This window comes from Notolepis coatsorum (genome assembly GCF_963971535.1).
Source record: "Notolepis coatsorum genome assembly, chromosome: 5".
In the NCBI taxonomy this organism is placed as follows: Eukaryota; Metazoa; Chordata; class Actinopteri; order Aulopiformes; family Paralepididae; genus Notolepis; species Notolepis coatsorum.
The window spans coordinates 7,143,717-7,287,895 of NC_140169.1; the positions used below are offsets into that span (position 1 = coordinate 7,143,717).

The window sequence follows — 144,179 nt, forward strand, 5'->3', positions numbered from 1 at the left end:
AAGAACGAAAAGAAAGACATTCGTTCCAAGGAAGACATTTACGCTATAGCCCTCCTCGAGCAAGGGACAAAGAGAGTCAAAGTCAACGGAGTGATGAGATACGCAACTCCACTCCTGAGGCGAGAGGGTATGCCTACCTTCCACGCCCCAAAAGAAGCGACGGAGCGGTATCTATTGAACACAGAGCGGCGCCTAGCCAGAGACCCCGCTCAAGAGACGGTGTACCGCGCTGAGATTAACAAGCTAATCACAGCGGGACACATAAAGAAAATTGACATTAAAGAGGCCGATCAGACGACCGAATCATGGTACGTGCCGCACCACAAAGTCCACCACAACGGCAAGGATCGTATTGTGTTCAACTGCAGCTACCAGATCGGATCACAAAATCTGAATAAAGAGCTCTTGCCCGGCCCAACACTCGGCCCCTCTCTACTAGGCGTGTTACTACGTTTCCGCCAAGACAAGGTGGCCATCAGCGGCGACATCAAAGGGATGTTCCTGCAGGTGAGACTAGTGGAGGAGGACAAGCCCCTGCTGCGGTTCCTATGGAGAGAGAGGATCGGGGATGAGCAACCAGCCATCTATCAATGGGAAGTCCTCCCTTTCGGAACCACATGCAGCCCATGCTGTGCTACGTTTGCACTGCAAAAACACGTCGCAGAGGACCCAGCAGCTGATGAAGAGGTCCGACAAAGTGTAGGAAATAGTTTCTACGTGGACAACTGTCTGCAAAGCGTCTCGACGCCAGAAGAAGCCGAGGCCCTTCTACTCAAGCTCCGCGCCTCCCTGATCAAAGGCGGCTTTGATCTCAGGCAGTGGGCCAGCAGCGACCCGCAAGTATTGCGCAGCCTCTCCCCCGAGGACAAGGCAGCAAGCAGCGAGACCTGGATGGCGACCATCCCAGGAGAAGCCCAAGAAATGACATTAGGACTAGTCTGGCGCTTCAAAACAGACTCGCTCCATTATAAACACACACCCCTGACCAAGGAGCAGGGAAGGTCGACTGCACTACCGACCACCAGACGGAGTGTATACAGAACACTCGCCAGACAATATGACCCGTTGGGATGTATTCTACCTTACACCACCAGGGCAAAGATGATTGTAAGAGCGTTATGGGACAAGGACCAGGGCTGGGACGACCCCATACCCAAACACCTTGCATCCACATGGAGAGAGTGGGAGACGGAACTCAGCTCACTCCCAGGTGTCAACATACGCCGCAGCTACTTCCCACCCACAGTGAGGCCGGAGACGTGCCAGATGGACCTGCACGTCTTCAGCGACGCCTCCGAAGTAGCCTACGGTTCGGTGGCCTACTTGCGTGCCCGAGAGGAGGGAGGAGAAATACATACTGCTTTCATCCTGGCTCGCTCAAGAATAGCCCCACGAAAGCAACAATCTATCCCGCGTCTAGAGCTCTGCGCAGCCCTAACAGGAGCGCAACTCGCCACGTTAATCCAACGTGAACTCACCATTCCGGTGCAAAGAACAATCTTGTGGTCAGACTCCACGACAGTACTCACATGGATCCGGTCTGATTCGTGCAGATACAAGGTCTTCGTGGGAGTCAGAGTCACAGAGATTCAAGATTTAACAGAAGTAGCAAGCTGGAGGTATGTGGACACAAAACACAACCCAGCTGACGTCATCACCCGGGGAATGTCCCTGGATGACCTCACCCGTCACAACCTATACAGTGACGGGCCAGAGTTCCTCAAGCTCCCGGAAGAAGAGTGGCCTACACCCACCCCACGGGAAGCGAGTAAAGAGGAGGCCGAAAACAAGAAATCTATGTTCTGTGGATTGAACACACTCGTCTCCACAGACCCCGACATAGACGATTGCCTCACCCTAGAGAGTGCGCAGCTAAAGACATTCCTGTGGCACCACCCAGAGGTTCAGCTCACTACTGACATTACAGCAGCTGACTACGAAGAAGCAGAACTTCTTCTACTACAACGAGCCCAGAGAGACTCGTTCCCCGATGAGCTAGACTGTCTACAGGGAGCAAAGCCCGTCCCATCAGACAGCAGACTGCTCCACCTAGCCCCCGAGAGCGACGCCCATGGTCTCATCAGAGTGGGTGGTCGTCTGCGGAGAGCTCCAGACTTACCGGATGACGTCAAGTACCCGATAGTCTTAAACAGCCGACACAAGGTCACAGAGCTGATCATAAAGAAATACGACGAGGATGTGCATCACGCCGGGGCAGAGAGAGTCTTCGCGGAGATCAGACGTCGTTATTGGATACTGCAAGGGAGAGAAGCAGTGCAGCGCTTCCAGCGAACCTGTCTAGACTGTCGTAAGTGGCGAGCGCAGCCCAGTATACCCCGGATGGCTGACCTACCTCCCTGTCGCCTCCGACTCGGCGACAAGCCTTTTCACTCCACCGGTATGGACTGTTTCGGCCCGCTGTATATAAAGAAAGGAAGAGGAACCGAGAAGCGGTGGGGTATTGTATTCAAATGCATGACCACCCGAGCGATGCATATAGAACTCCTTCCAACCATGAGCACAGACTCATTCCTTATGGCCTTCCGAAGATTCACATCGCGGAAAGGCAAACCGTCTATATTATTGTCTGATCACGGGACAAACTTCAAAGGCGGAGAAAGAGAGCTGAGAGAGAGCTTCCAAGCTATGGGCCCAGAACTTAAGACCCACCTCGCTCCATCCCAGATTGACTTCCAGTTTAATCCCCCGAACGCACCTCACTTCGGTGGAACTTGGGAACGAGAAGTACGTTCAATAAAGACAGCCCTGTACGCCGTGCTTGGGGCCCAGACCGTGGCGGAAGAAGTCCTAATGACAGTCCTCACGGAGATCGAGGGAGTATTGAACTCAAAGCCCCTCGGTTACGTCTCAAGTGATGTAGCAGATGTCGACCCAGTCACCCCCAACACACTCTTGATGGGGCGGCTGGACCCCGCGCTACCACAGACAATGTACAGGCCTGAAGAAGCGAGCGGCCGAAGAATGTGGAGGTACAGTCAAGTATTGGCTGACAAGTTTTGGAACAGCTTCCTACTCCACTATCTACCGTCTCTACAGACCCGCCAGAAATGGGTGAAAGAGAGAGACAATTTGACAGAAGGAACAGTCGTCATGATTATCGACCAGTCACTACCCCGAGCTATGTGGCCGGCTGGCCGCGTAAGCAAAGTGATCACCGGTGCCGACGGAAAGGTCCGAGCAGCCGAAGTGCTCGTCCAAGGACGGATCTACACCCGACCCGTGGCGAGGCTAATAGAACTGCCAAGGCTCCCCGATACTATCGATGACGACCATGACCCCATGACTTTGTGAACTGCCCGACCCCTCACAACAGACATTGAGTAGTGGACAGTGCGGTTAATCTGTCTCTGCTTAGCTAATTAGGTGGGACTAATTAGGGTGCGGCTGTTACAAAGGATCAGATTAAACCGAATATATATATTTATTGATTGATATATATTGCATAGTATTTGTATATCGTTTGATATCCCTTGTATATTCCTTGTACATATACACGGAATATCCCTTTAGCCCAGACCATAATATTTCATTCTCCTATTGGACAGCGGTCCACAGGCGCCAGAGCCATGCCTCCGGAGTCAGGTTCAAAGTCACCGTCAAGACATGTCTGGACATGCCCGGCCTTGCCCAGGGATACGCGACAGAAATGAGGTTGGCACTAGTTTGTTCACCTAACGTATAAATATGGCGCAGGTGAATACAGAAGCACTTAGTCAGAAGTCTTGAGTTACCCAATAAGTTGAAGCCTCACCCACGATACTCCGTGCGGTGAAGTATGGCCTGTTTGGCCCCAGAATAGAGCATTGAGACCGCGTGCGAATTAATAACTGAATTGTCAGAGTTTGGCGCTATACCGTCGAGTGCGACATATTTCTATTAAGTCAGTAATAGTCTATTTGTGTATAGTGTATCGTGCGGCTAAAGTTCTACAGTGACCAGCATCACCAACGCTTCCTCGTATCAGCTAGAGTGCTTACCCAGGCTGGGCTGCTTTCATGGCGCTTTCACCCGAGGAGACCTAGACGAGAACCGTGTGGACATGTACACTGGATTAATCTACCCGACGACTACATAGCCCTTTGCGGCTGGATTATATTTGTTTTGGTCCTGTGATTTATGGAGCGGAGAATCGTTGACGCCTACACGTGTGGGATTTACCCTGTGAGGAGCCAAGTCGAGTCCGCGCCTCAGAGAGCCTGAGGCCGGCTAGCTTTCTTCACTGTGGAGCTACAGTTTACGGAGAACAGCTGTATTCGTCTGTGGATCAAGAGGCTATTGCACCGTCTCCTGTACTTGGAGTCTCCTTAGTCATCGTTGACCAGACTCTCTACTACCGACAGATCCTCTACCCCTGCTGGCTTACAACCGGGGGGGACCCTTCCAGTATCTCCCGCTATATATTACTAGTGTACCATAGATATAATTCCCTAAGATTCAGGTTGTATAATTACCTCCTGCGTAACCAGAGAATGGACATTCATTATTGATTTGCCTACGCACATTCCTTTGCCTTATAAGCGCATCCAAAGTATAATAAGAGAAGTATATTATGTACCTTTTGCTGCAATAAATACTTAATTATCACTTTGTGTGGAACCGATTCATTGTGGGAAGTGTTCATTATATTTATATATCATGTACTGTATGGCCAGTAATTAAAGTACATAAAGCGGTAGTGGTTTAATGATACCATACTTATCAATACAGTCAGGGAATTGTACCCCTCAGTTACAACTACAGACTGCAACACAGCCACTTTCCAGAGTCAGTCCTCTTCCATGCCTCTATACTGATTGTATCTGTAAATTTAAGACGCTAAATGCATTGAGTACTCATTTGTCAAGATATCATACTGCACAACTTAGCAGTAAACCAGAACAGAGTCAGAGCCATGTGGTAATAAAATGCCCTTTGTGCGCATTTCGGGAACCCTTTTCTGAATCAATTTTCTTAAGTCATCTCAGAAAGCATTTAAAAAATAATGAAACAGTGACATGCCCATATAAGGATTGTAGCTATAGCACAAATGTTTACTCTTCATTCAATTGCCATAAAAGCAGAGAACACCAATTAAGTCTTGCATCAGACTTAAAAGCTGTCGTTGTTGAGGATCCCCAAGACAGGATTTCTGAGGTCACTAGTGATTTGCATGAAGAATGTCCAGGCCAGAGCATAGAAGTGGTGGATGATGATGATCAATGTGACACTGATAATCTAAGAAATCAACTTAAAATGAACGTATCTTCCTTGTTCCTAAAGATGCAGGCTATCCTCCATGTCTCAAACACAGCTATTCAAGAAATAGTAGACCACTTGAATCAGGTCTTCTCCTTATCTCAGCCATTGATCAAGGAGTCAGTTAATGACATATTGCAGAGAAATGGTCACAATATTGCAGAACCTACACTGGATGAAGTTGTTGGCGCTGTCATGAACTGCAATGTTATGTCTACATCTACCTCTGAAGGTGCAGAGTTGTGTTCAACCAAGCGCAGAAAAAGCTTTATGGAGCGCAACTATCCATGTGTAATGCCAGTAGAGTATCAGTTGGAGCAACCAGGACATACCAGCATGTATGTTCCCATCCTTTCAATGATTCAAGAGTTGTTTAAAAACACAGACATCCTTGACAAGATTACAGAACCAAATACTACATCTGGTCAATATGTGTCATGCTCTGATGGCTCCCATTTCCTTGAAAATGAGTTACTGTCAACAGGGAATCTCATCCTACCACTTCAGCTATATATAGATGATCTGGAAATTGCCAATCCGCTTGGCACATCACGTAAAATTCACAAACTTTGTGCTATATATTGGGTCCTCGCCAATGTGCCACCAAAATACCGATCAGCATTACACGCTATACAGCTGGCAATGCTGGTAAAAGTGACAGACCTCCGTAGGTATGGATATGCAGCTGTACTTGCTCCATTGCTGCATGATGTTCATACTCTGGAACAAGATGGTGTTTTCATTGAAAGAGTTGGTCAGAATGTCAAAGGCACAATCTGGTGTGTTTCTGCCGACAATCTGGGCGCTCATGGATTCGGTGGCTTTGTGGAGTCATTTAGAGCAGGCTATGTTTGCAGATTCTGTCTGGCCACAAGTGAACAGTTTCAAACAACTGAAGTCAGAGAGGGAGAGTTTTCTCAGAGAACCAAAGTCAGCCATGACCTGCATGTACAAACTGCACATGACACTTCGAGCAGCCATTTTGGTGTTAAAGGTGGCTGTGTCTTACGTGAATCCCTGAATTACTTTCATACAATCACAGGATTTCCTCCAGATATACTTCACGATCTTCTGGAAGGTATGGTTCCCGTGGAGCTTTCTCTCTGTGTTAAAGAGATGATTCTGCGAAAGTACTTCACTTTAGAGTATTTGAACCAAAAGATTGCATCATTCCCGTATCAGCACGCTGATAAAGTGGATAGACCTCACCCAATTCCCCAAACATTTGTTTCTCGAGGAACAATAGAAGGCAATGGGCATAAAAATGCCACTCTGCTCCGACTGCTTCCATTACTTGTAGGCAGTGTAGTACCAGTGGGTGATGCAGCATGGGCAGTTTTGATGGAGCTGAAAGAGGTGCTAGAGTTAGCATTGTGCCCATCATATACTGATGAAACCTTAGACTATTTTCAGTGCAAAATCAGTGATCATAGACAGGTACTATTAGAGGTTTTCCCTGCAGTTAAACTCCGTCCTAAACATCACTATGTGGAGCATTATCCCGCTCTAGTTAAGTGCTTTGGACCCCTGCTGCATGTTTGGACCATGCGATTTGAGGCCAAGCACCGCTTTTTCAAAAGAGTGGTGCATGACACTCAAAACTTCAAAAATATCTTGAAGACGATAGCAATCAGACACCAACACATGATGGCATATCATCTTGCTTCACCATCATATTTCAAGCCAAAAACCCAGGCATCCAGGGTTGACTCTGTTCTGGTTTCATCTGTACCAGCAGTAGCTCAGGTACACATTAGAGGACACACAGTTAGTGACACAATCTACCAGACATCAAAGGTAACCATTGATGGCACAGACTATGTCTGTGGAATGTTTCTCTCCGTCAGAGTCAGTGGTGGACTGTCTACATTTAGCCAAATAGAACAGATCTACCTTGTGAATAACGAGGTTTCTTTTCTGTGTCGAGACTATGACTCCTGGTATATAGAACATCTTAGGTCCTATGAGCTGTCAACCACACAACCACATCTGTCCATCTACCTACAGTCTGGTCTCAATGATACAGTCCCACTCTCAGCATACAAGATCGATGGTCTGCTGCTGCTGACTCCCAAGCGATTCATTCAAGTGAAACGGAACTGAGTCCAGCTAATGGTGAATAGTTATTTTATTAATCAATTATTGTGTCTTTATTCACTCGTTGTGTAATTGACCAGTTCATATTCTGTATAAGTTCATATTCTGTATATGTTAATAATGACGCTTTCTGTGTTGTGTTTCAGACTCCTCCTTAGGTCCTTGAGCTGCTGTCTGTCGACCACATCTGTCCACTGTCCATCTACAGTCTGGTTGCAACGATACAGTCCCACTCTCAGCATACAATATCGATGGTCTGCTGCTGCTGCTGACTCCCAAGCGATCATTCAAGTGAAACGGAAGGTGAATAGTTATTTTATTAATCAATTATTGTGTCTTTATTCACTCGTTGTGTAATTGACCAGTTCATATTCTGTATAAGTTCATATTCTGTATATGTTAATAATGACGCTTTCTGTGTTGTGTTTCAGACTCCTCCTTAGGTCCTTGAGCTGCTGTCTGTCGACCACATCTGTCCACTGTCCATCTACAGTCTGGTTGCAACGATACAGTCCCACTCTCAGCATACAATATCGATGGTCTGCTGCTGCTGCTGACTCCAAAGCGATCATTCAAGTGAAACGGAAGGTGAATAGTTATTTTATTAATCAATTATTGTGTCTTTATTCACTCGTTGTGTAATTGACCAGTTCATATTCTGTATAAGTTCATATTCTGTATATGTTAATAATGACGCTTTCTGTGTTGTGTTTCAGACTCCTCCTTAGGTCCTTGAGCTGCTGTCTGTCGACCACATCTGTCCACTGTCCATCTACAGTCTGGTCGCAACGATACAGTCCCACTCTCAGCATACAAGATCGATGGTCTGCTGCTGCTGCTGACTCCCAAGCGATCCATTCAAGTTTCCATAGCACAATGGCAGCTGCCTCCCCACAACCCATGATCCTTCGTGTTGTTGAGACAGACCAGGCTAGAAAATTAAAACTCAGTTCACGACCCGCCTCTGTTGATGCACTGATCACGATTATAAAAGAACAGTTGGAAATAGACCTTGACTTCAGTTTGCTGTATGAAGATCCAGACTTTGATGGGAAACTTACTTCCCTTGATGACATTACGGAATTGCCACAAAAAGCTGTTGTGCGCATTTCACTTTCGCTCGACTCCAGCTCTCTCGCATCTACTGATATACTTTCAGATATGTCATCTCCAGAACGTCTAAGCAGATGGCCTCCAGGTCCTTTTCCAGTTCCTACATTTGCATTTGATGTTGAGCTGAAACTTAGAGACGGAAACAACGAATTTGAGAAGAACAAGAGACACCTTAAGTTGACAAGAGACCTAAAGCACGACATCTTAGAAAAGCTTGCATCTACAATGTATGCTTTCAAGGCTTATCCAAGTGATAAAGAGATAGCAGTGGCTCTTGTCGCCAAACATCCCTGCTTGAAGGAAGCAGGATCTGAGACCGGCTGCAATGGATGGAAGAACAGCATCAAATTCAAGATGGGCAATTTCAGGAACAAGCTGAGACGGGCAGGATGTGAGGAGGTCACTGTAAATGCTGGAAAAAGAGGTAGAAGCAATCCTGATGGCAAACCTTCACATTCCAACATTAAAAGACCCAAGCGAGCAGAAGTAAACTTCCTACCCAACTATCCCCAAGGAGAGGATTCCTTGAGGCTTGAGCAGTTGAGGCAGACAATTGCTGAAGAAGTCAAGAAGACTGAGAAGAACCTGCCCCTCATTAGAAAGCTGATGCAGACCACATTTGCCCTGCGCCGACAGACCATAGTGAAGTCCAGCCCACCAGTGAAAGAGCTCATGGACCTCTGGCCTGCTCTCAAAATGGAGTCTGAGGTAATATAGATCAGCTCTCTTTTTCCTGTGTTAACATTTGGCACATTCTGTGTGTTTTAAAGTGAAACTTGTGATTCTTAAGCCTGGTTTATATACTCTAGCGGCGCATCTGCGTGTGTGTTCTGTGCGCCCCCGCAAGCTATAGTCATCAGCGACCGATTCCGCAAAGCATGTAATGACATGGTTGACCAGAAATCCCGCCGTCATGCTCTGAAGCCCAAACCAAACAAAGTAAGAGATCCACCAAGTTGAAGTGACTAATTGATGTTGATATACTATATTGTCCTGCTGTTTTTAAATATAGGTGTATGCAGAGTTCCAGCTGATTACCAACCAGAACCTGCCCAACACATTCTACGCTGAGCTTGACCGCCATCTTCCTCGACTGATGACGTTATTCAGACAGAAGGCGTCCAAAACTGGGAACACAGCAGATGCTTTGGCTCACATTTTAAAAATCCACGATGAACAGGTGAATAGATTATTATACATGTCATAGGTCGAACCTCTGTAACATTGAACAGGTTCAATGATTCAAATTAGCTTTTGAATTTTACAATTAGTCCACCATTGTGTTTGCCATTTTTCTGATTGCATTAAAGATGTGAACATGTTATTTGTGGACATATCTGATTGGACTGTTTAAAATCTGCTTTGTTCAGTAAACATTTCCATATAATACAATTCTTTTTTTCTTCTTAATCTTACATTTGAATAGGAAATCCATGACGTTCACACCAGGCGTACCACTGTTCTCTGCATGAGGAAGTCTCTGGATTTTTCAAAACCTGCACAGTGAGTCTGAGTGAAAATAATTTACAGTACAACTGTATATTAAGTGAACAGTTAATCAAAATGCTAAGTATCAGTCTTCCTTCCTTCCAGGTCTCCCTTGTGAAAGAGATATTTGATCTCGACGGGACTAACCTGGTTAAATAAAAATAACCTTCTCACCAAAAATATTGTTCTAACTAAAATATAAACAACTTACAAACACAACTCCATATACTTAGCTTTGTGCTGCACTTTGTAGAAACCATGGATTTATTTGTGATTATTATGTCTCTTTCATTCCTTCAGGACACGCCTGATGAGCCAGAGCTTCAGGGTGTTGCAGTGGCCCTCCTTACTGTCATCAGTGACCATGACACAAGTCCAGTTCACTACCAGCCTGTGACAATCTCTGTTGTCATTGAAAGTCACATCATGATCAGCCTCCCCAGATTTGGTGATTCCTTCCTGGTAATGTTTGGACTAATCTATGCACTACACCTCAGCTACCCCAAGGGACTTACCAACACTTTTGAATTCATTCAGAAGATTTTACTAGGTCTAGAAGCTGGTAAACTGTCGCCCAGGTTGCAGACTCTCAAGAATGACTTGATGATGCAATAATTTTTTTTTTCTTCTGATTTTTCAATGGATTTTCTCCCTGTCCCAATTAGTCGTTGTGCCAATTCCCCCCCCCCCCTTCCCCTACCTGGTGCTGTATGCATGTTCTCCTACGAGTCGTTATAAGGGCGTCCCGAGTCGATCGCACGCTTCCCCCGAGACGTGTGCCGACAGCCAGTGACGTCTTTTCACTTGGCAGCGAGGGCTCTCATTGGTGAAGTGTAACACGTGGGAGGGCACGCTATCTCCACCAAGTCCTGCCCCGCTTAGCAAGCGCCGAGACCTGACATGTAGGCGTCGCTGTCCACAACGCCAGATTCCCACCGCCAGCTTCCCCACCCCCTAATACTGCCAAATTGTATTAGTGTGAACGGCCAGCCAAGCTGGTGACAACGCAGGGAGTTGGATTCGAACGCGCGAATCCAGTGTCTCCAGCGTTGGTGACGATCGCAATCTCTGCTACGTCACCTGACCGCTCTTGCATTAAACTTTTGAAGGTATTATTTTGACATGACAAGGAAATGAATACCTCACCCCACATCCTTCTTTCAGATGAGTTTCTATTCCTTACTGTAATCAGTGATCATGACACAAGTCCAGTTCACTACCAGCCTGTGACAATCTCTATTGTCATTGAAAGTCATATCATGATCAGCCTCCCCAGATTTGGTGATTCCTTCCTGTAATGTTTGGACTAATCTATGCACTACCCCAAAGCACTTACCAACACCTCAAAAGTGTGTCTATAGAAACTCATCTGAAATGTCTTGTCATGTCAAAATAATACCTTCAAAAGTTGCTGTACTACTTTGCAGATGTTCAGCCAATAGGTCCAAACTACTCAATGTACCTTGTTCTTTATTTTTTATGTAATATGTTTACATTTGAGAGTTTTACAGTTCGAATTTTCTTAACCGTCTATAGCTGGTGTAGCATCCCTGGGAGAGTGATGGATGGACTCCTTTACTGGTGTTTCATGAATGTTTATTTTCATTTCACAACGTAAGAGCTGAAGTGAAAAGACAAAGAAAGACAGAGAAAAGATACTCAGATATATACATTATATATATACAGGTATACATTAGATATACATAAGTGCCACATTCACATTGTTCAATAAAGCTAACATAATACTTGACACAAATGGCTTCCAATAACAGTGACATCCCAATACATAAATGAATACAAATATAAGATAAACAGCCCATCTCACTAAATAGGACAATTTGAAATCCCAGTACCTTGTCCTCTCTCTCCAACAGGGGCTTAACCATAACCCACATGAAAGTCTTCTTTTCCAGATCTATAAGCAAACAAAAACTCTTAAAATGCTGGTACTCTGGACCTTATTAAATGTGTAGACAAGCTAGCAATTTGCAATGACCAAGTTAGCTAGAAAACAACATATTTTCACAGTAGCAGGAATAACTTTAAGTTGTCAAAACACAAACAAAAGTGAATTCAAACCAACATTAAAACCATAGAAAGTGCACAGCAGTTACCTTGTGGACCATTTCCAAATCACAAAAGAATAAAGAAGATATTCACGGAGAACTCTCTTTCCTTGTAGCCGTAATCTAAACGTTCATTTGGACCGTCAAGCTGAGCTCATGCTCGCGGTATCTGCTTCCGGTTAGCTACTTCCGGTTTGGCGGTGCTTCAAAATAAAGGTTCCCTATCACACACAAACTGAATGACACTACCTGGAGGGTCGTTTACAGCTGGCATTATTGTAATTTCATCCAAGTAAGTTTTAGAGTTGAAAGAGTTTATCAGAATCTCAAAGGCAACATCCAAGTCCCAAACGTTTGTTTCTCGAGGAACAATAGGAGGCAATGGGCATAAATGCCACTCTGCTCTGACTGCTTCCATTGCTTGTAGGCAGTGGTAGAGTTAGTGTTCTCAGTACAGAGTACAAGGCGATATACCAGGAGCCATAAATGCAACACAGAAGCGTTATTATTAACATATACAGAATATGAACTTATACAGAATATGAACTGGTCAATTACACAACGAGTGAATAAAGACACAATAATTGATTAATAAAATAACTATTCACCATTAGCTGGACTCAGTTCCGTTTCACTTGAATGAATCGCTTGGGAGTCAGCAGCAGCAGACCATCGATCTTGTATGCTGAGAGTGGGACTGTATCCTTGAGACCTTGTAGGCAGTAGTATACTGCCCTGTCAAGGCTAACCGCAGTAACTTGAAAAAAGTTAAAATTTAGTTATGAGTGAAATTGACCTTGTCAATAAATGTTTTATCTTGTGACCAAGTTTCAGATGTTAATGTCGCTCAGTTTTGGAGATATGGGGTTTTAAAAACTGCAGTAACTACAAAATCACACTCAAAACCCAGGCAGACCGCAGTAACTTCCAAACAGTGAAAAATGGCTTTAAAGTGTTTTGACTTGCCATCCAAAATGTGTTATAGGTAAATAGATGATAGTACCCAGATTTAACATGTATTAATGAAGTAATCTTTAGGCATACAAAAATATGACATAATTATTTTAATTAACCCCAAAAAAGCAGATACTGCACTCTGCTGCACGATTTCCTTAACTAATTATACAGGTAATGTACAGGCAAAGTGCAGTAACTTCAAATACAATGTTGTTTTCCCTCCAGCTTTCATAACTTAACCTAGCCATTTTGAAAATGAAATTTAATACCTGAATATATTGGAATGATGATGATCCAAATAAAATGGCTAGGTGAAGTTATGAAAGCTGGAGGGAAAACAACATTGTATTTGAAGTTACTGCACTTTGCCTGTACATTACCTGTATAATTAAGTACTATAGTTATCACTCTGCAAACATAGCCTGCTCTAAATGACGGATGGTGCCTCTGACATTCTGACTAACTTTTTCAATGAAAACACCATCTTGTTCCATAATACATCATGGAGCAAATACAGCTGCATTTCCATATGTAGGTATGTGCACTATTAACAGTATTGCCAGCTGTATAGCGTGTAATGTGGATTGGTATTTTGGTTCCACATTGGCAGGCACACAATATACAGCACAACGTTTGTGAATTTTACATGTGCCAAGCGGATTGACAATTTTCAGATAATCTGTAACTGAGGGGTTACAAAACCCTGACTGTATTAAAGATTGTGATAGATTAAACCACTGCTAGGTATGTACTTTAATTACTGGCCAGACAGTACATCGAATATAGATGGTGAACACTCACAAGAACACGGCATTGACAAAGAAATAGTATTTGAGGGTATTTTATTATTATGCAACATTAGGTTACAGAATGAGAATTAGGGTCGCGCTTGTATGGCGAAGAATATGAATAAAGTCAGTCAGCAGCATGAGTCACTGGGAATAGCAGGATTCCTACGATGGGTCTAAGTTGACGCCTCCTGTCGTATAATAGCAACTATATAAGGCAACGCTGGTACCGCCTGGAGACAATGGGTTCCCTCCGGGGTGTAAGGCCTGGAGGGTAGAGGAATGTTCGGATACTCAGTCTGATTCAATGAAGAATAAAGAGACTCCACGTACAGGAGTCGGTCCTTGTAAATCCCACGATCAGCAGCAAAGCAATAACTGTAATCCAAATGCTCGATAGCAATGATGACAGCCAGCCAGCCTCTGTCCATGAGGCCAGCCCGAGTTGTAATCCTCACGAGGTTGAATCCCAAACGATAGTGGAAATCAACGAGGCTCTTCTCCGTGTAACACGTTCCAAATCAATATAATCCAACCAGTAATGGTTCTGCAATCACCGACGCTGGTTCTCCTGTGCACATGTCCAACGGTTCTCCGACTAGGCCTCCTCGGGTGCGGGCGACGTATTTAGGCCACACACCCTGGCTAAGGTACACTAGCTAAAACACGACGAACCGCTGGGTAATGCTACACACGAACGAACTGTGGTTGCACGATATACAATAATTGAACGACTATTTACTTCACATTAGATTAGGTCGAACTTGACGTTACTGCATTAAACTCTGACACTTTACTATTCTATTCGCACATGTTCTCAACGCACGAGTGCTCAATTTACACGATGAACTATGTTGGCTTGTTTAGATGGACAAGCAGGTGATCTACTGCTGTGCGCACCTTGCGCTGTATATATACTTAAGTGATTATCTAGTCCCAAACCGCAGTCCTTGTCTGGGATCAATACGCTGTCTCCGGGCATGTTCTGACATGCCTGAACTTGTCTTTGAACCTGACGTTGGGGGCTTGCGAGGTGGCGCCTAGGGCGCTGTCCAATAAGGAGAGCGAATATTACTCTGGTTTGAACGCAGGTAAAGGGATATTCCGTGTATATATAAATAATATACAAAGTATATCAAACAATAAAGGTAGATTCTCAGTTTTAATCTGGCCCTTCACAACATAATCTATACATTTTATTCTGTACTGTACATAGATACACTGTGTTATCCCAACGGTCACAATAGTTGCCGTCAACATGTTTGCTCATTCCATGACCACACTATACAAATTTGAGTAATTCAGCCAGGATGTAAACAGCTCTGGTCATGTGCACTGCACATATTGAGACCCTTTATTATTTCAATATTTGCTGGAAATACATTGATACATCATTCAGTAACATTTTCAGAGCCTTATAACAAACATTATTACACTATTGTGACCAGTGGGATTAAATGTGTAATATACATTACATTTTATGTACATGTTATAACATGCATGTATTTATTTTCTATATATATTTTCAGATAATCGATACATTTTATTCTGTACTGTACATAGATACACTGTGTTATCCCAATGGTCACAATAGTTGCCGTCAACATGTTTGCTCATTCTATGACCACTATACAAATTTGAGTAATTCAGCCAGGATGTAAACAGCTCTGGTCATGTGCACTGCACATATTGAGACCCTTTATTATTTCAATATTTGCTGGAAATACATTGATACATCATTCAGCAACATTTTCAGAGCCTTATAACAAACATTATTACACTATTGTGACCAGTGGGATTAAATGTGTAATATACATTACATTTTATGTACATGTTATAACATGCATGTATTTATTTTCTATATATATTTTCTATATATATATTTTCAATTTTAACATTGCCATAATGTTGGAGAGGGCAACACAATGTTTTTGTAAGATAAATAGATGTATACTCTTTGAATAGAAATAAATATAAAGAGTTTGAAGTTGTAACACAATGTTTTTGTAAGATAAATAGTTTCGATGAAGAACAAAACCTCCTAAATGCATACAAAAAAAGGGGAAAACTTCATATCTGCACTTTGCGAGGCACTAATACCTGGTCGGTATTGTTAACATACGTGTAATATAGTCCAAAAACAGTGTATACAGTGTTTACAGTGTTATTGTACATTGCTAATGTAACTGAGGGGTACAATTCCCTGACTGTATTACTAGATATGATACTTACTACCACTACCTTTGTACTTAATATTCGGCCACCCAGTACACGGCATAAATATATTATCATAAACACTCTCACGTAGATGAAACGGATCCAACACAAATGTACGAAGTCGAAGTATGCGTTTATTACTACACAGCAATGGTGTGTAGAGCAAGCACTTAATCACTTAATTACATTTATGAATTGAAATAGTATGCACTTTTATGGCAAAGAGTATTCGTCGGTATATCAATAGAGAATGTCCAATCTCTGAGGGCGCAGGTGGTAAATATACGACCTGGAATAGTTAAGGAATAACAGCAATGATACTTTAATGATTATATACTAGATACACTAAGGGGGGGTTAATCCGGTCGCTTGTAAGCCGACAGGAGTAGGAGGGGGGGGGGGGGTAGAATCCGGCTGCTTCGTCCGGCCAAGGGTATCCCAGGTGAACCCACTGTAGTGCCGTTCAATGCGCCGGCGATCCTTGGACCACAGATGAAAGCAGGTGGACTCTTTGTGGGCCGGCTCTCTCCGGTCCACGGGGGAGAGACGTGAAGCGACCTCGTCTTGCAGAGCGTCTCCTCACCTTGCGTCCTCTCCAGGGGGGGGGGGTTCCAACACACGGCAGTGTCGGGGGTCTTTATCCATGGAATAATCAAAGTATACAAAGCATAATCCGTGCCTGGGAAGGCGGGCTGTCGTCGGTAGAATAATCCGGTATACAGGTCCACTCGCTCGTCGGCTCTGGGGCTCCTCGGGTGCAGCTTCACATGGGGTCAACCACCCTGGGTAAGCAGCCAGTTCTCTGCCCGAAACGATGGGGTACTGACTACGGTAGTATTCTCACCGCACGAAGCACTATATATTAACAGACTATTATTAGCTTAATAGACTACGTCCAACTCGACGATATAGTGCCAAATATGACTATTCAAATATTAATATACACGATGTCTCAATACCGATGGTAGGCGAACTTGGCCTTACTCCCACACGTGGCGTCGCGGGGAGGCTTTACGTCTGTGACTCTATTGGAGGGTAAGAAACTGGACTGAAAAGAAAGTCCTACTTTAGTAGCGCAGTATATATACGCACTATGAACAAATAGTCCCATTAGTGGTGCGGTAGCCAGATTCCTACGCGTAACTAGGACTTGTTCGTACATGTGGAGCGGTACGTTTGAACTGGGTCTGAGGGGTATGGCAGCCTGGCACCAAGGTCTCGACCAATAGTAGAATGGAGACTATTATGGGATGTTCAGTAGGCTAGAATGGATATTCAATGCATATTGTACAAGGAATATACAAGGGATATCAGGGAATATTAGAGAATATACAAATACAATTAAATATATATATATAAATAAATATATATATTCGGTTTAATCTGGCCCTTCACAACAGCCACCCCCTGAATAGGTCCCAGACCTAATCAGTTAAACAGAGACAGATTAATCGCGTTGTCTATTTACACATAAGGGTTTGCTGTAGGGGTCAGTCAACTTCACAAAGTCATAGGGTTGTAGGGTCATGGTCATCATCGATTGTGTCTGGGAGTCGAGGCAGTTCTATGAGCCTCGCCACGGGACGGGTGTAAGTGCGACCCTGGACGAGCACTTCAGCTGCTCGGACCTTGCCGTCGGCACCGGTGATCACTTTGCTTACGCGGCCGGCCGGCCACATAGCTCTGGGCAGTGATTGATCAATAATCATGACGACTGTTCCTTCTGTCAAATTGTCTCTCTCCTTTACCCACTTCTGGCGGGTCTGTAGAGACGGTAGGTAGTGCAGTAGGAAACTGCTCCAAAACTTGTCGGCTAATACTTGGCTGTACCTCCACATTCGTCGGCCGTTCGCTTCTTCAGGCCGGTACATTGTCTGGGGTAATGCAGGATCTAGCCGCCCCATCAGGAGTGTGTTGGGGGTAACTGGGTCGATATCCGCCACATCACTGGAGACATATCCGAGGGGCTTAGAGTTCAATACTATCGGGTATTTAATGTCATCCGGTAGATTGGGGGCTCGGCGTAGGTGACCACCCACTCTGATGAGGGTATGAGCGTCGCTCTCGGGGGCCAGATGAATTAATCTGCTGTCAGATGGGACGGGCTTTCCTCCCTGTAGACAGGCCAATTCATCGGGGAACGAGTCTCTCTGGGCTCGCTGCAGTAGAAGCAATTCTGCTTCCTCGTAGTTAGCTGCTGACATATCAGCGGGGGACTTGCACTCCGGGTGGTACCGCAGGAATGTTCTTTGTTGTGCACTCTCTATGGACGTGCAATCGTCTATGTTAGGGTCGGTGGAGGCTACGGTGCTCAATCCACAGAACACAGACTTCTTATTTTCCACCTCCTCTGGACTTGCTTCCCTCGGGATAGGCATGGGCCACTGTCCTTCCGGGAGTCTTAGGAATGCGGGGCCGTCACTGTAGACATTGCGACGGGTGAGGTCATCCAGGGGCATCCCCCGGGTGATGACGTCAGCTGGGTTCTGTTTTGTATCAACGTAGCGCCACTCTGTTTCTCCGGTTAACTCTTCGGTTAAGTCTTGAATCTCGGTGACTCTGACTCCCACGAAGACTTTGTACTTGCATGAGTCCGATTTGATCCAGGCGAGTACCGTCGTGGAATCTGACCACAGGATTGTTCTAGACACCGGTATGGTGAGCTCACGTTGGATGAGCGTGGCTAGGTGCGCTCCGGCTAGGGCTGCGCAGAGCTCTAGACGTGGGATAGATTGTTGCTTGCGTGGGGCTATTCTCGAGCGGGCGAGGACAAATGCTGTGTAGATCTCTCCCCCCTGGTCTTGGGCCCGCAAGTAGGCTACTGATCCGTATGCGACCTCTGAGGCGTCACTGAAGACGTGTAAGTCCATTTTACATGTCTCTGGCCTCACCGTGGGTGGGAAGTAGCTTCGGCGCATATTAACGCCTGGGAGTGAGTGGAGCTCCATCTCCCACTCTCTCCCGGTGGATGCAAGGTGTGCGGGAATGGGGTCGTCCCAGCCCTGGTCCTTGTCCCACAATGCTCGTACAATCGTTTTTGCCCTGGTGGTGTACGGTAGAATACATCCTAGCGGGTCATATTGTCGGGCGAGTGTTGTGTACACACTCCGTCTGGTGGTCGGCGCCGCCGCCGGCCTTCCCTGCTCCGTAGTCAGGGGCTTGTGTCTGTAGTGAAGCGAATCTGTTTTGAATCGCCACACCAATCCCAGGGTCATCTCCTGGGCTTCTCCCGGGATTGTAGCCATCCAGGTCTCGCTGCTGGCTGCCTTGTCCTCGGAGGAGAGGCTGCGCAGTACTTGCGGATCGCTGCTGGCCCACTGCCTGAGATCAAAGCCGCCTTTGATCAATGAGGCGCGGAGTTTAATCAGGAGAGCCTCGGCTTCTTCTTGGGTTGAAAGGCTTTGTAGACAGTTGTCTACGTAGAAGCTGTTCTTTACGCGGTGTCGGACCTCTTCGTCCGCTGCTGGGTCCTCTGCTACATGTTTCTGTAGTGCAAATGTAGCACAGCAGGGGCTGCACGTCGTTCCGAAGGGGAGGACTTCCCATTGGTAGATGGCTGGGTGCTCATCTCCTGGCTTCTCTCGCCATAGGAACCGTAACAGGGGCTTGTCCGCCTCTACTAATCTCACCTGCAGGAACATTCCTTTAATGTCCCCGCTGACGGCCACCTTTTCCTGGCGGAAGCGGAGTAGAACGCCGAGTAGGGAGGGGCCGAGTGTGGGACCGGGCAGTAACTCTTTATTCAGATTTTGGGATCCGATCTGGTAGCTGCAGTTAAATACTATGCGGTCTTTACCGTTGTGATGGACCTTGTGGTGGGGCACGTACCACGATTCAGTGGTCTGGTCAGCCTCTTTAATGTCCATCTTTGTGACGTGTCCCGCTGTGATGAGCTTCTCAATCTCAGCGCGGTATACACTCTCTTGGGCGGGGTTCTTGGCTAAGCGCCGCTCCGTGTTCAGCAGGTACCGTTCTGTGGCGTCTGTCTTGGCGTGGAAAGTAGGCATTCCTTCTCGCCGCAGGAGTGGCGTGGCGTATCTCAACACGCCGTTGACCGGGACTCTCTTGGTCCCTGTCTCGAGGAGGTGAATGGCGTAAATGTCATCTTTAGAGCGAATGTCTTTCTTTCCGTTCTTAAAGGGCATTTGTTCCAAGGTCCATAGCCGCTCTACGTGTTGCAGGAGTGCGGTTTCTCCCTCTGTGACTCGGGAGTGGAGACATCTAGTGGCTGTACTTCGGTTGAGAGATTTGGCGAGCGGGCCTTGGAGAGTCCATCCCAAACGGGTTTCGACTGCTGCAGGACAGCCTCGGGGTCCGGTATGAACCCGGTCTATCGGGACAATGAGGTCTGCATGGTCGGAGCCTATCAACAGGGTCGGCATAGCATTGTCTATGAGCGGGATCGGTAACTTGCGCAGATGTGCATATTTCTCCATCAGCTTGGCGACGGGGTATGTGTACCGCGACAGTCCTATTTCTTGGCTGGTGAAAGCGTCTGTAATCTGGTACCGTCGCTCAGGCTGGCCGCTTGCTGCGATAGAGAATGAGACATTCTCGCCCTTTATCGTCTTCAAATCTCGTCTTATTGTCCGAATTGTCATTTGGGTTTCGCTTCCCCGCAGCCCTAGCTGGGCCGCAGCGGAGGCGAGTAGCAGGGTCTTCTCTGACCCGTCATCGAGGACAGCGTAAGTGTCCAGGACTTTATTCTGGTAGCTTAGTGTCACACGCACTACTTTTAGGAGTACTCGGGCTCCACTGCTGCTGGCGGGATCGATGTACATGACGCTCGCTTTGCGGCTGGATGGTGCAGGTGAAGGGCGCCGTCTGTTACTGTCGTGAAGTATGTCCAGATGGGCTCCATCGCACTTGGTGCACCTTTTCTTTAAGCGGCATTCGGCTGCCATGTGTGAGCGCGACAGCGAAAACAGCGCTTGTTGGACTTTATCCATTGACCTGCTTCCTCCGCGTTCAGCTTGGGGAAGGAGTCACATTGCGCTAGCCAGTGTTCTTTCTCACAGTAGGGGCACACTATCTTCCACTTCTCCGTTCTGGAGGGGGTACTGTGGCTCCTGCTGCTCGGTACTGACTCCGATTGGTGCATCACGGTCACCGATCTTCTTCCATCATTTAGTCGTCTGGTTCCTTCTCTGGAGCCAGGGGTGCTCCGTCCGAATGTATCTAGCCGTAGGCTGCTGACTTCTCTCGCCAGGAAGTCTGCTAGATCGAGGAGGTTCGGTTCGGGGCCATTCGGGTCTCTGTGGTCCCTCTGCCGCCTAAAGCGCTCCTGACGAGCGGGCGGCAGCTTCTCCAGAATCCTTTCCACATTTGAGTTGGCGTAAAGTTCATGCCTCCCCTTCTCTCTTTGCGCTCCCAACATCCCTACCAGGGACTGCACTCTGATGGACAGGTCGTCCAGTGCTCGATTGTCTATTGCTGGGGGTAAGCGGTCGATGTGTCGGATCTCCTGGATCACGTAATCCCATATGCGCCCATACCTCTGGTCCAATGCTACCAGCGCTGCTGTGTATGGGGTGGTGGAAGTCGCGTAGGCGAGCGCTATATTATGTGCGCGGGGTACCTTTAAGTGCTTCAGTAGGATGGCGTATTTGTGGCGTTCATCCAATACATCCACCAACATGGTCTCCAGACACATGCGGAGTTCTGTATACTGGGCCCGGTTCTCTTGGGTGAAGTCGGGTACCATAGGCGTGCCAATGTATGACGCTGACTGTGGATACATCGGCGAGCGTTGGGGGAGAGGCCTCCTAGGCGAGTCTCCTCCCGCTCCTTGGTATGGGCTGGTACCGGCAGTGTACCATGGCCCGCTTGTCCAGGTGCTGTTCCTCGGTGCGGGTCGTGCGTCGTGCTCACCCGTGTATAGAGTCGGGGGTCTGTAGCGCAGCTCCGCGGGGGTATAGCCTGGGCTGTACCGGACCTCCTGGTCCGGTAGAGTACTGTGCTGTCTTCGGGCGTGGTTCTCCTCCTCTTCCTCTTCGTCTTCAGTTAGGTCATCCAGTGCTTGTAGTCTCTGGTTTAGCCTCTCCACAGGATATGCTGCTCCTTCCCGGTTGCTAGGTCTCGCTTGGACCGGTGGGGGGAGGTGGTCTGTGGGGGGTATAGACCTCGTCTGTTGGTCAAGTTCAGGGTTGTTTACTCGGCTAGGGGATGCCGCCCTGGAGGTGTGTCTAGACGAGTTCCTGGAGCCTCTGGCGGAGGGAGAGGGTGTTGTCCGTCTGATCAGCTGTTCTATTAGTTGCGACTGCTGTCTGTCGCGCGCTGCGTCCCGTTGAGCACCGGCTCGTTCTCGGGCCACATTCTCTTCCATCTGAATGCGTCTTATTTCTAGACGTATCTGCTCGTGTTCGCTTCGCTGCTGGATCTGCAGTCGGTCGCGTTCAGCAGCGGCGTTCAGGCTGATGAGGAAGGCCTGCTGTAGGGTCCTCTCTGCCTCGCTGGGAGAAGGCGGTTGTATAGGGGAGCCTTCCCTCGGGGTACTCCTTGCGGAGCCTTGGAGCTCTATCTCCACGGTGCTCTCCCCGTCTTCTTCCGTGCCGAGTTCTCTCTCGGTAGCGTTGTATTCCTCCCGGGACTCATCGGGGACTACTTCTTCAGTACTGGCGGGGTGTGAAGTCATGTCTGGTTCCCACTGGTCCCCACCGTGAACTTGGTCAGTTACATTAGAGCCCGTAGGGGCCTCTATGGTCGGGGTAGTCTGGGCGTTGGGGTTAGACATACTTTTACTTTCTAGTTTTACCGCGTTTACTGTTAGTAGAAGACTAGGTTGTTGACTGACAGCGTAAGCCTCTAAGTACTGAGGGAGCCGTCGTTCGCGCTGCGGGCGTTGGTTAGGAGGATCGTTTCGTGGAGTGTTCATCATAGGCCATTTCAATATTAATAACACTATATTAATATTACACTAATTACCCTCCGGCTCGAAGGACCAATTGTAACTGAGGGGTACAATTCCCTGACTGTATTACTAGATATGATACTTACTACCACTACCTTTGTACTTAATATTCGGCCACCCAGTACACGGCATAAATATATTATCATAAACACTCTCACGTAGATGAAACGGATCCAACACAAATGTACGAAGTCGAAGTATGCGTTTATTACTACACAGCAATGGTGTGTAGAGCAAGCACTTAATCACTTAATTACATTTATGAATTGAAATAGTATGCACTTTTATGGCAAAGAGTATTCGTCGGTATATCAATAGAGAATGTCCAATCTCTGAGGGCGCAGGTGGTAAATATACGACCTGGAATAGTTAAGGAATAACAGCAATGATACTTTAATGATTATATACTAGATACACTAAGGGGGGGTTAATCCGGTCGCTTGTAAGCCGACAGGAGTAGGAGGGGGGGGGGGGGTAGAATCCGGCTGCTTCGTCCGGCCAAGGGTATCCCAGGTGAACCCACTGTAGTGCCGTTCAATGCGCCGGCGATCCTTGGACCACAGATGAAAGCAGGTGGACTCTTTGTGGGCCGGCTCTCTCCGGTCCACGGGGGAGAGACGTGAAGCGACCTCGTCTTGCAGAGCGTCTCCTCACCTTGCGTCCTCTCCAGGGGGGGGGGTTCCAACACACGGCAGTGTCGGGGGTCTTTATCCATGGAATAATCAAAGTATACAAAGCATAATCCGTGCCTGGGAAGGCGGGCTGTCGTCGGTAGAATAATCCGGTATACAGGTCCACTCGCTCGTCGGCTCTGGGGCTCCTCGGGTGCAGCTTCACATGGGGTCAACCACCCTGGGTAAGCAGCCAGTTCTCTGCCCGAAACGATGGGGTACTGACTACGGTAGTATTCTCACCGCACGAAGCACTATATATTAACAGACTATTATTAGCTTAATAGACTACGTCCAACTCGACGATATAGTGCCAAATATGACTATTCAAATATTAATATACACGATGTCTCAATACCGATGGTAGGCGAACTTGGCCTTACTCCCACACGTGGCGTCGCGGGGAGGCTTTACGTCTGTGACTCTATTGGAGGGTAAGAAACTGGACTGAAAAGAAAGTCCTACTTTAGTAGCGCAGTATATATACGCACTATGAACAAATAGTCCCATTAGTGGTGCGGTAGCCAGATTCCTACGCGGAACTAGGACTTGTTCGTACATGTGGAGCGGTACGTTTGAACTGGGTCTGAGGGGTATGGCAGCCTGGCACCAAGGTCTCGACCAATAGTAGAATGGAGACTATTATGGGATGTTCAGTAGGCTAGAATGGATATTCAATGCATATTGTACAAGGAATATACAAGGGATATCAGGGAATATTAGAGAATATACAAATACAATTAAATATATATATATAAATAAATATATATATTCGGTTTAATCTGGCCCTTCACAACAGCTAACATACAATATATTATATATGTATACTCTTTGAATAGAAAAAAATAAAAGAGTAGTTTGAAGTTGATATAATGTGCTTGTGTAGTTATTTTTCTGTTAACGTATTCACATGGATTTTAAAACTGAACCTTAAGTTATAGTAACTGCAAATATTTGAGTTGATTAACTTAAACATTTTAGTTGATTAACTTAAAAGAAATGAGGCATTAGATTGCCTCAATGTCTTTGAGTTCTGTTAACTTAATCACATGGATTTAAGGTTGAACCTTAAGTCACAGTAACTGAACATATTTGAACTGCCTTAACTGAGAACTGTAAGTCACAGTAACTGAACATATTTGAGTTGACACCACTTGATAACCTTAAGTCACAGTAACTGAATATATTTGAATTGCCTTAACTGAGAACTGTAAGTCACAGTAACTGAACATATTTGAGGTGACTCCACTAGAGAACCTTAAGTCACAGTAACTGAACATATTTGAACTGCCTTAACTGAGAACTGTAAGTCACAGTAACTGTTACGAAGGATCAGATTAAACCGAATATATATATTTATTACTTGAGATATATTGTATAGTATTTGTATATCATCTGATATCCCTTGTGTATTCTTTGTACATATACACGGAATATCCCTTTTACCTAGTACAGACCATAATATTTCGTTCTCCTATTGGATAGCGATCAGTGCTGCGTTATTGAAATCATCTGGGGTGACACGCACCACGTGCACGCGCGCTCCCGCGAATGCGCATTTAATGTCCCCTCGCTTGGGCACAGACTAAAGACAGTGCCTAATTGCCTCTACGAATGGAATGTAACACGTCTTCACAACAAGTTAGGTGTGAATGTGTCTGAGAACGTATTTAACACACCTGACGACCGGCGCTATTGATATGCAAATAGCGAGTGAGCTTGAACACCGTGCTACCCCGTCCCATGAACAACGCATGCCTGATAGCGATCCACTAGGCGCCACTGCCATACCCCCAAGGTCTAGTTCAAAGTCACCGCCAAGGCTTGCCTGGACATGCCCGGTTCTGCGCAAGAATACGAGACAGAAATAAGGCTGGTACTAGATAGAGCAGAGAGAGACGTTAGCTCCTGTGGACTGAGAGAGAGCAGAGAGAGACAAGTTAGCTCCTGTGGACTGAGAGAGAGCAGAGAGAGACACGTTAGCTTCTGTGAACTGAGAGAGAGCAGAGAGAGACAAGTTAGCTCCTGTGAACTGAGAGAGAGCAGAGAGACAAGTTAGCTCCTGTGGACTGAGAGAGAGAGCAGAGAGAGACAAGTTAGCTTCTGTGGACTGAGAGAGAGAGCAGAGAGAGAGACAAGTTAGCTCCTGTGAACTGAGAGAGCAGAGAGAGAGAGATGTTAGCTCTGGTGAACTGAGAGAGAGCAGAGATAAGGTGAGTTTATTGGAGCATAGCTGTATCTACTTGATTTCATGCCAATTTGTCTAGACATATTGCACTTACATGAATGTTAAGGCCCTTAAGGTTACATGAATATATTGTTAATGTTGCCATTGATCAATGATATGTGCAAATTAATCTACTTGAAATATCATACTGGTAATTAAATAAAAAAGTAACAGTAATAAGATAAAGTAATCATGATCAACAAGGAGACCCACCCTATATTTGCCTCACTCCTCCCCCACCCTACATTTTTATATAGCGTGTACATTAAAAAAGTAAGACTGATTTATAAAAAGAAAAGGGTGTGTATCTGTGGCCACTGCTTGGTATACTGTTAAAAATGCATACCTTTTTAAAGTACATACTGGACAACATTTTAGAACACCAAGACAATTATTGAGTGACGCTTGACTGAACTCATTTATGTTCACTACTGGATTCCAACCCAGGGTCCTTCCACCCCCCCCGCCTTCTCTTATGGACCATTGTTGTTCGCCAGCTATGGCTCAGGAGGTAGAGCGGTCATTTGGTAATCAGGTTTCTGGTTTGATTCGGGCTCCTCCAGGCAGCGTATCCTTGGGCATAGAAACCTAACACCTAATTGCTCCTGATGAGTAGGTCGGCACCTTGCATGGTTGCCGTCGGTGTGAACGGGTGAATGTGAGGCATACATTGTTGGATCAATTATATTTATATTAGTTATATAAACGCAGTCCATTTATCTTAACCACTTCAGAACAAAACACAACACCATCCAGCAGAACTTCACTATTAGTTGACTTTTTTATTTGCAATAAAAAATAGGTACAATATCTCCTTTTACAAATATATACAGGGGGATACATGTGGTATCCCCACCACGAGCAGGGAGCTATAGCAACTGCATGGAGCCACACACGCGCACACACACTGTGGAAACTACATAATTCAATAAGACATTGAAAAGGCCTCAGAGATACATTGATATCACAGTTAAATCACCCAACTTAGATTCACCATACATATACATTTTTAAGGGCGTAGCGAAGAACAAAACAAAACTGAATATACATACAAAAAATATATAATAACACAAACAACCCTAAGCCTATATATCTCCCAGAGTTACTGTATGATAAGACAGGAAGAAATATAATTATCGATCCAAATAAAAGTGTAGCTATGGGGTGCATTTATAAAATACACTTCCTTAGAAATCATTGACAAATTTGAATTTATCCATAACAGCTACTTAAGGGATTTATTAAAAATAAATAGTTTTGAACACTTTGGACACCATACCCGATGATAGTCGGGTTAACTCGCCGAACGCTCAGCGCCAGGACCCCCGAAATCCAGAGTATAAGCGATTTCATAGTCATCTTTTATTCGATATTTCCATTCATTACAGACACACAGACATCTGGGTTAACATGGAGACTCATTTTGAGTATGCCAATGTGCAATACCGGCCGCATCCACCCAGGTGGCAGTATCGAGCACCCTTTGAAACATGATATCTTGGCCTGTGGCTCGATCAGAGGTCCCCGGTTGGATTTCTATTGGTCGGGCAGCCTATAGCTTATTCCCAGCGGTAGAGTGCTGCCGAGTGCTTCCGCGTTTTCCCTGATTGGCTGCGACACGCCCCGCGGCAGCCGCAGAGCTTGCGGCATTATGTAGCCTTAATCCCAGATGTTTTTCATTAGACGCTTAGCTCAACTGGCAGCGCTGCAGTCCTGCGGTCCGTTGGTGACAAGTTCGAATCCCTTCAATTTTTTTTTTTTTAACGTGCATTCTTTCGCCGGTTAAGTTTAGGCATGTTAACTTACGGTTAAGGTTAAGGTTAGGCATTGTTTCGGAGTTGGTTAAGGTTAGAAGGGTTAAGTTTAGGCGCTGTTAAGGAGCTGGTTAAGGTTAGAGTTTGTCTTAGAGAATGGCAATATTCTTTCGGAGTTGGTTATGGTTAAGGTTAGGCATTGTTTCAGAGTTGGTTAAGGTTAGAACTAGAAGGGTTAAGTTTAGGCGCCGTTAAGGAGGTGGTGCTGCTGGGTAAGGTTAGAGTTTGTCTTAGAGAATGGCAATAGACATTCTCGCGCTGTAGCGCGAGGCAATAGACAGCCTATATCCGCGCTGCAGCTCTCTCGCGCTGCCGTGGTCAATCAGAGAAAACGCGGAAGCACGCAACGCACTCTTCCGCTGGGAATAAGCTACACGCGGTCGGGCAAGGGGACCGGTTGTCCCGATCGGATTGAGAAACGTGAATTGCTCTCGGTCCATGATGTGTGGCGGATTATGTTGGCGACATGATCGACACCAATACTGGGACTTGCGATCAGATAATTGGAATATTCTTTTTGGGGCACATCCTAGTGAAGGTAAGGCCTATATGGTATCAATCCTGCTGTGATCCAACCATGATTTCACTTCGATCACAATATTGGTGACAAAAAAAAAAAAAAAAAAAAGGACCCCCCCCCCCCTCCCCTGCATCCATGATGAAACATAATACCGATAATATAGATGAGATTCCAAAACAGTAGCGTGTACAGGCGAGAAATAATTTTTTTTTGTGAATTGCACGTATTGCTGCATAGCGTAGTTTTCTGGGATTAGACACGATTATTCTAAAACTATAGTCATATTCACCACGGTATAAACGGGAATGTATGGATGAAAAAATTATTTATTTTTCTCATATTGAACGATAGATACTCTGTCAAATGGGCCATAGTATTCCATCCATAGCTATAATATAGAATATAGTTATAGCCCTGCAAACACTGCCACGTATTTCTATACTTTAGAACGCTGGCCTTTTAACCACACATATCGCTCCGGTGTCCAAAGTGTTAAGAATTCCTCAGATTGTGATTCAAATGATTTCTGTTCATTTCGTTTTTCTCCTGAACGACAATCATTCGTTTCTACTGGAGGTTTCCGAGGCATGTACGCACACACACGCGCGAGTGAAGCGACCGCATGTGAAGGAATAATATAAATCAGAAAATACTTTTTTGCGTCGTCACTGTGCGTCTCATGACGTAGCCGATACAATTCAATAAAAAACAAAGACACTCACATTATAACACATACAGCCCAATACATTCGGTATCGTGTCTCAAGTTGTACAAATATGATTAGATTCTTACAACTATACAGTACAGTGCTATGGAAACAGTTGTGAATGAGGCGGTTCGGTTGCAGGTCCAACATCATCAGAGTGCTTCTTCTTCTCCCCCCCCCCCGCGTGACGGAACTGGAGTCCGATTCTCCTCCGTCATTCCCCTTCCTGTTCTCCAGAACCAATGCTTCGGGGGACCCATAATGGACCCTGATGATATTCAGTGGAGGTTCAGAGTAGGAAATGAGAGGTTGTGTGTGTTTGCCATGATGACACATGTCTCTACGCTCCTCGTTCCAACAAAAGGAAAAAAAGCACCATGGATGGAGAGGTGATGGATGAATGTACAAACGGAACAAAGTCACCACTCGGATTCACTCCAGCCCCCCACCCTGTGAATGAATCCATGAGTGAATGTTGAGCTGGGGTCTTTCAGGTCAGTGAATGTTGAGCTGGGGTCTTGGTTAGCAGCGGCAGTCACCGGGGCCGCCTGCGCATGACGAAGATGAGGACCCTGCGGATGGCGATGAGGCGGTCCTTCAGGGAGGTCATGGACAGGATGGTGAGCTGAGCCCGGTTCTCTAGCGGCAGAACAGCCAGTAGCCACCAGCACCAGGCAGGACCACTTGGACTTCCCTGGAGGGAGAGAGAGGGTCAGTCAGTGGGATGATAAAGACATCCTGGCTTGAGAGTGGATGACCCAACTAGTGGTCCGCCCAGATCAGCCTAAATTAACATGGAGTTAGCTTAAATTTAGCCTGACAAAATATTGCTAACTTTGGAGCCTTATTTAGCCCCTTTCCATGTAAGCTAGCATGAAGTGACTGCGAAAGATGGTAATGCAGACGGGCCGATAACAGGAATTCCATATCGCCCAATACCAATATATATATATATTTTTACAGCAAATATCGGCCCGATATATCAGTAAAGCGATATATCAGTTGCTGTGGATCAGGGTCTCACCTGTGCATCAGGGTCTTTGCTAGGCAGGTGTCCAAAGTGGCTGAGGATCTGGCTCTTCATGTTGTCTTTGAGGGACGTGAACCAGCCGTTGGCCTGCTCATACACCGAGTCGTGGAGCTTCTGCAGCTCCGTCAGCTCCTCACCCTCCACCTGGTTGGAGAAAGACACAAGAGAACACGCCACAGTTTTAGCCTAGGGATGCCCTTCTCTTAGTCCATCAATTGATCGGTTTGGTGTTAATCTGCAGAGTATTTGTTAGTCGATTTCTATTATGTTTCTTCCATGCCGAGTTATTTCCTGAATAAAAATAAGCATGCCTCAGGTAAGCGCTAGATTTAAATATAATTGTTTACATTTGTGGAAAATGCTCAACTAAGAATTGGTCAACAAAGAATGTCTTTGGCCCTACACATCTTAGTGTTGAGGATCAACAAGGCTGAATAACCTCCCAATACACAAGAATCAAACCTGCAGAACATGGAATGGCTAATAAGGATATCCCCATTCCAATCAACATCATTCAATTGAAAACACATGGTTCCAACTCTCTTTTTCTGTTCCTCGAGGGGTTAACACGTGGCTGTGGTGCAGAAGAATAATCGTACAGCTCAGTAGCTGAGCATCAATTATTATCCAACAGCCTGAATCGCCCCCATTTTTTTTTAAATTTTTATAATTAACACTTTGAATGCCCAAACCGAGATATCTCGGGTTATCAGCCCGCGGGTTGAATGCCCATCACGAGAATATTCGTTTTTTATTATTAGCGATCTGAATTCATATTTCATCAACCAAGTCTAACGTTGGTAAGCCTGCCCCACCAGGCGCTCAGATGTGAAAAAAGAACCCCCTATCGTCTCCCAGATGGTAATGCACCATTTTGGATTGGATGATGATAGATGAGAAAAAGAAATCCGGAGTCCACATTTTACTTCTCACGCATGTAACCGGAGCCGATCAGATTAATTCTGGACCCTCAGGACAGCGTGTAGTATGTCTTTACAGTACATAGCATTGGATCAATAAAAGGATCGATTTTCGGAATGGCGATCAGGAATTGGAATAATCCATTTGGATACCATCTGATCTCAGGTAAGGAATCTATTTTACCAGTCTTAGGATAATCAGACCTTTTTTCACTGAGATATAAGCTTTATATCAGCTTTATAACAGCTTTTGATATGGCTGTTTTGACTGTGCGAGTGATCAGGAAATAAGAGAATCGATTCGCTTGCGGCACCAGCGTGCATACGTACACATGTACTGTCGATAATCTAGCGTTTATTTGAAAACGATTCGTAAATGGGCCGAAGGATGACGGCGTTCTAGAATGTTACAGTACATCAGCGTTTATCAGGGACTTTTTTTTTCTTCTTGAAAACGAGGGCCTTTCAAAGTGCTATAAAACGGAAATGAACCGATAAAAAAACAATCCGCTTCGACAATGTTGACTGGAAAATGGGTCGTTGATGGGCGACGGGCAGATTAGACACTTAGCCATAATTTAAAACATAGATTGGGCGATATTAACGTTAACATTGGAGCGGATGGTGGGCATTCAAGCACTAAATGTGCGCCCCCTGCTGGGCACTGAAAGTGTTAAAGAAATGTTGGCGTGTCCAAAATGAATGTGGTTTACATGATGTGTGCATGTATCCCCTCCCTACTTCCTGTTTACCCATGTGGAATGCACCTGATTGGACAAGTGATACAGGTTTTTGGGGGAACAGCTTTCTCCTGCTGTGTTGTTTCTACAACTAGTGATCAAAAGCTCTATTGGATACCTTTAACACTTTCAGTGCCGGCCGTGTTTTCCTTTTTACCCTGTTGAATGCCACCATCCACGGCCAATGTTAACGTTAATATCGCCTAATCCAGGGGTTCCCAACCTTTTTTCCCCCAGGCCACCCCCAAACATCTCTGATGAAATTCCTGGACCGCCCTCCTAATAAAATACCATAAAATACTTTTTTTTTGTAATTTTAATACTTTTTTTTGTCATTTTAATAACAAACTGCTTATACACAGGCATATGCATCATAATTAGACCCACTATGCTTCTTTGACTTGTGCCTTCAATCAACAAATCTCATCTTGCACCATATGTATTTCAAAATGTTGGCCAATATTCAAATCCTGTATTCATCCTCTCAAATCAGGCCCTAATGGTGAACGGTTTGCATTTATGTTGAATGAAGTAAGAATCCACTGCAATAAAAATATCCTCACCTCGAGGTTGACTGACATGAGAATGTCCTGCTTCAGATCCTCATTTTCGATATACTGCACATAAACGATGAGCACAGCCTCGTCTGCGACAGTTGTAGTTTCATCAAGTTGTATGGCAAATGGACCCTTTCTAAGCTTTTCTGACAGCTGCTGCTCGCAATCACTTGACATCTTATCAATTCGCTCTTTCACTACATTGTTTGAGAGTGGTACTGATTTTAGTTTATCTGCCACCTGTGGGCCGCACAGTTTCTAAACCATTTTGATGCAGGCTGGTTTGATGAGCTGCTCGCCAATATTGTGCGGTTTCTTTGCTTTTGCAATTAAAAGCGAACACTCAAAGGAGGCTTCGGTAGCCTTCTGTAAATCACTGCCACCCCTGCTCCACGCTACTCTAACATCAACGGGCTTGTTCGCCTTGAGAGACTGTTCTTTCCTCCGAAAAAAGTCTGGATCCTTCCCAACGGTTTCTGGGTGCTTAGACGCCTGATGTCTCTTCAGCTTGCTGGGCTTCAGGCTCGAGTTTGCCAACTTTTCTCCACAAATCACACACTCGGGTCGTTTGTCTGGTCCCTCAGTGAAGCCCATGGTGATGTAATTTTCGCGATTGCTGTAGGTCCTAACTTTTTTTGCAGATGAGCTGCCGTCATCTCCTTTTCGTTTGTCACACATTTTCGCCTCTGGCGGCTGACTGCAGACGAGCCGAGAAAGTTAACTAGCGCGCTAGGCTAGCTACGGAAAGTGATACAGTCAACTGATTCACGTTTTAGCGGCTACCCGGTACAAATCATTCATTGTATCTTCAATGTTAAGTATACATTTTTGGTTTCCTTTATGCTTTTTATTTATTTATTCAATCATTTCTTTATTTAATTGTATTAATAATTATATTATGCATTTGTATTATGTTGTATCATTTTATTGTCCCAATAAAACATAACACACACACCTTCTTATCCTCCAGATATTCTATCTTGGCCGTGTTGTATCCATCCCGCTGGCCGTGGCTGAGCACCTTGAAGCGAGACACGCCGATGGTGTCCACCACCGAGCGGCCGTCAGGAAAGAACTTCACGTCGCGCACCTGAAAGACAAAGAGAAAATCCAATTTAAATTACTTGCCCTACAATCCACACTCGACTGTTTTGGTATACATTTATTGTCACGTTTACAATGATGGCACTGAGAGGAAAGAGCTTCTTAGAATGAGCACAAAAAACGAATCTTTTATTTATAACGACTAACATGAAGGAAGAGCAAGGGAAAGGGCTCATACATGGTCAGACCAAAATAGGCTTTGTATACACATATGCACACGTAAAGAAAGAAGGAAGGGTCATCATGTCAGAATACCAGCCTTCTATGCTCTGCTTTGTGCCAGACTTTGGTGTCAGTTCTATTGAAGCCTATGGGAGATGCATGGAGAAGCTAAATATACCAGCTATCTGAGGAAATACACGTCATAGTGTGATAATTTCATTAGATTTAATTTCATACCTTTATTTAAACTTGAAGAATCATGCAATGAGGTAGTTATAATTAAGTTAAAATAAATAGGTCAAAACAGATGAAAATAAAGAAAAATCTGTTAAAGGTCCCATGCATTATAAATGGCCTTTTCCAGTGTTTAGCATTGTTTCCTAGCAATGGGGGATTATATCAATGTGGTCTGTGTCTCTAATTATCATATTGACTCATCAGTCTAGTCTCGAGTTCAGGAGATCTTCCCTCACTCAACTAAGCCATTCTGATGACGTGAATAATACTGGTTGTAGTCACCGCCCACAATTCGCTCAACAACAGAGCAGTGCAATTACTTCCTCAAACAGAGGGTGCGACAGACGGCAGAGAACGAGAGGGGGAGAGAGAGAGGGACCGCGGTGCAGGAGTGTGTGTAAATGTGTGTGCGCCGCGGGGATGGGTCTTCTCCCCGCAGTCAGGAGCACTCCATATCACTGTCAAAATATCTTTGCGCACGCCCGTATTCCGATCCATGCAATAATATTCACAGAGGTATATATTGTCATTTGAAACGAGTTACCAATGCATTGTCCCGTGGGATTATGCCCCCCCCTGTGGCAAAATTAGTATCCCCATCAATCTCTCTATGTCTCTCTCTGTCTGCCAGTGGGTGACAAACGGCATGAAATCCTGAGGTCGAAAATGTTTGCTTTTGAGTACTTGATTAAAAATATAAAACAATGAATTGTTTTGAAAGAAACTTTACAGATGTGTTCCATAGACTCACAGGAATTGTGTAAAGTTGCCCAAATAGTGCAAGGAATAGCAATGCATGGGACCTTTAAAACAATTACACATTGAATAAATAGGACAAAAGGTAACAAACTGCAACATAGAAATCTTGCAGGCAGATCCAATTCTATCAAGCAAGATACCGGCACTAAAACACGAGAGCCTGTTCGAATCCCTATTAACCCTTTCTCTGCGACAATACACAGAAGGTTAACCCTTTCACTGCCACACTACAGAAGGTTACCCCTTTAGGTTACCTGTCGGTAGTGTGATAGTAAAGGGTTAACCTTCTGTAGTGTGGCAGTGAACGGGTTAAGCCGCATTTGCACCAAAACTACCAGGAACTCTAATGGCCAGGTACTGCATTGAGCAGAACTAAGTTCCTTCGACCAATTGTTTGCGAACATTAGGCAAATTAGTTTGGTGACGTGATTAGGGCCGTGATTCCAGTGTCTTATTGGAACATGGAAGGACAATTTTCTTTGATCAGATCTTCATGATCACGGCTAAATGAACAGACCAATGTTCCCTGTATACTGTTTTGCCATGTATTGGTCCTCACATTGAACAGGAACGTGCAACTAACCAAATCGCTCAATGCACTGGCAACAGATGACATGATTCATAGCTCAATTAAAAAAAGAAATAGTTTGTGCTAAAGATTTTTGTAAATGTCTGTTCAGAATGTTCAGCGCCACACCACAAAGTTCCTGCATGGGAAAAGTCCTACCACCAGAGCAGGGTCCTTTGGGGGGTAAGACCCTGGTCCCCACGGTGCAAACACACAAGTACCTGAACAAATCTCTTGTTTCGGGGGAAAAGTTCCTGCAGTGCAAACTTAGATCATTGACCACCTTGATGCGTGCCGTTTCTGTACTATGGTGAGCATGAAAACCACACTGACAAACTTCCTCAATATGGTGTTTGCTGAGATACTCAGTCAACTGCATGAACACCACTTTTCAGAGTATTTAGCTAAGAAAGGTTTATAATTGGCTTGTAGGTATTGATGGTTGAGGGATAATTTTTTTTAACAGACAGCAGAAGAGAACAGAAGACAGCTGATGACTTTTAAAAAGCAGTAGGAATGGGATCAAGAGGGCAGGTAGTAGATTTGTTAGAATATTTCAATCAGGCTTTTTTCTTTTTATTATGCTTGATGGCAGTGATCTCGTCATTGAAAAAGGCTGGTAAATGAATTATGTCTATCAATAGAGAGAAGTTTGCAGGACGTTGTGGGAAGAGTCCACAATTGAAAAGTACATTTTGGGATTATGTTTGTGGTCATCAACTGTCATTTATTTATTCTAGCATTTGAACTGAATTGTAAAGATATAAAGGTGGGTATGAAGCTTTGTTTTCTTCATTCTCTTTTAATCTACCAAAGACTTTCTCCATTTCACCACGGAGCCTCAGCTTCACCAGCAGCAGTCTTGGCTCTTAAAGTGCAACCTCCACGTTGTATTTTTGTTCAATAAACAATGTGGACTAGGCCAACAGTGACTTTCATGAAGAATTGTAAAAAAAAGTATTGAAATTGACCCAGTTTTAGCGTTTTTATCAAAACATTTTGTCTGCCCAACACAATCAACATGCACTTGCATATTTTAATCAATGGTTTATAACGTGCACGTGTAATGTCGTCACAACAGGTATTGGTCACCAGGGGTATCACCAGGCGGCGCTGAGAGTCACACAGCTAGTGGCAGGCAGAGAGCCTTGCTACCATAGATATATGCTTGCTACTACTAGCCGAATGGAAATGTATCTGTTTCACCTCACTATTGCTCCGTGATTATAGCCATCCATCCATCTCTAAAGCTAACCACGTTACCATATTTGTAATAATGTAAATCATTGTGTCGTTGTACACATTGTGTTTATAACGTTAGTAGATAACATAGCTTAGCTTGGTAGCTATTGTGCTAACAACATATCCCGACATCCGGCTCGCTGGCCGGCATGAACGGCCGACCCAAAATGGTTCTCTCCTCTCTGTACACCCCGACCCGACCCCACGGGTGCCCTGCCGGGGGGCCCATGGACGCGACGGCGGCGGCAGCCGCAGGGCGCCCGAGCCCGCAAAGGCTAGTGTTACACGATAGCTATGAGCTAACTAGCGCTGCGGGCTCCGGCGCCCTGCGGCCGCCGCTGTTGTCGAGTCCACAAGCTTCACTCGGTGCATCAGTCACGAAAGGGGCTATGATGAGCTTGGCAAGCCAGAGTAAAACACAGTTTTCATTCAATCAATCAATAACAACATTAACCAGACTCTCGTTGTGTCTATTATGCTAACGCTAACGTTACCTCATTGTGTCTATTCTACACAGATAGCCTCGTGTATATCTGCTAACGTTAGCATTAGGCTAACTAACGTTACGTCCCTAACCCCCAACAACAAGCGTAACTAATCAGCGATCTTTTTGTCAGACTAAACTCTCCGCTCGGTGGCAAATTGTGTTGATGTCGGTTTTGTTTCATCAATAAATGAGGCAGAATACACAGTGACTGTATCCTTTTTTATTGCACTCGTTTCTTGCTGCAAACATCCAAAAGATATCCTACGCGAGACATTAAAGATGGCGGCGCGGACATTCTGTTTTCGTTCTGACTCCCCAAACAGTGACGTCACGCGTCTCTCTTCTGACCAATCAGTGGTCTGCAGTTTTTCACGTGTCATTTCTGGAGCTCTCATGCTGATCACCAGCAGCCCCGCCTCCCCACACGGAGACAAACTGAGTACTTTATTTTAGTGGAAAAGCAACATTAGATTCGGCTCATTAATATGCAAGCCACACCTGTTGTGACGTCGGCGTTTTGATAAGCTTTTTTGATTCGCGCGTGCATGTTATTCGTGCGTGGACCTTTTTAACTCTTTCAGAGTGGCATTTCCGGTGTCAAATGGAAATAAATAAATAATGAAATTATATACCAATGATGTAAACTACCCATAATTGATCAGTAGGGTTTAACCTAGAGGTTGGCCTTTAAAGGAATGACAGCGTCAATCTATTCTACTCATTTAGAGTTCAGACTCTCCACTAAAACATAAGAGGATGAGGCAGTCATGAGACTAAGGCCTCAACGGTGTTAGCAGTGAGACAGCACTTGCTTTTAACTCTTTAACTCATTCAGCGCCATCGCTTAATCCACGAGATGGCGCTAGTACGCCACCGCAGTAAGTCAATGGGGGGACTGCGAGATTTGCGAGTTCTTACAATATATCTTAAATTATAGCTATGGGTCTAATACACCCGTCGATTATCAGTGAGGTGGCGGTATTTGCCCTTTTGCGAGCTCAGACCCATTCCCAATGATAACATCAGGCTGGATGGATGAAAATGAATAGATATCGCTAATAAAAGAAATAACGATTAAAACCTGACTATACTCAAGCGATGGCGAGTTAACCCGACTATCATCGTGACTGGCGCTGAATGAGTTAATAGAGCTCTTTTATGCCCAGTTTCATGTCAAAGAACACAATAAGGGCACAACATACATTATTGAGGCGATTTATTTTTCTGTTTGAGATAACTAAATCCAGAGTATAGCCATGTTCATGCATAGGTCCCGAAACATGCTGGTGTAGGTCAAAAGAGTTCAGTAAATTAAACTGCTTTGTAATCTGCCGGATTGTCAATATGGATGTTGAAATCTGCAAACATGACCAAAGTGTCAAAGTCTGTGACGGTGTTAAGCAGCTCAGCAAAATCCTCTGAAAACCCAGAATTATATCTTTATATCTTGGTGGATGATAAATAATGAGAATTAATACAGACAACACTTTAAAATCACAGCAAGATATTCAACATTTGAGAAAACAGAAACCTACAGAAACCTTTGCAATAAAACGTTATCAGAAGATCTCATCCTCTCGTTCTTCTGAAATGTGAAATTCGGAGGAGAGATGAGTGAAGGTGGAGCCATTAGTGTGAAGCCATGTTTCTGACATCAAGTCTGTGGTCTTCTATTAATTAATAACTATGAAGGTCTTGTTAGTCGATACTTTTTGGTTCAAGCTGCCAGAGAGAGGAGACAAGGGAAGGAGGGGAGGTTAGTAAGGTTAGTGAATGGGTTGTCTATGTCATCTGTGTGCGTGTTTGAGCGTTTGCGTGAGAAGAATCCTGTAGAAAGGCGTTTTGGAAAGAACAGACCGTTAGAAGGAGGGGAACCTGGTATCTTAAGCAAGGTTGGGATCCTCACTGGAGCCACATTAGCTGGTATGCTCAATCTATACTAACACATTAGGTTGAGGTTTGGAAGAAATACCAGAGGCCAGAAATCAAATAATTGCTAAACTGACACAACTCAACATAGAGCCTTGAGAATTACTTTGTTGGCTTGGACTTTATGTTTATAATCTCCGTTTGTATAGGGCTTTCCCTCAAACGGAGATACATACTCTGCTGTGAGACTTTATGTTTATAATCTCTGTTTGTATAGGGCTTTCCCTCAAACGGAGATACATACTCTGCTGTGAGACTTTATGTTTATAATCTCTGTTTGTATAGGGCTTTCCCTCAAACGGAGATACATACTCTGCTGTGAGACTTTATGTTTGTAATCTCTGTTTGTATAGGGCTTTCCCTCAAATGGAGATACATACTCTGCTGTGAGACTTTATGTTTGTAATCTCTGTTTGTATAGGGCAGGGGTGTCAAACTCATTTTCACAGAGGGCCACATCAGCATTATGGTTGCCCTCAAAGGGCCAAAGACCGTATAAATGTTAATGTATGTAAAATAAATGTAGCTACACATTTACTTATTGTTAAACATGGTGTTTCTGTATTTATTACTTATTCAAGTTATACATATTGCATATTCATTTGCATAAATGTAAAAATATATGTTAGCTTATGTTATTTTAACAAATAATTTTAGTTTATCAGAACCCCATATTACTCCACCAATCAATGATCAAACCATTCAAGTAAATAACAAAGAAAAATATCATCAAATACAAGCTATGACATTAAGTTTGTTCAAAACCTTTTTGTCACAGTCAAGAGGGGCAGAACTAACAACTGTGAGCTGCAAAGAACACATGGGACAGATGTAGCAGATGTTACAAAAACAAATGGCTGCACACAACCTTGCAGAGGCCATACATCCAACTAATGGAAGATAGTTTAATTAACTTTAATTAACAGATTGCAGAATGGGTACAGTACAGTACAGCTCAATACACACAATTGTTAAGGGGATGCAGACCAGAGAAAGACTTTCGACTTGTTTACATCAGGGTCCCCCATTTTCAATTCGTAATGAAATTGCTATTATGTGTCTGCATGAACACACAACTGTAACTGTACTCAAAAATAACAAAATAAGGGTTGTCTCAGTTCACAACTATATTAGTCAAGTTTTGGGTGGGACTTGTTTGCGTCCCTAGAGCTTCTTATTCAATTGAGCGAGATGCTCGTATATGTCACACAGCCAGTTTGCATCCGACAGTTCAGACAATATTTTTTCAACCCTTTGTTACCTATTCCGCCTGGATCTTTTTTGTATTTTGGGCTGTAAAATTGTCAAAGAATGTCTGAGGAGTAAGTGCTTTTGGCTTTTTTCCTTTGTTACCTCAGATGTTCAACATACATGTATGTGTAAGAATGTGTAATAACTAAGGCTGTCAAAGTTAAAGCTTTATTAACGCATTAACCCACAATTATTTTAACACTGCTATTTTTTAACCCAATATTAATGTAAAAAAAAAAAAAAAAAAATTTTACCTGAGCTCTTGGGGGGCCACATCAAATGACGTGGTGGGCCGGATTTGGCCCGCGGGCCGTGAGTTTGACACCTATGGTATAGGGCTTTCCCTCAAACGGAGATACATACTCTGCTGTGAGACTTTATGTTTATAATCTCCGTTTGTATAGGGCTTTCCCTCAAACGGAGATACATACTCTGCTGTGAGACTTTATGTTTGTAATCTCTGTTTGTATAGGGCTTTCCCTCAAACGGAGATACATACTCTGCTGTGCGACTTTATGTTTATAATGTCTGTTTGTATAGGGCTTTCCCTCAAACGGAGATACATACTCTGCTGTGCGACTTTATGTTTATAATCTCTGTTTGTATAGGGCTTTCCCTCAAACGGAGATACATACTCTGCTGTGCGACTTTATGTTTATAATCTCTGTTTGTATAGGGCTTTCCCTCAAACGGAGATACATACTCTGCTGTGAGACTTTATGTTTATAATCTCTGTTTGTATAGGGCTTTCCCTCAAACGGAGATACATACTCTGCTGTGAGACTTTATGTTTATAATCTCTGTTTGTATAGGGCTTTCCCTCAAACGGAGATACATACTCTGCTGTGAGACTTTATGTTTGTAATCTCTGTTTGTATAGGGCTTTCCCTCAAACGGAGATACATACTCTGCTGTGAGACTTTATGTTTGTAATCTCCGTTTGTATAGCTCCGTTTTGAAGAAATACGATATACAAACAGTGCTGTGATAATAAATACTTGGGCTTTTTCAAATGATCCGAGTAAATATTGCATCTTAATGCAAGTGTTGTAAAGACAAAGACACATTTGTGTGACGTGTTATTATCACCATTGTTATTCCTATATTTCTCTCAAACTGTGTCCTTTGTTGAGATGTATACGTGTGTTTATCTGTTAAGGTTAGTAGAACATGGTCCATTCATTGTCTGAAGGTGTTTAACGTGGTTAACCTGCAGACTTCTAATCAAGAGGCTCATACACTGTGGTCCAGTGTAATGCTGAGGAAGGCTTATAGCCAAAACGTGTACGTCACAAACAAACAAACCTAAAAAAGGATAGATCTACAATGAGTCGTGCCATTTTGACAATCGTTTTATTTCTGGCCTATGGTATTTTTCCTCCCAATCTCATCCTAGGGAAAGGAGACATGGGAAGGAGCGGAGGTTAGTGAGGTTAGTAAATGTGGTCGGTTAGTGAATACGGCCAAGCACTAGTATATATTGGGCATACCAGCTAGAGCCACGGATACTGCAAGGCCGTTAGTTTGTGTTGTGTCGAAAGCGGCCCCCACAGAATCCTCATACCTCCAGCATGCAGCCGTAGTCGGCGAAGCCCTTCAGCTCGTCGGCGATGCACATGCCGAACTGCTTGGTGCCAGTCTCCATGGAGCGCCGGATCATCAGGCGGTAGCGCGGCTCGAAGACGTGCAGCGGGCACGGGATGGTGGGGAAGGCCATGGTGCACACGAAGATGGGCACTTCCTGGTTCAAGCTGCCGGAGAGGAGAACGAGGAAAGGAGGACGTTAGTCCATGTGTGTGTATATACTAGGGTTGGGCACCGTTCACATTTGAACCTGGGAATCGATAGTGGTGGTACCTTTTTCCGGTACTTTCATTATAACAACACATTTATTTCTGTTGTAAAACTAAACTAAAGTCTAAACTTCTCAATTTCCACATTGTTATCACACCACACAAACTAAAACCCCTCCCTACCTCCCTCTCCCAAACCGTTCCTACAACGATTTTTTTTAAATGTTGCATGATCATGTATACATTTATTATGCATTATTCTAGGGGTGGACGGTATAAACGGTATACGGTATAAACGGTATTAATTTGCTCTACGGTATGGATTTTGACTATACCGTGTAACCGGTACAGCAGCTCTAAAATAGCAATGACGTCATGTAACCACAGCGCGACTATTTCAATCGCATTTGCCCCTAAAAATAGATAGAATTAGTCATAGATAATAGATATGTGCAAACTGGAAAAAGTTATTTAGGAGGCTTCGCGCAGTGGGCGTGTCAACACGCAATTGTAATTTCATAATAAACACATATCACTGCGGCGCACAGCAAGTTTCAATTTCAGTTCCTGGCATTTTTAACCAGTGGAGAAAGGTAAGATATTTCCCTATCGTTTTTCTTATATGAATTATTCTACGTTAATAAAACATACCTGGTGATCAACTACAGTTTGCTGTAAACATTACGATATGTGTGTAGTGTTATGATAACGACGGCAGCAGCGGGAGCCGGGAGGACGGCTGCAGCAGTGGATTTGCGAATAGCATGCAGCTGCAGAGCCGCAGAGCCAGGGGCTCTTTCAGGTCTGGTCACAGGCCCGTCAAACAGCGCCCCCCCCCCATCACCATTTTGTGTGTCAATTTGTTGACAATTGTCAATTCTTAAAGCTGAGGATGAGTGGCACCTTTGTCTCAATTCTTATTCAATTCAATTCGCTCCGCGGCTCTGCAGCTACATATGCTTCTAGCAAAATCCAGCCCCGCTGTTTGCAATGGGAGCAGGAGTCTCGACTCGGGACTTATTTTATTTGGAATATAATGACTTTATACGCAAAAGTAGCCTAGTTTTAAGTTAAAATATTATAAATCTACATGCCTTGAGGATGTCACTTTATATAGCCTGCCTATCAGGCAAAAAAAATTATTCTAACAGAAACACTGATACCGTGATATATACCGTTACCGTCTATGCTTCAAATTATACCGTGATATAAATTTTAGACCATACCGTCCACCCCTACATTATTCTTTTGTAAGTTATCCTCAGGCCATCCTCAGTAAATACTATCAAACTCCTCTGACCTCATCTGGTCTTTCCAAAGACCAGTGATGGACACACACACACACCTTGGGCGGTATTACGGTATACCAGGGTATTTCGAAATACCGACGGTATGATTTTCAATACCGTGACGTCACAGACTGTGCGCCGACTCTGTAGTGCACAGCACGCGCCAGCAGAGGGCAGGGCAGTCTGTCTTTCCCTCTCTCAGTCAGAGCAGAGCACAGCTGAGCAGGTGACGCGCATGTTCCGTTGGGTCTTTCATCTTGCATGTGTTAATCTGCACAATAAATAAAGACTTATTCTTCTATAGAATGCGGTTATGGACCGTTTATTAACCATGGGCCCACTTCCAGACATTGGATGTTTGAGGAATCGGGAAACGGAGCATTTTTTCTAACGTTTTGAAATTGATTCGTGCATGAATGTGGACTCAGGGCAGGGCTGTACGTTAACTTTTTTTGCACATAGCACTGGTGCTACAGAGGTTGATCGTTTTGTAGCACAGGCCAAAATCTTGTAGCACAAGTATAAAATGTGTTATATTTGTAACAGTCACAAATGTGCCTATTGTATTTGTGTTATTTAGTTGCAGTGCCATGTTTGGCTGTCATTTTATGCTGACAAGTTGACGTCACACAGCCAGACACGTTACGTGTAAGGAATTATGGGATTTGGTGTTGGGTGTATGGACTCTACTAGGGGTGGGAATCACCAGTTTCATCACGATACGATACGATATAGATTCTTTGGACAACAATACGATATTTGCTGATATATGCCACGATATGATACGATGCAGGTGCCTGCAATCGATATGAGACGATATCATAACATAAGCCCATTTAACACAATCAGTAACATTAGATCAACTCAAAAAAGGCAACGGAAATATCATTTGACATTTTTATTTTTGACCTCTTCCAGACTTTTAAAGGAAAAACAATCTATTGTTTTTAATACACATAGACCTCCTGTTCACTGTAAAGTGCCACGTTTTGATATATTGAGCTTTAAACTTTAAGTTAAATGTTTTGGAACTCACAACACGCAACCGTTTTATGTTGCATGATCATGAATACATTTATTTTGTATTGTATTTTTTATGTTTAAATATCAACATTATCTGTCCACCCTCAGTACATTTACTATCAATATAATATACTCGTCTGACTTCATGTGATCTTTCCAAACGCGCACACACACACACAGAGAAGGGAGAATGTCTGCCCCCGCCTCCTCACTCTGCCCGTCTGCTGTTCTCTCTATATGGCTATGAACAGCTTGTTGTAAGCTCATGCTAACGTAACGTTCATTTCGGACTTTATGACGCGAGGATTGCAAAGCATGTTATATGCATTTGACCCGTTGCCGAATAAAACAGCAGGGATTTGTTTTGGGTCGCGACAACAATATCCACTAGCTCTGTTTCAATGTCCGCGTTCCAAACGCTGCTGAGACGAGCTGCTGCTGCTGAGACGAGTCCTGCTGTGTTGTGATCTGAGCCGAGCGGATATGAGTCACTGCTCGCAACTCGCGGGGATATTGTTCGCTAGGGATTATGGGATTTGGTGTTTGATATATGGAGTCTTACGCAGAAGGGACATTGTATTTAATCGCACAAGACTACAAGTACCAAGTGGATAGCGGGCCATCGCACCAGTGCTATTGAAGTCAATCCTTTCATCGCACAGACTGACGTCAGTGTCGCACGTGCGACATATATATCGCACTGTACACCCCTGACTCAGGGACACGTTGTTTGGGTACCGCCCGGTAAGTAAGTTATGTTATGGTTAAGCGATTGGAAGATGAACGTATGAGATATGAATGCTGGTGGTAGTGTATGTTTGGTAAAGCGTTCCAGTTCGACTGTGTGTGTGCGTATTGGCTTCGCGATTCACTACATTGGTTTAATGGCTTAAGCTGGGTTTTGATTATTATTAATGCAGAATAAATTTTGTGCGTCTGTGTAGTTGTGTACTACTGTCGTGAGTTTGAGAGTCATATTGCTCTAATGTCAGCCTCCGTTATACGCTCCGTATGACTCGTTTCATATCTGCGTGTATCGAATGTGCGGGCTGGTTTGTTTACAGCGCGTTTGTTTACACTTGGTAACACGGGTCGCTAAGGAATGTAGGCTCGAGGTTGAAGAGAGTGCACTTTTAGGTTGAAAGAACGGCCCTAATGTCAACGTGTTTCAATATAAGCGGTATGTATGGTGATAACGAGTATATTGTTAACTTAACACTCTCTTCCCCCCCCCCCCCCCCCCCGATGAAAATCATACCGTCATATACCGTATACCGGGGTATTATGTCATCAAGGGTATGACGTTGTGAAAAAAATTATACCGCCCAAGCGCCACACACACACGGCTCATAGCAGACTTAATGATTTTAGAATATGACTTAATGATTTTAGAATATTTCAGATAATGAAATAAAATGTTTATATCATGAACTATCCAGTTAGTATTTTATAGTGTAACGTTTGGCTACTTTAAATCATTGAAAGTAGAGAGATAGCTCAGCCATCCCTGTCGTGATGTATTAGGTTCGAGTTTGAGCCTCTTGGATTCCGTAGTTAAGTGATTAGCTTAGCGGCTAATGTGGACATGGCAAGGATGCAAAGTAGGGGTGGACGGTATGGTCTAAAGAATTTTTTTCTGCCCGATAGGCAGGCTATATAAAGAATGACATCCTCAAGGCATGTATATTTATAATATTTTAACTTAAAACTAGGCTACTTTTGCGTATACAGTCATTATATTCCAAATAAAATAAGTCCCGAGTCGAGACTCTGTGCTGCTCCCAACGAATCCCAATAGTATGCAACTGCAGAGCCGCAGAGCAGGGGCGCTATCAGGTCCGGTCACAGGCCCGCTCAACAGCGCCCCCCACCCAACGGCTGAATTGCCAATGGTATTGCACTGTGCAGGCACAGCTGTCCAGCTCTGCGGCTCTGCAGCTGCATGCTTCTCGCAAAATCCAGCATCCAGCTCCCGCTGCCCAGCCGTCGTTATCGGAACACTACACACATATCATAATGTTCACAGCAAACTGTAGTTGATCACCAGGTATGTTTTATTAACACTTTCTTCGCCAGGCTTATGTACATCATTATACCATCCTCTGCCAGCTCTATTTGTCTATGGAGAAGTTCCCCTTCTTTGCAGGGCTATAACTTTTTAAATTGTATTGCTAAATTGACATTACTATGGCCCATTCAACGTCAATTATCTATCGTTCAGGACGTAGCATTCTCCAGAATGTGATTTATAGCCCCAAATGCATTATATTGATGATCAAATACAGTTTGATAGCGATCTGCGAGAGATAAAAAATTTCAAATGGACGTGCTTCTAGAAGTTACTACTTATCATCTGATGTTGACCGGATGGGGGGGGGGGGTCGTTTATAATTCCGTGGCCAACGTTAGATGATTCATCTAGTGTGGGTGATATGATCATTAGAGCAGTTTGTATCGAACACGGTAAAAAAAACGCTGAAACTCACCACAGCTTCCTCGTAGCGTTGGGCGATGAGCGTGGAGCAAAAATATTCCTATTATGGGATGTTGAAATATGCGATCCATCTCCAGGTTGTATAATAGTATATACGTCCAAATCATGTTGTTTATCGAGTTATTGGTAACGGATCACTATCCATTGTGTCACGCTCGAGTCCCGGCACCTATAGCGAATGATCGGACCGAATTTGGATGAGCACCAGTTTCCGTTTCCGGTTTCCGGTTTGGGCGATCCGCCGATCGGCCACCAGATGGCGCTCTTGAACCGTTGGAGAGTTGAGAGGGGATCAACAGTAGATCTCAAGTCTCCGGGGGAGAAATATGATTGCGATCACAGATTTTTGAAATATTGATCTCAATGACGAGTTTAGGCGTCCTTGGCGATTAAAGTGTTAACGTAGAATAATTCATACAAGAAAAACGATAGGGAAATCTCTTACCTTTCTCCACTGGTTAAAAATGCCAGGAACTGAAATTGAAACTTGCTGTGCGCCGCGGTGATATGTGTTTATTATGAAATGACAATTGCGTGTTGACACCCCCACTGCACGAAGCCTCCTAAATAACTTTTTCCAGTTTGCACATATCTATTATCTATGACTAATTCTATCTATTTTTAGGGGCAAATGCGAGTGAAATAGTCGCGCTGTGGTTACATGACGTCATTGCTATTTTAGAGCTGCTCTACCGGTTACAAGGTATAGTCAAAATCCATACCGTAGAGCAAATTCATACCGTTTATACCGTATACCGTTTATACCGTCCACCCCTAATGCAAAGCATGTTAGACACATTGGACATTGCTCTTGCTGGTCTGTTTTTTTTGCGTGTCATTTAAGGTCCACACTGGTCTGTGTCTATTATAAAATGACAATTGCGTGTCATTTAAGGTCCACACTGGTCTGTGTATATTATGAAATGACAATTGCGAGTCATTGGAATTCGGATTATTTTCTAACTGGTCGGGTCTTCGGTATCGAAATGTGGCACAGATTGATCCAACGTGAGTCGATACCCTTAAAAGTACAGAGTTCGGTACCCATACCTAGTATGTACATATGTCTGTGTGCGTGTTGGATATTAGTCTGAGTGAGAAGGATCCTGTAGAAAAGTGTGTTGAAAAGAAAAGAAAATTGAAGCGACAATGTGTAACTTCTCTATTGATTAATGAAGTTCTGAGTGTATACAGAACAAATTGCGACAACTTGCAACTCCTTTTAAGTGCTCTAGCCTCAAATGGTCTGGATCAACCAGCTTGGTCAGCATTCTCGCGACCAAATATTACTCTCAAAGAGAAGGTGCTCAGTGGCTCAGGGGGTAGAGCGCTCGTCTGGTAATCAGAAGGTTCCTGGTTCAATTCCGGCAGCATGTCAAAGTGTCCTTGAGCAAGACACTTAACACCTAACTGCTCCTGATGAACAGGTTGGCACCTTGCATGGTCGCCTCCGCCACCAGTGTGTGAATGTGTGAGTGATCAGTGTCTAATTTGGGCCACTTGGACCTGTAGTGTGAAGGTGCTTCCATGAGTGACTTACTTAGACAGCTCCTTCATCTCTTCCTCGTGGATCTTCTTCCTCTCTGCCAGCTCATCTCCCAGGTAATGCTGCAACACTTGCTCCATTAACAGGGTCTTGTTGTACGCTTTGGTGGCAAGGTACTGCAATTACAACAAAAATATGAAAAATATAAGTATAAGCATTAAAAATAAACAGATAAAATGTCATCATGAAGCAAGTAGGCATATGCCTTCTGATCATTTATTTATTTGCTTAGGGCTTCCAATTCCTTTTGTGCCAATTAATTCCTATGGTTGTGTGTGTGTGTGTGTGTGTGTGTGTGTGTGTGTGTGTGTGTGTGTGTGTGTGTGTGTGTGTGTGTTGGGCGGACGTACATCAGACAGGTTCTCCTTGCAGAGTGGACAGTTGGGGTTGTGGTCCAGGCAGCGCTCCAGACACTTGAGGCAGAAGGTGTGTCCACAGGGGGTGGCGACAGGCTCATAGAACAGCCTGGACACACACACACAAAACGGGAGGAGTGGGAGGGAACAGGAAAACAAGAATCTTCATTAGAAATGAATAGCAGCTTTCCCCAAGAAAAGTACTGAAAGACTCCAGCTCATTCAAAACTCTGCAGCTAGACTACTAACTAATACCAAAAGGAGGGAACACATTAGCTACTCTACACTGGCTTCCTGTAATTTTAACTTTTAGAAATGGATTTTAAAGGTACTTCTCCTCATACAAAGCTCTAAATGGACAAGGACCCAGCTACATTGCTGACTCTATTAGGTCTATTAGAGGTCACCAGAAAGAGTCATAGGCGCAAAGTTTTGGGACTGTGAGCAGGAAATTTGAAAGGCTTTACAGACCAAGTCTTGGTGTATTAGTATTTTTATTGCACTGCACTATTTTACTCTATTACAGGTTCGAAACTGTCGGGTATTAAACTGTGTGGGTATCAAGCAAGAAAGACTGTCGGGCTTAGAGAGGGAACTCTGCCCTGAAAGGGAGGTTTTCCCTGAGTGGGATGTTCGAAGGGTCAAAGTGGGTATCAAGAGGGAAGAGTCAGGCTTTAAACTGTGAATACTAGGGTTGTCCCCGACTAAGGATTTGGATAGTCGACTATGATTGGCCGAAATTAGCCAATAGTCGACTATGGGGAAAAAAAGTTAATTATAATTTTTCTCTTTTAATTTTTTTCTTTTTTTATCATTCCATTTGGGCTGTGGGGGTGCTTAATGTCTGAAGGAGTCAACGGAAGGCTTCTTGTCCTCTGCAAAAGCATGCAATTGGTCCAGTGATGGATACATCTTGATATTTGTCTAGTCTAGTGTGCACATTAGATGGGTGAAATAACAGTAATCCAGAACTATTTTATTGCACTGTAAAGAAACTGTGATTTTATAGTATGTCTGCACTTGTGCTCATTTCATCATTCATGTATTTTATATTCTACTAAAACTGAATCAAACCATAAACAAGGTGGTCTGTTGGGATGTTAGATCCTAATGTGAAAACTGTGATTTTATGTCTGCTCATTTTACCCTTGCTACAGATTACAGAAATTCAAGAAGCCTATTGGAACACGAGGTTCTGATATGATTTGATTAATATATCTGCATTACTTTATCCCACTTTATGCTTTGCTCTTGCCGCTTGTTTTACACTGATTTTGGGTCTTATTTCTTACTGATGTAAAGCACTTTGAACTGAAATCCCCTGTATGAAAGGTGCTATACAAATAAAGTTATTATTACACAGCATTTACAGTACAGGCATAAATAAACATCATGGCTCATGTTCTACTCTGGGTATTCAGTAGGTGGTGTCAGATAGGCAACTTTGTGACCCAAGGATAGTAGTACCACGCTTGAAAAACATGTCCATGCATTTTGAAATGTTCAATTGCAAATTGAATCAATTGTTGGTTGTTTTCTCCGGTAAGTTAATCGTTTAGACTAAGCGACTGATCAAATAATCAACTACAGAATAATCGTTAGTTTCAGCCCTAAAACAAAGCATTACATCCCTGTACATTCAGACAACAGGTGTGGTTTTTATTTGTACCTCATGCATAGAGAACACTCCATGTCTCCACTATCCAACAGCTGGGCAGGCACCATCCTCCCTCCACACATAGCAGCAGTCTTGGAGGAGCAGGCCCCATCTGGAAAGTTGGAACAGGACTTGTAAGGCCTGTGATAACTGGAAGGTAATGTTATTGTGTCTCACTGCGCGCTCCTCTCACCTGGCCTGAGCAGCTTGGAGGGCGGGCAGAAGGAGGACGGGGAGGCGTCTCCGCCGTGCTTCCTCTTCAGGCCACCGGGGGGCACTGGCAGTGCCGTCAGGACCCCTGCCGGGCTCTTGCCGCTGTCGCCGGTGCCGTCCTCCTCTACGACCGCGGCAGGTCTAGAGACAGGAGACGGAGGTTTGGAAGAAGAAGATGCGGAGGAGCCCTCCGTGGTGGCACTGAGCTCTGGGTCCTAGGGAGAGAGAGAGAGATGTGGCAGAGGGGGAGGTTAGTGGGAGGAGAGAGGGGGGTGTGCGTGGTGTATCCGTAGTCTGAAAAGCATGTTGAACCTATAATATTAGAATAAGTGCAACTATCTACCCACTACTGTCCGACACAGATTGTTGTATATTCTATATTGTATAGTATTGTAATATTGTTAATTTTTTAAGCTTATTTACAATTATTTATTTATTTTAAGCCATTACCAGCACATTGAGTTTGAGTCCCTAAACTGACAATAAAGTCTATTCGATTCCATTCTAGAATCCTATGTACATGTGATTTGATCAGCGGATTCAAATTCAGTATTAAACATGTTGTCCGTCAGTCAGGGATGTGATCAAGACAACGCGACACGAGCAGGAGAAACAGAACTCATATTTCTGATGTGTGTGTGTGTGTGTGTGTTCGAACCTGCAGAGAGCTGCCAGACGTCTGTGTGAGGGGTCTGAGGGAGCGGAGCAGCACGGAGGGCTTGAAGTGACGGGTTGACGGGCCTCCCTGGAACGGGTGCATGGGTGTCGGCATGTCGTCCCGCTCGAACACAGAGGAGAACGCTTCGCTCAGGACCTGGAGGACAACATCCACCCATCAAACTATGACTGAGCACCGCACACAACTAAAGCCTGGACGTGTACTGTTCTCCATATCAAGATTTGTCACTATTAGGGATGTCTCGATAACGATACCAGTAACGGTATCGGGTCTGATATTGTGCTCATACTCTAAAATTACTAGAATATACAAAAATTACTCGCATACTACTACTCCGTAGTTTGTTCCGGAAAGCACAAAATGTTATTTATATAATTTTAACTTGACGTATCAAGCCCTAGCCATATTTTCAGAAAATTCGCCTAAAAGTACATACCCAAGTAAATGATAGATTGCTCCACTTATACAACATCCATTTGCATGTTCTTGGTATCTGGGGACATCTATGGACCTCAGGGAATGTATCCCCAGTGTCAGACATATTGTGTCTGTTACTATGCTTGAGTAAATTGTAATGAACCAAAAGGAGAATATAAATAACTTTTTTTTATTGATCTTTGACGGTGAATAACACCATGCCAACATTGACCACACGTGACAAATTGTCACTGAACTCATTCAGCACCTTCTTGAGATCAAGTGTACAAATAATTCAAGCAAATGAATAAAGGGCAGATTATTTACAGGAGTTTTTGTAGATACAGTACTGAATTTTCCCATCCGGACAGATGAAATTTGATATTATATGAGGGAGAGAGGGATGAGAAGGGAGAGCGAGAGGGTTGCAGGAGAGAGAGAGAGAAACAAAAAAGAGGTCTTGGGGAAGTGAGACGTTGCTAAGCTACAGACGCCGGCCCATCAATGACCAATATTGATTTGCATTGAGAAATCACTAAATGATTACAGCTCACTAGAATGATAAGGCAGCGGTGCCTATGAGACAAGGTAGTGCTATTCTCTCATCTACATCATTGCATGGAGCTGTAATTAACACAAGGCAAGGATTCAATGTCCCTGATGACATCACTGGTGGCCATATTCAAACTAATTTACTCGCAATAACCAAATTGATGTGTGCAAAACAGTTTGGAGATTTTGGATGTGTGTGCTATCTATACATCCGTGTTAAAATACATATTCTATGTCTTACAGCTGACTAGTTTAATATGACCAACTAGTGAACTGGCCTGGCTATAGTAGACACTACTGTCCCTTTAAGGTGGGAGCTGTAGAGCCATGCCAAGGTTGTTTCCCACATAAGACATAATAAATAACATAGCCTAGCCAAGCAGATTGCTTATTCATTTATTCCCTAACTGGGGCACATTTTGTTTATCCTATCTGTCATATCTGAATGGCTAGTGTTACGTCATTTCAATTGTATATTAATGTACGTTCTGATCAGAGCTCGACTTCGTCACTTTCTGGTCAGACGCTTGTGTGTAAACATGTGTGTTTTTCTATAAACTGATCACTTTTTCACTGTGGCCACAGATGAATAAACTATGTTCTTTTCTTAATAACTCGACTCAGAATGATTTCACAACGGCTCATCCTTTGTTCTTGGTCATTTCCACGACATGTGTAAGAACATGTGCAAAATAAATCAGCATTGCAAGTGGCCCTTTAATAAACCAATGACTGAGCTGAATACATGTCTGTGTCTGTGTCTCACCTTCTGAGCCTCCAGCTTGACTCTGGTCCAGTCAGGCTTGAGTGCCAAACACATGATGTACTCCTGCAGGGCCTCGTCGTTACAGCGCGCTTTACTGAGCGCTGAGGCTTTCAAGTAGTGGGCCTGGAAACACAGAAGATAAACAATAAAACACTGTTTCAAATAGTGGGCCTGGATGAGTCTATTTTTTTACCAACGGATTTCCAGTTCCGTGTTAATGTTCTGCGATCTGATTGGCCACTGACGTTTCTGGTGCGATCTGATTGGCCACTGGCGTTTCTGGTCATGTGACATGTGCGCACAATCACGTGACGCCTGTGTCTTTCCCCATTTCCGCCTCGAACGGCATGCAAACGACCTAACGCCTAGTTTATCACTGGTTAAGCTTAGGAGACTCTTTCGAAGTTGGCTATGGTTAGAGTTTGGAATCAGGGCTGGTGTTCTATCACCCTGCTCTAAGACAAACTAACCTTAACCAACTTCGAAAGAGTGCCTAAGCTTATCAGATCGCAGAACGCGCACACGGAACTGGAAATCCGTTGGTAAAAGTATTGACGCGGCCTGGACACACAGAAGATAAATAATATAACACTGTTTCAAGTAGTGGGCCTGGACACTAGGGCTGCAACGATTAGTCGACATAATCGACGACGTCGATTATAAAAAAATCGTCGACGAGAAATTGTTGCGTCGATTAGTCATTAAAAAAAAATAAAAATAAAAAATTATTTAATTTTTTTTTTTTTTTTTTTTTTTTTTTGTGCACTACCTATCTTTGTGAGAGTGGCTTCTCAGGGTTCCAGACAACATCATAACATGATGATCCCATAGCAAATTTTGGACATTGAAAACATTGTTCCCCTGCAGGAGATGATGATCAGACTAGACACACAATACATTACACACGCACTCCTCTCACTCACACACAGCGATCAGAGTAAGACACACACATACACACTCCTCTCACTCACACACAGCGATCAGAGTAAGACACACACACATACACACTACTCTCACTCACACACAGCGATCAGAGTAAGACACACACACATACACACTACTCTCACTCACACACAGCGATCAGAGTAAGACACACACACATTCACACTCCTCTCTCTCACACACAGCGATCAGAGTAAGACACACACACATCACACTCCTCTCACTCACAGCGATCAGAGTAAGACACACACACATACACAAATTACACAGTACACACCTCTCACTCACACAGCGATCAGAGTAAGACACACACACAAATTACACAGTACACACACTCCTCTCACTCACACAGCGATCAGAGTAAGACACACACACATACACACACACACGGACTCCTCTCACACACAGCAAACAAAAGTTATTTAAAGTACACTTCCACTTTAATTTGTATTATTTAATTTATTTATCTTGTTATGAGTGATTGCTGTATTGTTCTTCAAATACATTTTCATTTAAAGTGGCTTAAAGATCCAAATTCAAATGTTTCATGAGTCATTATTTTAATTTGCTATGGGATCATCATGTTATGATGTTGTTGTTTGGTCCTGACAAGAGTCTCAAAGTCTGGGGTGATGGTAGACAAGCAACTCTGAGGTCATGCTCAATGTCCAATCTGTTCCTCTGCTTCTGTCACAGAAGATAAACAATAAAACTGTTTCAACAATGATGAATGCGATTATTAACACTTAGAGTGCCAACGACGAGAAATCTTGTTGTTCGCCGCCATGCATTGAGTGCCAACGATGAGAAATCTCGTTATTGCTTTTATTAGCGATATCTATTCATTTTTCATCAATCCAGCCTCACGTTATCATTGGGACCGTCTATGAGCTCGAACAGGGAAAATACCGCCCCTATCATCTCCCGGATGGTAACGCACCCATTGGATTGGACTCAATGGAAATGCATGGGAGAAAAAAAAACGGAATCCACATTTTACTTCTCAGGCATGTAATCCGAGATGATTGCATTCATTGTGGACCCTCAGAGCAGCGTGGAATATGTGTTTCGAGTACATAACGTTGGATCAATAAACGTGATCGATATTTGGAATGGCGATCAGGAATTGGAATAATCTTTTTGCAGAACATCTGATGTGAGGTAAGGAATCTATTTTACCAGTCTTGGGGTAATCAGATGTATTTTTCACATATATCTCAACGTGTCCCCTATGTGTGTATGTGCGTGTATAACGTTAGCGCTGACCAGGTCATAGATAATAGATTTTTCAGCCCGCTTCTCTAGCGTGCATAAGTACACATATACTATCGATAATCTAGCGTTTATTTGAAAACTATTCATAAATCAGCCGGAAAATGACAACGTGTTGTGTGTATTCCAGTAAAGAGCTATTATCACGGAATCTTTTTTCTCTCTAGACATTTCCAAAAACGCCCGTTTTTCAAAACGGTATAAAACGGAAATGTACAGATGAAAAAACAATCTGTTTCGTACATGTTGACTGCAAGCAAGTCATTGATAAGCGAAGGGCGTATTAGACACATAGCCATAATATAGAATATAGAAATAGCTCCGCGAAAATCATGAAATATCAGAAAATCTGTCTCAAAAGGCTGGCATTCAAGCGATAAATCGTGCTCCCCCTGCTGGCACTCAATGTGTTAAAAGAAACCCCATGATATAGTACCGGAATGAAGCTAGTAGTATGTTGTAGGCTGTTCTTTTGTCATCTAAATCTCTATAAAGAATATTGTTGTGAAGGATCAGATTAAACCCAATATATATATTTATTTATGGATATATATTTAATAGTATTTGTATATCGTTCGATATCCCTTGTATATTCCTTGTACATATACACGGAATATCCCTTTATTCTACTACAGCCCATAATAGTTCATTCTCTTATTGGACAAAAGGACCAGGCGCCAGGGACAAGCCCCTGGCGTTCAAGTTCAAAGGTACCGACGAGACATGCCCTTACTAGCCTCAGCTCCGCGCAGGAATACGGCTACCGAAAGCAGAGCGGCACTACTTGTCCACTGTGCATATAAATATGGCGCAAGAAATGTAGAATTCCTCTTAGTCCTTTACCCTTCTACCCAACTAAGTAACAAGACGTGAAGCCTCACCCCACGATACCGCGTGCGGTGTAGTACGGCCTGTTTGGCCTTAGAATAGCAGTGAAACCTCGTGCGAATTAATAGCTGAATTGCCCGAGTTTGGCACCGTATTTCTATTAAGTAATAATAGTCTATTATGTATGGTGCATCGTTCGGTTAGAGTTCTAAAGTGAGCAGCACCCCCATCGTTTCCTCGCGTTATCTAGAGTCTTAACCAGGTTGAGCAGACCACACGTGGTGCTTTCATCCGAGGAGTTCTAGGCGAGGACGAGTGGACCTGCACATTGGATTACCTACCCCGACGACTGCTGAGCCCTATACGGCATGGAATATCTATTTGCTTTGGTGCTTTGATTTGTGGAGCGGATAATCGCCAACACCGGTGAGTGTTGGATTTACCCCGAGAGGAGCCAAGGTGAGACGGCGCTCAGACCAGACTGAGGTCGCCTCGCTTCTTCTTCGTTGTGGACCTAAAGCTACAGCTACAGCTATCGTCTACAAGAGAGCCCAAGTGTATTCATCTGCGGATCAAGGTTCTACGGGCACTGTGTTCTGTACCTGGACTCTCCCTAGAAATCGTTGACCAGACGGGATACAGCCGACGGCTCTCCTACCCCCCCTACTGGCTTACAACCGGCGGGACCCCTTCAGTATATTATCCAGCTATAATCATTAAGTGACCATAGATATAATCCCCTAAGAGCCAGGTTGTATACTTGCTTCCTGTGTAACCAGAGATTGGACATTCAGTGTTGATTTGCCTACGAATACTCATTTGCCTTACAAGAGCATTCAATTCAAATCATAAATGTAATAAGTAACTATTATATGTACCCTTTGCTATATATTAAATATTTGACTATTACCTTTGTGTGGACCTGATTTCATATGTGGGAAAGTGTTCATCATACTTAGATACCGTGTACTGTATGGCCAGTAATTAAAGTACATAAAGCGGTAGTGGTTTAATGATACCATACTTATCAATACAGTCAGGGAATTGTACCCCTCAGTTACAAATATAAAGCGTAAAGCCATAAGAAAGACACAATAATTATTTATTTGAAGATAAGATAAGATATTCCTTTATTGATCCCCTTTATATGTTGTACATGCTACAGTAAACTGATTATAACAGGGTTCCCACAGACATTGCTAAATGAAATTCAAGGACTTTGAAGTATTTTCCTAACCACTATTTCTCATTTTAAAAGGGCATTTAAAAGGATACAATTCACTTTTAAATGCCGTTTTAATATTTTTATATATATATATATATATATATATATATATATATATATATATATATATATATATATATATATATATATATATATATATATATATTTTTTTTTAAATCTGATCCAATATGTATGGCTTAGAACCAATTTCCGACAATTAGTTACACTTTAAATAAAAAAGATTATATTTGTTGATTCAGAACAATTTTATCATGGATGAACAAAACTTTCAGTGTGAATGGTTGATTTGAATTTCAAGGATTTTTTAAGCATCTTGTTAAAATAAATTGGCTTTCAAGGAATTCCAGGCCTCGACTTTTTTTTGTCAAAAATCAAGCACTTCAAGGACCTTGTGATTAGGATATCTGACCTTTGGCCAGAGAGGTTTGATGCTGCAGAGGCTGCTGGCGTCCTGCACCGCCTGCCTGTAGCTCCTCATCTCTATGTGTAGCTCAGCCCGCTGGCACAGCAGTTGGCCTGAAGAGGGCGCTGTAGACCAGAGGGAAACATTTTAACAGGTCAGTTAATACCTCTCAGAGGGAAAGAGGGAAGTAGGTCAATGTTATAAAACATGTTATATTATGCACTAATTTGGTAACATTAGAGCCGTCGTTTGATAACTTGCTTTATTGTTACTGCAGTTTACACATTAACTTACTATAAAACAATGTCAGGGGGGGAAACGTTATGATTTTTTTTTTTTTTTTTACAAAACAGTCAGTTTCCAACAAATAGCCTCTCTGTGATATATGCTTACTTTTCAAATAACCTGAGACATAAGACCCATTTCACATATTAACATGCACTAAAACCATAGCAGGGGATAAATAACATAATAAGCCATTATCTAGCAAAAGTCACATTATCTAAACAAATAACCTGATCACACTGTAATTTGCACTAGAAAAACCACAATCACTGAGAATAAGAAAAATATCATGACATTATATTTTGACCACATCGTTCAGCCCCAACTAAATTTTTTAAATCAAATCATGACCAATAATATAAATCATCTTAATCATTTGATTGTCAAATACCTTAATAATCCGGGTGATACATGTTTGGCTGTAGCTGATGCTAGAGAGTTGTCAAACAACAATCAAAATAATTCAGATATTGGATTTTGTTTTCCAAATTCCTTGTAATGTAAATTAGTTTGAATATGGCCACCAGTGATGTCAGCGGGGACATTGAATTAGGGCTGGGCGATATGGCCTCTAAATGATATCGCGATATGTTTTGGCCATATCACGATACACGATATATATCGCGATATTTTGACATTTCCTCTAAAGCACTTAAAAATACTTGATTTAACCCTTTGATGCATACAGTCACGCCAATATGATGAATATAATAAGTCCCTGCAAAATATGTTTGCATTATTAAACCATGAAGATGCTTTAAAAAATAATTAAATGAAAATGTACTAAGAGTAGTCTACTGACACACTAATAAAAAAAAATATTTACATCTAAGACAATTTATATAAAAACTATTGGGTGCCTAAGACTTTTGCACAGTACTGTGTTTTCTATCCACTTTAGCCAAACACACATATATATATATATACACACACACTACTGTGAGAAAATAATAATCACACACAAATGGATAATGGCTTATATATTATATCATCCCCTTAACAATTGTGTGTATTGAGCTGTACTGTACCCATTCTGCAATCTGTTAAAGTTTTCAATCAATTATATCATCAACTATCCAGTTAGTATTTATACTGTAACGTTTGGCTACTTTAAATCAGAGAGAGAGAGAGAGAGAGCGAGAGCGAGAGCGAGAGAGAGCGTTTGCGTTTTGAGCGTATAAGCTGCCGTAGGCGATGATGTCACACTCAAATGTAAACACAGGAAGTTGAACACACGGAGATTGAAACTGGATGCAAGAAACGAATAACCAATAAATATGAAGTTATCTTTAAACCTCTGTTGTTAAGCGTCGTCAATATAACCCACCCCCTTTTCTCACAAATGGAACTAGTGTCGTAGAGTCCGCTTTGAGCACTTCCAGGGTTAGCAGCTAAGAGCTAACGCTAGTTAGCTTAGCCTATTTATGGTTTAACTTAGCAGCTAACGTTAGCCCATTGCTCGCGTTGAAGGTCCGCGCTGGTCTGTGTAATGAAATTACAATTGCATGTAATTTAAGGTCCGCGCTGGTCTGTCTATAATGAAATGAGAGGAACGCTCTGCACTAAAGCAAGTCTCATATCAGCCGCGACAACATATACTCGATGTTCACGATATAGTAATTTACTACATCTCACATAGAACAAGCCGCGATACATCGAGTATACTCGATATATCGCCCAGCCATGCATTGAATCCTTGTCTTGTGTTAATTACAGCTCCATGCAATGATGTAGATGAGAGAATAGCAATACCTTGTCTCATAGGGACTGCTGCCTTATCATTCTAGTGAGCTGTAATTAACACATTTAGTGATTTCTCAATGCAAGAGACGACGTACAGTATGGTGGAGGAACACCTGGTCGTCTCATCTCAGGGAACATTCAATTTTCAAACAACGTGTCCCAATTAAAGCCCCAACAGACGGACAACATCAAACCAGCTACACACAAGACTGGAGCCTGGTGTGAGTCTGCAGCAGTCAGACAGACACACACATCATGTAAACATCAACACGGCTACACACAAGACTGGAGCCTGGTGTGAGTCTGCAGCAGACAGACACATCATGTAAACATCAACACGGCTACACGGCTACACACAAGACTGGAGCCTGGTGTGAGTCTGCAGCAGACAGACACACACATCATGTAAACATCAACACGGCTACACACAAGACTGGAGCCTGGTGTGAGTCTGCAGCAGACAGACACACACATCATGTAAACATCAACACGGCTACACACAAGACTGGAGCCTGGTGTGAGTCTGCAGCAGACAGACACACACATCATGTAAACATCAACACGGCTACACACAAGACTGGAGCCTGGTGTGAGTCTGCAGCAGACAGACACACATCATGTAAACATCAACACGGCTACACACAAGACTGGAGCCTGGTGTGAGTCTGCAGCAGACAGACACACACACACACACACACATCATGTAAACATCAACACATCATCAAATCATAATCATCCTGCTGAACTACCCAGCTGTAGACTGAACTACCCAGCTGTAGACTGAACTACCCAGCTGTAGACTGACTGAACTACCAGCTGTAGACTGAACTACCCAGCTGTAGACTGACTGAACTACCCAGCTGGAGACTGAACTACCCAGCTGTAGACTGAACTACCAGCGGTAGACTGACTGAACTACCAGCTGTAGACTGACTGAACTACCCAGCTGGAGACTGAACTACCAGCTGTAGACTGAACTACCCAGCTGTAGACTGACTGAACTACCCAGCTGGAGACTGAACTACCAGCTGTAGACTGAACTATCCAGCTGTAGACTGACTGAACTACCAGCTGTAGACTGACTGAACTACCAGCTGTAGACTGAACTACCCAGCTGTAGACTGACTGAACTACCCAGCTGGAGACTGAACTACCAGCTGTAGACTGAACTATCCAGCTGTAGACTGACTGAACTACCCAGCTGTAGACTGAACTACCCTGCTGTAGACTGAACTACCAGCTGTAGACTGACCTACTAGCTGTAGACTGACTGAACTACCCAGCTGTAGACTGAACTACCAGCTGTAGACTGACTGAACTACCCAGCTGTAGACTGAACTACCAGCTGTAGACTGACTGAACTACCCAGCTGTAGACTGAACTACCCAGCTGTAGACTGAACTACCAGCTTGAACTACCCAGCTGTAGACTGAACTACCCAGCTGTAGACTGAACTACCCAGCTGTAGACTGAACTACCAGCTGTAGACTGAACTACCCAGCTGGAGACTGAACTACTAGCTGTAGACTGAACTACCAGCTGTAGACTGAACTACCCAGCTGGAGACTGAACTACCAGCTGTAGACTGACTGAACTACCAGCTGTAGACTGAACTACCCAGCTGGAGACTGAACTACCAGCTGGAGACTGAACTACCCAGCTGTAGACTGAACTACCCAGCTGTAGACTGAACTACCCAGCTGGAGACTGAACTACCAGCTGTAGACTGAACTACCCAGCTGTAGACTGAACTACCAGCTGTAGACTGACTGAACTACCCAGCTGTAGACTGACTGAACTACCCAGCTGTAGACTGACTGAACTACCCAGCTGTTGTAGACAACGAGACACAATCAGTCACATCTAGGGATGGGTACCTTTCACATTTGAACCGATACGGTACCGGTACCTGTGAATCGATACCGGTACCCAACGGTACCTTTTTTCTGTACTTTAGTCTCAAGAAATTTAATTTACCTACCTCAGTCGAAAAAAAAATCCAAACTTCAAATAACTACAATTTCGACAGTTTTCGGCTTGCCATTGCTCCGACTGCTTTGTTGTTGAATCAAGTCAAATCCTAGGTAAGTATATATTGTGTGTGTGAACGTTGACATGAAAAGAAAAAAGGTTAAAAAAAAAAAAAAAAAAAAAAAAAAAAAATCCGGTATCTCACTTGAATCGATACTCTGTAGTACCGACGTGTTTCGGTTCGGTACCTCAAAAGTACCGAATTCGGTACCCATCCCTAGTCACATCAAACTTTTCATGTAAACTCATTCCATCATTAACCCACAGCGTTTGCCTCCTGATCTCTAACCTGTAGTTATTTATTACAAGTTTAGACTGAACTCTAAAGAAAGGTATGATCCGAGGAAAGGACACACAGCATCATAGTAGCATTCTGAACTGGACTTCCATAAAGCGCTGTGCCTGTGAGACGCCACTAAGGGGCAGACTATATGCATGTCTATAAACTACTAGTTACACTCTATGTACAGGTTTACGTAATAATCTCATTATTTTCATATACATTTATATTTTGTCACTCTCTCCATCACCAACTGATATATAACCGGCTCATTCATGTTTTTACATTTGCCGTTCTTGGCTGTTCTAAACACTGGTGTCTGGTACGAGTCGTTCCTGTTCTAAACACTGGTGTCTGGTAGGACGTTCTTGTTATAAAACACTGGTGTCTGGTAGGACATTACTGTTATAAAACACTGGTGTCTGGTAGGACGTTCTTGTTATAAAACACTGGTGTCTGGTAGGACATTACTGTTATAAAACACTGGTGTCTGGTAGGACGTTCTTGTTATAAAACACTGGTGTCTGGTAGGACATTACTGTTATAAAACACTGGTGTCTGGTAGGACGTTCTTGTTATAAAACACTGGTGTCTGGTAGGACATTACTGTTATAAAACACTGGTGTCTGGTAGGACGTTCTTGTTATAAAACACTGGTGTCTGGTAGGACATGACTGTTATAAAACACTGGTGTCTGGTAGGACGTTCTTGTTATAAAACACTGGTGTCTGGTAGGACGTTCTAGGGCTGTCTTAAATACTTCGAAGCTTCGTTCGATGGCACAAGCTTCGAACATTAAAAAAAAATCGAAGTTAAAAATTAAATAAAAATCAATTTTTTTACTGTGTGTGTGTGTGTGTGTGTGTGTGTGTGTGTGTGTGTGTGTGTGTGTGTGTGTGTGTGTGTGTGTGTGTGTGTGTGTGTGTGTGTGTGTGTGTGTGTGTGTGTGTGTGTGTGTGTGTGTGTGTGTGTGTGTGTGTGTGTGTGTGTGTGTGTGTGTGTGTGTGTGTGTGTGTGTGTGTGTGTGTGTGTGTGTGTGTGTGTGTGTGTGTGTGTGTGTGTGTGTGTGTGTGTGTGTGTGTGTGTGTGTGTGTGTGTGTGTGTGTGTGTGTGTGTGTGTGTGTGTGTGTGTGTGTGTGTGTGTGTGTGTGTGTGTGTGTGTGTGTGTGTGTGTGTGTGTGTGTGTGTGTGTGTGTGTGTGTGTGTGTGTGTGTGTGTGTGTGTGTGTGTGTGTGTGTGTGTGTGTGTGTGTGTGTGTGTGTGTGTGTGTGTGTGTGTGTGTGTGTGTGTGTGTGTGTGTATATGGGGCCATTGGGTGGGGCCGGGGGACAAATACCCTGGCGGAAAGTAACCCAGCTCAGCACTGCCCAAATTATATCATCACTATTGCCTGTTTGAAGGATATCATCCTCAAACACATATATACCACCTACACGCCTATTCTCAGTCCTTGCCCCACAATGGTGGAATGAACTACCCACCCCAGTTAGGACAGCCGAATCCCGTCCAATCTTTCGCCGTCGACTAAAGACGCACTTCTTCAACCATTATCTGAAATAAAATAAAAATAATAAAATAAAAAGAATCTAACCCTAACTAACCTTACTGTCATGCACTTGTCCTAATAAACTAACCTACACTGTAACACGCAACACTTTGATGAATATTGTTACTCAGCTGATAGAGTTGTATCCTTCCTGATGACCTGTCGTACAGAACTTGTAAGTCGCTTTGGATAAAAGCGTCAGCTAAATGACTAAATGTAAATGTAAATGCCTTGTAGAATTCCACACATAAGAACGAAAGATACTGGGATGAATAAACAAAATAGGAAATAAAATGTAGAAATGCATGCAATACATAAATAAATATGAATCTCCATATATGAAATAGAACATTTAGATAAGGTGCTACTGAGATGTTTGTGAGTTCTTTGTTTTTTTGTGGAAGTAGCCCTTCTTAAAAATGCATGAACATTCACTGATAATTGGTCTGTAGTGGAGTCTACAAGGTCTACATTGCCGGACCTTGTAGACTGACATAATTCTGTGCATAGTTTAGTCTACACAGGCCATATTTCAAATAATCAAAATCTTACTTCATTCATCTTAAACATTCTTGATTTGGGGGATTGGTAGTTCCCATGAAATCTGAAGTTGTTCAAACGACAACAGCGATCCACCTTGAATTAAATCACACAGCCGTGTTGGCTGTGTCACAGTCACGAAAGGGGCTACTTAATTCATTAATCCAAACCACTTTTTTTTTTTTTTTTTTTTTAACAAACATGACAACACACGATAAGATATACAAGCATTATTTGTCAGTGCACATCCAATGAAATCACATTTTAGTTAATTGTCTTATATAGGATATACCCTTAATACCTGTTATCTAAAAACCTACACACATATGCTCCAGCTCGTACCCCCCCCTTCCGGACCCCCCATTGGATAATCCATCCACTTTCCCTCGCTCCTAACCAGACATTACCATTATATGCTAGCTTTTATTTTCTCCACCACTTCTAACCACAATGTCATTTTGGATTCATTGAGACCCAAAATTCTTGCTGTAGATATTTCTTGATAGATCACATCGAGATATGTAATAATCCAGACCTTTCGGCAAATTTTTTCCGGTTGGAACCATCGTGATGCTATCAGCTTTTTAGCCACTGTGATACCCGATAAAACCAATCTCTTTAGCTGTGGATGTACTGCGCACTCAAAAACATCATTCAGCAGTAGTACAGAGGGGTGTACAGGTATATTCCAAGTCAAGAGGTTTGATAGTTGCTGGGTCACCTCTTTCCAGAATATCTTAACTGGTGGGCAGTCCCAGTACATGTGCATAAATGTCCCCTCGTCCCCATTTGTACATAAGGAGCATTTGGAGTCTTGTATAAGACCCATTTTTTTCAGTCTTATAGGAGTCAAGTATGTCCTGTGAATATAGTTAAGATTGATTTGTTGATGGTCCGGGTTCCTTGATGTGAATCGAATATTTGCCCAGGCTGCTTGCCAATCAAAGTAACTTTCCAGGTCTGGTATAACCCTCCTCCAGACAGAGTCTAGTTGGAGGGTTTCATACGAGGACGTTAGTAATTGATGATCAAATCTGAAACAAAACCTCTCGATGTCTCTCTTTCATAGAAGAATTTGTGGTATCTGTGGTGTTCAATTGGTATGTCTAATGGAACACCCTGAGACTTCAAACATAGCCGTAACTGTATGTAAAAAAGCCATGTGGACTTGGTGAGATTAAATTTTTTGCATATTTCTCCATAACTACAAAAACCCTGTTTGTTAAAAACATCAAACCACTTTTTTATAGAGCACATTTAAAAACAACAAAGTTTACCAAAGTGCTGTACAAGTCCCACAACATAAGATACAAAAAAATTCTAATTATTTTTTTATTATTCAAAGCTTAGAATTAAAATCGAAGCTCGGCCCCGAAGCTTCGATTGCCAAAAAAAAAGGTCAGCCCTAGGACGTTCCTGTTATAAAACACTGGTGTCTGGTAGGACTAGGGCTGACCTTCGAAGCTTTTTTTGGCAATCGAAGCTTCGGGCCGAGCTTCGATTTTAATTCGAAGCTTCGAATAATTTTTTTTTTTTTATATATATTTTTTTTATCTTATGTTGTGGGACTTGTACAGCACTTTGGTAAACTGTTGTTTTTAAATGTGCTCTATAAATAAAGTGGGTTGGATTAATGAATTAAGTAGCCCCTTTCGTGACTGTGACGCAGCCAACAAGGTTTCACTCGGCTGTGTGATTTAATTCAAGGTGGATCGCTGTTGTCGTTTGAACAACTTCAGATTTCATGGGAACTACCAATCCCCCAAATCAAGAATGTTTAAGATGAATGAAGTAAGATTTTGATTATTTGAAAATATGGCCTGTGTAGACTAAACTATGCACAGAATTATGTCAGTCTACAAGGTCCGGATTCTACATGGTCCGGCAATGTAGACCTTGTAGACTCCACTACAGACCAATTATCAGTGAATGTTCATGCATTTTTAAGAAGGGCAACTTCCACAAAAAAACAAAGAACTCACCAAAACATCTCAGTAGCACCTTATCTAAATGTTCCATTTCATATATGGAGATTCATATTTATTTATGTATTGCATGCATTTCTACATTTTATTTCCTATTTTGTTTATTCATCCCAGTATCTCTTTCTTATGTGTGGAATTCTACAAGGCATGTAGGTGTATATGTGTTTGAGGATGATATCCTTCAAACAGGCAATAGTGATGATATAATTCGGGCAGTGCTGAGCTGGGTTACTTTCCTCCAGTGTATTTGTCCCCCCCCCCCCCCCCCCCCCTCCGTTCCCGTTCTAAAACACTGGTGTCTGGCAGGACATTCCTGTTATAGTAGGACGTTCTTGTTCTAAAACACTGGTGTTTGGTAGGACAATCCCAGGAAAGTCCTCCGGCACACAGTAAGTGATACGTTTTGCATCAACAGCAGTTTGTTTTGAATAAATGGAAGACTAACTCAGTATTTCCTTGCTGGAAAGCAAGTCAATACGGTGCTTCTCACCAATAGATAGTGGATTATTACCACTTCTTAGGTTCTTTAGATTATTTTGTCCTTTTCCACTTTTAGCATCATGGGCTTCTAGCCAGTGGGCAGGGAGGTGGCAATGAGGTGGAAGGACCATGTTAATGATTGTTGAGCCTCTCTTTATCTCCTGACCTCCGGTGGCCTTCCTACCCTCCTCCCCTCTCTCTTACATAAGCGGGTCAGTGGTTGATGCTAAGTCACAAAGAATGGGGTGAGTCAGTGCGGGATGAGCCTTCTACCAGGAGCTTCAGCAAACCATCCAGAAGGTCCACAACTTCCCGATTCTGCATAGAACAAGTATGAAAAGTATTTAAAAATTCTAAATCGGAAGTTCTTCAGTTGTAGAAGTGGAAATGGCCTCCCATGGGCTCTGTAACGTTAACATTTCTACCGTGGGAGACTGCAGCACGTTGAAAACGGTGCACGGAGGGTTGAAGCAAATGCTTGGTCATATTGTAGTTTCCTTGCTGCACATAATACTCTTGCTGCGGGTATTTCGTTTAACTGTAATCCATCCTTTTTGTGAAGCTCAAACCAAATGTTGAAACGTTTTCTGCCGTTGGCCATGTTCCAGGAAAAGTAAACAAGTCTCTGCTCAGCTGACGCGACCACGTTAGTCGCAAATGAGAGTAAAACTCTCACACTGCATCATATGACTGAATTTTTCCTTTTCACACAGTGGAAACGGGTCGACACGCACACCTGTGGCTCCTGGTCCTGAATGCAGTTCCTGCTGTGCTCCGTCCTCTTCTCTCTTACATACAATACGTATTTATTCACAAGTTAAGGGAGTATAATGTTGCATTACATGCAAGGTCGCCTTCAGAAGAGACTGAAAAATAGGCCACCTCGCACTCAGTGAATAATGCAGTGGCCATCTTGGCGTCGGCCAGAAGGCCTGATACTGGGTTTGTTGGGAAAACATTTGCTGGCTGCGATAAAGCTGTGAAAGCTCTCCGTCCGCATCACTCCCATCCTCTCTCCAATAGAGAGACAGTCACCTCAGCATCACTCATATCCTCTCCATAGAGAGACAGTCAACTCAGAAGCACTCATATCCTCTCCACAGAGAGACAGTCACCTCAGCATCACTCATATCCTCTCCATAGAGAGACAGTCAACTCAGAAGCACTCATATCCTCTCCACAGAGAGACAGTCACCTCAACATCACTCATATCCTCTCCATAGAGAGACAGTCAACTCAGAAGCACTCATATCCTCTCCACAGAGAGACAGTCACCTCAGCATCACTCATATCCTCTCCATAGAGAGACAGTCAACTCAGAAGCACTCATATCCTCTCCACAGAGAGACAGTCACCTCAGCATCACTCATATCCTCTCCATAGAGAGACAGTCAACTCAGAAGCACTCATATCCTCTCCACAGAGAGACAGTCACCTCAGCATCACTCATATCCTCTCCATAGAGAGACAGTCAACTCAGAAGCACTCATATCCTCTCCACAGAGAGACAGTCACCTCAGCATCACTCATATCCTCTCCACAGAGAGACAGTCAACTCAGTAGGGCTGCAACGAACGATTATTTTGGTAATCAATTTTTTTGATTAGTCAACTAATCTAACAATTATTTTTGTCATTCGATTAGTCGACTAATCTAACGATTATTTTTGTCACACCCTCAATCTTAGCTTCCTGTGGGCATGGCTCCTTCTCCAATGCATGTTTTACCTCACATGCTCAAGTTTGCACACCTGTGAGTGAGGGCCCTTTCTCACTCACCATTCGGGGTCGAATCAGCGCCGGGTCGCACCAGAAAAGGGTGTGTCCGTCTGAGTGAGAACGCGATCAACCGGTAGATCAATGACATTCAATATAATTGATGCGAGCAATGTTACTAGTAATAGGCTAAGCTAACTAGCGTTAGCCGTTAGCTTAGCGTTAGCCCTGGAAAACGCTCAAAAGCGGACTCCACAACACCAGTTCCATTCGTGAGAAAAGGGGGTGGGTTATATTGACAAGGCTTGACAACAGAGGTTCAAATATAACTTGATATTTATTGGTTATTTGTTTCTTTTATATCAGCATCCAGTCTCCACCACCGTGTTTTAAACTCTTCCTTCCTTTGTCGACGTTCGAGCGTGACATCATCGCCTACGGCAAGCTTACACGCTCAAAACGCAAACCGTAAACAGAACTAGGGGTGGGAATCACCAGTTTCATCATGATACGATACGATATCGATTTTTTTGGACAACGATACGATATTTGCCGATATCACAAAGTCTCTCACGATACAATACGATACGATTAGATTCAGGTGCCTGCGATCGATATGAGATGATATCATATGCCCATTTAACACAATCAGTAACATTTAGATCAACTAAAAAAAGGTAATGAAAATATCATTTGACATTTGTATTTTTGAGCTCTTCCAGACATTTAAAGGAAAATCAATCTATTGTTTTTAATACAAATAGACCTCCTGTTCACTGTAAAGTGCCACGTTTTTATATATTGAGCTTTAAACTTTAAGCTACATTTTTTTGGAACTCAAAACTCACAACCTCCCTCTCCCAAACCGTTCCTACAACAATTTGTTGATGTTGCATGATCATGTATAGGCCTACATTTATTATGTATTATATTGTTTATGTTTAAATAACATTTAAACATCAAACTCCTCTGACCTCATCTGGTCTTTCCAAAGACGCGCGCACACACACACACAGAAAGGGAGAATGCTATGCTGTAACATCTACACACACGGAGCTACTGCTGTTGTTCTTGGGCGGATATGAGACTCGCCACAGGATTTTCAAAATAAGAGTATCGATATGAATCGATCTTATTACCGTACTTTTCGGACTATAAGCCGCGGCTTTTTCCCCCATTTTTCAACCCTGCGGCTTATATAACGGTGCGGCTTATATGTGGACAAAACCCGAAAATCGAAATATTGCTTTTTTTACTGCATTGAAATGTTATTTATCTGTTCCCTTATTTACTTAATACAACTTGTAAAAGAGTTAATTCTTGTTATTTGTCCGACAGTATTGTGTCCCAATGGGAGTCATTCTCTGTAGAGGTGGGAGTCATTCTCTGTAGAGGTGGGAGTCATTCTCTGTAGAGGTGGGAACTTAAAGCTCAATATAAGAACGGCCATGCACCACCACTCACAGAATCGAGAAAGAGCCATCAATCTGTCAATCCTTTCCGTGTCCGGGCCGGGTGAGGTTTCCTGTGTTGAGTCAAATTAAGCCGCAGGCTCCACTCCTTACATATGGTAATTAAACATTAAAACACATGCGGCTTATAGTCCAGTGCGGCTTATATATGTACACATCATTCAATTTAGCTGCTGCGGCTTATAGTCAGGTGCGGCTTATAGTGCGAAAAGTACGGTACATCGCATCGATCCGATTCGATTGTTGATAATTACATCGATGTATCGTCCCACCCCTAAACAGAACCCGGAGCGAACCAAGACTGAAGCGTGTACACAAACTAGAGGGGGGAGGGGGGGGGGGGGGGGGGGGGGAGTTCGCACCCAAAGACTGAACGAGACGGAACGGAGCTGATTCGACCCCGATGGTGAGTGAGAAAGCACCCTCATGTCACCCTGTTGTCCAGTCCCTCTGCCTTAACAGTTAACTTAACATAACATGATGATCCCATAGCAAATTAAAATAATGACTCATGAAACATTTGAATTTTCATTTGGATCTTAAGCAACTTTAAATCAAAATGTATTTGAACAATACAACAATCACTCATAACAAGATAAATAAATTAAATACAAATTAAAGTGAAAGTGTTTAAATAACAAAAAAAAAAAAATAGCAGACTTCTTAGCTTAACATCCCAGGGAACTAATGGGACCAGAGCTGAGAAGCCACTTTCACAAAGATAGGTAGTGCAAAAAATAAAAATAAACACAAACATTATGCGTCGACGAGGAGAGAGCATCACTCCTATCCTCTCCATAGAGGAACAGTTAACTCCGCATCACTCCTCTCCATAGAGAGACAGTCAACTCAGCATCACTCCTATCCTCTCCATAGAGGACCAGTCAACTCAGCATCACTCCTATCCTCTCCATAGAGAGACAGTCAACTCAGCATCACTCACATCATCTCCATAGAGAGACAGTCAACTCAGCATCACTCACATCTCTAGGGATGCCCCGATCACGTTTTTTGCCACCGATACCGATCACCGATCGTCTATGAGCCATATCGGCCGATACAGATCGTTTTAGGTTTAAAAATATATATATATATATATATATTAGGGCTGTCAGTTTATCGCGTTAATTAGATTAATTAATTACACAGCAAATTATCGCGTTATGAAAATTGACGCAAAATTAATTACAGCCGACCTATATTTACTTTAGACAAGTGGCAAATCGGTGCGCTTTTATTTTGAAATCCACGCTTGAGTTGGGCGTATTAAACTTGGCCCATTGAATGACCCGTAGCCTACTTGATCGTCACTTCACACATGCGTCGTCTATCAAACAAAACAAACACACAAAGGAATTAGCTCAGCTGGAACAAGATGTCAGCATCACCCGAGGCGATACTCCTGGGACCTATGAACGGCAAGTTCAATTTCAAAAAGAATATAGATGGGACAGTAAACAAGACCATTGTAATATGTAGCTTATGTCAAAAAGAATTTGCGTATCACCGAAGCTGCTCTAGTCTAACGTATCACATGAACGCTAAACATGTCCAGGCAAGTTGTTCGAGCAGCTCCAGTGTAGCTAACGTTAGCTCCAGAGCAACTTGCACGCTTCGTCAAACCACTCTTGGAGAATTACCGTTAGGCAAACGGTTGAGTAAATCCACCACAGACAAACTAACCAACAGCGTCGCGAAGTGGATAGCAAAATATTGTAGGCCAATAGCTATAGTGGAAGATAAGGGTTTAGCGGAGTCATTTCGAATAGCGTCGTCTGACCCAAATTACAAGCTACCCTCGAGAGCTACAGTGATGAAAAGGATCCACAACATGTATGACACAGAGAGGGAGGCGAGGGAAGAAGTGTTGGCACGGGCTGGCCCAATGGCCCTAACGGGTGATCACTGGACGTCGGTGGGCAATCATAATTATTTGGGTGTCACAGTGCACTTGATCGATACTGAGTGGAAACTGCAATCATTTGCATTAACGGTGACCAAAACTGTGGGCCGCCATTTCGCCGATGCGTGTGCTGAACAGTTCAACACCGTAATAGAGGAGTGGAATATAAAAGATAAAGTCACATCTATTGGGACTGATTCCGCCCGTAATATGATAGCAGCAGCGCGCTATATGCCGTTCCAGCACATGCCATGTGCTGCACACGTGCTGCAAAGAACCATCACAGTCTCCCTTGAGGACAGAAGCCTTGACACCACCCTGGCAAAGTGCCGCAAGATTGTAGGCCACTTCAAGCACAGCCCTGCCAGTACAGAAGAACTGCAGCAGCAGCAGACTGCCCTCGGACAAGCAAAAGAGCCCATGATACAAGATGTATCCACAAGGTGAGACTGTTTAACTACCTGTTGTATGCTTAGGGTAAATTTAGTGTGTGTGTGTGTTTATTTCTTTGTATTCTGTACAATTGCATCATGCTGCATTAACAACCCCCAGTGGGACTAATAGTTATTTTATTGAATTGGAAGGTGGAATTCGACACTGGCCATGATCTCACGGTACCTGAGGAACCAGGAGGCTGTGACTGCCACTTTGGCCCAACAGAACCACAAGCTGTCCATGCTGACCCCCACAGAGTGTGACAAACTGAAGAAGCTGGAGCTTGTACTTGAGCCCTGCAGGTAAGTGTCTCTCCCTCTCTCTCTCCCCCCATACACCCCCCTCCTCTCTCTCTCTCCCCCATACACACACCTCACACCCCACTCTCTCTCTCCCATACACACACCTCACCCCCCAATCTCCCCCATACACACACCTATCTCTCTCCCATACACACACCTCACCCCCCCCTCTCTCCCCCATACACACACCTATCTCTCCCATACACACACCTCACCCCCCCTCTCTCCCCCATACACACACCTATCTCTCTCCCATACACACACCTCACCCCCCCCCTCTCTCCCCCATACACACACCTATCTCTCCCATACACACACCTCACCCCCCCCTCTCTCCCCCATACACACACATATCTCTCTCCCATACACACACCTCACCCCCCCCCTCTCTCCCCCATACACACACCTCACCCCTCTCTCTCCCATACACACACCTCACCCCCCCCCTCTCTCCCCCATACACACACCTATCTCTCTCCCATACACACACCTCACCCCCCCTCTCTCCCCCATACACACACCTATCTCCCTCTCATACACACACCTTCACCTCTTTCTCTCTCGCTCTCTTGTTTCACTGCAGGTATGTGACTGAGCTCCTTGGAGGGGAAACCTACGTCTCATGCTCTGTGGTGCTCCCCGCACTCTGCCACCTAAACCGCATCATGGACCTCAACGAGGAGGATCCGGGCTACATGGTAAAGTTCAAGGCCAGCTTCACGAAGGACCTGGACGCACGCAAAGCGACCCTCAACAACAGATGGCTGAAGCTGGCTACAGCCCTCGACCCGCGATTCAAGGACTTGAAGAGCGTACCAAAGGACGAGAGGGATGAGGTGTGTGTGTGAATGAGAAGACCAGTGTTAAGTCCTTAGGCTGTCATGAAAAGTCCTATGCAACTAATTAATTGTCCCTCTTATTAGGTGTGGACCTGGCTTAAAGAGATGCTGCCAGGACCAGAAGCAGACAAAGCTGCTCCACAAGCCACAGAGGACGAGCCACCAGCGAAGAGGACCCTCCTCCTGCTGTCTTCAGACTCTGATTCAGATGAAGTCAGGGTACTGTCAGGACAATTAGACCTCTACAAAGCTGAGCCCAGCATCGGAATGAATGACTGTCCACTGGAGTGGTGGGCAGCTCACGCAAAAGCCTATGGACAGCTGTCTCCTCTTGCTCGCAAATATCTGGCTACTCCTGCTACCTCTGTGCCATGTGAGAGGCTATTTTCACTTGCAGGTCACATAGTCCAAAAGAAGAGGGCAGCCTTACTCTCAGACAATGTAAACAAGCTTGTTTGTCTTAGCAATTGGCTCAAGGAATAGATTTGTCATGCATACAGTAGACCCTGCACTAGACCCTGCACTAGACCCTACAGTCATGCCCCAGACCCTGTAGTAGACCCTGTAGTCATGCCCCCAGAAACTGTAGTAGACCCTGTAGTCATGCCCCCAGACACTGTAGTAGACCCTGTAGTCATGCCCCCAGACACTGTAGTAGACCCTGTAGTCATGCCCCCAGACACTGTAGTAGACCATGCCCCCAGACACTGTACTAGACCCTGTAGTCATGCCCCCAGACACTGTACTAGACCCTGTAGTCATGCCCCCAGACCCTGTAGTCATGCCCCCAGACACTGTAGTAGACCATGCCCCCAGACACTGTACTAGACCCTGTAGTCATGCCCCCAGACACTGTACTAGACCCTGTAGTCATGCCCCCAGACACTGTAGTAGACCCTGTAGTCATGCCCCCAGACACTGTACTAGACCCTGTAGTCATGCCCCCAGACACTGTAGTAGACACTGTACTAGACCCTGTAGTCATGCCCCCAGACACTGTAGTAGACACTGTACTAGACCCTGTAGTCATGCCCCCAGACACTGTAGTAGACACTGTACTAGACCCTGTAGTCATGCCCCCAGACACTGTAGTAGACACTGTACTAGACCCTGTAGTCATGCCCCTAGACCCTGTAGTCATGCCCCCAGACACTGTACTAGACCCTGTAGTCATGCCCCCAGACACTGTACTAGACCCTGTAGTCATGCCCCCAGACACTGTAGTAGACCCTGTAGTCATGCCCCCAGACACTGTAGTAGACACTGTACTAGACCCTGTAGTCAGTATATTAATATTTGAATAGTCATATTTGGCACTATATCGTCGAGTTGGACGTAGTCTATTAAGCTAATAATAGTCTGTTAATATATAGTGCTTCGTGCGGTGAGAATACTACCGTAGTCAGTACCCCATCGTTTCGGGCAGAGAACTGGCTGCTTATCCAGGGTGGTTGACCCCACGTGAAGCTGCACCCGAGGAGCCCCAGAGCCGACGAGCGAGTGGACCTGTATACCGGATTATTCTGCCGACGACAGCCCGCCTTCCCAGGCACGGATTATGCTTTGTATACTTTGATTATTCCATGGATAAAGACCCCCGACACTGTAGTAGACCCTGTAGTCATGCCCCCAGAAACTGTAGTAGACCCTGTAGTCATGCCCCCAGACACTGTAGTAGACCCTGTAGTCATGCCCCCAGACACTGTAGTAGACACTGTACTAGACCCTGTAGTCATGCCCCCAGACACTGTAGTAGACACTGTACTAGACCCTGTAGTCATGCCCCCAGACACTGTAGTAGACACTGTACTAGACCCTGTAGTCATGCCCCCAGACACTAGCTTGCTGTGGGCTGTTTTGATTTTTGAGGATACTGTAGCTTAGTGTAAACTGTTATTGGCTGTATCAGCAACAAATGTTACCTTATTGAGAGGTATGTTTTCATTCATTTTATTTTATTCAATTTAATAAAATTGATTTCTAAAGCATTCTTCACTTGCAGGTCACATAGTCCAAAAGAAGAGGGCAGCCTTACACACAGACAATGTAAACAAGCTGAAGCTTGTTTGTCTTAGCAATTGGCTCAAGGAATAGATGTCATGCATACAGTAGACCCTGTAGTAAACCCTGCACTAGACCCTGATTTTTGAGGATACTGTAGCTTAGTGTAAACTGTTATTGGCTGTATCGGCAACAAATGTTACCTTATTGAGAGGTATGTTTTCATTCATTTTATTTATTTATTTATTCAATTTAATAGAATTGATTTCTAAAGCATTCTTCACTTGCAGGTCACATAGTCCAAAAGAAGAGGGCAGCCTTACACTCAGACAATGTAAACAAGCTGAGGAATAGATGTCATGCATACAGTAGACCCTGTAGTAGACCCTGCACTAGATCCTGCAGTAGACCCTGCACTAGATCCTGCAGTAGACCCTGATTTGAGGATACTGTAGCTTAGTGTAAACTGTTAGCTGTATCAGCAACAAATGTTACCTTATTGAGAGGTATGTTTTCATTTTATTTATTTTATTTATTTAATAAAATTGATTTCTAAAGCATTCTTCTTGGTGTATTTAATTGATCAGTCACCTGCTACAATAATGTAATGTCCTTGAATTTTAAATATTTATATGAATATGAAATATAAATATGCGATTAAAATGCGATTAATTAGATTAATTAATTACAAAACCTGTAATTAATTAGATTAAAAATTTTAATCGCCTGACAGCACTAATATATATATATATTTTTTATATATATAATTATATACATTATATAATTATACTTGTATTATCTGCAAGACATCGCCAAAATGCTCGCTATCTCCACTGTCTGCGTGTATACTCTGTGTATACTATGTATGCATAACATCACAGCATGATAAGGACGTAAATATGACGGGAATAGCACAGGGCTAATTTACACCCGTAGTCCTAACATAAAACAAACACAAAACGGACCATACAACCAGTGGTGAATCCTCCTGGAAGCCAACGGAAGCCAGGCTTCCCAATTATTAAAATATGAATTAATATGAAATATGAAAAGATTTTTTTTTTTTTTTTTTTTTTATAGTTTACAATAATAACAAAATCATTATTTTTCATCTCGGTGTTATAATTTTTTTTTTATTTTATTTTTTTTTAAATGTCTCCCTCTTCTCCTTCTCACTCTCTCTAAACACACTGAGACACAGTGCAGTCACTGAGGCAGTCACTGCAGCAGAGGGGAGGTGTCTTTCTCCAGCTTCCACCATGTGATACATGTATGTGGAGTCCAAAACCAATACTAGCCAATCAGATTCGAGCTGACTAAAGCCCTTCCCACACCTTAAAACGGGTCCGTCAGCAAACTAAGTACTCTGGCCTCTACACATTTTCCGCCCTGGAGGTGTGGGAAGAGCTTTACTCAGCTTGAATCTTATTAAATCTAGCCCATGGAATAGTATAGCTGTATGTTTACACTTGAAATGTGTATTTTTATTTAGTGTGCATTTTTATTTTGTCACAATATTATTTGGCTTATATATATAAAAATTACAAATTAATTTAATTAAAAAAAAGGAAACATTTTTAATTAAAAAAAAATTGGCATCCCCAGTTATTTTACCCATGCGACGCCACTGCATACAACGTTCATTCATAAAAACTGACATCACTGACATGACCACACTAACATGACATTCAGTCAGTACAACATGACTAACATCCCTAATGAGTGCATATTTGGCTGTCTAACAGACATTTCCTGAGTTGGCCCCTAAAGGTGGACAGGGTGGTACATTCCCTTAAGGGGACCGGAAGGCTGTTCCATGTTCCACTTCCCTTTATCGATAGAACATTTGGCGGTCTTTCTAAAATGGTCCTCACAATCCCCTCTGGTGTTTGACCTAGTGGCTAATCCAGTGTTCCTTTTCTCGTGGATAAACTCCTTGAGAGGAGGAGGGGCTAATCTGTGCAGGCATTACAAAGCAGGAACTTTTATAACGTCTGAGGTTTTCAATTTATTTTATTTGATGCTTATCCAGGATTTTACAGTGGTGGTATGAGTACTGTTTCCTGTCATATACCTTCAATGCTCTGTTGTAAAGTTGTTCTATGGGTTTCATGGCTGTGGCCCCAGTAAATGACCAGTTTAGAAGGCAATATTCAATGTGGAGAAGACCATACAGTGTAGGTATGTCTTTGCGGCTTCAAGTGTTAGGGAGGGCCGTATTTGTTTGAAGTTGGAAATGTTTAAGTTGATGGGATGCTCTGTGTGTCTGAGAGAGAAGTCAGCGAGTGAGATATCCGCTAAGAATTGGATCATGTTTTTCGATCCGTTTTCACGATCTGCGAAAATAAAGCATTATCGGAATTCACCGATCTCATATTTATACTGAATATCGGCCGACACCGATCGCTGGCCGATCGATCGGGGCATCCCTAAGGCATAAAAAAAAATATTGCTGGTTTCCTGTCAGTTTGGCCATGGGTAGGTAGGGAATTTATTTTATTCTTTTATTTTATTCTTTCCCACGGCAACTGGATACTAAGGGAATTTTTTTTCTTCTAGTACTAAAGTTCTGACATTCATGTACGTATTTAAAGCGCAGAACAATTGAAATGTCAGTTTATTTTTTATATAAAAATGTCAGACTGTCATTCACACCTTTTGTGCCAATATTCTGATCATTCAATGGAGAGATTGAAAGATCTAGAAATTGCCACTGCCCGTCAAATCAAAGAAGAAATATTTATGTATGTTATTAAAACGAGTCAGATCTAGGAATAGGATGAAATCCACAACCAGATATACCACACATTCGACTCCCAGCAAAAAGCTTTCATTATATTAAATACCACACATGTACTAAAGGTTAAAATACAAAGACACTGTACTACAAAAGTACAATGTACAAAGGTAGTACTAAAAATGCCACCCCTAAATATACTCACTAAATATCCCGACGTCAGAGAGCTGTTCTCATTCTTGACATGGACTGCACTTTTTTTTGTATTATTTTTTAAACAAACACATAAAACAAACATGACAACATAAAATTAGATATACAAGCATTAATTAACAGTGCACATCCAATGAAATCACCATTTAGATAAATGTCTTATACAAGATATACCCCCAATGCCTGCTATCTAATACCCTACACACATATGCTCTCGCTCGCTCCCCCCCCCCTGGACCCCCCATTGGATAATCCATCCATTATCGTTCGCTCCTAACCAGGCACTACCATTATATGCTAGCTTTTATTCTCTCCACCACTTCTAACCACATTGTCATTTTGGATTCATTGAGACCCAAAATTCTTTCTGTAGATATTTCTAGATAAATCACATCGAGATATGTAAGAATCCAGACCTTCCGGCACATTTTTTCAGGTTGAAACCATCGTGATGCTAGGGCTGGGCGATATAACGATAGCGATATATTTTAATAATCGATATCGAATATCGAAAGAAATAAAATTGATTTTTTTCTTTTTTTTTTAACTTTTTTTTGTGACCTGCAACAGGGCAGTTTTAAAACCAGAGACAGTGGACAGACTTGTCTTTTTTGCCTGCAACTTAAAGTAATGGCTTTGCTTGTCCAAATGACAATACTGACCAAATTGAGATTTATTTTTCTCTTGTCCATTTATTTGGTTTGCTTTCTAATTTAAAATAGTTTGAAACCGTCTGTACACAGTAGGCTATGTGTGCTAGCTAGGGATGGGTACAGAATTCGGTACTTTTGAGGTACCGAACCGAAACACGTCGATACTACCGAGTATCGAATCAAGTGAGATACCGAGAGAAAAAAAAATATATATACATTTTCTTTTTCTTTTTAACTTTTTTTTTCTTCATGTCAACATTCACACGCACATATATGCTTACCTAGGATTTGACTTTATTCAACAACAAAGCAGTCGGAGCAATGACAAGCCGAAAACTGTCGAAATTGTTGGGTACCGGTATCGATTCACAGGTACCAGTATCGGTTCAAATGTGAAAGGTACCCATCCCTAGTGCTAGCAGAGTTAGCTAGACTCCAGTCACGAGTCGCGGTGCACATGTGCGGTGGTTTGTCCACCAAAAAAGCGCCAAAAGATCGAAAAATAAACTAGCAGAGCCAGAACTGTTCAACTCCCCTGGAGCCACAGCCAGCAGAGAAGCCGGTTTACTTAAGCATTACATCACACGCAGGAGTGGTTTGTGACCAATAAACCATGCCTAGGGGTGGTTGTTAGGCCCGAGGCGCAGCCGAGGGTCGTTAGACCCCCCTAGGCATGGTTTATTGGTCACAAATCACGACTGCACGTGGTGTAAAGCTTTTATACAACTGCCAGATTCATCCAACCTTATTTCTATACAATAAACACACATTAATCGAAGATTTATTGAAAAAACCATCCGCCAGAAAAAGTAGTTCCCACAACTCCATGTGGAAGCAGCTTGAAGTGCATCCAACCAAACTAACACATCCAACTGTGTATTATTGGAATGATTGAGAGAAGTTGCCTCATGTGGAAGCAGCTTGAAGTGCATCCAACCAACTAACACATCCAACTGTGTATTATTGGAATGATTGATTGAAAATTTTATTACCAGATGCAGAATATAAAGTAGGTAAAACAAATTAAAACGTTTTCTTTGCCCTATAGGAAAAAAACGTTTTCTTCGCCCTATTTTTTTATTTATTTCTTTTAGCCTAAACTTAACCAGTTGGAAACCAGGGGTACAGTAATAAAATTAGCAATCAACCAATCAATCAATTCAATAGACCATGCTCACTTAAAACAGCGCTGCTTCTCTCTCAGTCTGACTCCCCCGCTGTTGCAGACAGGAGTGTGTGTGTGTGTGTGTGTGTGTGTGTGTCACAGTGTGTGTGTGCGTGTGTGTGTGTATGTGTGTGTGTGTGTGTGTGTGTGTGTGTGTGTGTGTGTGTATGTGTGTGTGTGTGTTTGTGGGTACGCCAGCGTCGAACAGTGTGTGAGAGAGAACGCTGCAGTCAGTAGAAAGTAGGAAGGAAGAAATTTAAATCAATCAATTAATCTATCAATCAATCCACGATTTTTCTTTTGTTCTAGATTGAGTCAAGACCCATCAATTACATCATCCAACATTGTTTAAAGGACTAACACATTCCCCTTGACAGAATCGCTTCATATTTAGTCGTTATGGTGCTTTCAACATAACCATTTGATCTCCGCGATCTTGTTTTCTCCCGGAGTGAGCCGGGGAGGGTTATGTGATTTGGTTGTGGGCGGGTCCTGAGCCCAGGACCGTGGATTGTTGCCAATAAAGACGTGTGAATGGCCAATCAGAATCGAGAAATTTGCATGCCGTTGTATAATTTAGCTTTTAAACCAGCTGCAGCCTGAGAACTGGAGTGTGAGGGTATGTAACACTAAAGATGGCGGCAACGACAAAGAATTGCTGCAAAATAAACATACATCTGTTGTTTAAAAAAAATGAAAAATTAAAATGTACTTATAACAATTTCGATAATTATCGATAGAGAAATATGATAACATTATCATATCGTTATTGCGATATGATTTTTTGCCATATCGCCCAGCCCTACGTGATGCCATCAGCTTTTTAGCCGCTGTGATACCAGATAAAACCAATCTCTTTAGCTGTATAGGTACTGCACACTCAAAAACATCATTCAGCAGTAATACAGAGGGGTGTACAGGTATATTCAGAGTTAAGAGATTTGATAATTGCTGGGTCACTTCTTTCCAGAATATCGTAACTGGTGGGCAGTCCCAGTACATGTGCATAAATGTCCCCTCGTCCCCATTTGTACATAAGGAGCATTTGGAGTCTTGTTTAAGACCCATTCTGTTCAGTCTTATAGGAGTCAAGCATGTCCTATGAATATAGTTAAGATTGATTTGTTGATGGTCCGGGTTCCTTGTAGGGATGCACGATATTGATTTTTTGACACCGATATCGATAACTTTATGCTCCTCAAGCCGATATTTATTGTATTATAATATATTTTTTAAAATGTATATATATATATATATATATATATATATATATATATATATTTTTTTTTTATCAATTTTTTTTTTTTTTTTAGTATTTATAAGCTCCGACGTCATCGGTACTGGTATCGGTACTCGAGAAATTATGGAGTTTTCTTTTTAGGAATTTAAACGTCGCAAACTAATCTTGTTGGCCGTTGTCTATATCTCTCCTGCCTCGGTGTCTCTGCCTGAGCGGGCTGTGCTGTGCTCTCTCCTCTCTTCCCCTCCCACACACACTCACTCTCACACACACACACACACACAGGTGCCGCTGCTGCCGAGTACAGACAGCTCTGCTCTCATAATGGCGGACAGAACGAAACGTTCAAAAGTCTGGGTCTATTTTACTAAAGTCGATGCTGACAACGCTCGTTGCCACAAGTGCAACAAGACATTTGCCAGTAATGTATAAGCGCTGGTACTTGGTCAATGTGGCTGGCGGGGAGATAACGTTAGCTCCGAGTAGAGTAATGGCTGACAATCCGGAGGTAAATAAACGAACGAGAGCTTCTGATTGGTGGTAAGAAGAAGAGGCGGGTGCAAGCGGTGGGACGTAATTGGCAGATCGACTGTCTGCCTCCGAATGTAACGTGACTACGTCACAGCCAAGAAAGGGAGCGCTGGATTTGTGAAAAACTCCTTGTTCCTAAACCACACGCTATCAGTTTTACCACAGTACTGGCAAAACGGGAGGAGGCTATAATAAAAACAAGCGCCCTTCATCCATATCCACCCACACCGGATTTCTTTTAACCAAAAAATGTATTACATATTATCGGAGCTATCAATAACATTATCGGGTTTATCGGGATGACGTCATAATGGCTGATATCGGCCCGATAATTATCGTGCATCCCTAGTTCCTTGATGCAAGTCGAACATTTGCCCAGGCTTCTTGCCAATCAAAATCTTTTTCCAGGTCTGGTATATCCCTCCTCCAGACCAGGCCTGTAGGCTGCGACGAGATCGTCGCAAATTGCCCCCTAATTTGGCCGGTGCGAATGAAAAATTATATCTACTCGCAAGCTTGCGAATAGTGATTTCACCCCTTCATTCGCATTTCACTACACTAACATTAGCCTACAACCAGGGCTGTACAGGCGACATAATGTTGCGGTTGTAATTTCATTAGACAGACCAGCGCGGACATTTAATAACATGCAATTTAATTGACACAAGCAATGGGCTAACGTTGGGCTAGCTGGTGGTCCCGAGTGAAGCAGGGACGGCGGAGCTATAGGCTAACGTTAGCTGGTGGTCCCGAGTGAAGCAGGGACGGTGGAAAAGTGAGGAAAGGGGGTGGGTTATATTGACAAGTGACAACGCTTGACAACAGAAGTTTAAACATAACTTCATATTTATTAGTTATTCGTTTCTGTATATCATCCACTTTCCATCTCCGTGTTAGACTCTTCCTGTTTACATTAGAGTGTGACGTCATCACCTACGGCAGCTTAGACGATCAAAACGCGAACCTAGAACAAAACCCGGGGGAGGGTGGGGCTGGCTCTCTTGTGCGTTCTCGCCCCCTCTCTCTCTCTCGCTCTCTCTCTACATTCAATGATTTAAAGTAGCCAAACGTTACAGACAGTATAAATACTAACTGGATAGTTGATGATAAACATTTAATTTCATTATCTGAAATATTCTAAAATCATTAAGTCTGCTATAAGCCATTATCCCTTTGTGTGTAATTATTATTTTCTCACAGTAGTATATATATATATATATATATATATATATATATATATATGTGTGTGTGTGTGTGTGTTTGGCTAAAGTGGATAGAAAACACAGTACTGTGCAAAAAAAGGGCACCCAAGAGTAGGGATGGGAATTGATAGGATTTTATCGATACGATTCCATTATCGATTCTGCTTATCGATTCGATTCTTTATCGATTCCCTTATCGATACCTGATCAATTTATAATTTAAATAAATAAATTGGAAATGCAACAGAACTACATTTAGTCATTTAGCTGACGCTTTTATCCAAAGCGACTTACAAGTTCTGTACGACAAGCCATCAGGAAGGGCACAACTCTATCAGCTGAGCAACAATGTTCATCAAAGTGTTGAGTGCTACAGTGTAGGTTAGTTTATTAGGACAAGTGCATGACAGTACGGTTAGTTAGGGTTAGATATATTTTTTTTTATTCAGATAATGGTTGAAGAAGTGCGTCTTTAGTCGACGGCGAAAGATTGGACGTGATTCGGCTGTCCTAACTGGGGTGGGTAGTTCATTCCACCATTGTGGGGCAAGGACTGAGAATAGGCAACTTCTCTTTGATGACCCTCCCGGAGCTCGGATAGGAGTAGGTCTGAGGCGGCCAGAAGATGCAGAGCGTCGGGGTCTAAGCTGGTTAGAATAACAACATGCAACTTGACATTTCTGATTGTCATTTATTGTTGAGCCCCCATGTCAGAAAAATACAAAAACTGTAAAAAATTAAACATTAACTATAGCCTACACTTAAATAAAATAATGTATTTGAGATTCTCTTAAAATGTATTTATTTTTTTATTCTTAAACTAATTTAATCTATTGAATAACAGGTTGTTATTCCTCTGACTTCTGTCTCTCACTCACACTCTCTCTCTCACACACACACACACACACACACACACACACACACAGAGAGAGAGAGAGAGAGAGCTCCCTCCCCGGGCCCCTGTCCTTTATGTATTGGCTTGTGTTGCTACACGGACACATTTGTATGTTGCACCACTGTACTTCCTGGCTTACAGACATGTAAACCAGCACCCACGTCTCTCATTATATGTGAACTAACGAGTACAAGGTTTACACAACAGCCCCCACCTGCTGTTTTATTGTATTTGTACCTGTACTATCCGCTGTCAGCTGTTTATCTCTCTTTGTGAGCTTGATTAAATAGCGTTAGCTCACGTTAGCTCACGTTAGCTCCGCGGCTAATTTTAGCTCACCCTGATCTAAATCAATGGCTGGGTTCTAAAGCATTCAAGTAGTTTTCACTGCACATAGAAGTAGCCAAACAGCGGGAGCATTTCGGGAGCATATTACCAAAACCCAGGCAATTTCGAGCCCTTAAGGAATCAAATAGAGTCTGCCATGGCTACATGCTAACGTAACGTTATTGTGCAACTGTAGGCAGCGATAAGGGAATCGAAAGTCACAGGAGCCACACGGTTCCAGGCATCGGCCAATTAGGAACCGGTTCCCAATGGGAACCGGTTTTCGATTCCCATCCCTACCCAAGAGTAGAGCCATATGAAATCCGCGTTCACGGAATCGCGGAATTAACCAATAAAAATGGAATCAACTGCAAAACGTGGAATATTGCAGAATTTGGCCTAATCTGGACTGAAATTTCGTTTTTGGGTGGAACGTTTGGTGTACACGCGACCGGGGAGGCGGGGACGCTACAGCGTGTTACACACAACACAGCCGCGGTGCTCAAGCGTCTGGCTGCTTGTGTTAACATCGTCAAGAAGCTAAACTATTCCACAATAAGCCCTCAATTCAGAGCAGAACAGTATCCTAATGACTTTTATGCCTCCGGTGATAAGGTGTTTTGCTAATTCTGTCAACGTTCCGTGGACTGGACCCGCAAAAACACTTGCGACACTATTGTGATTAAATAGCTATAACGTTAGGACGTTTAGCTTCTAGCTAAATCTAGTGCACCCATCCATTTGTTTAATGCAAACGACTGCCCTTTATAAACTAAATACACTTAAATAGCTATGTAACGTTATAGGACTATCTATGGAAATGATAGCTTCTAGAAGTTCTAGCTAAATCTGGTGCACCCATCAATTTGTTTAATGCAAACGATTGTCATTATACACTGCCCTTTATAATCTAAATAAACTTAAATAGCTATGAAACGTTACAGTACATAGGACTATAGATGGAAATGATAGCTTCTTGCTAAATCTGGTGCACTCATCCATTTGTTTAATGCAAACGTTTGCCATTATACACTGTCCTTTATAAACGAAATAAACTAAACTAAAGGTGCCTAAATTATGCATTACTATAATTCATCACAATATAATAGATATAGCTAGGTTACTGACATTGTCATTGTGATAATGTCAGTAGTAGCTAGCTGTATCTATTGTTTACACTTGAAATATGTATTTTTATTTTGTCACAATATTAATTGAAAAATATTGTGTAAAATTGAACTGTATTTCTGAGTTGATGGACTGTTATATCTTATTCAATTGTGGACATTTATTCATTCCCACTTATTAGACACTATTTCTGATGGTAAAATGAGCATAAAAGGCAAAATACAGAATTCTGAAATATTAAAACGGAAAAAATGGAATTTGGGAAAAAATAAAATGGAATTTGGAAAATAATAAAACGGATTTCATATGGCTCTACAAGAGTTTTTATATAAATAGTCTTAGATGTAAATAACATTTTTTATTAGTGTGTCAGTAGACTACTCTTAGTACATTTTCATTAAATTATTTTTTAAAGCATCTTCATGGTTTAATAATGCAAACATATGTTGCAGGGACTTATTATAATCATCATATTGGCGTGACTGTATGCATCAAAGGGTTAAATCAAGCATTTTAAGTGCTTTAGGAAATGTCAAAATATTGCGATATATATTGTGTATCGTGATATGGCCAAAAAATATCGCAATATCATTTAGAGGCCATATCGCCCAGCCCTACTATAATGGTAAAATAGTTATTTAAAAATGTGCCCCTAAAAAATATTCTTTGCCCCTAAATTTCTCATTTAGGGGCAAGTGTGCCCCTAGTGAAAAAGCTTAGCGTACAGCCCTGCAGACTGAGTCTAGGTGGAGGGTTTCGTACGAGGACGTTAGTAATTGATGATAAAAGTCTGATACAAAACCTCTCGATGTCTCTCTTTTAGTGTTGTCAAAAATATCGAAATATCTATACATATCGATACTGAATATTTAAAATGGTTTCGATACTCATTTCCCGAAGTATCGATACTTTCTGCAGTACCGATACCAGCTGGCTTGCTCCTGCAAGTTGTTGACAGACAGACGCGCTGCCAGAGCACGCTTGCCCTTCCGCCTCCTCCTCCTCCTCAGAGACCGGCAACAGACACAAGCTACTGCAGCCTCCTCCCCCTCACAGCCGGGAGCCCCGTCTTCAGTTTGTAAACAAAGCTATTATTATTAGCTAACGTTAGCTGTCGTTCCTCCGTTAGCTTATGCTAGCTAGCTGGCCACATTTATAATTACTTCATGGAAACGGAGTAACGTCAAGCCGAGCCCAGCCATACTACACCAGTACACGCATGAACTCGACACAACTACCCCGTTTTCCAACGTTAGGTCGAGCGGATCCCATCCTACACTAGTACACGCATGAACTCGACACAACGTTACCCCGCCTCCATGAAGTGTCCAATTAGCAGCAATGTTGTTGAAAATGTCTCCGGAGAAATCTCCCTCTCTCTCTCTCTCTCTCAAGTACCCTTGTTTTCGGGTCATAACTAGAAAGGTACGCTCAGTAGATCTCAAATCTCCAGCAGCCACTCTCTCCTTCTCTCTCTCTAATCTAAAGATAAACAAAGGGTTTTAAAAGTGTTATATTTATCTTCTCTTATAGTACCAGAGAGAAGCTGAGGAGAATCAACCAGCAACAAAAGCTAAATTTGTTTAAAAAATATATATATATATATATATATTTCTTTTTGGTATCGAAATGGTATCGAAGTATCGATACTTTTCAAGGTATCGTATCGAAGTCGAAATTCCAGTATTGTGACAACACTACTCTCTTTCATAGAAGAATTTGTGGTATCTGTGGTGTACAATTGGTATCCTTAATGGAACTTAAACATAACAATAACTGTGCGTAAAAATAATATGTGGAACTGGTGAGATTAAATTTGTGTATTTCATCATAACTACAAAAACCCTGTTTGTTGAAAACATCTCCTAATGTGTGTATGCCCTGCTTTTCCCATCTAGGGAATCTTATAGGTCGTTTTCCAATCAGGAGTGCATCGTTATTGAATAAGGGAGTGTGATTATGCCATTTATGTGGGTTAGAATATTTTTTTTGTGTTTCACGCCATATCCGGATCGCATGAGTAATAATGGGGCCAAATTTCAGTTCGCATTGCTTAATTGATAATTTGGTGTATACTATGTCCTGCAGTCTATGTGGTGCTACTATATTTACTTCTAAATTTCTCCAGGATACTGATGCTTGGGGATCAAACCAGGTCGTCAGTGGTCTTAAAGTGTACGCCTTAAAATAGTGGAAAAAATCTGGAAATGCCATACCTCCGTCGGCTTTGTTTCTCTGTGCGGTGGATCTTTTTATACATGGTGGTTTGTTATTCCAAATAAATTTGTATGCGGAAGAGTGTAATTTTTTCCAGTAACCAGAGGGGGTAACGGTAGCATTGAGCTGATGAAGTTGATTCTAGGTAAGACATCCATCTTAACTATTGAAACCCGTGCCTGTACTGCGTTTTTAAGTTTTGACCACCTGTCAAAGTCGTATTTGATTTTATTTTGGATTTCTATGTAATTGTGGGGACTTTTTTACTATTTAATTAAACTTGATTGTAAAAAATATTATCTCAAATTCATACTATTACAGAAACAGTGCTTGCATGAAAATGAAACGTACTGTAATAATGTTGTGTGTGTCACTGTTAGCTGGGGGTGTGTTTCCGCCCGGGAGAGATAGTACCGTTGGGTACCGGTATCGATTCACAGGTACCGGTATCGGTTCAAATGTGAAAGGTACCCATCCCTAGTTACGGTGCACACATCCATGTTGACACTGTAGCTTGCGGCCATTTGCTGGAGTCTGGCGCTCTCTACTGGAACAAAGGGCGCTCTACAAAATGCGTATTTTTTTCCGCCAATAGAAACTCCCATAAAATAAATTGGGTCGCACATAAATCTGCAGGGTCAGTTGGCAACCGGAAACAAACCATTATTTTTGTTAGGCCTAATCATCTCCATAGAGAGACAGTCAACTCAGCATCACTCATATCCTCTCCATAGAGAGACAGTCAACTCAGCATAACTCATATCCTCTCCATAGAGAGACAGTCAACTAACTCAGCATCACTCCCATCCTCTCCATAGAGACAGTCAACTCAGCATCACTATCCTCTCCATAGAGAGACAGTCAACTCAGCATCACTCATATCCTCTCCATAGAGAGACAGTCAACTCAGCATCACTATCCTCTCCATAGAGAGACAGTCGACTCAGCATCACTCATATCCTCTCCATAGAGAGACAGTCAACTCAGCATCACTCATATCCTCTCCATAGAGAGACAGTCAACTCAGCATCACTCATATCCTCTCCATAGAGAGACAGTCAACTCAGCATAACTCATATCCTCTCCATAAAGAGACAGTCAACTCAGCATAACTCCCATCCTCTCCATAGAGAGACAGTCAACTCAGCATCACTATCCTCTCCATAGAGAGACAGTCAACTCAGCATAACTCCGATCCTCTCCATAGAGAGACAGTCAACTCAGCATCACTCATATCCTCTCCATAGAGAGACAGTCAACTCAGCATCACTCATATCTAGGGATGGGTACCGAATTCGGTACTTTTGAGGTGCCGAACCGAAACACGTCGGTACTACCGAGTATAGAATCAAGTGAGAAACAAAAAAAAATAAATAAAAAATAAATTGTAACTTTTTTTTTAACTTTTTTCTTTTCATGTCAATGTTCACACGCACAATATATGCTTACCAAGGATTTGACTTGATTCAACAACAAAGCAGTCGGAGCAATGACAAGCCGAAAACCGTCGAAATTGTAGTTATTTGAAGTTTGGATTTTTTTTTTTTTACGACTGAGGTAGGTAAATTAAATTTCTTGAGACTAAAGTACCGAAAAAAGGTACCGTTGGGTACCGGTATCGATTCACAGGTACCGGTATCGGTTCAAATGTGAAAGGTACCCATCCCTACTCATATCCTCTCCATAGAGAGACAGTCAACTCAGCATCACTCCTATCCTCTCCATAAAGAGACAGTCAACTCAGCATCACTATCCTCTCCATAGAGAGACAGTCAACTCAGCATCACTCCTATCCTCTCCATAGAGAGACAGTCACCTCAGCATCACTCCTATCCTCTCCATAGAGACAGTCAACTCAGCATCACTCATATCCTCTCCACAGAGAGACAGTCAACTCAGCATCACTCCTATCCTCTCCATAGAGAGACAGTCAACTCAGCATCACTATCCTCTCCATAGAGAGACAGTCAACTCAGCATAACTCCCATCCTCTCCATAGAGAGACAGTCAACTCAGAATCACTCCCATCCTCTCCATAGAGAGTCAACTCAGAATCACGCATATCCTCTCCAGATAAATCCGTCCGTGAGGCTCTGAAAGTGCGCACCTCAGCCTACAACACCGGGCTGGTGACAGGCAACATGGAAGAACACAAGACGGCAAGATACAACGTCAGGAGAGCAGTAATAGAGGCAAAACGGCGTTACAGGGATAAAGTTGAATTTCAGTTTGAACAGGCTGACTCTAGAGGTATGTGGCAGGGCCTCAGAACAATGACAGATTACAAAAGCACCTCCCTCAAACTGAACAGTGACATCTCCTTAGCAAATGATCTCAATACCTTCTATGCGAGGTTTGAGGCTGTGAATAACACCAGCCTACAAGCCACGGCAATGGGGGGGGGGGGTCTGCTGATGGAGACTCGGTGTTCAGGGTAACAGAGGGTGAGGCGGACCTTTAAAAAAGTGATATCAGGAAGGCAGCAGGACCGGACGGTATCCCCGGCCGCGTCCTAAAAGTCTGTGCCGACCAACTGGCCCCGGTATTCACTGACATATTTAACCTGTCCTTAGAACAGGCTGTCATCCCCACCTGTCTGAAGAAGTCCACCATCATCCCTGTACCCAAAAAATCTACGCCCGCTTGCCTCAACGACTACCGCCCTGTAGCCCTCACCTCCATAGCCATGAAGTGCTTTGAGAAGCTAGTGAAGGGCTACATCTGTTCCTCCCTCCCCATCAACCTGGACCCCCTGCAATTTGCATACCGCCCTAACAGATCCACGGAGGATGCCATAGCCTAGGGCTGGGCGATATGACGATATTATATAAATATCGGGTACAGTTCATTAACGATACACTTTTTTAACGTATCGTGGATATCGTGATGTTTTGCCCAAGAGGATTGTGTCGCGTCAATCTGGTCCACCCCGTTCAAACAACGCCGCTCCCACACACACACTGCATCAAAGTTAGTACTTATGATTAACAAAGGCATTCGTTTTGTGGCATCAACATTATATAGTTACACGTTATATAGTTACACATCAGCGTATTTACCCAAACATAGCAACGTCCGATGACTACATAGATAGCAAGCGTTACTGTTCATATCTCAGTCCGTGCCGAGTTGTGCGTGCCCATTCTGCGGTCTGTTAATAAAGTTTTCAATCAGACAGATGTATGGAAAGGCTTTTATTATAACATTTGTTGCAGTAAAATCATTATGCCTCGTTGTCATGCTGCGGTGCGCTAGTAATCACTCGTCGGCTGCGGTGAGCTGTTGTTGTTGTCGTTGAGCTGAGCTCTCGTTAAAATCAAGGAGGGCATTCAGGAAGTAAAAAAAGAATAGCGCTGCTTGCCGATTGGTGCTAAGAACAGCAGGGCGGGTACAAGCGGTGTGACGTAATTGGCAGACTCGACTGTCAATCAAAATTATTCCGTTTCCGGCTGAATGATTGAATGAATGAACGTTATTAACGATTGCAGAATGGGTACAATACAGTACAGCTCAATACAACAACAGTGGACTGACTGGAGGATGAAGACCAGAAAAAGACTTTCGGCTTTTTTACATAAGGGTCCTCCATTTTCAATTCATCAAAACATTTAGAGACATACAAATATACAGTAGTTTCATAAAAATGCTAAAATCCTATTGATTGATTGATTGATTGATTTAAAACTTTATTAACATTGCAGAATGGGTACAGTACAGCTCAATACATACAATTGTTAAGGGGATGCAGACCAGCGAAAGACTTTCGTCTTGTTTACATCAGGGTCCCCCATTTTCAATTCATCATATTTCATATCTAAATTATATAATATCTCATTGCTAAATATATGCAATATATAATCTAATAATCCAATAATCTAAATCTAATATATAATATAAAAATGCTAAATGCATGGGTATTTTATTTTGTCTTTAATGTTAGCTTGCAAACTCAAATACTGTCTTGGTAAGCCTCATAATGAATTGTTTGGGGAAAAAAAGAAAAACATCGTGATGCGTATCGTGTATCGCCGAAAGGTCAGAAAATATCGTGATATCATATTTAGGCCATATCGCCCAGCCCTACCATAGCCCATGTGCTGCACACAGCAGCATCACACCTGGACAAGAGGCAGGGGAACTATGTGAGAATGCTGTTCATCGACTACAGCTCAGCATTCAATACCATAGTCCCCTCCAAACTCATAGCCAAGCTCGGGGACCTGGGCTTGAACTATGACCTCTGCCAGTGGGTCTTGGACTTCCTGACGGGCAGACCCCAGGTGGTAAGAGCAGGCAACTGCACCTCCTCATCCATCACGCTCAACATAGGGGCCCCCCAGGGCTGTGTTCTGAGCAGGGTTTCCGTTAGAAAAAATTGTTGCCGGCCTCAGTGTCCGGTAGATTTCAATCTACCGGTCAAATGAGAGAAATTCCGGTCAGAGTTTATTGAGCTTAAAAACAATTGATAGGCAAAAGAATGACAACAAAACAAAAGAATGACATCATCAAGGCATGTAGATTTATAATATTTTTACTTAAAACTAGGCTACTTTTGCGTATAAAGTCATTATATTCCAAATAAAATAAGTCCCGAGACTCGTGCTGCTGCCGACTTTAAATCAAATAGGTGTCTGTGGGCAGTCGCCCGACATTAATAAACAACAGTCTGTTATAATCACATTTTTATGAGCTAACGAATTCCGTTATATTGGACATTTGTATTAATTATATCAAGCGAAGAACTGAGAAATTTGACAGAGAGAGACGGCAACATTATCGTGGGTTTGCGTGACGACTCTCTCTCTCTCCACCTCCCAATGACTTATTTGCGAGAGTATGTCGATGCAGAGCAGCAGATTCAGCTGTTATTGGCTCTTTTCTGGGGACCGCACAGCAGCGCCCCCCACCCAACATTGAATTGAAAATGGATGAATTGGAGTACTGCTGGAGTACTGCATTGTGCTGCTGCTGCTCCGGCTCTGCAGCTTCACAAAAGTTTGCACACCCAGCACTAAGCTCTCGCTGACAACGTCGTTGTCATTATTAGAAGCAACGATGAACCAAATGTAATGATTGTTTCGTTCATCGCATAGGCTATTTAATTTTAGCCTATTTTAATACAATTCAAATAATCAAATTGTGCTTAGACTCAGGGAATTATTTTCACCGGACATTAAGACCGGAGAGATTAAATATGTCGGACTTCAACAGATTTTGCCGGTCAAATACCGGTAATTACCGGCTAACGGAAACGCTGGTTCTGAGCCCCCTCCTCTACTCCCTGTACACACATGACTGCGTGGCACAGCGGAACAACAACACAATCATCAAATTTGCTGATGACACAGTAGTGGTGGGCCTGATCTCTGCCAACGACGAGAGGGCCTACCTGGAAGAGGTAGAGAATCTGTCACAGTGGTGTCAGGAAAACAGCCTCTCCCTGAACGTCAGCAAAACAAAGGAGATGATTGTGGACTTCAGGAGGTCGGGGGTCAAGGACTACAGCCCCCTCAGCATCGACGGGGCACCGGTTGAGAGAGTCAACAGCTTTAAGTACCTCGGAGCCTACATATCCGAGGACTTGACATGGACCACACACATTGACAGTGTTGTGAAGAAGGCACAACAACGCCTCTACTTCCTCAGGCGCCTAAGGAAGTTCCAAGTCAGTCAGAAGATCCTTAAGAACTTCTACTCATGTACAATAGAGAGCATCTTGACTGGCAACATCACCTCCTGGTTTGGGAATAGCACTGCACAAGACCGAAGCAGACTACAAAGAGTGACACGTTCAGCCGAACGCACAATTGGAGGGGGGCTCCCCACCCTCCAGAACATTTACAACAAGCGTTGCAAGGGCAAGGCTAAGAGAATCATTAAAGACTCCAGTCACCCGAACAACTGCCTCTTTGAACTGCTGCGGTCAGGCAAGCGATACCGGAGTCTCAAGGCGAGCACAGAAAAACTCAGAAGAAGCTTCTATCCCCAGGCCATCAGGCTGCTAAACGAACAATGAACACTACACAACAACAACCATCAAACGCACATAGCACACACATCCACACGCACACACTCACTTTAAACAAACACAATGTAGCACCCACTCCACACACTTTATAGCACACACCCACTTTAAACAAACACACTGTAGCACCCACTCCCCACACTTTATATTTATTGATGAAGGATTGCACTACAACTCGTACACCTTACTGTAAATTGTACCTAAATTGTACCTCATCCCATTTCTGCTTTGCACTATATAGTACTGTACATTAGTACACTGCATAGTATATTATATGGTAACTCAGTTACGTCTATTCTGCATCGAACATTGTACATATGTCTATACTGAACACTGACCTCATTTTCTACTTCTAAATTACATGCTATACTATGTTATTTGATACTATCTTGTCTAGCACAGTCTCTGGAGCGTAACAGTAAGAAGCATTTTGTATGAAAGTATTCTGTACTTCTGTATGACAACTATTAAAGAAACTTGAAACTTGAAACTTGAAACTCCCATCCTCTCCATAGAGTCAACTCAGAATCACTCCTATCCTCTCCATAGAGAGACAGTAGACTACTCTCACCTCTCCATACAGAGACAGGCTGTACTGACGGTCCTCCTTTGCATTGCAGTGGAAGCTTTTTGTTTGAATTGATCATGTGTACAAATGGGGCGAGGAATAGATTTATTCTGAATTGGTGATGATTAGAGTTGTTCCGATACCAGTATCGGAAATGCAGCCGATACTAGGGCTGCAACGATTAGTCGACGACGTCGATCATAAAAACTCGTCGATGCAGACTTCTTGCTTCGATTAGTCGTTTAAAAAAAGAAAAATTATTATTATTATTATTATATATATTTTTTGCACTACCTATCTTTGTGAAAGTGGCTTCTCAGCTATGGTCCAGCTGAAGACTTCTTAGCTTAAAAAAACAGACCGACAGAAAGTTTGGGGGAACTAATGGGATAACTGGGGATGTTGTTTGGTCCTGACAAGAGTCTCAAAGTCTGGGGTGATGGTAGACAAAGCAACTCTGAGGTTATGCTCAATGTCCAATCTGTTCCTCTGCTCCGTCTTCAGCTGGACCAGAGCTGAGAAGCCACTTTCACAAAGATAGGTAGTGCCAAAAAATTAATAAAAAAAATAAAAAAATATGTATTTTTTTAATATATATTTTTTCTCGATTAGTCGACTAATCGAAAGGATAATCGACAGATTAGTCGACTACCAAAAGAATCATTAGTTGCAGCCCTAGCTGGTATCGGCGAGTACGCCGAAAGTCTAGCCTCCGATACCATATGACGTAATTTATCAACAACACTGCGGTCTGCTGAGTGAGCATTATAAAACAAATGTGTTTTTAATCGACCGTGAATTAAAGTGTCAATGCTGTTTGTCATTTTAACAGCAGATACTTTCCTAAATGCCATCGTCCCGAGAGAGGGGTGTTGACGGGGAGCTCTGATGTGTTCGTTGCTGGTGTTATTTAGCATTAGCTGAAGCGCTAACCGAAAGCTAGTTTAGCTTTAACGTTACCTTGGCTAAAGTTGGGGCTATTCATAATCCAGCAATAATGGCTGCAGACCTGCAAGCAAAGTACAGCAAGTTGGCACAGGAGTATTCCAAGGTAAATAACTTTTTCATCAGTAACATTACATTGTTTGTATTTCCATCTAACGTTAGCTTACGCTAACCTAGCTCACGCTAATGTGGCTAACTGATTGACCTCTCGCACACAATTAATGACATGTTGCGGACAACCATATTGGTGACAATGTTTAGCTTTTAGTGCCAAATGATAAGAGTCTGAGGCGGAGTCTCAAAGTCTCAAAAGAGAATGTTGAATATTTATTGTGCATTAAAAATCACAACAGCGTCTCTGCTACAAACTGAAGTTACCGGAGCCTTCTGGAGTGCAACAACGTATAACGTCCGTGCGGAATCAATGTCCCAACCAGGGTTTCCGTTAGAAAAAATTGTTGCCGGTCTCCGTGACCTGCAAGATTTCAATCTACCGGACAAATGAGATTAATTCCGGTCATAGTTTATTGAGTTTTAAAACAATTGATAGGCAGGCTATATAAAGAATGTCATCCTCAAGGCATGTAGATTTATAATATTATTACTTAAAACTAGGCTACTTTTGCGTATACAGTCATTAATTAATATATTCCAAATAAAATAAGTCCCTCGATACTCCGTGCTGCTGCTGACTTGAACTAAAATAGACCGCGTATGTGGGCAGTCGGTCCGACACTAAACAGCAGTCTGTTATAATCACATTTTTATGAGCTAACGAATTCCGTTATATTGGACATTTGTATTAATTATATCAAGCGAAGAACTGAGAAAGCAGAGAGACGGCAACATTATCGTGGTTTGCGTGACGACTCTCTCCACTTCGCAACGACTTATTTGCAAAGAGTATGGCGCTGCAGAGAAGCTGATTTAGCTGTTATTGGCTCTTTTCTGGGAACCGCACAACAGCGCCCCCCACCCAACATTGGCTGAAAATGGCCGAATTGGAGTACTGCTGGAATACTGCATTGTGCCGTTGCCTCTCTGGCTCTGCAGCTTCACACAAAAGTCCGCACACCCAGCACTAAGCTCTCGGTGACAACGTCGTTGTCATTATTAGAAGCAACGAGGAAACAAATGTAATGATCGTTTCGTTCATCGCATAGGCTATTTAATTTTAGCCTATTTTAATACAATTCAAATAATCAAATTGTGCTTAGACTCAGGGAATTATTTTCACCGGACATTAAGACCGGAGATATTAAATAAGTCGGACTTCAACAGATTTTGCCGGTCAAAAACCGGTAATTACCGGCTAACGGAAACGCTGGTCCCAACAACCATTCCGTGGGTGAACTCATTGAGATAGTTGTCAATTAATGATACTAATACTAATCTATACAATCACCTGTTGAATAAATACCATTACTTTATAGTTATTACTAAAAAACAGTATATATAAAACAGTAGCTGTAGCGTGCATAAGTACACATATACTATCGATAATCTAGCGTTTATTTGAAAACTATTCATAAATCAGCCAAAAAATTACAACGTGTTTTGTGTATTCCACTAAAGAGCTATTATCGCGGAATTTCTCTGGAATTACTAGACATCTCCAAAACTATACTCGTATTCAAAACGGTATAAAACGGAAATGTACTGATGAAAAAACAATCCGTTTCGTACATGTTGACCGCAAGCAAGTCATTGATAAGCGACGGGTGTATTGGACCCATAGCCATAATTTAAGATATAGTTTAAGCGTTAGCAAATTTCCCCGTCCTCCCATTGACTTCAGTGTTGGCACGCTAGCCCCAATATGGTCATAAGGGCGTGGCTGTGAATGAGTTTTAATGACTTGTAAGGCGTTTCAAATGGCTCAGCTGTTCGACATAATATAATTATTTACATAATGTCACTGATTCATCATCTGTGGTTTTGAATATGTTCCGTCTCCAACGGCGAAGAAAAAAAAGAGATGCACACATTCATTTATTTGGACAGTTATTGAGAGTAAATCAGTATGAATATGGCCACCAGTGATGTCATCGGGGGAATAGAATCATTGTGTTGTGTTAGTTAAAGCGTGATAGAAATATAAGATAGCAGTCCCTATAAAACAATGATCTACATAATTTCATGGAGCTGTAATTAACATAACACTCTTATGTGTTATGTTAATTACAGCTCCATGAAATCAATGCCCCTGAATACATCACTGGTGGTGGCAATATTCAAACTCATTTACTCCCAATAACTGTCGAAGAGTTTTTGTATGCGTGTGAGATTATGTGGAAAATAAATCAGCATTGTTTTTGGTGAAGTGTCCCTTTAAATGGAATGTTAGGTGTACAGTGTATAACTTCTGGGTGTAATTCAAGTTCAGTCTCTGAGGTTTCAAAGAACATAATGAATCACCACCACCCTCCCATCACTAAAAGTGAAAATACAAATGCAATGTCAGTGGCTTTTTCACAATTGAGACAGGAAAGTGTCATTGAAATGTCACTTAAAAAGGACTAAAAGTTTTAAAACAGTGTCAATTATGAAAATAGCTTCCTGAAAGTATACTCAACTTTTGTCTGGTAGTGCAAGTTATCATATGCCTGGTAAATGGACTGCATTTATATAGCGCTTTTGTCCAAAGCGCTTTACAACTTATGCCTCACATTCACCCAGACGGCGGAGGCGACCATGCGAGGTGCCAACCTGCTCATCGGGAGCAGTTAGGGGTTAAGTGTCTTGCTCAAGGACACTTTGACACACTGCCGGGAGGAGCTGGAATCGAACCGGGAACCTTCTGATTACCAGATTACCACTAGTCTAACTCCTAAGCCACTGTAGTGTAAGTTATCATATGTATGGTAGTGCACGTTATCATAAACTGTATTTATGGCTGGTAGTGCAAGTCATAATATGTCTGGTAGTGCAAGTTATTATATGTCTGGTAGTGCAAGTCATCATATGTCTGGTAGTGTAAGTCATCATAGGTCTGGTAGTGTAAGTCATCATAGGTCTGGTAGTGTAAGTCATCATAGGTCTGGTAGTGTAAGTCATCATATGGTAGTGTAAGTCATCATAGGTCTGGTAGTGTAAGTCATCATAGGTCTGGTAGTGTAAGTCATCATATGTCTGGTAGTGTAAGTCATCATATGTCTGGTAGTGTAAGTCATCATAGGTCTGGTAGTGCAAGTCATCATATGTCTGGTAGTGTAAGTCATCATATGTCTGGTAGTGTAAGTCATCATAGGTCTGGTAGTGCAAGTCATCATAGGTCTGGTAGTGTAAGTCATCATTATGTCTGGTAGTGTAAGTCATCATAGGTCTGGTAGTGCAAGTCATCATATGTCTGGTAGTGTAAGTCATCATTATGTCTGGTAGTGTAAGTCATCATAGGTCTGGTAGTGTAAGTCATCATTATGTCTGGTAGTGTAAGTCATCATAGGTCTGGTAGTGTAAGTCATCATATGTCTGGTAGTGGAAGTCATCATAGGTCTGGTAGTGTAAGTCATCATAGGTCTGGTAGTGTAAGTCATCATAGGTCTGGTAGTGTAAAGGCCTCTGCATGCTACAGAAACTTCAAAGCAACTGCAACACAACATCGACAAAGCAACGGTGTTTTAGACACTCTGCCTTTATGCTTCTGCAACATCGACGCGCAAAGTTAGTTTAACTAAAGTTAGTTTAGGTTCGTGTTAACGTTAGACAATGTACAAAATAAACGTATTTCCGGTGATTTTAGACGTCGCTCTTTTATTTTGAAAACCCCCGACCGGAAGTGTTATAGTGTCTGTTGCTAGCAGCTTAACTTTCTGTGCTTTTCGAGCTAACATTACCGTAACATCCTTAGTTTCCAATGGAGAGGACCTCGGCTCACATGCAGCTCAAACTACCTATTGGAATAAATTAATTGATTGATGTTTAACTTGTCCCTGTGTGTGTCCAGTCATTTCGACTAGCAAACGTTGTATTTAACGTTACCTCAGGACGGATACCATTGTATTTACTTGGTTAGCTATGTAGCTAATGTGGATAGCATTTTGAATAGACCCAATGCTAGCTGGCTGGCTACAGCTTTATTTACTAAATTATGGAGGCTTTTTAATCGTCAAGGTAAGAGAGGATTTGTCATGATCAACTGAAGGCGTATGCTATGGAACAATATGTGCTTGGGTTTTCAGAAAAAGGCGAGCTATGTGACGCTAATTATTTAGCGTCAACGCTGGAAACAACAATGGAGGATTATTCTCTGCGGGACTAATATTATTCTATGACAGCCCCGCCCCCATTCGCTAACCAACCAATCACTGCTACGCAATATCAACGCAACGGTTGTTTAGGTTAGATTTGAGGGACATGTACGCAACGTCCAAGCAACACAGTCTACAAGACCCTCTAAAACAACCGCGCTGAAATCGTGCCGATGTTGTGTTGCAGTTGCTCTGAAGTTTCTGTAGCATGCAGAGGCCTTAAGTCATCATATGTCTGGTAGTGTAAGTCACCATAGGTCTGGTAGTGTAAGTCATCATATGTCTGGTAGTGTAAGTCATCATAGGTCTGGTAGTGTAAGTCATCATATGTCTGGTAGTGTAAGTCATCATATGTCTGGTAGTGTAAGTCATCATAGGTCTGGTAGTGTAAGTAATCATAGGTCTGGTAGTGTAAGTCATCATATGTCTGGTAGTGTATGTTATCATAGGTCTGGTAGTGTAAGTTATCATAAACTGTACTTATACAACAAGTAAGGAGAGGAGGAGATCAAAAACATTCCTGTGATTTGTGAACTGTATGCGTTAGGGGTGTAACGGTACACAAAATCCACAGTTCGGTACGTACCTCGGTTTTGAAGTCACGGTTCGGTATTATTTTCGGTACAGTAAAATAAATTGCTTTTCATTTATCTATTTATTTATTTAACTGTATTAAACGATATAAAACGAATTGACCATAATTTACTGAGCAAACTAATGCTTACTGCTGTAACCTACTAATACCACTTAATGTAAATCTGAAGATTATTATATAGCAGATGCCTTGGACAACTGTAGCGTGTGCTTGTTTATACAGAGCCCCTTTCATGAGCAAGCCCTGCTTGAATACAGGGGCAGGGCTTGCTACAGTCACGAAAGGGGCTAGTTTATACAGAGCTGGTATGACTTGCTGGCTGAAATACGGACGAGAGGGAACTAGGTAGCGGGTAGGGGTGGACGGTATGGTCTAAAATGTATATCACGGTATAATTTGAAGCATAGACGGTAACGGTATATATCACGGTATCAGTGTTTCCGTTAGAATAATTTTTTTTGCCTGATAGGCAGGCTATATAAAGAATGACATCCTCAAGGCATGTAGATTTATAATATTTTAACTTAAAACTAGGCTACTTTTGCGTATAAAGTCATTATATTCCAAATAAAATAAGTCCCGAGTCGAGACTCCGTGCTGCTCCCATTGCAAACAGCGGGGCTGGATTTTGCTAGAAGCATAATGTAGCTGCAGAGCCGCAGAGCCAGTGGCTCTTTCAGGTCGTTCAGCCGTTTGGTGGGGGGGCGCTGTTGAGCGGGCCTGTGACCAGACCTGAAAGAGCCACTGGCTCTGCGGCTCTGCAGCTGCATGCTATTTCGCAAATCCACTGCTGCAGCCGTCCTCCCGTCGTTATCATAACACTACACACATATCATAATGTTTACAGCAAACTGTAGTTGATCACCAGGTATGTTTTATTAACGTAGAATAATTCATATAAGAAAAACGATAGGTAAGATCTCTTACCTTTCTCCACTGGTTAAAAATGCCAGGAACTGAAATTGAAACTTGCTGTGCGCCGCGGTGATATGTGTTTATTATGAAATGACAATTGCGTGTGGACACGCCCAGTGCGCCCACTGCGCGAAGCCTCCTAAATAACTTTTTCCAGTTTGCACATATCTATTATCTATGACTAATTCGATCTATTTTTAGGGGCAAATGCGATTGAAATAGTCGCGCTGTGGTTACATTTTAGAGCTGCACTACCTGTTACACGGTATAGTCAAAATCCATACCGTAGAGCAAATTCATACCGTTTATACCGTATACCGTTTATACCGTCCACCCCTAGTAGCTGGGCTCCATTACTTTTAACATGTGCTTAAACCCTGTGTTCTCGACAACGGAGTATGGTCGCAGATCTGCTGCTATAAAAAAACATATGGCGTTTTGTTATTGCTTTGGCCCGGTCTGAATTAATAGCGAGATGCTGCTTGAATGCCACGGGGAGCTGGGTTTGCTTCTTCGGTGTACCAGTGATATTCACATTAGGGTGATGCCGTTTCAAATGAGTGATAAAGTTTGCAATAAAGTTGAACAATGCCGGCAACGTAGCCCCTTTCGTGACGGTGATGCAAGGCTTGCATCACAAGTGTGCATCACAGTCACGAAAGGGGCTAGCCGGCACGTAGCTTTAGTGCGATCCACCTGTCTTTGTCCATTACTGTGGTTAACTGGGAATCCGAAATGATCCCAAACGGGAGACTTGAATGTTGTAGGAGCATCTTCTAGCTCTGGCTGGTCAGTTAGTATTGACCCGCCATACTAAGGCTAATATGCTATGCTGAATTACAGCTCTCGTTCAGTGTAGCTGCGCGGGATGAACAAACAACATCCGGTTAGTTGTGCACGTTATATTAGGGCCGGGGGGATTTAAGTTCCGCAAAAAAAGGTACCATACCGTTGCAATCGTTCGGTGCACAGCGCATACTGTACCGGAGGACCACATTGAGGCGGTACAGTATGTATCCGCGTACCGTTACACCCCTAGTATGTGTGACTAACACTATGCACAAGTAAGGTACTATTATGTCAGTGGTTATCCAACAGGATAACCACTGATGGGAGTCCCCAGAAAAAATAGGACAATAACCAAATGAGGATATATAAAAGTGACTATTGTGCTTTCACACTCTCCACTGCTATATCAGCTACAGAATTCTAGACTAAAGCACATCAAAAAAACAAAAGTCTTCTTATGACAGGAGACAAAATAGTACCGAATGGGGGTCCAAACTTAAACTGCTATAGGCCATCATCTGAAAATAGGGTACGAGTATTTCAGGGATGATTTGATGTAAACACAAAATGCACTGGGATTATAGGGGAAATGAGGAATACATGGAAATCTAGATAATAAAGACACCAAAAAATACTAGTTGGTTAATTAAAATAGGTTACAGCATCCTACTAGACTCTGAGGCCAGCCTTTGAAAACAGGGTCTATGTAGTTTGCTTAGAATCAGATAATGAGGCTGAGCGTCGTGTAACGCCTGACCTCAGTAGTGATCGGATAGGTGAAAAGGGTGCCCCCTGTCGATGACACTGGGAAGTGACACAGAAAGTAGGTCACCTGGTCTAATTACTTCATCTGGACAAAAATGTGTATAGATGGACATAGTTGGGATGTGATATCTAATCTATTTAATATGGGTTTTGGTGGGTGGTGTGTTGTCTTACCCAGTTCTACTGCTTTGTTGTACTGGTCCATGGCCTCGCTGTGATTCTGTTTCTTCCACAACACCTCTCCCTCGACCCAGTGTCTCCTGGCTTTGCTCTCGGTCTCAAACCACTTGTCCAACAAGCCGCTGAGAACGACATTTAACCTCGGCATTTGTCCATCCTTTTCGCTCAGTTTATGTTTGCAATGTTTGCAGTCTTTCACATCCTTCTCCTCCAGACACCGCTTGCAGAACGTGTGGCCGCACACCAGCGTCGCGGGTTCGTGGAGCAGACACCTGCAGAGGCTACACGAGAACATGTCCAGGGGCTCATTGTCCTCGCACCACGTCTCTAAATCGGTCTCGTCTTCTTCTCCGTTACCGTGCGGCGTTCCGTTCCTCCCGTGCAAGCCCTTCTCGCGGAGGCTCCGCGCGATGCTCTCCACCAGGAGCCTCAGCTCGCCGGACCGCAGCTTGCTCAGGCTGGCCGCCGTGCAGTAGGACTCCAGCGCGTCGCCGAGCCGCCCGGCCCGCACCAGGGAGTCGGCCCTGCGCAGACACAAGCCCCGGTCCGGCTGCTGGAGGTCGGCGAGCTGCGAGCTGTAGATCTCCACGGCCAGGTCGAAGTCCCCGGCCCGGTTGGCCTCCTCTGCCACCTTGATTGATTGAACATTTTATTAACAGATTGCAGAATGGGTACAATACAGTACGGCTCAATACACACGGTTGTTAAACCGCTTAATCGCCAATGACGTGTTTAGACGTCATTCCTCGCCATGCGTAATCTGCCAATGACGTCGTACAGCGTCTTTGAGATCAATATAGGGGTGGACGGTATGGTCTAAAATTTATATCACGGTATAATTTGAAGCATAGACGGTAACGGTATATATCACGGTATCAGTGTTTCCGTTAGAATAATTTTTTTTGTCTGATAGGCAGGCTATATAAAGAATGACATCCTCAAGGCATGTAGATTTATAATATTTTAACTTAAAACTAGGCTACTTTTGCGTATAAAGTCATTATATTCTAAATAAAATAAGTCCTGAGTCCGTGCTGCTCCCATTGCAAACAGCGGGGCTGGATGCTGGATTTTGCTAGAAGCATATGTAGCTGCAGAGCCGCAGAGCCAGCGGCGCTTTCAGGTCTGGTCACAGCTTTCAGCCGTTGGGTGGGGGGGCGCTGTTGAGCGGGCCTGTGACCAGACCTGAAAGCGCCGCTGGCTCTGCAGCTGCATGCTATTCGCAAATCCACTGCTGCAGCCGTCCTCCCGCTGCAGCCGTCGTTATCATAACACTACACGCATATCATAATGTTTACAGCAAACTGTAGTTGATCACCAGGTATGTTTTATTAACGTAGAATAATTCATATAAGAAAAACGATAGGGACATCTCTTACCTTTCTCCACTGGTTAAAAATGCCAGGAACTGAAATTGAAACTTGCTGTGCGCCGCGGTGATATGCGTTTATTATGAAATGACAATTGCGTGTTGACACGCCCACTGCGCAAAGCCTCCTAAATAACTTTTTCCAGTTTGCACATATCTATTATCTATGACTAATTCTATCTATTTTTAGGGGCAAATGCGATTGAAATAGTTGCGCTGTGGTTACATGACGTCATTGCTATTTTAGAGCTGCTCTACCGGTTACACGGTATAGTCAAAATCCATACCGTAGAGCAAATTAATACAGTTTATACTGTATACCATTTATACCGTCCACCCCTAGATCAATATTTCAAAAATCTGTCATGGCAATCATATTTCACCCACGGAGACTTGACGGGTGTTGTAGAGCTCCTCTCAACTCTCCAACGGTGCAAGACCGCCATCTGGTGGCCGATCGGCGAGGTGCCAAAACCGGAAGTGAGCGGCCGGAAGTGGTGCTCACCCATATTTCGTCCGGCCACTCGCTATCGCTCGCGGGACTCCAGCTTGATACACTGGATAGCGATCTGTTGCCAATAACTCGATAAACAACATGATTTGGACGTATATAGTATTATACAACCTGGAAATGGACCAACTAGATCGACATCCCATAATAGCGAACTTTCTGCTCCACGCTGATCGCCCAACGCTACGAGGAAGTAGGGCTGAGCGATATGGCCAAAAACGTTATCGCGATAAAATTATAAAATTATTTTCATATAACTCTATATCGATAATTATCGTCGATATAATGTCTGTCAAGTTTAATTAACTTCTTATGCCCGGCGCCGATGGACGGGCTATTAATAGACTTGTTTTGCTGCTGCGAATGTCTCGAGTTGATGTCGTCATCAGTCCGCGCACGTTAGCAGTTAGCCAGAGCAAGCGCTGTATCCCATGACAATGTACTAAATATGACCCTAAAATACTCTGTTCCGCCCCAATACATTGCAACGACGTCCACCGTATACCCCACACTACTATAACCGTGGCCTCAGAATTCACGCTACACACCCACTCGGCACGTAAACTATGAAATAGCGCAGTGCAAGCTAATTATCCTAGCCAGCCTGGTTTCCAAGCAGTGTATCCCATGACAATGTACTAAATATCACCCTAAATACTCTGTTCCGCCCCAATACATTGCAACGACGTCCACCGTATACCCCACACTACTATAACCGTGGCCTCAGAATTCACGCTACACACCCACTCGGCACGTAAACTATAAAATAGCGCCGTGCAAGCTAATTATCCTAGCCAGCCTTGTTTCCAAGCGGTGTATCCCATGACAATGTACTAAATATCACCCTAAATACTCTGTTCCGCCCCAATACATTGCAACGACGTCCACCGTATACCCCACACCAGCGTTTCCGTTAGCCGGTAATAATTACCGGTATTTGACCGGCAAAATCTGTTGAAGTCCGACATATTTAATCTCTCCGGTCATAATGTCCGGTGAAAATAATTCCCTCTAAGCACAATTTGATTATTTGAATTGTATTAAAATAGGCTAAAATTAAATAGCCTATGCCAGGGGTGTCCAACCTTTTTTGAACCAAGATCTACTTTTTTATTTACCACCTAGCCCGAGAGCTACCAGCCAAAATTGTATATTGTAAGCAGTCACTTGAGGCTTTATAAAAGCAGCATAATGAACACAAATCTGTCAGTGCCGAGTCTGACCTCATCTTAAATAACAAACAGCATTGCTTGTTGTAGTTAACAAGGAGAGGAAGAGTTGATTTAGCAAAAAAAATAATTTTTTTTTTTTTTTTTTTTTTTTTTTTTTAATAATCGAATTTTATTAATCAAGATCTACTTGAAATCAGCCCGCGATCTACCCGTCGATCGCGATCGACTGGTTGGGCTCCACTGGCCTATGCGATGAACGAAACAATCATTACATTTGTTTCATCGTTGCTTCTAATAATGACAACGACGTTGTCAGCTAGAGCCTAGTGCTGGGTTTGCGAGTGCATGTGCAGCTGCAGAGCCGGAGCTGCAGCGGCACAGTGCAGTACTCCAATTCAGCCATTGGCAATTCAGCTGTTGGGCGGGGGGCGCTGCTGAGCGGTCCCCAGATGAGCCAGAAAACAGCTGAATCTGCTGCTCTGCAGCGACACTCTCGCAAATAAGTCGTTGGGAGGTGGAGAGTCATCACGCAAACCCACGATAATGTTGCCGTCTCTCTCTGCCAAATTTCTCAGTTCTTCGCTTGATATAATTAATACAAATGTTTAATTATAACAGACTGCTGTTTATTAATGTCGGGCGACTGCCCACAGACACCTATTTGATTTAAAGTCGGCAGCAGCACGGCGTCTCTGGACTTATTTTATTTGGAATATAATGACTGTATACGCAAAAGTAGCCTAGTTTTAAGTTAAAATATTATAAATCTACATGCTTTGATGATGTCATTATTTTGTTTTGTTGTCATTCTTTTGCCTATCAATTGTTTTTAAGCTCAATAAACTCTGACCGGAATTTCTCTCATTTGACCGGTAGATTGAAATCTACCGGACACTGAGGCCGGCAACAATTTTTTCTAACGGAAACCCTGCCCCACACTACTATAACGTGGCCTCAGAATTCACGCCACACACCCACTCGGCACGTAAACTATAAAATAGCGCCGTGCAAGCTAATTATCCTAGCCAGCCTTGTTTACTACTTGAGTCCTACCTCTCTACGTCTCCCTCCGCTGTCGGCCATCTCCTTCACTGATTGGTTGTTAGTGCGTGTGCTCATATCCAAGCTTGGAAAATCGATATATCGAAACTTTGCGACCACGTTTCATGTTTATTTCGAGGAAATAATTTATCGCGATAGTTATAGTTGGGTCAAGAACCAACATTCTGTGACCATTCTCTGGCTAAGATGTTTTGATGATTGATTTGACTTCTATGGACCTTTTATAAAATATTTAGCCCCCGTGTCCCTCCGAAAAATCCCGGCATTTTTTGTCAGATGGCCAAATCCAAAATACCTGCTGACGCCATCTTGAAAAATTTACTTTTGATCCAGAGCACCTAGAATCATGTATGAATACACTTTTTTGTGTAAGTCAACCATGACGATTCCAATTCTGACATCAGTTTTTACTCTATGACATCAATTTGACCCAGAAATCCAAGATGGCCACCATATAGTAGAGCGAAAATGTAACTTTTAATGTCAAAACCAATTTTACCATGGTACTGCTGTACTTTAAACAAACTACCTTCATAAGGATCTCAGCAAAATAATTGATGAATGTACAGTATGATAAGATAACTAATTATACTTCAAAATACGCTCTCTTAAATAGCTGTAACTTGAACAGATTAACACCTTTTTTTTTTTTTTTTACTTAATTTTTTAACTTTATAGCATTTTCAGCTTTTTCTGGCCACGCAGGACCGATAGAGGGAGAACGGGAGGAGAGGTAGGGAAGACATGCAGCAAATGGTCGCCGGGACTGGGAAACGAACCCGGGACGACCGCTTCGCGACTCAGCACGCTATGTGGTGTGCTACTGGAGCGCCCCAACAATGAAACCACTTTAAACATGTCATGATCAGTCTGAATCAGAGCATTCTGCCTCACTAGATTCTGAATCATCAGATTCCAATGAATCACCCCTCCTCCTCCATACATCATCATCTCCCTTCTCATCATCATCCTCCTCACTCCTCTTCCTCACTTTCTTCAGCTGGCCTTGGTGCAGGTAGATGTGTTGGGAGAGCAGGTCGTGTGTGGCGGACAGGGAGACAGCGACCACCCACCAGCTCCCAGCCATGTCCGAGTGGCGAAGGGTGTCGCTTCAGGGAGGGGTGGCGCACTAGATATGCCAAGTAGTTGGCACGGAGGCAGTGTTGGCGTAGGCTATCTGCATCTGGAGGGAGATGGATGAATGATTTGTTCTTCATTCTCTTCCACTTTGTGGCACGGGCCTCAGCCATGGTGCTACTCTTCTTGTCGCCATAAATAACATGTCGTGTGAACTCAAACAGCTCCTCTAGCACCTCCTCAAGGTCAAGGCTATCTCCACACCGCGAGAGCAGCCGTCGTGCCATAGGGCTCTTTGCCACCTTGTCATACACCGACGACTTACCCTTGTCATAGAAGCCTGAATTGGCATCACAGCCTGTAATGCAGTGTAGCTGCACAATACAATCTGCCATCTCCTCAGTAACCAGGCCACGGCAGAAGACTGTGTTCTGCTTTCTCTTGATGCAGAGCATACCGGGCAGCTGTTGAGAGATGACCGCTGCCATGACATAGGCATCGGTGTCGGCTGCATCAATGACCACAGGGCCACTGTAGCCTGACTCACGTAGAACTGTGTAAGCAGAGAAGAGGATGGTGTCAGCCTCCGACTGGTCAAAGCTGTAGTTCTGCATTGGTTGCTGGGTTGACAAGTTGGTGCAGTGGGAGCCAACAGAGTAGACGATCTCTGTATCTACACCCTGTGCAACAAGGTCAGTCAGATAGCTGCATATTACTTTTTGTAGCCGCTCCTTGTTGCTGACGCTACACAGCAGTGTTTTGAACTCTCTGGCAGAGGGGAAGGGGTCGCCCAGCTTCATGTAGGTGTTGGGGACATGTACCTTACCTTGTACCCGCAGATCTCGCTCGTCATCTTTAGTTGAGTATGCTGCGTCGTACGGGTCATTTACACAGAAAATACGGTCAGCATCTCCATGGCGGGCAAGGATGATGGATGATACCTTGTGGACATAGTCCAACCACTTGTATGGGGTGCCATCTTGTGTCTGCCGATCTTCTGCTGATGGGGTTGCCATCCTCCAGATCATGCCCATGTCGACAAGAGCGGTGTAGGGTTCTTGCAGATCTACAGATTGGAGAGAGAGCTTCTGAATGAGCTTGCTCTTCCGTGTCTTCCTATATGTGCCATTGGAGTTGAATAAGGCCACACATTCCTCGACAACGCGATGTTCCAGCAACTCTGAGAGATTCACAAGTTGACTGACCTCAACCAGGTCAATCACTGCCTTGAGAGCACTCCGCTCCATCTCAGCAGCTCTTGCTTTGAGTTCCTCCCCGGGCTTCTCCATGCAGGGCTGCTTGGCAAATGTCAAGCGTTTGCTCAGAGGGACAGGCGCATGGAGGGAGGTTTTCTTACTGAACACTCGGTCTTGCAAGAAGCTGGTCAACTTCTCCTCTCCCACAGCATAGGCTGAGTTGAAGTCCGCAATGAGTTCATCAGAGGCAGGCATGGCTGACTGTAGGGTGCGGAGGGTGGGTGAGGCTGGATCAAATGGGAAGGAATCAAACTCATGCATGCATGCGACCAGGTCCTGCACACGCTGCTCATCTTCTCTCATCCTTTTCGGACCACATTCTATGTGCTTCCTCTTGGCTTTTTTGTGTGTGGCCAGGGCATTGTGAGCCACCCGGATCTTGGCCAATTTGTTCACATTTCTGGAGTGCACCAGCAGCTGCTTCTCATTCTGGAGGATGGAGAGCCAGCCAGACTTCATTTTGCTGCCCTTGTTCATTGTACACTCGATCCACATGTCCCAGGCCATGTTGGAGTAGGGGTTGCCTGTGATGGACTGAGTGAAGTCAGTACGAAGGAAGGCGACCTGATCAGCAGGGAGAGCTGTCAGCATTGCCCAGAAGTCAGGCAGCCACCTTCCATACCTATTGTTGTCATACACTACCATCCATGGCAGCATGGCACGCAGAGAGCTGACATACTCATCCAAGTTGCAGATATGTACTGCATGCACATTCTGCATGAGTGCATCCGTCATAGACAGGAAGTCCCTCCAGTAGTCCGCCATGTCACTGGCCTCCACCTGGGTGAATAAATTGGTGATGAGGCTCTCGAGGTCAGTATCATCCTCCAGTGCCGCATGTGCAGCTGCACTGGGTTCTTGGGAGAGACTCATATCTCTCAGAATCTCAAGGTTCTCCCTTGTCTCATCAGCCAGGTTGGGCATGAGCCTCCCCTTTACCAGCTGACTCATGAGTGCCTCATAGATGAGCCTCAAGCAACACAGCCCCCTCTTGTAATGCTTGCCTTTCAGTGCACGGTCGACGGAGCCCTCTGCAATAACTCCTCCTGCCACAAGTACATCTCCTAGCTCATTCCCCTTGTAGCGCTTGTAGATAGCGCTCATCATCACACACTGTATGGAAGGGACCAAGAAAGGGTACAATGTCATGGTACTTGTTTGGGTTCTCGGCCTTGAGCAGAGTGATGAGGACGTACACAGGATGACCTCCCACTAAGAAGGCGAAGGGCATGTGCTTAGTTGCGATGATGATGTCATTCACAACTGACTTGTTGGGCGGTTTATTGTAAGATGTATGAAAATAAGCCTTGCTCTTCCTCTGCTCCATATTCAAGCCAGCGTGAAACCCATTGTATGAAGGGATAGTGCACGCATGCACGCACGTACGCACGCGCACACACACACACACACACACTCGCAGTCTTTTGAAGAAGAAGGCCTGGATGAGCGAGGTCAACAGGAGTTCTTCATGTCAAGGAATGGCGAGATGGCGTGGTCCAAGATACCTTTTGAAACAGAAGGCTGAGCACAAGCTCAGAACATCATCAAAATAACTCCTGAAAGAAACAGCTTTCGAACACAACACAAGGGTTAACAAACCCCAAACACAGGGCTACAATGACTATATTAGCTAACTAGTTGTTGTTGCTAGCTAGCTAGCTAGCTAGCTATTGGGAAAGTTGTTAGTCTGAAGCCCTGCCCAAACACCAAATCTTACTTTCCCATTAAAAAGTTACATTTTCGCTCTGCTGTCTCTTTCTACATTTTTGCTCTACTGGATGGTGGCCATCTTGGATTTCTGGGTTAAATTGATGTCATAGAGTCAAACTAATGTCAGAATTGGAATCGTCATGGTTAACTTACACAAAAAAGTGTATTCATACATGATTCTAGGTGCTCTGGATCAAAAGTTAATTTTTCAAGATGGCGTCAGCAGGTATTTTCGATTTGGCCATCTGACAAAATTCCGGGATTTTTGAGAGTAAGTAAGTAAGTATTTATAAAGGGAGGGACACAGGGGCTAAATATTTTATAAAAAGGTCCATAGAAGTCAAATCAATCATCAAAACATCTTAGCCAGAGAATTGTCACAGAATGTTGGTTCTTGACCCAACTATTATCGTTATCGTTTTATCGCCCAGCCCTACGAGGAAGCTGCGTGTTTGATTACTATTATACATACAAACTGCTCCGATCAACATATCACCCATACTACATGAATGATTTAACGTCGGCCACGGACTTATAACCCCCCCCCCCCCCCCCCGCGTGAATATTAAAGGCAACCAACTTGTGTTCGGCTTTTCTCTGATTTGGCCGCTCCCCCCACGCCCCCACGCGCAGGCAAGCGCAGTCGTCCCACGTCCCAAATGAAATCCAAGGAGCGCAAGCGAGCGGCAGCGCGGGCAACCAACTTGTGTACCATGGGCTGCTGTTCCAACGCACTTGTGTTGGGCTGCTGTTTCACTTGTGTATAAACAAAGCCCATACAGTTATGAAATGCGCTGAACTAGAAAGCGTAACGTTATTATGTTTCGTGTTTTTAACAACCAACTACCAGATTCACTTGTGTATAAACAAAGCCCATACAGTTATGAAATGCGCTGAACTAGAAAGCGTAACGTTATTATGTTTCGCGTTTTTAACAACCAACTACCAGATTCACTCGTGTATAAACAAAGCCCATACAGTTAAGAACTGCGCTGAACTAGAAAGCGTAACGTTATTATGTTTCGCGTTCCATTGATTAACGCCATTACCTGCTGTGCTGTAGGAAGCAGAGGTACAGTAAGTTACAGTAGGTGTAGGTTACATGTTTAATCAAAGCCCATACCATTTTTTAGATGAATGATTGTGGATATAATATAGAAAACACATCATTATGATATTGTCAGAGGGAGAGGCATGACTTTGCGACAGCCATATTAGACACTCACTGTACATCAGTGTGGAACTGTAACGTTATGTTATTTCGCCCGTGGAGGCTGCTGAGCCTGAAGCGCCAGCGGGGCGACGCGGTGGTTTATCCCCGGCTTTCGTGCGCCGCCGCCGGCTTGATACAGCTTCAGCAGCAGCAGCGGCGGTGCTCTGTTGTAGGAAGCCCTTCAATGACAGCGGCGCGCTCTCATATTTTGCGAATGCATAAACTATATCTTAAATTATGGCTATGTGTCTAATATGGCTGTCGCTTATCAATGACTTCGCGACAGCCATATTAGACACTCACTGTACATCAGTGTGAAACTGTAACGTTATATGTTAATTTCGCCCGTGGAGGCTGCTGAGCCTGAAGCGCCAGCGGGGCGACGCGGTGGTTTATCCCCGGCTTTCGTGCGCCGCCGCCGGCTTGATACAGCTTCAGCAGCAGCAGCGGCGGTGCTCTGTTGTAGGAAGCCCTTCAATGACAGCGGCGCGCTCTCATATTTTGCGAATGCATAAACTATATCTTAAATTATGGCTATGTGTCTAATATGGCTGTCGCTTATCAATGACTACGCGACAGCCATATTAGACACATCGCCATAATTTAAGATATAGTTTATGCATTCGCAAATATGAGAGCTCTGTCATTGAAGTGGGTGGTGGCAGCATTACTAACAGTAGTGATTTTTATTGTTTTGTCATGACCAAACATAATCCCAACATAGATAGGAGGTGTACTATATGTCAAATGTCGGTCATGTGGTGGAAGAGTTTAGTACAGTCACACAACAGAACACCGCTGTAGTACAGTCACACAACAGAACACCGCTGGTTCTACCAGCTCTCCTGCCGCGTCTCTCTTGCCGCAAGGGCGTGTGCTAGTGGATTGATTGATTGGCCGTGTGGCCAATCAGAGAAACGCTGAACGAAAAGCTGAACACAAGTTGGTTGCCTTTAATATTCACGCCCCCCCCCCCCCCCCCCTCCGGTCACCAGCAGATGAGGCATGACGTTTAGGACCTTGTACAATTGAAATTTTTAATCTGACGTCAATCGGTATCAAACTACATTTGATGATCTAATATATGTATTTTATGTCTATAACTCACGTTCTATGGAATGCTGCAGAAAACGATAAAAACATATTTATACTTTAGACCATATTTTTGTATGAATGTGTGAATGAAAAAGTAGAACGTTGCTACATCCTAAACGATAGATACTTGATGTAGAATGGGCCATAGTAATGTCAATTGAGCAATACAATTTAAAAAGTTATAGCCCTGCAAAGAAGGGGAACATCTCCATAGACTTACAGTGGTGGCAGAGAGTGGATTAAGATCAGAATAATCTCTGGCAGATAAAGGGTTAAGGGGATGCAGACCAGAGAAAGACGTCCCGTCTTGTTTACATCAGGGTCCCCCATTTTCAATTCAGAATTAATTGTAAGTAAGGGTGCAATTAGCACCGTGCAATCCATTCTTTGTGGATCTAGCCCACAGTCTTTAAGAATTAAGATTTGACATGTAAACTCGCATGATTTTTTTTTACATCCGAATGATTTGATTCCGAAGTTATAATTCGGAATTAAAAGTCACCATGTAACCGCAGCCAGTGTGTCATAGATGTGAACAACATGACATACAGATAGTAGACAGTACTGCTACATCTATAGATTTATGACATACCAGATCTACAAATACAGTAGTTTGTGATACAAAAGAAGAGTATACATTTGACGAAGAAACTGTACCTCGAGCATCTCGGGACAGATCCCCGGCGCTGCGGCGTTGGAGAGCGGGTGGAGGATGAACACTGAGTCACCCTGGAGGACGTGAGGATGGATTCCCGTATCATCCATCTTGTCTTTTATGAGGGGGGGGGATTAATAAACGCTACAAGTTGTGATGATGGAGTCCACCACTCTGATTGACCTGTACTCACTGTGCTGCTGTCTGGAGACCATGTTCTACTGTTAGCTGGATGGACGCTGTGCTCCTCTCCCGTGGAACCGTGTCCCGCCTGGCCTGCTCTGTAAGAGTAGATCAGGCCTCATTACTATAATCTATATTAATTAATGTTCTAATCAGCAGGACAGACACGGTTTCTACCTGCGATTGGAGTAAATAAAGCTCAGATCCGGAGTCAGGAAGTAAAGGTTGTTGTCTATAACGTGACCGGCGAGTCACGACACGAACAACAGCGCGTTATGTTGTGTTCTGTTGTCTAGTCGTGTAATATTGTCTTATTAAGGATTTGTTTTTTGTTTAATTAAACGCGACCGTTGTCGTTGTTTTGAGGTCGCTGGGTTGAAGTGCCGGACGGACGCACGACAAGACACACATGTTTAGTTGATGTTTCCGTGTTGAGCTGCTCGTCTGTTGTTGTTTCTAAAGACGATGTTGCTCAAATAAATGTTTTTGTTTTTAGTTCGGTTAAGGCTCTGGGTTATTAGAGTAGCTGCTACGACAGCACAGCCTCCTTCTTCGTCTCGGTGGAGAGTGAATGAAGCCCCACAGGTTCGAGAGCAGCAGCAGCGTCACGTCATTTGTTTTTGTTTTTATGTAAGAGCCGATAATGCGACGTTCGCTAGCGGTCGCGGAGGTGGGGAGTTAGAAGTGGGGAAACACTGTAACTTTCTTTGTGTTTTTTTGTCTTTTCTTTTGGGTTTTGTATTTTTAGTTTTTATTGTTATTTATTATTATTTCATATATGATATATTTTTTTTTCATGTTGGTTTTCCTATCCTTTTAGTTTCGAATCACAATGATATGATGTGGAAAACATGTACAAAGATTGTATGAATAATGGAAAAATGCAATAAAAAAAGTTTAAATATAAAAAAAAAAATATTGGGGAAACGCTCACTCTCCAACCGGGTGACGTGGGCTCGAGCTACAAAGCCCGAAAATACGGGATGCTCCGCTAAACAGTTTTGCCATTTCTTTCGTACAATTCGCCTGCATGAACTACAACTAACACAAAGACCATTTACAACGACATACGACTAATATACTACCCGAGTTTGTGATTAACGCTCTGGGATCCTCTGGTCCATTTAGGAAATCCATGAACATGAACTTGCATCGGTTTGTGATAGATTATTAGGTACTGGGTATTTCAAAGTACCTCATATTTGGTACCATTTTGAAGCTAACAACTAGGGCTTTCCAATGATATAAAATAAGTGTATGATTATCATCATAATTTTTTATTATTATGGTTCATATGTAGTTGCACTTGAACTTGTTGAAATTAAACTTGGAAGATAAACAATTTATTTCAAGCACTTTCCTTGCTTATTTCAGATGTATGTGTAATGAATGGAATGTAGACAATCTTGTTGGCGATATAGAAGAGCTGACGGATTAAAAATAGCATCTATTGTTCAAAAGTTATGAATTAATTAAGAGTTGATGGCTCGTTCTATTAGTGTACAATACATAATAGTAGGTAGTCGGAATTTCCGACCTACGACTTGTAATCGAATGTAACTTTAGCGATGGTAGCTTTCTTCTTCTCCTTCTTCTTCTTCTGCTTCAAAACTCAACAAAACCTTCTCTCTCCTTGGGTCGATATCATATCACAGGGTCTTATGAGATCTGGCAAATCGTATGAATTCAAACAATGGCACACGCGGTGATGAATACAAATACAAAACATATAGGAATGAAGGCAACAACAGAAAACACTACCAGTGGGTTACTTCGATTTTAGAGACGATGACGGAACATGGGGTCACGTGATGCCCAACACGGTGTTTTGATTGGTGCATTATATGTCTCACTTATATAACGAGGCAACATTGTATAACGAAAGGTTATTCTATAACCTAGTTATATGAATACTGTATAACCTATCTGGCAGGGTTTCGTGTAACAACAGGATACTTGTCTTATTTTTAGCAGTTTTTTTGTGGTGTGATTTCACATAAAGTTTGATATAGTAGCGGTGGTTCAATTTAATAATTCATATCTAGTTTGCTGCTTTGACTTAATTAGGAGACATTATTATTCTGGTTATATAACTGTTCCGAGAGGGAATGAATGCATTGTTTTATGTAATGCTTTATTATATAAGCAGCCCCAGTGAATTACCCCTAGACTTTTGAGTTTCACTGGAAGCATATTATTGCCCAGATCTGACTGACCTAATATAGGGCATACCATTTGGACATGGACTTTATTTATCTTTTCACACTTTAGAGAAAAACTCATATTTTTATGTAACGTTTAATGGTTATTACAAAAATATTTCCACTCCAGTAATAGTCAGCATGTGATTAATGGTAATATCTGATTCAATCAGCTTCAACCTGGCACCTACATACAGACCTACACCTAAATAAACATCATATGTGTGACAGAAGACGACACATTTGACAACCAAAACGTTATTCAATATCAATCACCACATCATCAGAAACAAGTATTGTTAATTTGATATAATCGTTGTTATATGTTAATGTATAGTGTATTTATAAAAGAAAACAAAAAAACGATTGATTCAACTAAAATAAACTATCTGGTTTGAATCGGATATCCATGTAGGCTGCCACAAAATTCCACATGATTGATTGATTGATTGATTGATTGATTGAAAAGTTTATTAACAGATTGCAGAATGGGTACAGTACAGTACAGCTCAATACATACAATTGTTAAGGGAATGCAGACCAGAGAAAGACTTTCGTCTTGTTTACATCAGGGTCCCCCATTTTCAATTCATCATAACATATATGACACACACGACATACAGATAGACAGTACTGCTACATCTATACATTTATGACATACCAGATTTGCAAATACAGTGCTGTTTGTGATACAAAAAGTGTCCAGAAAAAGAGTGTATATACATTTGATGTAGAAACTGTACATTGGAGGAGGTTGGGTAGGTGGGGTGGGGTTGGGTGGGGTGGGGGGGGGGGGGGGGGTTGGGTAGGGGGGGGGGGGGGGCACTGTACACTGTACATTGGAATACTGACAAAGCCATACTTGGTCATTTACTGTACAACTGGGTTAGGACATTTGTAGGGGCCAGTTTCGAAATGCAGTCTCCCGTAGGTGTTCTTTGAGAGTGTTTTTGAAAGTGGGTAGTGATTCACATTCCTTTACAGCTTTGGGTAGGGCGTTCCACATTGATGTGGCATAATTGCGAAACGTGTTTAGTCCCTTGTTTGAGCTGAATCTGGGTTTAACATGATTTGTGGAGCTCCTTCTGGTGTTGTGATTGTGGTATTCACTGACCTTTGGGAAGTATTTTGACATGTACATGGGTACCTTGGTCGTGTAGTGTATCTTGTAGACCAGGCCCATTGCAAGTTGCTGTACTCTGTCGTCTACTCTAAGCCATCCTAGGTTGTCAAAGTGGGCAGGGGTGCAGTGTGTTCTAGGAGTCAGGTCAAGTAGTAGTCTGACTAGTTTGTTTGAGATGTTTGTAATTTGGTTTTTAGTGCCTTTGAGGTGCTTTAGTCGTAGTACCCTTGAATGAGTGCTCCTGCCAGAGTCTTCAGGGTATTCTTGTTTACCAGAGAGGAGATCCCGTACAAGAATCGAGTTCGTTGGTTGACTTTTTTTTTATTACATTGGATGCCATTTTGTCACAGGAAAGATTAGCCTCTAGGATGGAACCCAGGTAGGTAATTTCATCTTTCCTTGTGACAATGTTGTCACCCACTGTAACTGAGAAGCCGTCGGTCTTGCTGAGTTTGTTATTTGAACCGAAGAGAATGGATGACAGGCTCTCTGTGACTCACTTCTTTTGAGTTTCACATGTGAGACCACTCATAAGTGTTCTATGTTTGATAAAATATCAGCAGTGGTCAGTGATGCAGTGGTGGTCCCACTCGGTACCACGCCGTCCTAGCAGTTTTTTCTGAGCAGAACACGGACACAAAAATGCATTCACAATTTTCACTGGACTCGTCGCGACGTGCGCCAAGTACCCGGCACTTATCTATCACCTAGACTTTGCATAATAATAGGATACCGATAGCATAACAAAGAACGAGAAGAGCCAAACCAAAATACAAGCCCTGTGGGGGTTTGCTTGATCTGTGGAACCTCTCACTATGTGACAAATGGTCCCGACTGGAAGGATGAGGCATTAAGTTGTGCTTCAGAAGGAAACTGTCCTTCTGTAAACTAAGTTACATTGTTAATTTAGTTTGTATTTACTTTTCTAGTTTAAGTTAATTCAATTAAATAAATTGTAACTACAATTACATTTAAAACATTGTTTGTTTTTCAACCATATCTTTTGACAATATAATTTCTTTATATATTGAAGGCTACATCCTGCTACCTTTTTCAGCTTCTCTATTTCAAGGCAATATTTACAAAAACTAAACTAAAACTAGTAATTTCCTATACAAACATATTTCCTACTACTTATCAGGCCATGTGAGCGGATCGGAGCGTGAGCGGCGCGGGGCGCGGAGCGGGCGGTTTTGACGTGAGCGAGGAGTGGGTTTTAAAATGGGTCGGCGTGACGTCCTGAGCGAGAGTTCTCCTCCGCTCCAATCCACTCCAGGTCGCTCACAGTGGTTTAACACTGTTGATGTAATATACATGCAGTACAATGCCAAAGCAACAGATGGCGATGTACAAACATGAATGCCATTTTGTAAGGTTTGGTTCTTTCCCCACCACGGGCTTCTTGAAGTACTGTGATGATTGGTCCGCTGCTCACCCACTCGCTCTGTTCCTTTAAGTTTTCTGTTAATCAATTGCATTCTCCTATTCACACGCTTCTTCCCGTAGACGCCGTTTGATTGGTGCTCCCCCAACCTCACGCTTGTCAATCTCATCCCGCAGCTGTCACAGCTTGTCAATTAAGCATTCCTCTGATTATATATACCCTGTTTCCCCATTCAAGTTTTGTTGGATCGTTTTGATATTTCATTAGCATTCGCCGTTCCTTCCTTGCCTGCTGTTTTTCCCTGTGCTTCGCTTCCAGGATATTCAAGAAGTATTCCGCTTGGACAACCAGTTCCCCGTGGCGACGCGCTCACCCCTTTGATCCTACTCTCTTTACGCACAGCGCCTGGGTGAGTTTTTATGACTGTCTTTGCTCCTATTCGTTTTTCGTGTGTTTAAAGACACTGAAGATATCCTGCTTTTTATCAGACTGTCACTCACCCAGTGTCTGCTTTTTTGGATTGTTCATTGGGATAATATTTGGCCTTAACATCGCCCACTGTGTGAATTCACACCGAAGACATTATCACTTGGAATTGTATTGGGACTTCGCTCTCTGTGTGTATTCACACCGAAGATATTGTCACTTGGATAATTATTGGGACTTCGCTCACAGTGTTTATTTGCACCGAAGATTCAATCACGCGGATTTGTGTTTGGGACGTTACTCACAGTGCAGGGACGTGCACAGGACTTTAGAGGGGCAGGTGCTCAAAGGCTGAAAAGGGCACTACACTTGTGTGTATTAACCGAGCGCGCGCGCATAGCGCGCAAGCACGATTTTTAAGGGCCCTTTTCGGGTGGGGGGCCCCCTTTTTATGCTTTTTTGGGGGGTTTTGGTGATCAAATATTGAATATTGAACTATAATAATCAGTCCAGGAGCTCACTTATCCTTGAAAGACACTTTTATCACTGACTTAAAAGGCCCATACATCTCCATAAATGTCCAGGGGGGAGGGAATAAGTGCTTACCCTACAGCCCCAAGAAGTGCTGTATATTCTGTATTGTTTAACACTTTGGTTGCCTAAGGTTAAATTAATGATATACCATAGATTGCCAGCGCTATTTGTCTATGGAGAAAGTCCCCTTCTTTGCAGGGCTATAACTTTTTAAATTCTGTTGCTACATTGCCATTATTAGGGCCCATTCAAAGTCCTATATGTATTGTTCATTGTGTAGCAACGTTAAACTTTTTCATTCACATATTCATAGTAAAGTATGGTCTAATGTATAAGTATGTTTTCATCTCTTTCTGCAGCTTTCTCCAGAACGTGATATATAGCCCCAAATGCATTATATTGATGATGAAATACAGTTTGATGGCAATCAGCGCGATATAAAAAATTCCAACTAGACGTACTTCTAGAAGTTACTACACGTCATCTGATGTTGACCGGATGGGCGAGGGGGCGTTTATAATTCCGTGGGCAGCGTTATACCAATCATCTAATGTGGGTCAAATGTTGATAATATCAGTTATTATCGAAGACGGTAACGTTACACGCTGAAACTCACCCCAGTCTCCGCGCGCCGTTGGGCGATCATCGTCGAGTAGAAATTTTATCATTATGGGATATATTATTACCCGGTCCATCTCCAGCTTGTATAATGGTATATACGTCCAAATCATGTTGTTTATCGAGTTATTGGCAATCGATCGCTATGTAGAGTGACGAGCTAGAGTCACGGGACATGTACCGAGTGGCCGGAAGCAATACGGACGTCTAGCAAAACCTCTAGTGCGCTTCCTGTTAAGCGCTTGCGCCGATCGGCCACCAGATGGCGCTCCTGAACCGCCAGAGAGCTCAGTGGGTCCTGCTGGTGAATCTCAGGCCAGCGGAGGGACATTATGAATCCGATCGCAGATTTTTGAAATATTGATATAAAGACGACGTACAGCGTCCCCCGGCAACTTTAGCATGGCCAGCAAAGACGTCTAAAGACGCCCCCTGGCAGTCAAAGTGTTAATATAAATGCATTTTTTATTCCAATCCCGATTTGTATTTGAGATTCCCAAATCCCATCGGACTTGACTTCTTCGTGTCCCTCAATGAGTGTAATACCAGCATTCAACTGTATGCGCCACAGCGGTTTCTATCATCATCATCATCACCACCCACGCTATGCATAAAATATATAGGTCCGCGGAGGAGGCCGTGCAAACTGCAATGGAATATGGGGCATCTCTCTCTCTGTCCCTAATATTTTGATTCTATCCTGACATTTTTCAGTTGGAAGGGCAGTCTATATGCGTAACGCTATAATAAAAAAAAAAAAAAAAAAAAAAACGTTTTTTATTTATTTTTTCAAAAAGGGCACTTTTTTGATGAGGCTCAAAAAGGCAGGTGCTCAGGCACCCCTTGGCCTCTATGTGTGCACATGCCTGTCACAGTGTGTATATACACCGAAGATTCTGTCACTTGGATAACTCTGTTTTTGGGACAAGTCACTTCTCCTGTCACCTGCTCTGTTCCCCACTGTACTCTGAGCTAACCCGCTCCCTCTCTCCCTCTCGGTCCCGTTTACCACCTCGGAGATTCTGCCGAGAGAAGTCTGCAGAGCGGCTCTGACGTCACCATCTGCTTCCCCAGACGAACCATCCCGGGGGAAGCTGCAGAGCAGCAACATTCATCTATGCTTGTATCCCAGTCTTTGTTTGTTCTCTACCAAGTTTTTGCTGTTTATTTAGTGTAATTAAACAAGCCCTTGTTTTTGGCAACTCTGAATCAACTCTCTTGTGTCGTTGCGTTTGGGGTCGGTGTCAAACCATAACATTACGATCCAACCAATATGACGACCCCAGCCGACACAGAGAGAGTCGTCACCTTGGGCATCGAGGGGGTGGTAAGGCGTGCCCTACGCTTCCATCGCGCTCAGGCAATGTACCGGTTCATCGTCTCTTTGTCCCCAACTCAGTCTGGTCCCGGGTCCTCCAGTGGGGCCATACCAGCCGGTTCGCCTGCCACCCGGGCGTTCATCGCACGTTCTCCTTCCTGGCTCGTCGATTCTGGTGGCCCACCATGAGGAACGACGTCAAGGAGTTCGTACTGGCCTGCGCGGTCTGCGCCCGCAAGAGAGTCAGCACAGCAGCGGCAGTCCAGTTAGAGTCAGCCAGGGAACACAGCCTACAGCTAGATGCGGCTGCGGCTGCTGTACTGGAACTCAGGGAGCAGGTCCAGCTTATTCAAGGGTCCCTGGCCGCTCTGGCAGGACAACAGTCAAGTATACTCCTTCATCTTCACACGCTGAACGACACCGTTAACGCCTTGCTTGTACCCCCACTTCCTTCAGGAACATTGGCAGGAGCATCCCCCGCAGCCCCAGCAGGGCCAGCGCTTCCCGATCCCGCACCTCGGGAACCCCGTCTCTCCGTCCCACGGCTGTTCGACGGCAATCCCGAGGAGTGTGCCACATTCATCATGCAATGTGCGTTGGTTTTCCGTCATCAACCCAGTCGATTCACTTCAGAAGGAGCCCGAGTGGCCTATATGACAAACTTGCTCTCAGGCCGGGCAGCCCAGTGGGTCACTTCCTCCTGGGCAATGGATGCAGATTTTTGTTTCTCCTATCCAGACTTCGTGGCAGAGCTCCGCAGGGTGTTCCACCATCCAGCCCGTGGTCTGGACCCTGGAGCCCGGTTGGGTACCTTCCGACAGGGGAGCGGCGGGGTAACAGACTACGTCCTGGAGTTTCGACTGGTGGCGGTGGAGAGTGGTTGGAGCGACCCAGCACTTCGCCTAACCTTCATGAGGGGGCTCAGCGACGCAGTCAGGGACCAGCTCGCGACCCGGGAGGAGCCTAACTCCCTCGAGGACCTGTTCAGCCTCGCCATTCGCATCGACGGACGCCTCGAGGAGAGAAGACGTGAGAGAACCCGACGGGGACCCCCAGACGTACCCCCCGAGGACCACGACCTCGAGGAGGATTTCAGTACCCAGACGTACCCCCCGAGGACCACGACCTCGAGGAGGTTTTCAGTACCCCAGACGTACCCCCCGAGTACCACGACCTCGAGGGGGTTTTCAGGGAGTCCAGGGCTCAGGTCTTTCCGCCTCGCCGGCCTTACGACTGTGCCATCGACCTCCGCTCAGGGGCTCCCTTTCCCGGCGGCCGCCTCTACAGTGCTGACCGCCCTGCCCCCTCCGTGACTGGTGGGTTTGTTCCCTCCCGAGCCGTGACCGAGGAGGAACCCATGCAGCTGGGACGCAACCGCCTTAGCCCGGCCGAACGGGAGTCCAGGCTCTTCTCCGGCCGTTGCCTCTACTGTGGCCGGGATGGACACCGTGTCTCCAATTGCCGTGCCCGGCCAAGAGGACCAGGCTCGCCGGGACCCCGGGAGATCCTGGTGAGCCGTCTTTCCTGTTCCCCCACCCGTGCACCACCCAACCGTCTGGCGGACGTCACCCTAGCCTGGGCGGACCAGCGGGCGACGGTGGGTGCACTCATGGACTCTGGTGCTGATGGGAGTTTCATGGACGTTGGGTTTGCCACCCGGGCCAACATTCCACTTGAGGACCTCGAGAGGCCCTTGGAGGTCTTCGCAATGGATCATCGCCGCCTGGCTGACGTCACTCAACGCACCTGTCCAGTCCTTCTCACCGTTGCTGGTGACCACGTTGAGAGGCTCCAGTTTTTCGTCACCAGCTCTCCTCTTGTCCCTGTGGTCCTGGGCAGGCCCTGGCTCGCGCTGCACGAGCCCCACATCGCCTGGTCCTCCGGTACCATCAAGGGGTGGAGCTCCTCCTGTCGTGCCCGGTGTCTTCGGGTGCCGTCCAGCCCCCTCACCGGGTCCCAGTCCCCGTCTCCGGCCTCCCTCGCCGGTCCTCTGTCCCCGTGCCCGGCCTCCGCTGTCGGGTCCCAGTCCCCGTCTCCGGCCTCCCTCGCCGGTTCTCTGTCCCTGTGCCCGGCCTCCGCTGTCGGGCCCCAGTCCCCGTGCCCGGCCTCCGCTGTCGGGCCCCAGTCCCCGTGCCCGGCCTCCGCTGTCGGGTCCCAGTCCCCGTCTCCGGCCTCCCTCGCCGGTCCTCTGTCCACGTCTCCGGTCCCCCTCTCCGGGCCTCTGTCTTTGTCCCCCTCTCCAGTGCCCCTGATCGCCGGCTTCCTTCGGTCCCGTCCGGGCAGGCCGGGGCCGAGTGGGTCGCCGGGTGGCTCCCGTGGAGGGGGGGGTACTGTAAGGTTTGGTTCTTTCCCCACCACGGGCTTCTTGAAGTACTGTGATGATTGGTCCGCTGCTCACCCACTCGCTCTGTTCCTTTAAGTTTTCTGTTAATCAATTGCATTCTCCTATTCACATGCTTCTTCCCGTAGACGCCGTTTGATTGGTGCTCCCCCAACCTCACGCTTGTCAATCTCATCCCGCAGCTGTCACAGCTTGTCAATTAAGCATTCCTCTGATTATATATACCCCGTTTCCCCATTCAAGTTTTGTTGGATCGTTTTGATATTTCATTAGCATTCGCCGTTCCTTCCTTGCCTGCTGTTTTTCCCTGTGCTTCGCTTCCAGGATATTCAAGAAGTATTCCGCTTGGACAACCAGTTCCCCGTGGCGACGCGCTCGCCCCTTTGATCCTACTCTCTTTACGCACAGCGCCTGGGTGAGTTTTTATGACTGTCTTTGCTCCTATTCGTTTTTCGTGTGTTTAAAGACACTGAAGATATCCTGCTTTTTATCAGACTGTCACTCACCCAGTGTCTGCTTTTTTGGATTGTTCATTGGGATAATATTTGGCCTTAACATCGCCCACTGTGTGAATTCACACCGAAGACATTATCACTTGGAATTGTATTGGGATTTCGCTCTCTGTGTGTATTCACACCGAAGATATTGTCACTTGGATAATTATTGGGACTTCGCTCACAGTGTTTATTTGCACCGAAGATTCAATCACGCGGATTTGTGTTTGGGACGTTACTCACAGTGTGTATATACACCGAAGATTCTGTCACTTGGATAACTCTGTTTTTGGGACAAGTCACTTCTCCTGTCACCTGCTCTGTTCCCCACTGTACTCTGAGCTAACCCGCTCCCTCTCTCCCTCTCGGTCCCGTTTACCACCTCGGAGATTCTGCCGAGAGAAGTCTGCAGAGCGGCTCTGACGTCACCATCTGCTTCCCCAGACGAACCATCCCGGGGGAAGCTGCAGAGCAGCAACATTCATCTATGCTTGTATCCCAGTCTTTGTTTGTTCTCTACCAAGTTTTTGCTGTTTATTTAGTGTAATTAAACAAGCCCTTGTTTTTGGCAACTCTGAATCAACTCTCTTGTGTCGTTGCGTTTGGGGTCGGTGTCAAACCATAACACATTTTCAACCAATGAGAAGGGTGAACCTGTGATATCCTGTTCAGGCTTTGTCACTGTAGAGACGCCCACACTCACTCCTGTTAGAAAAAGTATCGACGCCATTGTTGTTGACGTTAGCTTACATGCTAACGTTAATGGCAGCGACCATAGCATTGTGGCTCGGCTAGCCTATCATCGCTTAATAGAGCTAGTGAATGGATAAACAACGTTATTTAACATTGCAGAATGGGTACAATTACAATGCGGCTCAATACAAACAATTGTTAAGGGGCCCAGGGGGTGTAGACTGTTGTAGTTTGAGCTAATTTACACCATGCTCCAAAAAGAAGAAAAAAATCTGCCGAGCGATCTGGCGCGGGGAGCGGGGAGCGCTCGATTCAAGGTGAGCGGGGAGCGGGGAGCGCTCGATTCAAGGTGAGCGGGGAGCGAGCGGAGAGCGACTTGGGGGCGGGGTCAACATGATCGATTAGCGGAGCGGACCAAGCTTTAAAGAGCGGATTTCTCGGCCGCGCCGATCCGCTCACGTGGCCTGCTACTTATGCATAATAATCATCTGTTCTGTGCGCAAGCGAGGGAACATGTATGCCCGTGCACGCTCGTGCGCGGGAGCGCGCGTGCATGTGGCGTCCAGGCAGTTCTGATATTACGACTGCACCCCTGGCAGTGGTGGAAGAAGTAAGTCATAGGAAAATATCCAGATAGAATGGTAGAAGTGATATAAAATGTACTCAAGTAAATGTATTGAAGTCTTTGATATACAATGTATTCAAGTAAATCCATTCAAGTCCTTGATATACAATGTACTCCTGTACTGATATTTTGTTATGAATAATTATTTAGTCTTTTATGCTAAACCTGTATAGATTATTGTTGAAGTGCCACAGACAACGAGTGACACTTTTAATAATGACATCCTGTTCTCTCTGTCACTTGTATGATATAAAGGTTTAAGCATATGTTTAATGTATATATCTGTTTTAAATCTAGGCATATGTTACTGTATGTGTCTATATGTGATATGTATTCATATATATATATGTGTATATGTATATATATGCATATACGCTTTGCACAAGTATCTAGGTCTGGGCTGGTATGCACAGTCGGAATACAAGAGACAGAGGCCTCTGTGCTATGGAGCAGGAATGTGCAGGGAGGTGGTCACAGAGCGCTGACCTTGGCAGAGGAGCAGAGGAGAGAAAGCCATGCAAGCATGAGGCAAAGAACTATTGTACACTGTAGACTACAGGATACATGTATTATGTTTAGGCATGTCAATCAGTGTTTAAGTATATGAGTATTGAATAGTACAGGTATATATATATATCTGTATATATATATAAGCGTATAGGCTATTCATGCTAGAAGGACCATGTATTGTATATTACACAGGGCAATTGCTTGATTCAACAACCTTAGGAATGTGTCTACGACCTTGGGGGCCTCTCTGCTAGCCTGCTAGAAACAGATAGGGAGTTTCCACAATATCGTACTCTGTTCCAGTAAAAATGTTAGAATTACTTTTTAAGTTACAACCCAGTGGAGTAGACGGGAGCCAATGGCAAAGATACAACTAGAAGGGGAGGAGAGTTCATCTTTATGTGTTATGCGTTTATTGGCTAGTAGAATGACATCACTATGACATCACTGTTTTTAGACCAATAGCAAAGAGGTCTTGATATGATATATAAGTGACTGCTCCAGCTTCGAGGAGTCAGATTTTCCATTTTTTACTTCAAGACACCATTCTTATAGCTACAGATACCGTTGAGCGTTGTATCGGAACGGGATCTGTATATTTTTCAGAGTGGCGTCCCCATGACAAAACTCTGTTTTTTAGCTCATTTGCTCATTTGCTCTAAATGACAAAGAGAGTTTTTGCTATGCTAGAGAAGAGATGTTTTGTTTTATAAATCTTTTAACTGAATTGGACATTTCCAATACAGTTTCTTTTGTAACTTGCTTTTTTCTAATTAAAAATACTTTGTTTAAATACCCATTGAATTCGTGGACTGCTTTCTACCGCAATGGGTCATGATGCTGGCCGCGCCCTGCTTTCATCTGAGGTGACTATGTTCTGGTAGTCTGAAATACAGATTGAATCAATTGCTGGTTAATGCTTTTCAGCTAAAGTTATATAAAGGATATATATATACATATGGCAATGTTTGTGGTTTGCGGGTTCCGGTATCTCTGTGTTCGACGGGCTCTGTCAAGTTTGTGGGAAACTGATGATCTAGTCACTGCAGGACCGGATGATCGGTACCACGGACGGATGGGCCTGTCGAATTGATAAGGGGTACTGGGGCTTGCAAATAATGATTAAGTGTTAGTACGCTAATATTACACTATTGGCAGTAGTAAAACTTATTTGACGGTGACGTAATACAATCAGGCTGTCAAATGAGCAGTATTACAGGCCATTCCTCACAAATGAGGATAGTGGCGGTGATGACGGTGACGTAATATCATCAGGCTTTCAGAGAAGCAGCATTACAGGCCTTTCGTAAAATGATGATAATAATGATGATAATAATGATGATAATAATATTATTGTTATTATAGGCAATAAAAGTTTTCCCAGACATACATTCGGTTTATTACAAACAAAGAAGAGGTTAACAACTCTTCTATGCTTACATTTCATATCAACTGGATATAACTAAACTAGTGACCAATGAAGTAAGCTTGATAGAAATAGTAATTGACCCAAGAACTTAGCGAGTTTAGCACCTCGCTGGGGGATATCGGGCGGCCAAAGGGTTATATCTCAAGTAAGTGATCTGAGATAGATAGAGACATCCCATCGGCATTCAACATGGCGTCCCTGAGTTAGGGCTGAGATCGGTATGAGATAACAGCCAAATAAAATAAAATAGAATAACGGAGAACCCTGAAATGAACAAATTACAAAAGTGAGTTTAAACCTTACTTGAATGTGCTCTTACCAGCACCTAGGGAGCTAAAACCTTCCGCTTTAGAATACACCAGACAAAGGATATTGATCTGTATGGCCCTCAGTGGAAAGCAGTGGCAAATTAAAAGGCAGAAATTAAGTAGAAAACTCTACGAGTCTACAGGAGCGCCGGCTAACGAGCCAGTGCTAACAGGAGGCTACCTAGCCCGAGACTACAGGAGGCTACCTAGCCCGAGACTACAGGAGGCTACATAGCCAGAGTCTACAGGAGCGCCGGCTAACGAGCCAGTGCTAACAGGAGGCTACCTAGCCCGAGACTACAGGAGGCTACATAGCCCGAGACTACAGGAGGCTACATAGCCCGAGTCTACAGGAGCGCCGGCTAACGAGCCAGTGCTAACGGGAGGCTACCTAGCCCGAGACTACAGGAGGCTACATAGCCCGAGTCTACAGGAGCGCCGGCTAACGAGCCAGTGCTAACAGGAGGCTACCTAGCCCGAGACTACAGGAGGCTACCTAGCCCGAGACTACAGGAGGCTACATAGCCCGAGTCTACAGGAGCGCCGGCTAACGAGCCAGTGCTAACAGGAGGCTACCTAGCCCGAGACTACAGGAGGCTACATAGCCCGAGACTACAGGAGGCTACATAGCCCGAGTCTACAGGAGCGCCGGCTAACGAGCCAGTGCTAACAGGAGGCTACCTAGCCCGAGACTACAGGAGGCTACATAGCCCGAGTTAACAGGAGCGCCAGCTAACGAGCCAGTGCTAACAGCCGGCTATCAAGCCAGAGCTAACAGTGCTAACTGGAGGCTACCTAGCCTGTGAGGTTCGCCTCTCCCTGGACCTTTAATTCCTGTTCCCTTGACCTTTAATTCCCTGTCTCCTCACCTCACTAGCCCCCACCCTCGCATTCGTTTACTCTCGTTTGCTCTTCAGCAGCCACACCCTTGGACTACCTGTCATTATGTGTTTGATTGGTCTGGTGCCGAACACACACTTCTAGTTCGAGTATCAATTACCATCACGCACCTGATGTGTATTCTAATTAGCGCGCCTGTGGGCTTTAAGTACCTCGCTCTTCCCTTCTGTCCTTGTCGGGTCGTTCCGTATCATATCTCTATCACCAAACTCCTTCGGGAGGTTCTCTGTCTGTAGGCTCCTACGGGAGTTTCTGTTTCTGTCTATATGCTGTTTTATCTCCGGCGTGAGATGCGCTCAAGCCTTCGCCTCCTGTCGCCGTTTGCCTGGAGGGAGACACTGAACTGCGCTCTCTAAACCTCCACGGGAGGTATTCCAGTGTTCCACTCCAGACCTCCGAGCCAGACACGCTCTTCACTCCAGACGCGCATCCAGACGCGCATCCAGACCTCCGAGCCAGACGCGCTCTTCACTCCAGACGCGCATCCAGACGCGCATCCAGACCTCCGAGCCAGACGCGCTATTCACTCCAGACGCGCATCCAGACGCACATCCAGACCTCCGAGCCAGACGCACTCTTCACCCCAGACGCGCATCCAGACGCACTCCAGACGCGCATCCAGACTCCGCGCCAGATGCGCCCTCCGTACCGGCGCGTACTCCAAGCAGACGCGCACCACTCAGACCTCCGCGCCAGATGCGCTCTCCGAGCCTGCGCCCTCCTACTCCTCCCTGTAAGCAGCTCCAGCCCTCGCCCTGTCCAAGGCCTTGACTCTGTTTCTCTCTGTCCCTGTCCAGTTCCTCCTAGTCCTCCTAGTCATCCCTGTCCTGTCCTCCTAGTCCTCCCTGTCCCCAGCCCGCCTCCGCGGGCCTCTGTCCCTGTTTCCCCACTCTAGTCCTCTTAGTCCTCCCTGTTCAGTCCTTCTAGTCCTCCTAGTCCTCCCTGTCCAGTCCTTCTAGTCCTCCTTGTCCTCCCTGTCCCCAGCCCGCCTCCGCGGGCCTCTGTCCCTGTTTCCCCTCTCTAGTCCTCCTAGTCCTCCCTGTCCAGTCCTTCTAGTCCTCCTAGTCCTCCTTGTCCAGTCCTCCTAGTCCTCCCTGTCCAGTCCTCCTAGTCCTCCTTGTTCCTGCCTTGTTCCCTTGCCCTGGCCCAGTCCGTTAGCCTTCCCTTAGCCTTCCCCTTAGCCAGCTCGCCTCTTAAAGGCACTGTGCCTAATTTCCCAAGTTCATGTTTTCCTGTAATTTGTGTTCTCCCTTAAAGGGACAGTGCCGTTTTCTGTTGTTTTCAATAAATGCCCAGTTCTTGGCTTACTCTCATACCTGCCTTGTGTTGTGCGATTGGGGTCGGTTACAAACCATAACAGTACGACCCGACCAGTCGACGACCCCAGCCAGCACAGACGGTGTATGTTGAGTTTGCCTTTTTTTTTTGTTCCCTCTAGTTCCCCTGTTAGTTCCCCTGTTGACTCCCCTGTTTAGCCTGTTAGTCTCCCCTGTTAGCTTGTTAGTCTCCCCTGTTAGCTCCCCTGTTTAGCCTGTTAGTCTTTCCTGTTAGCCCTGTTAGCTTCCCTGTTAGCCCTGTTAGCTCCCCTGTTAGCTTGTAGTCTCCCCTGTTAGCTCCCCTGTTTGCTTCCCTGTTAGCCTCGTTAGCTCCCCTGCAGCTTGTTAGGCCTCTACTACCAGCTTGGCCCCAGTCTGCTAGCTTAGCCCCGGCTGCTAGCACAGCCTCTATGTTAATGCAGGCTTGCTGCTGGCATAGGCCCTGTAGCTAGCCATGCCCAGGCAGCTAACCCAGTCCCTCTGCATGGCCCCAGTCTGCTAGCTTAGCCCCGGCTGTTAGCACAGCCTCTATGTTAATGCAGCCCTTGCAGCTAGCATAGGCCCTGTAGCTAGCCATGCCCAGGCAGCTAACCCGGTCCCTCTGCATGGCCTCTACTTTTTGTGTAGTTTTCCCACTGCTAGGACTGCCCTTTCAGCTAGCAAGGTCAGTTTTCCCACTGCTAGGACTGCCCTTTCAGCTAGCAAGGTCAGTTTTTTCCCACTGCTAGGACTGCCCTTTCAGCTAGCAAGGTCAGTTTTCTCCCACTGCTAGGACTGCCCTTTCAGCTAGCAAGGTCAGTTTTCCCACTGCTAGGACTGCCCTTTCAGCTAGCAAGGTCAGTTTTCCCACTGCTAGGACTGCCCTTTCAGCTAGCAAGGTCAGTTTTCTCCCACTGCTAGGACTGCCCCTTCAGCTAGCAAGGTCAGTTTGCCCCACTGCTAGGACTGCCCTTTCAGCTAGCAAGGTCAGTTTGCCCCACTGCTAGGACTGCCCTTTCAGCTAGCAAGGTCAGTTTTTTCCCACTGCTAGGACTGCCTTTTCAGCTAGCAAGGTCAGTTTTCCCACTGCTAGGACTGCCCTTTCAGCTAGCAAGGTCAGTTTTCCCACTGCTATGACTGCCCTTTCAGCTAGCAAGGTCAGTTTTCTCCCACTGCTAGGACTGCCCCTTCAGCTAGCAAGGTCAGTTTGCCCCACTGCTAGGACTGCCCCTTCAGCTAGCAAGGTCAGTTTTCTCCCACTGCTAGGACTGCCCCTTCAGCTAGCAAGGTCAGTTTTCTCCCACTGCTAGGACTGCCCCTTCAGCTAGCAAGGTCAGTTTGCTCCCACTGCTAGGACTGCCCCTTCAGCTAGCAAGGTCAGTTTCCCCACTGCTAGGACAGCCCCTTCCCTGTTCCCCTCTCCAGTGCCCCTGTTCCAGCCCTGTCTGCTAGCCTAGCTCCGGCAGCTAGCGCAGCCTCTTTGTTAATGTAGCAGTACAGCTAGCATAGGCCCTGTAGCTATCTGTGCCCTGGCAGCTACCCTTTCCCTCTGCTAGCCCCTTCCCGGTGCTCCTCATAGTTACCCCTCAGCTCCTCTAGTTACCCCTCAGCTCCTCTAGTTACCCCTCAGCTCCTCTGGTTACCCCTCAGCTACCCTGTTCCTTTGCTAGCCCCACTTTTGTTGTAGCTTCCCCTGCTAGCATGGCCCAGTACTTTTTGTTTTGTTGCCTTGTTTTTTCCCCTGCCCCTCTGTCTGTGTTTTTGGGTCGCCCGGTGGCTCCCGTGGAGGGGGGAGTACTGTGAGGTTCGCCTCTCCCTGGACCTTTAATTCCTGTTCCCTTGACCTTTAATTCCCTGTCTCCTCACCTCACTAGCCCCCACCCTCGCGTTCGTTTACTCTCGTTTGCTCTTCAGCAGCCACACCCTTGGACTACCTGTCATTATGTGTTTGATTGGTCTGGTGCCGAACACACACTTCTAGTTCGAGTATCAATTACCATCACGCACCTGATGTGTATTCTAATTAGCGCGCCTGTGGGCTTTAAGTACCTCGCTCTTCCCCTCTGTCCTTGTCGGGTCGTTCCGTATCATATCTCTATCACCAAACTCCTTCGGGAGGTTCTCTGTCTATATGCTGTTTTATCTCCGGCGTGAGATGCGCTCAAGCCTTCGCCTCCTGTCGCCGTTTGCCTGGAGGGAGACACTGAACTGCGCTCTCTAAACCTCCATGGGAGGTATTCCAGTGTTCCACTCCAGACCTCCGAGCCAGACGCGCTCTTCACTCCAGACGCGCATCCAGACGCGCATCCAGACCTCCGAGCCAGAAGCGCTCTTCACTCCAGACGCGCATCCAGACCTCCGAGCCAGACGCGCTCTTCACTCCAGACGCGCATCCAGACGCGCATCCAGACCTCCGAGCCAGACGCACTCTTCACCCCAGACGCGCATCCAGACGCACTCCAGACGCGCATCCAGACTCCGCGCCAGATGCGCCCTCCGTACCGGCGCGTACTCCAAGCAGACGCGCACCACTCAGACTTCCGCGCCAGATGCGCTCTCCGAGCCTGCGCCCTCCTACTCCTCCCTGTAAGCAGCTCAGCCCTCGCCCTGTCCAAGGCCTTGACTCTGTTTCTCTCTGTCCCTGTCCAGTTCCTCCTAGTCCTCCTAGTCATCCCTGTCCTGTCCTCCTAGTCCTCCCTGTCCCCAGCCCGCCTCCGCGGGCCTCTGTCCCTGTTTCCCCACTCTAGTCCTCTTAGTCCTCCCTGTTCAGTCCTTCTAGTCATCCTAGTCCTCCCTGTCCAGTCCTTCTAGTCCTCCTTGTCCTCCCTGTCCCCAGCCCGCCTCCGCGGGCCTCTGTCCCTGTTTCCCCTCTCTAGTCCTCCTAGTCCTCCCTGTCCAGTCCTTCTAGTCCTCCTAGTCCTCCTTGTCCAGTCCTCCTAGTCCTCCCTGTCCAGTCCTCCTAGTCCTCCCTGTTCCTGCCTTGTTCCCTTGCCCTGGCCCAGTCCGTTAGCCTTCCCTTAGCCTTCCCCTTAGCCAGCTCGCCTCTTAAAGGCACTGTGCCTAATTTCCCAAGTTCATGTTTTCCTGTAATTTGTGTTCTCCCTTAAAGGGACAGTGCCGTTTTCTGTTGTGTTCAATAAATGCCCAGTTCTTGGCTTACTCTCATACCTGTCTTGTGTTGTGCGATTGGGGTCGGTTACAAACCATAACATAGCCGGAGTCTACAGAAGCGCCGGCTAATGAGCCAGTGCTAACAGGAAGTGAACTGGCCCTAGCCAGACAAGAGCTAACTAGCTCACAACAGGCTAACAAGCCAGAGCTAACTAGCTCACAACAGGCTAACGAGCCAGTGCTAACAGGAAGTGAACTGGCCCTAGCCAGACAAGAGCTAACTAGCTCACAACAGGCTAACAAGCCAGAGCTAACTAGCTCACAACAGGCTAAGGAGCCAGTGCTAACAGGAAGTGAACTGGCCCTAGCCAGACAAGAGCTAACTAGCTCACAACAGGCTAACAAGCCAGAGCTAACTAGCTCACAACACGCTAACGAGCCAGTGCTAACAGGAAGTGAACTGGCCCTAGCCAGACAAGAGCCAACTAGCTCACAACAGGCTAACGAGCCAGTGCTAACAGGAAGTGAACTGGCCCTAGCCAGACAAGAGCTAACTAGCTCACAACAGGCTAACAAGCCAGAGCTAACTAGCTCACAACAGGCTAACGAGCCAGTGCTAACAGGAAGTGAACTGGCCCTAGCCAGACAAGAGCTAACTAGCTCACAACAGGCTAACAAGCCAGAGCTAACTAGCTCACAACAGGCTAACGAGCCAGTGCTAACAGGAAGTGAACTGGCCCTAGCCAGACAAGAGCTAACTAGCTCACAACAGGCTAACAAGCCAGAGCTAACTAGCTCACAACAGGCTAAGGAGCCAGTGCTAACAGGAAGTGAACTGGCCCTAGCCAGACAAGAGCTAACTAGCTCACAACAGGCTAACAAGCCAGAGCTAACTAGCTCACAACACGCTAACGAGCCAGTGCTAACAGGAAGTGAACTGGCCCTAGCCAGACAAGAGCCAACTAGCTCACAACAGGCTAACAAGCCAGTGCTAACAGGAAGTGAACTGGCCCTAGCCAGACAAGAGCTAACTAGCTCACAACAGGCTAACAAGCCAGAGCTAACTAGCTCACAACAGGCTAACGAGCCAGTGCTAACAGGAAGTGAACTGGCCCTAGCCAGACAAGAGCTAACTAGCTCACAACAGGCTAACAAGCCAAGAGCTCATTGATGGCTAACTAGCCAAGAGCTAACTAGCTCACAACAGGCTAACAAGCCAGGAGCTAATTGATGACTAACTAGCCAAGAGCTAACTAGCTCATAACAGGAGGCTACCAAGCCAGAGTTAACAGAAGTTAACAGAAGCGAACAGGAGGCTACCAAGCCAGAGCTAACAGAAGCTAACAGGAGGCTACCAAGCCAGAGCTAACAGAAGCTAACAGGAGGCTACCAAGCCAGAGTTAACACAAGTTAACAGAAGCTAACAGGAGGCTACCAAGCCAGAGTTAACACAAGTTAACAGAAGCTAACAGGAGGCTACCAAGCCAGAGTTAACAGAAGTTAACAGAAGCTAACAGGAGGCTACCAAGCCAGAGTTAACAGAAGTTAACAGAGGCTAACAGGAGGCTACCAAGCCAGAGCTAACAGCAGACGCTAGCTCAGAAGAAGCTGGCGCAGAAGATGCTAGCTCATAAGAAGCTGGCGCAGCAGACGCTAGCTCAGAAGAAGCTGGCGCAGAAGATGCTAGCTCATAAGAAGCTGGCGCAGCAGACGCTAGCTCAGAAGATGCTAGCCCAAGAGATGCTAGCTCATGAGAAGCTGGCGCAGAAGAAGCTAGCTCAGGAGAAGCTAGTACAACAGATGCTAGCGCATCAGACGCTAGCTCAAGAGAAGCTAGCACAAGAGATGCTAGCACAGAAGAAGCTAGCACAACAGATGCTAGTGCAACAGACGCTAGCTCAGGAGAAGCTGGCACAGGTAGCTCAGAAGAAGCTGGCGCAGCAGATGCTAGCTCATGAGAAGCTGGCGCAGCAGATGCTCGCTCAGGAGATGCAAGCACAAGAGACGCTAGCTCGCATGTTGAGACATCTCAAAGGACTGGAGATCCCCGAAAGGGCCTCAATGGCCCAAATGATGGAAATAGAAGTAAGGACCCCCGGTCAAGTTCCAGGGGAAAACATGGTGGAGAAACTAATCCTACAGGTGCGAGACGGGAGCCTGTCTCTCACTGCTGCAGCAGAATCAGTCATACGTGGAGCACCTATGCAAGGATCAGGCTTACTGCTTGAAAAGCTATTCATAGGTGTCCCAGGGGGTAACCTACTGGCAGCCAAATGCGCAGTATGGTCACGAGACCAGTTACGTACCGAATGTAGGTTGTATGACCAAGTCAAAATGCTTTCTCACAACCAACACAACAAGGGGGAAAGGAAAGGGGAGAACCTGCGAGATGAGAAGGCTCAACTTTGGCCTCCCAAAGCCCAGCAACAGCCACCGGCTAAAGCTAAACCTACCTTCTCAAAAAACGACAAAAGGGGGGGCTCCCAGGAGCACCCCCCGAAAACAACCCAGGAAAGAGCGGGGAAGACGGAGTCTTCCAACACCAAATACCTCTCTGCAGACGATTGGGGGGCACTAACCCCAGAACAGCAAGCAGAGATGAGGGCAAAAAGGGAGGAATTCAAAGCCCGGAAGGAAAAACATCAATAGTATCCTTACCTTCTGGGGCCATGACACATGACACTCGAGCAAGTGCAAACTGCACTTGACATTCAGCTCATCTGTCGAGAGGAATAATATATAGTGTTATAGTCATTTAGGAAGAAACATGACATAGAATACTACATTCATTTTGTATACATTTTAAGTATACTATGGAAAGATGTCTGTCTTTTCTCTAAACCAAAGTAAAGAGGACGAAAAATTTGTAATCTATTTCATTCAAGGCAAAGGGGATTTCCTGACAGCAATCATCTGGTAGGTTAGCACCCGTACCAACCATATCAGCTGCATGAGATGTACACTCACCAGCGCCTATGGATAAAAATTGAGACTCTGCAAACTCTCATCAAGCTTAGCACCTTGACGCGGGGGGACAGAGCGAGCATCAGGGTCTCTATATCCGACGGGCCTATCAGATTTGTGGGGACTTGGAAGCTTCAGCATACAGGACGCTGTGGTGCTTAGGCTTCCAAGTCACTGGTTTATAGGTCTGTCAAAAACGGATCGGAGGTTCTGGGGCTTAGAACATCCGAGAGTTGGGCTTTATACTATTTTGAATAGGTATTAACAGCCGAAAAAATATGAACTGAAATTACTGCTGTCAGGTGCCTCTGAAGTAACATAATGTTTACTTAAAGTCAAAAACCTAAGTAGAAAGCTCTACACGTGACTAGAAACCTACGATAAAAGGCTTAAAGTCATACTCGAGTAGAAAGCTCTACTCGGGAATATCACACTTCAGTAGAAAGCTCTATTTTTGTTATTGAAGTAAACGTTTACGCACGACTGAACGGTAACGTAGTGTTATACCTAAAGTCAAAACCCTAAGTAGAAAGCTCTACACACGACTAGAAACCTACGATAAAAGGCTTAAAGTCATACTCGAGTAGAAAGCTCTACCCTACGAGACGGATCAGTCTCTCACACTAGTAGAAAGCTCTACCCTACGAGACGGATCAGTTTCTCACACTCCAGTAGAAAAACTCTACTTTGTGATTAGCACCATAACTAGCCATTGCTAACAGGAGCTAATAGCAGGATAACTAGCCATTGCTAACAGGAGCTAATAGCAGGATAACTAGCCATTGCTAACAGGAGCTAATAGCAGGATAACTAGCCATTGCTAACAGGAGCTAATAGCAGGATAACTAGCCATTGCTAACAGGAGCTAATAGCAGGATAACTAGCCATTGCTAACAGGAGCTAATAGCAGGATAACTAGCCATTGCTAACAGATGAGAACAGCAGGCTAACGAGCCAGAAGCTAGCAAGAGCATAAGTCCTGCTACTGTGACGGAAGTGGAACCAGCGTAATCATACAGGCTGGTGTTATCGGCAGGAGCTGAGTCTACAAGAGGCTACATAGCCTGAGTCTACAAGAGGCTACATAGCCCGAGTCTACAGCAGGCTAACTAGCTAGAGCTAACACCAGACATAACAGTCACTAACTACCCAGTCTGGACCGACAACTCTGACGCACCATGGTCAATTCTCACCTTCACTGGACCGTCATCGACAAACTATAGTAGATGGAAAACAAGCATGGTAACGGCAGGAGGCTCTTACTACCGGAACCTGAGGAAACAGGTAATGGAAATAAGGACCAAAGAGCCCCTGAAACCAGGCAAGGCAGTAATCACTGAGTGTGATTATGATGTGTTTCACACGGAGAAAATTGTCCATGTGACACTAAGCCAATACCGATACAAGGAGGTACAGTCAGGCGGTTAGGTGGCCGAGCGGAGATTGCGTTCGTCACCAACCCCGGAGCTGTGAGCTGGATTCGCCTGTTCGAATCCAGCTCACAGCTCCGGGGTTGTCACCAGCTTGGCTGGCCGTCTGCACCAATACAATTGGCTGTATTGGAGGGTGGGAGAAGCTGGCGGGGTGGGTCCGGGTCGTTGTAAACAGCGACTTCTACAGTTCGGTCGGGGCGCCTGCTAAGCGCGGATAGGACTTGAGGGGGATAGTGTGGTCCTCCCACACGCTACGCCCTCTCGATGAGAATCCGTGCTGCCAGGTGAAAAGAAGCGGTGATTGGCTGGACGTGTGTCGGAGGAAGCACGTGGTAGCCTCCACTCTCCCAGATGATCTGACTGTGGGGGGTAAGTGCGCAGCGACCAGGAAGGGACTGGGAATTGGCATACGACTAACATTGGGATGGGAGAAAATCGGAGGAAAAATGGAGGGGGAAAAAGACAAAAAAAAAAAAAAAAACAAGGAGGTACAGTCCTCACAAAAGAACTGGGACAAACTGGTGTCCCGTATGAAGGAACTACTGCAAAGAAGAGAAATCTATGCTGGCCATGGTACCAAGGACATGCCCTACCAACTAGCCATAAACCTAATGTGGGGCAGGTCTCGAGGATATGGCCAAAGAGGCATATGGTTGGGGGAAGCAGTGATCAGCGCGATCTCAAGCATAAGGAGTACAGAGCACAAGTAGATCTGTCTCATGGTGGAACCTAAGGACCATGAGGCAATAACCCTGGCCTTGGATAAAGCAGGGGAGGGTGAGGAAAACGAGGACGATGAGCCTGCATCAGTACCTCTCACTCCCCCTCCGAACCCTAAGGGGTCGGGAACCGTCCCCAGGAAGGAAGGGTCCAATTCCCAGAACTCCTCCCGAACAACGGAGAGAGGGAGATCATCCACACCAAGGAGACCGGCAGTACAGATCGGACCTGAAGGATCAGAACCTGCCCTATCTTAGGCCAGGAGCATTCTTAGATGGGGGGGCTGTCCCCCGGAGTCGGTGGACGACGCAGCAAATAGCAAACAGGAATATACTGACCCACATCAGAACTCAGAAATGGAGGAAGACCGGGATAGGTCAAGCTCCAGAGCATCCTCAAGGTCCTCATCTAGATCAAGATCTAGGGAGAGAGTTCGGTACCCAAGGGACGAACCTCCTAGACCGAACAAGAGAGCTAAGCCGGCCAAACTGAGACCTATCAGCAAGGGGCCTTCTCTGAAAGCTCTCCTGGAGCTCATGATTGGAGGACGTCTCCGACGAAGGTGAAGGAGAATGGGCAGGCGATAAAACAGGGGATATTATGCCCGCATATCCTGTGACATGGAGACGGAGAGACATCGGCCTGGACCCAAGTTACAGGGCGACGAGAGCCCTGAATGGACCTGAAAGAGAGAAAAGAAATTAGTCCTCTGTGGACTATATCTGTGATGTCCTGCGTGGCCTACGGACAGGGTCACACGACCAGGCCAACCACACTTCAATAGAGGACTGCTGCTACAATTCTCGGGGACCCGTGGGGTCGCCCGAGAAGTGACAATTCGACCTACCTCAAACTACGGGAGAGATCCAAGAGATCAGAGGGGGTGACCATAAGAACCATGACATTGTGTTCTTCAGACGACGACAACTGGGTGCATTGGCCGGGAACAACAGATGCAAGTCTTCCCGCCGGCTACCAAGCAACGACGTGGCCCCTATCCTGTCGGGCCGTCCAGCCAGGGAACAACAGATGCAAGTCTTCCCGCCGGCTACCAGGGTAACAGGGAACCAAGATACAGAGGGGGTGTGGAGAGTCACAGCCACGTGACCCCGCAATCGCCATCTCATCCCCCAGTACAGACGCTATTAAGACAGTGGAAAATGACCGACCAGGATGACAGAGGCGGTGTTGAAGTGCCACAGACAACGAGTGACACTTTTAATAATGACATCCTGTTCTCTCTGTCACTTGTATGATATAAAGGTTTAAGCATATGTTTAATGTATATATCTGTTTTAAATCTAGGCATATGTTACTGTATGTGTCTATATGTGATATGTATTCATATATATATGTGTATATGTATATATATATGCATATACGCTTTGCACGAGTATCTAGGTCTGGGCTGGTATGCACAGTCGGAATACAAGAGACAGAGGCCTCTGTGCTATGGAGCAGGAATGTGCAGGGAGGTGGTCACAGAGCGCTGACCTTGGCAGAGGAGCAGAGGAGAGAAAGCCATGCAAGCATGAGGCAAAGAACTATTGTACACTGTAGACTACAGGATACATGTATTATGTTTGGGCATGTCAATCAGTGTTTGAGTATATGAGTATTGAATAGTACAGGTATATATATATATCTGTATATATCTGTATATATATATATATAAGCGTATAGGCTATTCATGCTAGAAAAACCATGTATTGTATATTACACAGGGCAATTGCTTGATTCAACAACCTTAGGAATGTGTCTACGACCTTGGGGGCCTCTCTGCTAGCCTGCTAGAAACAGATAGGGAGTTTCCACAATATCGTACTCTGTTCCAGTAAAAATGTTACAATTACTTTTTAAGTTACAACCCAGTGGAGTAGACGGGAGCCAATGGTAAAGATACAACTAGAAGGGGAGGAGAGTTCATCTTTATGTGTTATGTGTTTATTGGCTAGTAGAATGACATCACTATGACATCACTGTTTTTAGACCAATAGCAAAGAGGTCTTGATATGATATATAAGTGACTGCTCCAGCTTCGAGGAGTCAGATTTTCCATTTTTTACTTCAAGACACCATTCTTATAGCTACAGATACCGTTGAGCGTTGTATCGGAATGGGATCTGTATATTTTTCAGAGTGGCGTCCCCATGACAAAACTCTGTTTTTTAGCTCATTTGCTCATTTGCTCTAAATGACAAAGAGAGTTTTTGCTATGCTAGAGAAGAGATGTTTTGTTTTATAATTCTTTTAACTGAATTGGACATTTCCAATACAGTTTATTTTGTAACTTGCTTTTTTCTAATTAAAAATACTTTGTTTAAATACCCATTGAATTCGTGGACTGCTTTCTACCGCAATGGGTCACGGCGCTGGCCGCGCCCTGCTTTCATCTGAGGTGACTATGTTCTGGTAGTCTGAAATACAGATTGAATCAATTGCTGGTTAATGCTTTTCAGCTAAAGTTATATAAAGGATATATATATACATATGGCAATGTTTGTGGTTTGCGGGTTCCGGTATCTCTGTGTTCGACGGGCTCTGTCAAGTTTGTGGGAAACTAATGATCTAGTGATGATCGGTACCACGGACGGATGGGCCTGTCGAATTGATAAGGGGTACTGGGGCTTGCAAATAATGATTAAGTGTTAGTACGCTAATATTACACTATTGGCAGTAGTAAAACTTATTTGACGGTGACGTAATACAATCAGGCTGTCAAATGAGCAGTATTACAGGCCATTCCTCACAAATGAGGATAGTGGCGGTGATGACGGTGACGTAATATCATCAGGCTTTCAGAGAAGCAGCATTACAGGCCTTTCGTAAAATGATGATAATAATGATGATAATAAGTGCGGCTACGTGGCGTAGTGGGCAAGGCGCTCGCCACGAAATCTGGAGACGCTGGGCTCGCCTGTTCGAGCCCAGCGCTCCACATTTGCTTTCAGTTTACTAGATCCGAGAAACCGACCAGCACATATCCTATGAGGATTGTCCCACTAGGCGAAAATGTAAACGCTACAGTTTACCGACCATGGTCACCGACAGAATTAAAAGGACTCGTTGAACAATTTCCCAAACCCGACAGAGACCCAATGGGTTTTATCGAACAATTGGATTTAATATGCCATTGCTATAGCCCGACCCCTAGGGACATGAAACAGCTAATGTTGGGATGTCTAGGAAATAAATATCACAGCGTCTCAACGCAAATGGCTATTCCAAGCAGTGATGCCTGGAGTGAAAACAACACTAGAGAACAGTGTATTACTGCGATAACAGCCGCGGTACAAGGTTTGGCAAGGCGAAATGCATGCATGTCAAATATCACAGCTTGCGTTCAAAACGAGTTTGAAACAGTCGATGCGTTTTACAGTAAATTCAAAGCGGCTTGGGCCGCGAACAGCGGATTAACGGCAGACGAGGGACTCGCAATCCAGGTATCCTATTTCGTTAACGGCCTCCTACCACACGTTGGAAAACATTTGAAAGCCGTCCAGTTAGATTGGGAGAGCTCTCCTATTACAAACGTTAAGAACGCAGCCATCAATATAGAACGACAGCATCACGACAAGAAACGTGTCATCAAAGACATCGGAGTCTTTGTATCTCGACCAGAGGTGGTAAAAGAGGAAACAATACACTGCTATCCAGCTAGAAATTATTACCCCCAGGGAAACAACCAAAGGGGTGGGGGTGGGAACACGCGAAACGGGCCTCCACAGAGGAACGGGGTACAAACATGTTACCACTGCAATCAACCAGGACACCGAATACAGGAGTGTCCCCATGTAACATGTCATATTTGCCAACAAAAGGGTCATGTGGCGTTCTATTGTCCAAAGGAGATTAGAAACAATGGGAACAAAGGGGAATATATGCAAAGAGACTCAGGCAGGCCCCACAAACCCCATCCTAGCGCCCCACCATATGCAGATTACACTATGGCGGATCCGTTCAAAGGAGACGAGGCGACGAATGTCGCATAGAGGTGCCAACAGGAAAAAAAGATCTGTCTGGAGAATGTTATGCAAATATTAACAGCAAATCCCGAAGAGGAACCCAAAATTAACTTAATGATAAATAACAAAGAAGTTACTTTCATGATAGACACCGGGGCCACACAATCATCAATTGATGAGAGCACAATGGCATTACCCTTGTCTGGACAGTCTGTATTAACAGTCGGGATAAGCGGTGTCCCACAGACAATCCCTTTGTCTATACCAGTTAAAATAGAATCAACTAGCGATTCTTTTTCAACTGAACACTCTTTGTTATTAACATCTAAAGCAGCAGTTAACCTTTGTGGACGAGATTTGCTTTGTAAAATGAATTCTAACATTTACTGCTCACAAGATGGAGTCTTTTTACAGCTACCAGAGAAGGGAGAAAGAATTGAAATACAACAGATGATGTCACAACGAGTGGGAAATGTGATAGAATACAGATGGAAATTAAATAATGATCCTATCAATGAGTTTGTTTCCACAGCATTGAAAGAAATAACAGAAGCCGACACAGGAGTGAACGCGAGGTGTTTACAGATGAAGTTCCTGGCCGAACACCACGTAACAGCGTCCAAATGGGATACAGACGTACCAAAAGTATATATAGAAAAGGTAAAATCATCCATTGGTAAGACCACACTGTTTCCAGCATTCTCAGAAATATACATCTCCCATGAGGGCATTGCAGCCACAGTAATCTTATCAGAAGTTCAAAGAGTGGCAATTCATGACTCTGATTATACCCCACACATAGCAATCGCATTCGACACGGCGGAAGGAGAACAGGACTTGTCCCCCATGATGAAGAGACTACAGACAGACAAAAGAACAGCTACCTCCCACACTGTTAAGATGAAAAATGGGTGGAATTTAACTAGATTGAAAGATGGATATATAATAGCCACACCCCCATTCATGATTGAAGGGCCATTGATATGCATACCAGAGCCCCCACACGCTGTTTTCCTTCCTGAAACTTCATTGTCTAAGGTACCCCATAAACTGTGGGCATCACACTCCACTGAAGTCGGGCTAATGACATCTGCAGTCCCCCACAGAGTCACACTGAAACCAGATTGTACCCCTCCCAAACTTGAGCAGTATCCGCTGAAACAGGAAGCCATCGATGGAATAACACCAGTAATAGAATCACTGCTATCACAAGGCATTTTAAAACACTGCGAAAGTCCTTGCAACACACCAATTTGTCCCATTATAAAGGCTAACAAACGTGATTGGCGATTTATACAAGACTTGAGAGCCATAAATCAATGCGTGATCCCCATCACCCCATTGGTTTCTGATTCATCTACAGTAATGGCATTAATCCCCACAACAACAACACATTACACAGTAGTGGATTTATCCAGTGCATATTTTAGTTTCCCAATCCATGCCGACTCACAATATCTTTTCGCTTTCGAATTTAATGGTAAACAACTGACGTGGACGAGAGCACCACAAGGATACACAGAATCAGGAACATTGTATAGTCAAGCTTTGCACCACGACCTAAAAGATATACAGTTCCCCGGCGGAAGTACACTGTTAATGTTCATAGATGACCTATTGTTGTCATCCCCAAGTGAAGCAGCATGCCACACAGACTCTGTCATACTATTGACTGCCCTTGCAAACAAAGGACACAAAGCGTCATTGCCAAAACTACAGTTTTGCAAAACCAGAGTAAAATACCTGGGACACACACTCGACGGTTCGAAACGGGTAATATCCCACACCCGAGTACAAGCTCTGCAAAACTGCCCCAATCCAAAAATCAAAGACAGAAATGCTATCATTTTTGGGAGCAGCTAATTTTTGTCGCCAACACGTGTTCAACTACGCCGCATTAGACCAGCCTCTTCGTGCACTAACGTTATCTGACCAACCCAAACAGATCGCATGGACTCCGACACTACAACTTGCGTTCCAAGCAATGAAAGAAGCTTTAACCACAGCGCCCGGCCTTGGCATGCCAGACTACAGTATGGAATTCTCACTTTTTGCCGCAGAAAGAGAAGGCTACGCGACAGGGATCCTAGCCCAGAGAAATTGCGACAAGATGAGACCAATAGCATACTATTCACAAATACTTGATAGTGTAGCCTTGGGGTATGCTCCGTGTCTACGGTCAGTTGCTGCAGCCGCGTTCTGCGTATCGAGAAGCGCCAACATTACTCTAGAACATCCAGTAACAGTCTACGTCCCACATTCTGTGTGTATTATTTTACAAAACGCAGCTACACA

At 44.3% G+C, this 144,179-nt stretch overlaps 1 protein-coding gene across 3 annotated transcripts; it reads right to left on the minus strand.

Moving 5' to 3' along the window:
- Positions 1-28,312: 28,312 nt before the first annotated feature.
- Positions 28,313-114,057, minus strand: lonrf2 (LON peptidase N-terminal domain and ring finger 2). 3 transcript variants are annotated; one of them, XM_084313917.1, is made up of 13 exons: positions 113,312-114,057; positions 102,184-102,820; positions 57,299-57,417; positions 52,602-52,724; positions 50,846-51,001; positions 50,168-50,402; positions 49,987-50,086; positions 48,312-48,426; positions 47,956-48,077; positions 41,381-41,567; positions 33,033-33,167; positions 29,855-30,004; positions 28,313-29,524 (listed from the first exon to the last, which is right to left on the minus strand). In XM_084313917.1, exons 1-13 carry the CDS (start codon positions 113,417-113,419, stop codon positions 29,366-29,368), a joined length of 2,346 nt encoding a protein of 781 aa, XP_084170043.1. In that variant the 5' UTR covers positions 113,420-114,057; the 3' UTR covers positions 28,313-29,365. The 3 variants fall into 3 exon arrangements, with proteins under 3 accessions (XP_084170043.1, XP_084170044.1, XP_084170045.1); XM_084313918.1 differs by lacking the exon at positions 113,312-114,057 and adding an exon at positions 106,295-106,367; XM_084313919.1 differs by lacking the exons at positions 28,313-29,524; positions 29,855-30,004; positions 33,033-33,167 and adding an exon at positions 37,973-38,358.
- Positions 114,058-144,179: the final 30,122 nt, after the last annotated feature.

What these genes read in the sequence shown, in the direction of transcription:
- lonrf2 (XM_084313917.1), bottom strand. Translation starts at nt 113,419, where the DNA reads ATGGATGATACGGGAATCCATCCTCACGTCCTCCAGGGTGACTCAGTG. An exon ending in TCAAACCTCTCTGGCCAAAG is followed by an intron (nt 52,725 to 57,298) that starts GTCAGATATCCT and finishes CTGTGTTTCCAG; the next exon opens with GCCCACTACTTGAAAGCCTC. An exon ending in GCAAAGACCCTGATGCACAG is followed by an intron (nt 29,525 to 29,854) that starts GTGAGACCCTGA and finishes CTCTCCCTCCAG; the next exon opens with GGAAGTCCAAGTGGTCCTGC.